The sequence below is a fragment of the Pezoporus wallicus genome, unplaced genomic scaffold, assembly GCF_028554395.1.
Source record: "Pezoporus wallicus isolate ANWC-B61680 ecotype Strahan unplaced genomic scaffold, APGP_CSIRO_Pwel_v1 scaffold_9020, whole genome shotgun sequence".
NCBI classification, from domain to species: Eukaryota; Metazoa; Chordata; class Aves; order Psittaciformes; family Psittacidae; genus Pezoporus; species Pezoporus wallicus.
Window position 1 is genome coordinate 53,972 of NW_026635912.1, and position 128,118 is coordinate 182,089.

Below are 128,118 nucleotides of genomic sequence, written 5' to 3' on the forward strand. Positions count from 1 at the left end.
CACATGCTTTCCCTCCTGGCTCTTCGGCTCTGGGAGCAGAGGCCAGACGTTCGTGCACTAATCGCTCTGCCCCTGGGCAGCCGAAAGCAAGCTTTGGAGAGGTTGCATTCAAATGGACTTTTAGGTATGAAACCGAGGAGCGACAGCAATGATGGTGACACCGTTGCAAAGCTGACTGTGTGCTGAAGATGCCCAGCACATGCTTTCCCTCCTGGCTCTTCGGCTCTGGGAGCAGAGGCAACCGTTCGTGCTCTACTCACTGTGCTGCTGGGCAGCCGAGAGCAAGCACTGAAGAGGGTCCATTCAAATGGATTTTTAGGTATGAAACCGAGGAGCGACAGCAATGATGGTGACATGGTTGCAAAGCTGACTGTGTGCTGAAGATGCCCAGCACATGCTTTCCCTCCTGGCTCTTCGGCTCTGGGAGCAGAGGCCAGACGTTCGTGCACTAATCGCTGTGCCCCTGGGCAGCCGAAACAAAGCTTTGCAGAGGTTGCATTCAAATGGACTTTTAGGTATGAAACCGAGGAGCGACAGCAATGATGGTGACATGGTTGCAAAGCTGACTGTGTGCTGAAGATGCCCAGCACATGCTTTCCCTCCTGGCTCTTCGGCTCTGGGAGCAGAGGCCAGACGTTCTTGCTCTAATCGCTGTGCCCCTGGGCAGCTGAGAGCAAGCTCCGGAGAGGTTGCATTCAAATGGACTTTTAGGTATGAAACCGAGGAGCGGCAGCAATGATGGTGACACCGTTGCAAAGCTGACTGTGTGCTGAAGATGCCCAGCACATGCTTTCACTCCTGGCTCTTCGGCTCTGGGAGCAGAGGCAGACGTTCGTGCACTAATCTCTGTGCCCCTGGGCAGCTGAGAAGCAAGCTTTGGAGAGGTTGCATTCAAATGGCTTTTAGGTATGAAACCGAGGAGTGACAGCAATAATGGTGACACCGTTGCAAAGCTGACTGTGTGCTGAAGATGCCCAGCACATGCTTTCCTCCTGGCTCTTCGGCTCTGGGAGCAGAGGCAGACGTTCGTGCACTAATCGCTGTGCCCCTGGGCAGCTGAGAAAAAGCTTTGGAGATGTTGCATTCAAATGGATTTTTAGGTATGAAACCGAGGAGCGACAGCAATGATGGTGACATGGTTGCAAAGCTGACTGTGTGCTGAAGATGCCCAGCACATGCTTTCCCTCCTGGCTCTTCGACTGTGGGAGCAGAGGCAACCGTTCGTGCTCTACTCACTGTGCTGCTGGGCAGCCGAGAGCAAGCTCCGAAGAGGGTGCATTCAAATGGACCTTTAGGTATGAAACCGAGGAGCGACAGCAATGATGGTGACATGGTTGCAAAGCTGAGTGTGTGCTGAAGATGCCCAGCACATGCTTTCCCTCCTGGCTCTTCGGCTCTGGGAGCAGAGGCCAGACGTTCGTGCACTAATCGCTGTGCCCCTGGGCAGCCGAGAGCAAGCTTTGGAGACGTTGCATTCAAATGGACTTTTAGGTATGAAAGTGAGGAGCGACAGCAATGATGGTGACACGGTTGCAAAGCTGACTGTGTGCTGAAGATGCCCAGCACATGCTTTCCCTCCTGGCTCTTCGGCTCTGGGAGCAGAGGCCAGACGTTCGTGCTCTAATCGCTGTGCCCCTGGGCAGCTGAGAGCAAGCTTTGGAGAGGTTGCATTCAAATGGACTTTTAGGTATGAAACCGAGGAGCGACAGCAATGATGGTGACACCGTTGCAAAGCTGACTGTGTGCTGAAGATGCCCAGCACATGCTTTCCCTCCTGGCTCTTCGGCTCTGGGAGCAGAGGCCAGACGTTCGTGCTCTAATCGCTGTGCTGCTGGGCAGCTGAGAGCAAGCTCCGAAGAGGGTGCATTCAAATGGACCTTTAGGTATGAAAGCGAGGAGCGACAGCAATGATGGTGACACCGTTGCAAAGCTGAGTGTGTGCTGAAGATGCCCAGCACATGCTTTCCCTCCTGGCTCTTCGGCTCTGGGAGCAGAGGCCAGACGTTCGTGCACTAATCGCTGTGCCCCTGGGCAGCCGAGAACAAGCTTTGGAGAGGTTGCATTCAAATGGATTTTTAGGTATGAAACCGAGGAGCGACAGCAATGATGGTGACATGGTTGCAAAGCTGACTGTGTGCTGAAGATGCCCAGCACATGCTTTCCCTCCTGGCTCTTCGGCTCTGGGAGCAGAGGCCAGACGTTCGTGCACTAATCGCTGTGCCCCTGGGCAGCCGAGAGAATGCTTTGGAGAGGTTACATTCAAATGGAATTTTTGTTATGAAACCGAGGAGCGACAGCAATGATGGTGACACCGTTGCAAAGCTGACTGTGTGCTGAAGATGCCCAGCACATGCTTTCCCTCCTGGCTCTTCGACTGTGGGAGCAGACGGCAACCGTTGGTGCTCTACTCACTGTGCTGCTGGGCAGCCGAGAGCAAGCTCCGAAGAGGGTGCATTCAAATGGACCTTTAGGTATGATTCAAATGGTACTTTTAGGTATGAAACCGAGGAGCGACAGCAATGATGGTGACACCGTTGCAAAGCTGACTGTGTGCTGAAGATGCCCAGCACATGCTTTCCCTCCTGGCTCTTCGGCTCTGGGAGCAGAGGCCAGACGTTCGTGCACTAATCGCCCTGCCCCTGGGCAGCCGAGAGAAAGCTTTGGAGAGGTTACATTCAAATGGAATTTTAGTTATGAAACCGAGGAGCGACAGCAATGATGGTGACACCGTTGCAAAGCTGACTGTGTGCTGAAGATGCCCAGCACATGCTTTCCCTCCTGGCTCTTCGGCTCTGGGAGCAGAGGCCAGACGTTCGTGCACTAATCGCTGTGCCCCTGGGCAGCCGAGAACAAGTTTTGGAGACGTTGCATTCAAATGGACTTTTAGGTATGAAACCGTGGAGCGACAGCAATGATGGTGACACCGTTGCAAAGCTGACTGTGTGCTGAAGATGCCCAGCACATGCTTTCCCTCCTGGCTCTTCGACTGTGGGAGCAGACGGAACCGTTCGTGCTCTACTCACTGTGCTGCTGGGCAGCCGAGAGCAAGCTCCGAAGAGGGTGCATTCAAATGGATCTTTAGGTATGACACCGAGGAGCGACAGCAATGATGGTGACACCGTTGCAAAGCTGACTGTGTGCTGAAGATGCCCAGCACATGCTTTCCCTCCAGGCTCTTCGACTCTGGGAGCAGAGGCCAGACGTTCGTGCACTAATCGCTGTGCCCCTGGGCAGCAGAGAACAAACTTTGGAGAGGTTGCATTCAAATGGATTTTTAGGTATGAAACCGAGGAGCGACAGCAATGATGGTGACATCGTTGCAAAGCTGACTGTGTGCTGAAGATGCCCAGCACATGCTTTCCTCCTGGCTCTTCGGCTCTGGGAGCAGAGGCCAGACGTTCGTGCTCTTCTCACTGTGCTGCTGGGCAGCCTAGAGCAAGCTCCGAAGAGGGTGCATTCAAATGGACCTTTAGGTATGAAAGCGAGGAGCGACAGCAATGATGGTGACACCGTTGCAAAGCTGACTGTGTGCTGAAGATGCTGAGCACATGCTTTCCCTCCTGGCTCTTCGGCTGTGGGAGCAGACGGCAGCCGTTCGTGCTCTACTCACTGTGCTGCTGGGCAGCCGAGAGCAATCTCCGAAGAGGGTGCATTCAAATGGACCTTTAGGTATGAAAGTGAGGAGCGACAGCAATGATGGTGACACCGTTGCAAAGCTGACTGTGTGCTGAAGATGCCCAGCACATGCTTTCCCTCCTGGCTCTTCGGCTGTGGGAGCAGAGGCCAAATGTTCGTGCTCTACTCACTGTGCTGCTGGGCAGCCGAGAGAAAGCTCCGAAGAGGGTGCATTCAAATGGACTTTTAGGTATGAAACCGAGGAGCGACAGCAATGATGGTGACACCGTTGCAAAGCTGACTGTGTGCTGAAGATGCCCAGCACATGCTTTCCCTCCTGGCTCTTCGGCTCTGGGAGCAGAGGCCAGACGTTCGTGCACTAATCACTGTGCCCCTGGGCAGCCGAGAAAAAGCTTTGGAGAGGGTGCATTCAAATGGAATTTTAGGTATGAAAGCGAGGAGCGACAGCAATGATGGTGACACCGTTGCAAAGCTGACTGTGTGCCGAAGATGCCCAGCACATGCTTTCCCTCCTGGCTCTTCGGCTCTGGGAGCAGAGGCCAGATGTTCGTGCTCTACTCACTGTGCTGCTGGGCAGCCGAGAGCAAGCTCCGAAGAGGGTGCATTCAAATGGACCTTTAGGTATGAAAGCGAGGAGCGACAGCAATGATGGAGACACCGTTGCAAAGCTGACTGTGTGCTGAAGATGCCCAGCACATGCTTTCCCTCCTGGCTCTTCGGCTGTGGGAGCAGAGGGCAAAAGTTCGTGCTCTACTCACTGTGCTGCTGGGCAGCCGAGAGCAAGCTCCCAAGAGGGTGCATTCAAAAGGACCTTTAGGTATGAAACCGAGGAGCGACAGCAATGATGGTGACACCGTTGCAAAGCTGACTGTGTGCTGAAGATGCCCAGCACATGCTTTCCCTCCTGGCTCTTCGGCTCTGGGAGCAGAGGCCAACGTTCGTGCTCTACTCACTGTGCTGCTGGGCAGCCGAGAGCAAGCTGGGGAGAGGTTGCATTCAAATGGAATTTTAGTTATGAAACCGAGGAGCGACAGCAATGATGGTGACACCGTTGCAAAGCTGACTGTGTGCTGAAGATGCCCAGCACATGCTTTCCTCCTGCCTCTTCAGCTGTGAGAGCAGAGGCCAGACGTTCGTGCACTAATCGCCCTGCCACTGGGCAGCCGAGAACAAGCTTTGCAGAGGTTGCATTCAAATGGACTTTTAGATATGAAACCGAGGAGCGACAGCAATGAAGGTGACACCGTTGCAAAGCAAAATGTGTGCTGAAGATGCCCAGCACATGCTTTCCCTCCTGGCTCGTCGGCTCTGGGAGCAGAGGCCAGATGTTCGTGCTCTACTGACTGTGCTGCTGGGCAGTCAAGAGCAACCAGCAGAGAAGCTGGATTCAAATGAACTTCTAGGTATGAAAGTGAGGAGCGACAGCAATGATGGTGACACCGTTGCAAAGCTGACTGTGTGCTGAAGATTCAGAGCACTAGCTTTCCCTCCTGGCTCTTCGATTGTGGGAGCAGACGGCAACTGTTCGTGCTCTACTCACTGTGCTGCTGGGCAGCAGAGAGCAAGCTCCGAAGAGGGTGCATTCAAATGGACTTTTAGGTATGAAACCGAGGAGCGACAGCAATGATGGTGACACCGTTGCAAAGCTGACTGTGTGCTGAAGATGCCCAGCACATGCTTTCCCTCCTGGCTCTTCGGCTCTGGGAGCAGAGGCCAGACGTTCGTGCTCTTCTCGCTGTGCTGCTAGGCAGCCGAGGCCAAGCTCCGGAGAGGTTGCATTCAAATGGACTTTTAGGTATCAAACTGAGGAGCGACAGCAATGATGGTGACACCGTTGCAAAGCTGACTGTGTGCTGAAGATGCCCAGCACATGCTTTCCCTCCTGGCTCTTCGGCTCTGGGAGCAGAGACCAAACGTTCGTGCTCTACAAGTGTGCTGCTGGGCAGCTGAGAGCCAAAACCTGAGAATTTAAATTCAAATGGACTTTTAGGTATGAAACCGAGGAGCGACAGCAATGATGGTGACACCGTTGCAAAGCTGACTGTGTGCTGAAGATGCCCAGCACATGCTTTCCCTCCTGGCTCTTTGGCTCTGGGAGCAGAGGCCAGACGTTCGTGCTCTACTGACTGTGCTGCTGGGCAGCCAAGAGCAACCAGCAGAGAAGTTGGATTCAAATGAACTTCTAGGTATGAAAGTGAGGAGCGACAGCAATGATGGAGGCACTGTTGCAAAGCTGACTGTGTGCTGAAGATGCCCAGCACATGCTTTCCCTCCTGGCTCTTCAGCTCTGGGAGCAGAGGCCAAACGTTCATGCTCTACTCACTGTGCTGCTGGGCAGCCGAGAGCAAGCTCCGGAGAGGGTGCATTCAAATGGACTTTTAGGTATGAAACCGAGGAGCGACAGCAATGATGGTGACACCGTTGCAAAGCTGACTGTGTGCTGAAGATGCCCAGCACATGCTTTCCCTCCTGGCTCTTCGGCTCTGGGAGCAGAGGCCAGACGTTCGTGCTCTACTCACTGTGGTGCTGGGCAGCCAAGAGCAACCACCAGAGAGGTTGGATTCAAATGGAGTTTTAGGTTTGAAACAAAGGAGCGACAGCAATGATGGAGGCACCGTTGCAAAGCTGACTGTGTGCTGAAGATGCCCAGCACATGCTTTCCCTCCTGGCTCTTCAGCTGTGGGAGCAGAGGCCAAACGTTCGTGCTCTACTAGCTGTGCTCCTGGGCAGCCGAGAGCAAGCTCCGGAGAGGTTGCATTCATATGTACTTTTAGGTATGAAACCGAGGAGCGACAGCAATGATGGTGACACCGTTGCAAAGCTGACTGTGTGCTGAAGATGCCCAGCACATGCTTTCCCTCCTGGCTCTTCGGCTCTGGGAGCAGAGGCCAGATGTTCGTGCTCTACCTGCCGTGCTCCTGGGCAGCTGAGAGCAAGCTCCGGAGAGTTTCTATGCAAATGGACTTTTAAGTATGAAAGTGAGGAGCGACAGCAATGATGGTGACACCGTTGCAAAGCTGACTGTGTGCTGAAGATGCCCAGCACATGCTTTCCCTCCTGGCTCTTCGGCTCTGGGAGCAGAGGCCAGACGTTCGTGCTCTAGTCGCTGTGCCCCGGGGCAGCTGCGAGGCACGTTTCGAGAGGTTGCATTCAAATGTACTTTTAGGTATGAAACCGAGGAGTGACAGCAATAATGGTGACATGGTTGCAAAGCTGAGTGTGTGCTGAAGATGCCCAGCACATGCTTTCCCTCCTGGCTCTTCGGCTCTGGGAGCAGAGGCCAGACGTTCATGCACTAATCGCTGTGCCCCTGGGCAGCCGAGAACAAGCTTTGGAGAGGTTGCACTCAAATGGACTTTTAGGTATGAAACCGAGGAGCGACAGCAATGATGGTGACATGGTTGCAAAGCTGACTGTGTGCTGAAGATGCCCAGCACATGCTTTCCCTCCTGGCTCTTCGGCTCTGGGAGCAGAGGCCAGATGTTCGTGCCATAATCGCTGCGCCCCGGGGCAGCTGAGAAGCAGCTTTGGAGGCGTTGCATTCAAATGTACTTTTAGGTATGAAACCGAAGAGTGACAGCAATAATGGTGACACTGTTGCAATCGTGACTATGTGCTGAAGATTCCCAGCACGTGCTTTCCCTCCTGGCTCTTCGGCTCTGGGAGCAGAGGCAAGACGTTCGTGCTCTACTGACTGTGCTGCTGGGCAGCCAAGAGCAAGCTCCGAAGAGGGTGCATTCAAATGGACCTTTAGGTATGAAAGCGAGGAGCGACAGCAATGATGGTGACACCGTTGCAAAGCTGACTGTGTGCTGAAGATGCCCAGCACATGCTTTCCCTCCTGGCTCTTCGGCTCTGGGAGCAGAGGTCAGACGTTCGTGCACTAATCGCTCTGCCCCTGGGCAGCTGAGAAGCAGCTTTGGAGACGTTGCATTCAAATGGATTTTTAGGTATGAAACCGAGGAGCGACAGCAATGATGGTGACAGGGTTGCAAAGCTGACTGTGTGCTGAAGATGCCCAGCACATGATTTCCCTCCTGGCTCTTCGGCTCTGGGAGCAGAGGCCAGACGTTCGTGCACTAATCGCTGTGCCCCTGGGCAGCCGAGAACAAGCTTTGGAGAGGTTGCACTCAAATGGACTTTTAAGTATGAAACCGAGGAGCGCCAGCAATGATGGTGACACCGTTGCAAAGCTGACTGTGTGCTGAAGATGCCCAGCACATGCTTTCCCTCCTGGCTCTTCGGCTCTGGGAGCAGAGGCCAGACGTTCGTGCTCTAGTCGCTGTGCCCCGGGGCAGCTGAGAAGCAGCTTTGGAGAGGTTGCATTCAAATGTACTTTTAGGTATGAAACAGAGGAGTGACAGCAAGAATGGTGACACCGTTGCAATCCTGACTGTGTGCTGAAGATGCCCAGCACATGCTTTCCCTCCTGGCTCTTCGGCTCTGAGAGCAGAGGCCAGACGTTCGTGCTCTACTGACTGTGCTGCTGGGCAGCAAAGAGCAACGTGCAGAGAAGTTGGATTCAAATGAACTTCTAGGTATGAAAGTGAGGAGCGACAGCAATGATGGTGACACCGTTGCAATCCTGACTGTGTGCTGAAGATGCCCAGCACATGCTTTCCCTCCTGGCTCTTCGACTGTGGGAGCAGACGGCAACCGTTCGTGCTCTACTCACTGTGCTGCTGGGCAGCCGAGAGCACGCTCCGAAGAGGGTGCATTCAAATGGAACTTTAGGTATGAAACCGAGGAGCGACAGCAATGATGGTGACATGGTTGCAAAGCTGACTGTGTGCTGAAGATGCCCAGCACATGCTTTCCCTCCTGGCTCTTCGGCTCTGGGAGCAGAGGTCAGACGTTCGTGCACTAATAGCTCTGCCCCAGGGCAGCCGAGAAAAAGCTTTGGAGACGTTGCATTCAAATGGATTTTTAGGTATGAAACCGAGGAGCGACAGCAATGATGGTGACATGGTTGCAAAGCTGACTGTGTGCTGAAGATGCCCAGCACATGCTTTCCCTCCTGGCTCTTCGGCTCTGGGAGCAGAGGCCAGACGTTCGTGCTCTAATCGCTGTGCCCCTGGGCAGCTGAGAGCAAGCTCCGGAGAGGTTGCATTCAAATGGACTTTTAGGTATGAAACCGAGGAGCGGCAGCAATGATGGTGACACCGTTGCAAAGCTGAGTGTGTGCTGAAGATGCCCAGCACATGCTTTCCCTCCTGGCTCTTCGGCTCTGGGAGCAGAGGCCAGACGTTCGTGCTCTAATCGCTGTGCCCCTGGGCAGCCGAGAGCAAGCTTTGGAGAGGTTGCATTCAAATGGACTTTTAGGTATGAAACCGAGGAGCGACAGCAATGATGGTGACACCGTTGCAAAGCTGACTGTGTGCTGAAGATGCCCAGCACATGCTTTCCCTCCTGGCTCTTCGGCTCTGGGAGCAGAGGCCAGACGTTCGTGCACTAATCGCTGTGCCCCTGGGCAGCTGAGACGCAGCTTTGGAGAGGTTGCATTCAAATGGACTTTTAGGTATGAAACCGAGGAGTGACAGCAATAATGGTGACACCGTTGCAATCCTGACAGTGTGCTGAAGATGCCCAGCACATGCTTTCCCTCCTGGCTCTTCGGCTCTGGGAGCAGAGGCAAGACGTTCGTGCACTAATCGCTGTGCCCCTGGGCAGCCGAGAAAAAGCTTTGGAGACGTTGCATTCAAATGGATTTTTAGGTATGAAACCGAGGAGCGACAGCAATGATGGTGACATGGTTGCAAAGCTGACTGTGTGCTGAAGATGCCCAGCACATGCTTTCCCTCCTGGCTCTTCGGCTCTGGGAGCAGAGGCCAGACGTTCGTGCACTAATCGCTGTGCCCCTGGGCAGCCGAGAACAAGCTTTGGAGAGGTTGCACTCAAATGGACTTTTAGGTATGAAACCGAGGAGCGACAGCAATGATGGTGACACCGTTGCAAAGCTGACTGTGTTCTGAAGATGCCCAGCACATGCTTTCCCTCCTGGCTCTTCGGCTCTGGGAGCAGAGGCCAGACGTTCGTGCTCTAATCGCTGTGCGACTAGGCAGCTGAGAAGCAGCTTTGGAGAGGTTGCATTCAAATGTACTATTAGGTATGAAACCGAGGAGTGACAGCAATAATGGTGACAGCATTGCAAAGCTGACTGTGTGCTGAAGATGCCCTTCCGATGCTTTCCCTCCTGGCTCTTCGGCTCTGGGAGCAGAGGCCAGACGTTCGTGCACACTGACTGCTGTGCTGCTGGGCAGCAGAGAGACTCCACCTGAGAAGTTGGATTCAATTGAACTTCTCGGTATGAAAGTGAGGAGCGACAGCAATGATGGTGACACCGTTGCAATCCTGACTGTGTGCTGAAGATGCCCAGCACATGCTTTCCCTCCTGGCTCTTCGACTGTGGGAGCAGACGGCAACCGTTCGTGCTCTACTCACTGTGCTGCTGGGCAGCCGAGAGCAAGCTCCGGAGAGGGTGCATTCAAATGGACTTTTAGGTATGAAAGCGAGGAGCGACAGCAATGATGGTGACACCGTTGCAAAGCTGACTGTGTGCTGAAGATGCCCAGCACATGCTTTCCCTCCTGGCTCTTCGGCTCTGGGAGCAGAGGCCAGACGTTCGTGCACTAATTGCTATAACCCTGGGCAGTTGAGGAAAAGCTTTGGAGACGTTGCATTCAAATGGATTTTTAGGTATGAAACCGAGGAGCGACAGCAATGATGGTGACATGGTTGCAAAGCTGACTGTGTGCTGAAGATGCCCAGCACATGCTTTCCCTCCTGGCTCTTCGGCTCTGGGAGCAGAGGCCAGACGTTCGTGCACTAATCGCTGTGCCCCTGGGCAGCCGAGAACAAGCTAAGGAGAGGTTGCATTCAAATGGACTTTTAGGTATGAAACCGAGGAGCGACAGCAATGATGGTGACACCGTTGCAAAGCTGACTGTGTGCTGAAGATGCCCAGCACATGCTTTCCCTCCTGGCTCTTCGGCTCTGGGAGCAGAGGCCAGACGTTCGTGCTCTAATCGCTGTGCGACTAGGCAGCTGAGAAGCAGCTTTGGAGAGGTTGCATTCAAATGGACTTTTAGGTATGAAACCGAGGAGTGACAGCAATAATGGTGACACCGTTGCAATCCTGACTGTGTGCTGAAGATGCCCAGCACATGCTTTCCCTCCTGGCTCTTCGGCTCTGGGAGCAGAGGCCAGACGTTCGTGCTCTACTGACTGTGCTGCTGGGTCCGCGAAAAACGAAGCTTTGGAGAAGTTGCATTCAAATGTACTTTTAGGTATGAAACCGAGGAGGGACAGCAATGATGGTGACACCGTTGCAATCCTGACTGTGTGCTGAAGATGCCCAGCACATGCTTTCCCTCCTGGCTCTTCGACTCTGGGAGCAGAGGCCAGACGTTCGTGCTCTAATCGCTGTGCCCCCGAGCAGCCGAGAACAAGCTTTTGAGATGTTGCATTCAAATGGATTTTTAGGTATGAAACCGAGGAGCGACAGCAATGATGGTGACATGGTTGCAAAGCTGACTGTGTGCTGAAGATGCCCAGCACATGCTTTCCCTCCTGGCTCTTCGGCTCTGGGAGCAGAGGCCAGACGTTCGTGCACTAATCGCTCTGCCCCTGGGCAGCCGAGAACAAGCTTTGGAGAGGTTGCATTCAAATGGACTTTTAGGTATGAAACCGAGGAGCGACAGCAATGATGGTGACATGGTTGCAAAGCTGACTGTGTGCTGAAGATGCCCAGCACATGCTTTCCCTCCTGGCTCTTCGGCTCTGGGAGCAGAGGCCAGACGTTCGTGCTCTAATCGCTGTGCCCCTGGGCAGCTGAGAGCAAGCTTTGGAGAGGTTGCATTCAAATGGACTTTATGAAACCGAGGAGCGACAGCAATGATGGAGACATAGGTATGAAACCGAGGAGCGACAGCAATGATGGTGACATGGTTGCAAAGCTGACTGTGTGCTGAAGATGCCCAGCACATGCTTTCCCTCCTGGCTCTTCGGCTCTGGGAGCAGAGGCCAGACGTTCGTGCTCTAATCGCTGTGCCCCTGGGCAGCCGAGAGCAAGCTTTGGAGAGGTTGCATTCAAATGGACTTTTAGGTATGAAACCGAGGAGCGACAGCAATGATGGTGACACCGTTGCAAAGCTGAGTGTGTGCTGAAGATGCCCAGCACATGCTTTCCCTCCTGGCTCTTCGGCTCTGGGAGCAGAGGCCAGACGTTCGTGCTTTAATCGCTGCTGCCCCTGGGCAGCTGAGAAGCAGCTTTGGAGAGGTTGCATTCAAATGGACTTTTAGGTATGAAACCGAGGAGTGACAGCAATAATGGTGACACCGTTGCAATCCTGACTGTGTGCTGAAGATGCCCAGCACATGCTTTCCCTCCTGGCTCTTCGGCTCTGGGAGCAGAGGCAAGACGTTCGTGCACTAATCGCTGTGCCCCTGGAAAGCCGAGAAAAAGCTTTGGAGACGTTGCATTCAAAAGAGCCAGCACCAGAGAGGTTGTATTCATATTGACTTTTAGGTGTGAAAGCAAGGAGCAACAGCAATGCGGGTGGCATCGTTGCAAAGCTCACTGTGTGCTGAAGATGCCCATCACACGCTTTCCCTCCTGGCTCTTCAGCTGTGGGAGCAGAGGCCAAACATTCATCCTCTACTCACTCTTCTGCTTGTCAGCCGAGAGCAACCACCGAAGAGGTTGGATTCAAATGGACTTTTAGGGGGGAAAGCGAGGAGCGACAGCAATGCTGGTGGCACTTTTGGAAGTATCAACTTAATTCCTAGAAATGGAGTCCTCCAGAACACTGTTACCAACATGGTAACCCACCCTAGTTAATGTAGCAACACAGGTTGAATATGCATTAATTGCAAAACTTTTATGCATAAATTGCAAAAGCGATGTGACGGGGTTGAAGCCAGATTTGGATGCGTGCCCCTTGTTTCCCAGCGCTGCAATAAAGCACCTCATATAACCATTCCAGTGGTTATGTGTCAGTTCTTACGCTAACAGTACCATTGCAGAGCTCACCATGTGTAGGTGATGCCCAGCACCGGCTTTCAGTCCTGGCACCCTGGGTGTTGGAGCAGTGCCTAGACATTGGCACTCTCAGGGGTGTGCTCAAGGACACCTAAGTACAGTCAATACAAGGGCTAGTATACAGATGCAGCTTCAGGTCCCAAATCAAGGTTGGATTGCTATGTTGGTGGCACCATTCTGGAGCTCATTTTGTATAGGTGCCTGTGAGAGACCTTGTTTTATGCTGCCTGACTGAAAGCTTGTTTGCAATACTGTTGATCTCATTTGAGGGTTTAGCATTTAACCAAGCTCAGCTTCTGTGAACAGATAAGGAACAAGCAGCCACCCAAAACCTGTTTGGATCAAGGGCAAGGCAGGCATGTCACTGTGGACGATGTGCCTGGGCATGGGTAACCAACTATAACCCCAGCACCAGCCCAGCCCTTGGGAAATCACCCCGACCAGGTCAAACACCACCAGACCCATGGCTCAGATGAACAAATTAGCTCCCTAAAGTGCAAACATCCAGTCCCTGCTCTTAAACCTAAAGTGTTAGGACAGAAAGCTGGCACTGGGCATCTCCTATACAGGGTGCCCTCCAGAACATGCCACCAATATGGATATCCTCACTTACTCACCTAAAACTCCATCTGTGTAAAGGATCACTGGACAGCGCTCTCAGGCATCCCAGAACCCAGCTCCCAGAGTGCACACTTCCAGCCACTCTCACCCTTTCTACACAACCAGTGCTAAACTGCTAACCTGAAATGAACATGTTTCACATAGAGATACTGAATGTTACATGTGCTGCTGAGATTAAAGCAATCCAAAACCACACTCTGGAGAAACCTCAGGTGCTGTAAAAATAAAAACTCATGCCAATAAAGCTGAGAGAGCTCAAAGACACCTAAAGAGTGAAGGAACAGCAAAGAACTGATAGCAGAACAGCCCAAGAGCTCAATGAGATCCCTAACAACCAAAGTGCAAATGTCCAGTCCCCGCTCAAATACCCAAAGAACCAGGACAGAATGCTGCTGCTGGGCTGCTTCTGCAGACAGTGAGCTCCGCAACAGTGCCAACAGCGTTGCTGTCGCTCCTTGCTTTCCCACCTTAAAGTCCAATTGATTGCAACCTCTATGGCACACACTCATTGGAGCATTCACAGCTTCCTTGGGCAATCCATTTCAGTGCCTCACCATCCTCACAGTAAAGAACTTCTTCCTTATATCTAACCATCTAACCTCAACTCTCCTGTTTAAGTTTGAATCTGTTACCCCTTGTCCTATCACTACAGTCCTTAATGAAGTCTCTCTCCAGCATCCACGTAGGACCCCTTCAGATACTGGAAGGCTGCTGTGAGGTCTCCACCCAGCCTTCTCTTTTCCAGTACCAGCAGGGATACTGCATGTTGGAGGATGATTCCTTTTAGAAGCAATAATAATTAGTGACTTATTATGGCATTTTGGACAAAAGCCGCAAGTCCGTGGCTGGTTTCGCCGCTCCTATCAATGTACAATGCACAGAGCTGGGATCAGTGCTGGATCAGAAGCTATCAGAGACCTGCCCTGCAGTGGAAGGACCCATTTGGCCAAGCCAAAGCTGGGGCTAGCAGAAAGGGTTCCATCCACCAGTACTGAGACATGCTGGTGGTCCTTGAGCATCATGAAGAGTACTCTGAAAGGTCGCTATGGCAGTGGAAGCCACGCCCCCAGGCAGTGACACAGACCCTGGTTGAGGCAATCGCTTTATTGAGGAGCAGGGGAGTGGCCGGATCAAGGGGAGCGGTCAGGGATCCCCTGCAATGCTGATGGTGGCCAATGAGATGGTCTCGGTGGAGAGGCTCCTCCCCTTCTCATAGATGAGGTAGAGGAAGCGGGAGTGTCCCTGAGTGCCAGGGGGTGGGGCAGCCATCGAAGAGTACCCGCTGGGCCCCGCCCACACCTGCAGGCCATGCCCCCACCACGTGGTGCCGTTGGTGAAGCTCCAGCGCAGGGTCAAGTTCACTCCTGTTTGGAGGGGAAGGATCCAGCATCTGTTAAGCCCTGCCCACACAAAGCCACGCCCACAACAGACATGCTCAGCAGCAGCCCCATGCCCTGCAGGCAACAGGGGGTAAAGCTGGGAGTTGGGGGGCCCAGGAGGTGGCTTTGGGGGTCGGAGATGGGAAGTGAAGGTTTAATGGGAAACAAGAGGAGGGCCAAGGGGCAGTGATGGGTATCTGGGGGCCCTGGGGTGTGCTGGTGGCATTAAGAGGGGTCAAGGGAGGGTAATAGGCGAGCAACAAAGAGCTTAGGGAAGGGTCAGGAGGGCATTAATGGGGGGTAAGAGGGGTGTTGCGGGGCTATGGGGTCCCCCATTGGGGAGTTAAGGAGGGGGTAAAGAGAAGGGTGAGGTCTTGGGTGTGTAAGAGGAGCATTAATAGAGGACAAAGGGGGGCACTGAGGGGCCCTGGGGGGACTTTGGGAGTCTAGGGTGAGCATTAATGAGGAATAAGAGAGGGGCTAATAGGATATGGGTGGCAAGAGGGAGCCTGCAGGGAGCTCTGTGGACATCGGGGTGGGGGGTTAAGGGTGGGCCATAGGTTTGGGGGGGGGAGGCCATTACCCTGCCACTGCCTTCAGCCTACACCCTCTGCCCGTAGGCGACGCCCCACAGCAGTCAAGCCCCACCTGCCCACCCAAAGCCTCACGCCTCTCCCACTCACGCTGGCTCTCGTGTGCGGGATTACTGAAGAACACGAGATCCCCGGTGACCAGGACCCCAGCGGCCACCGCAGGGTCCACCAAGGCGGGATCGAAGGTGACAGCGGCAGGGGGGAGGGTCTCACCACCATCCCAGCTCCGCGCCACCATCCGGCAGCGGCACCGGTACGAGTTCTGGTTCCGGATGTTGACGGCGATGGAGCCATCAGGCAGCTCATAGGGCTGCGGTGCCATGAGAGAGGGGTCACTGTCCAAGACCCCCAAAAGACAGGGGCTGAAACCCATTTAACCCTTAAAGTGTGGGGTCCCGCCTCTAGCCCCCAAAATGAGGATCCCCCCCTTCCCCCCACACCCTGATTTTCACCCTGTCCCTCCTACCTGGCACTCATCAGGGGTGAAGTCCCGGGAATGGCGGGGGGCCCCAAAGGGAATGGCGGGCAGCGACCCACCCCGCCGCCACCGTAGTCCCCCGTCATCACTCAACAGCAGTGAGACCCCATCCCGCTCCAGTGTCCCATGGCCACAGAACACCAGGCGCCCGCTGCCCGGTGCATGCTGCTTCTGCGGAGGTGGGGCACAGACACCCTGTATGTGCATCCTTGTGCTGTCTCCCAGCTCTCCCCTGAACCCCACCTCCCGCCTGTTCCTTGATGCCTGGGTCCCTTCTGACCCCCTCTCTGGGCACCCAGACCCCTGGATTTTGGGGTTATCACCCCACATATCCCAAAGGTCCCCTCCACCCCAATCCCTGTGTGCCCCCAGGACCCAAACCTCCAAGCCCCAACACCAGCCAGATGCCTGGATCCCCCCAAACCCCCACATCCCCCACCCCAGGGTTCCACCCAAACCCCTTTCCCAAGCTTTAATGCCTGGGTCTCCCCAAATCCCCCCTTGGTCCCCCCCATCTCCCCTTGTACCTGGATGCCATAGCCAGGCCCTGGGGCAAACACCTCACTACCAACCACCCCTGAGAGGTTCTGTGGAGGTCCCCATGAGCGGCCACCATCACGACTGCGCAGGAGGTGCGTGCTGGGGGGGCCGCAGGCCTGGGGGGGGTGGGCGCAGCGGGCAAACAGCAGCAGCACCTCATCCCCCACCACAGCCAGGGCCCCAAGGTTCAGCCCATCCACTGCCGAGCCGTCATCTGCAGCCACCCGCGTTGGGCCCCACGTTGCGCCTGGGGGAAAACATGGGCAGACCCCCCTGGAGCCCCCCAAGCCCCATAATCTCCCAAGGACTCAAAATCCTGCAGGGGACACGAAGCACCCTCAGAACCCCCTCCAGGGAGCTCTCAGTCCCCCTCACCCAAGATCTCTCCAACACCCCCCAGAGGCCCCTCAGGAACCCCCAGAACTCCCCAAGGATGTCTCAGACTCCCTACATCTCCTTCAGGCCCCCTCCCAAGAACCTCTTAGACCTCCCACTGAACCCCCATGAACTCACCCGAGACCCCATAACCTGCCTTGTGCCCCCCACTAACCCCCTTGACCCTGCCAATACCCCAATGTCCCCCTATAGCCACCAACACTTCTCTTCCCCCCCATTAATGCCCTCCCAACCAGTCCAAAACTCCTTTTCCCGCACCACCATTACTGCCCAGACCCCCCCCCAGACCTCTCAAATCCCCCTCCCCCCAAGAAGGGCCCCCCCCCCCCCACCCACTTGCACACACACACACCCAGCCCTCTCTGTGTCCCCAGGCCCACACCCCCGGCCTACCTCCATCGGGGGAGTGGCGGCAGGCGATGAACTTGGCCCCCACGTCGGCGGCCGAGCGCTTCCGGCCCTCGGCGCAGGCCACCAGCGCCCCCCCGCGGGTGGCGGCCACCAGCGGCACCCGGAAAGTGTGGACCCCGCCGTGCCCCTCCCCGCTCACCCACAGCAGCTGCTCCCGCACCACCCGCGGCCGCACCTGGGGGGCAAATGGGGTCAGAGGGAACCCTAATGTAGAGTAAGAGGGGTCAAAAGGGCAGTAGCGGGTGTTGGGGTTCTGGGGGTCCGTCGGCGTGTACTGGGGGGATCAAGGGAGGGGAAAGAAGTTTTGGAGGGGCCGGCGGGCATCAGTTGGGTAAAGAGGGGTGTTGGGGGCTACAGGGGGGTTCTAGGGGCACTGGGGGGGGCAATTATGAGGGACAAAGGGGTGTTGCGGGACCCCAGGATGTGGGCGGGGCACGGGGGGTGGGCGGATCCTGTCGTAGCCCCACCCCCACCCCGGGTACCGTGTCGGGGGTCGCGACCCAGCGTGCTGCGGCGCCCGCGGCCAGGAGCAGACCCGGGAGGAGCCAGCGCGGGGCCATTGCGGCCCCTTTAAGGCTCTGCTGGAGTCACATGACACCGTTCCCAGGGGGCGGGGACCAAACATTAAAAGGGGAATACCCGTCTGGGAACGCGGTCCCCAGCCTTAAAGCTGCAACGGCCGGAGGGAGGCGGGGCAGAGCCAAGCCTTAAGCCGGCGGAATTGGGAGTGTTTACACAGGATTGGGTTTAGGTGATTTATCCAAAATTGAATTGAAATTATGCGTATAGAGACTGAAAATACAAAGGAATAAGGGAGACCCACTTAGTCACGAGGTTCACACCAGATCCCTTTGCTTCCTAAACCCCTGACAGAGCCTAGCTGCTGCTGGATCTAGTCCCAGTCTTGGGACGCTGGGCTCTGGTCCCGAGCCCTCCGCCCCGCCCACGAGCCCAGCCCCATGCTGGGCTGCGCTCCCCCGGGCTCTTGGTTCTCTCCCAGGCTTCAGGGGCAGGGATACAGCAGACTGAAGGAGCAGCTCAGTGAGCTGGTTCCAGGGGAGCACCTCAATGTTGTCGGTGCCAGGCGAGCATTCCACGGCTGTCGGTTCTAGAAGAGCATCCTGCCGTTGTCAGTTCTAGGGGAGCATCCTGCTGCTGTTGCCAGGGCAGCATCCCACTGTCATCAGTACCAGGGCAGCATCCCTCTGCTGTCAGTATCGGGGAGCATCCCTCTGTTGCTGGTACCAGGGCAGCATCCCTCTGCTGTCAGTATCGGGGAACATCCCTCTGTTGCTGGTACCAGGGCAACATCTCTGTTGTCAGCACCAGGGCAGCATCCTGCTGCCATCAGGACAGGGGCCATGGAGCCAGCAGAGGCTCCCGGGCGAGAGCACTGGGCAGGGGCAGAGGCACGCAGGAGGCAGAAGCCACCCAACACGAGTGAGATCCCTCCCATTCCACTCCCGGCCAGGGCTGCCCGTGGGCACTGGGAGGGGGCCGGGCTGACGCCTCCCTCCCCACCCAGCCCTGCAGCGAGCGGTGGTCTCGCTGCTGCCGGCCCCGTGCAGCCGGTTCCTCTGGAGCCGGCCGGACCAGCACCGCTGCAGCAAGTTCTTCCTGGGTGCCAGCATCGGGACCCTCCTTGGCCTTGGTGAGTGCTCCCGGTGCCAGGTGTGGCAGGGAGCTGGGGGTACCAGGGGCTCAGGGCGCATCCACTGCTCTTCCAGGGCTCTGCCAGTTCTTCATCGTCCCCATGAACATTACAGAGATGCGTAAGGTGCAACTTTCCTATGGGCTGGCAGGTGAGGACAGGGCCAGGAGGAACTTCTTGGGGTGATGGGAAGCATTGGGAGCCCTGAGGGGTCTCGATGGGACCATGGGGACAGCTCCATGCTCCCACAGGAGTGACTGCCTTGGGCTGGGCCATGTCCCCCCACTTCCGCTGCGCCAGCCTGCTCGTGGTCCCCAAATTCTTTGGCAAGGAGGGTCGGGTCTACATCCTCTCCCTTGTCCTCGCTGCCATCTACAACGGTAGGTTGCCCCCTGCATCCCCGTCCTCCCCATAGGGTCCCAAGGGTCCTGAGCCCCAACTTCCTGGCACCAGGGCCCGTGGCCAACATCTGGCACAACCTGGAGGAGGTGACGCACTCGCTGGGCTGCGTGGCAGAGCTGCAGGTCAACCACAGCCGCATGCTGTGGCAGATGTCCACGGCACCCCTGCGCAAGGTGATGGAGGACATGGCGGTGAGGCAGGGTGTTGGGGTGGGCGGGAGGGGGGCTGCACGGAGCACGGTCAAGCCTCTGTGTGTGCCCCCTGTGGCAGAGGAGTGGGCAGATGCTGAACTCTGAGGTGCAGAACATTTCACGTGCCTTTGTGGGGCTCAATGAGGAGGTGGCCAGCGAAGCTGGGTACGACCTGCGGCAGTCCCAGCGCACCAAGCCCCAGCTGGCACCCAGCACCCAGCAGCTTTATGAGACCAAGACCAAGCTGCGCTGCAATAGTGAGGAGGGAAGGGAGTTGCACCCCATGGCACCAGCCTCACCAGGCACCACACGTGGTGTCCGAGATGGTGGGGCTGGGGCTGCATCAGCTCAGGCTCCTGCCCATCAGATGTGATCGAGCTGGGCATGCAGCACTGCCGGGACTGGTTTGACACCAAGTATGATGCTTGCATGGAGCAGATATTCGTGCCCCTCATCAACCACCTCCTCTGCCTGCCCATGAAGTTCAAGTTCCTCTGCCACATTGTGAAGGGTGGGTAGCGTGGGGGACCCCTGCCCTGGTCACCCTGAGTTGAGGCAATGCCAGCATCATCCTCACTGTGTCCCACAGTTATGAATAGCTGGTGCAGGGACAAGATCCCCGTGGAGGGCAACTTTGGGCAAACATATGACATGATGAACAGCTCAGTCAGCAACCTCAGCCAGGAGTTCAGCGCCAGCATCGTCTTCCAGGTGGGTGCCATGTCCCCTCTGCATGGGGCCAGGCTGGGATGGGACCCAGCCAGACCAACAGCCCCTGTGCTGCAGGAGGATCACCGTGAGATGCTGTTGGTCACCACCAAGGTGTCCGCAGAGCAGCTGATGGAGGAAGTGACCTCACACTTCCAGGAGCACAGTGCCCGCCTGGGCCAGACTTTCTCCATCTTCCGCCTGGTGCTCTCCTTCTCCTTCATCCTCGTCTTCATCACGTGAGCCCTGGCATGGGAGGGCGTGTGGGGTTCAGGCACAGAGAGGCAGGGTCTTCTTTTGGCAGCAGGTCTGGGGGGAGGGGAAAGGCATGAAGACAAAGAGGGAGTCCTGGAGAGCCAGTTCCTGGACCCCCCCTTCTCTTGCCAGGGCTTTCTCCTACACCAAGCAGTACTGTCAGGACATCTCCTACGACAACCTCTACATCACCACCTACTTCCGTCAGATCGATGCGCGCCGCAGGAAGGAGGTGAGGGGGAGCAGGTGGCCCTGCACTGGGGCCGGGGGCTGCAAGGGCTGTGCTGAGCTGCCTCGGCCCCTTCCCCAGCGCAAGCGGACGCTGCTGCCGCTGCTCCGTGCAGAGGCCTCGGCCTTCATCTTCCCGTGCCGGCCCATGGTGCAACCGCTGGAGCTGCAGAACATGGTGAGGGGTCGGGGAGGTGACACGACGGTAGGTGGTTCAGCTGGGGGAGGCTGCAGGACAGGCTGCAGCAGACGCTGTTCCCCGCAGGTGCTGGAGCTGCTGGAGTGCATCCCACCCCTGCTTTTCCTCCTGCTGGCCTGCGCCATGGACCACGTGCTGGTCAGCATGCTCAGCGCCATCCAGCAGCACTCTTTTGTGCAGTACTCCTTCCACAGTGAGGCCCGAAGCCCACGATGCCCACAGCAATGCAGGGGGGGATGCGTGTGTGTGTCCCTCCACAGCTTCACATGTTCCCACAGGCAGCCACCACTTGTCCATCCACGTTATGGGCAGGTCCCTGATGGCGCAGCTCCTGCGGAGCACCATCGGCGCCCTCAACACCTCCTCTGACACCCTGCTGGAGACGTCCAACTTGGGTGAGCCCCCCTCAGGGGATGGACCCCCCATGCCCATCACAGCTCCACATCCTGAGCAGGAGGCTCAACATCATGTCCCCAGTGTGCCTGCCGAGGCCGCGCAGCATGAGCCAGCACCAGTACCTGAGCAGCTGCCTGCCCTTGGCCATGCTGGTGCTACTCTGCCTGGCCCAGGTCTACATATACCGCTTGCGCCGTGTCATCGCCGCCTTCTACTTCCCCAAGGTGAATGGCTGCCCCTCGGTGGGGGGGCAGATTTTGGGGTGAGCCCATAACCTGGACCATAACCTTGGGGTGGGCTCACGGTGTTGGCAGAGGGAGAAGAGCCGCGTGCTCTACCTCTACAACAAGCTGCTGCAGCAGCGCCTGGACTTCATCCAGCGACAGCGGAAGCGCATTGTCCACCGGGCACAGCAGCCCCCAGGACTGGTAAGCGGAGCTTCACTGTTCCCCCCGATCCCAGGGTTCCACTCCGCCATGGAGCCTGCAGCTCAATCCCACACGGCTCCATCCCTAGAGCACAGCGCTGGTGCACTGGTGCTGCCGCCGCTGGCCCTGTCTAAGCCGCTGGATGCGCCGGAGCTGCACGGTGTGCGGGGTGCGTGTGGGGCCCCCAGAGCCCGCCTGCCCCACGCCCGCCTGCATGGCCCCGTACTGCCGGCAGTGCTGGCATGAGGCGGGATGTGTCTGCCTGGCCTGCGCCCCCCCAGAGCCCCGCCTTGATGCCGACAGCAGCGACGAGGGCATGGGGTACACGGGCTGAGGGCATGAGGCAATAAAGTATGTGAGACCCCACCTCGTGTGCAGCAAGTGTGGTCCATGGGAGAGAGGGTGGAAAGGGGCTGGAAAGGGGACCTTAAAGCTCATCCAGTTCCAAGCCCCTCCATCCCCCTCCCTTAGCCCCTGTTTCCCCCTTTCTCCTAGCCTTTCTCACCTCACCACTCCCTTGATCATCAGAGACAACAGGAGCAACATAAACTTGACCCTAAAGGGGAGGTCTCACCCCTAAAGGCAATGGAGGAGCATATGAGCTTGGCATCACTTTCAAGCCACCCGGGTCCCTGCACAGAGGGAAGCTCCGCAGCAGTGTGGAGGGAGGGGGTTTATTTCAAAAGACGGTAAGACAATTGTTCCGTTTAGTATCAAAACACTTGATAAGGTTCTTTTCTCCGGCTTGGCCCCTAAACCGGCTACAACCAGGCAGCATGCTCACACAAGAAGCTACACACTGTGAGCCTGACACGTCTCCACACTCACACCTCACAGCGACACGTTAGCAATGCACAGCAAGATGGCTTGTACCTTATTAAGACACTAAGAGCACTCCTGGCCAGGGGAGAAGGCCTCGATCCCTTCCCTTGGGGTAGGCAAAAACAGCTTCCCCAAGCAAACAAGGCTGTTGTACTTAAGCTGTTGAGTGTAAGCCAGCACTGAGTGCTGAAGCTTGGTGCGTGAGCACTCGGTGAAGGCAAATTCAGCTCCTGTGTAGCAATGGGTTAGAGGGGCCGTGGCTTCTTCAAGGGGAAAAGAAGTGTCCAACAGCGAGGGGGAAGAGAAACAACCCCTGTGAAGGTTCAACTGGCCAGGGAACTGCCTGGTTTTAGAAGTCTCCTTCCACCCAGGTTGCTTTTCCACAACAGTTACCTTAAAGCTGAGAAACTGAACTGCTCTTTTGGCAAACAGGCTCCTGGAAAGGAAGTTTTCCCAATGGGCTCATATTACTATCCCAGCTGCTCCCATTAGGTGGCCCACAGTCGGAACCATGAGCCACCGCCCACTTCCTCCCCGGCCAAGGCAGGATGACCCAGAGCTGGTTAACAGAAAGTTAATACCCAATTGTAAATCCAAGAGCTTTGAGTGCAGCTCAGCAGCCTCACTGGTTACTTGGAATGTTCACACTGGTTACTACAGAAAGAAAAGGTACTTACAAAATGTGTACAACTCAAAACATGCTCCCAAACATTATTGCATTGCTCGTTTCCCTTAATAACGTTGTTTGAAGCTCTGCCCAACCTGATGATGGCCTTTAACCCCGAGGCAAGGGAGAAGAGCTGCGTTTGGTCAAATTAGCAACAGGAAGCAAACTCTGGTCCCAAGGGTTAGAGGCCAGCAGCGGCTGGGCCAGCGTGGGCATGGCGTGGCAGAGGCAGTGGTGGGGATCCATTACATCTCGTTCAGGTCTAGCAGGGTCTGGTCCAGCATTCTTTGCGTGCAGAGATGCTCCTCTTTGGTGGATTTCAGCTTATCTGGCAGGAAGCAAGAGTCAAGAATTACCAGTGAGCCTCAGCCCCAGGAGATGCCTCAGCCATGCCAAGCATGGCACAGCCCCTTCCCAGCACTGCCACAGCGGGGCCTCAGCCCAGGGGGGTTGCCTGGGTGTAGGAGAAGCTCTGGAGTTACCTGGCTCATGGGTAGCCCCCTCGCACAGCCAGTGCTCCTATCAGCACAAATACCATGTGCTCTTAGCGCTCTGGGCTGTGCTTTGCATGCAGTTGCCTCCAACTGGAGTTGGCTTCACCCAGGGATTCAACACCTCCAGACAGCCCAGCAAGGCACCCAAGAGCCAAAACACACACAGAACCCCCCACCCCCCACAGGTACAGCTGCTTGTGCCCCCCTTCCCCAGCACAGAGATGCTGAGCTTGTCACCAAGACCGTGACTATCTAGCAGCAGGGAGCAGAGAACCGTGCCTCTAGGACAGTGGGGAGAGACTATTTTCAGTGGAGGGCAGGCAGGCAGCAAGGAGGAGCAAAGGGTGCTGCAACTCTTGACTGATACTACAGGCAGTTCTCACATGTTCCTTAAGCCAGGAGGAGAGCTCAGATCAGTAAGTAGCGCTCTAGGCAGGCTTTACTCCAAAGGTGAGCCCACCCTGATCACTGAGGACATCCACTCGCTGGGACACGGCACAGACAGGCTGTGGAAAGATGTCCTTTAGGTACAGGCAGATCTTCAAGGCTGCTCCCCAACCTCCCCAAGGTCAGTGCACAGAGCAAGAGGCAGCTTTCCCAGAGCACCAACAATGGCAGCCTTGAGAGGTTCCCTGCAGACACCCAAAATACAGCTTCGTGCTGTGCATTTCAGGATGGCCAGAAGCTTTCCCAACACTGGGAACAACCGTTTCCCCTCAACCTTCTAGTTTAGGACTCAAAGAGTTTTACAGAGCAGGAGTCAGTCATTTATTGTTAGAAGCCATCTTTCCATGCAGCAGGAAGTCCTACAGTCATTCAGCTAACAGTAAATGAAGTCATAGCACCTGATAGACAGCTTTTAGCAGGCAGAAGCCTAACTTCACCCTGGTCCTCTCCTGGGGTGGGGTGCAGCCATTTTGATTCCATGGAGGAGCCAGGCAGGACACCCTGGACAGGGGACTAAGAGTGCTCAATGAATAGCCAAGCCCAAAGGTTCCTTCACTAAGGTTACCTTTCTAAAACCAAAGTAAATCTGAAGTAAATGAGAGGATTAATTCAAGGGCCCTATTAAATAGCAGCAAGTGCGTAAGATGCGCAAGTCTGCCAGTCATGAATGGGCAGATGCCACTGTGGTGCACAGCGGTGTTGGTGGCAAGGAGCACGTTTAATGGGATTAGTAGCCCCCTCCTCAGTCACACAGATCATGCAGCGTTAACTTGAGCTCGTGTGAGAGCAGGCGGTTTCTCTCAAGCTGGCTGTACAGGTGCTCTGCAGCAGCGACAGGATGAGGGGAAACAAGAGAGAAAAAGAGAGAGAAAGGGCAGGTTAGTGGAGGACCAAGCTGAGCACATCCAATAAGCTGTGTTTGTAACATCTAGGCTATGACACAGAACAAGCTGGGAGGACAAGGGTTTATCTTACTAACGTGGGTTCCAGCTCACGAAGATCACAGAGGAAACCAAGCGTGAGAAGAAATGGGCTTGTGAAGGCAAAGAAAGAGGAGAACATCAAGACATGCAGGCTGGGCTGGACCCAGTTCAGAAGAGAGTCTCAGGCTGCACTTTGCGTGTGGAGCACTGCAGAAAGAAGTAGTCCTACCACAGCTGAACCAGAAGCACCTTCCAAAGACAGCCACGCCACACAGCACGGGACTAGTGGGGTTTTAACAGGGACATCAGAAGAAAAGAATGGCAGCACCTCATACCTGAACCTGGAGGACGCTCCTCCAAGTACATACCCTTGGGCCTCACTTAACAACTTGCCACATCTAGACAAGGCCTGAAGGCAGGATCTGCTTCGGGGATGGGACAGAGGAAGGTCTGGAGCACAGGCTCCCGTGTTAGGTCTGTCCCAGAACAACTACATGAGTAGGATACAACGCCTCTGCAGGGTCTCACCACCATTCCTCATTGCTTTCAATGAAGGAATAGCTTGCTCTTGAACAAGACGTGGCCAGGTAAAGTCAAGCTGTTCACATGGAGCAGCCAAAGCATGTCTCCATTTCCAGTGTCTCCCCCAGCCACACACAGTGGGGAAGCCCACATTCACCCAGCTCCCATCAGGACTTGCTCTAGCTGTACCACACACAGAAGGTAATAACGCTGCTTGTCCCTTCTCTAAAGCCACCAAGAGACCAAGCAAAGGCCAGAGAAGCCAACAACTTATGTCCCACAACAGTCAAAATAGAAGTTGCAGTATGTGGGACGGGTACATCCCATCCTGGCCTATATAAAAGCCTACCTCGCACATCAGCTGCTGCTGCTGCTAGGGGCTCACTCTTTGGCCTCCATGCTGACTCTGACCTAGGCACCCTGACACCAGCCTCCAGCCCCAGGTGATCAGGGCTGGTCGTGCATCCCCAGAGTGGCAGAGGATGGGAGTCAACTGCAATCACAAGCACAGCCCAGCTCAGGGTAACCAGCCTGCACAAGTCGGTCAGAGCAGAAGCCTCTCCACACCACCCAGAGCAGAGGTTGCATCACCCACTCATCCATGTACCACCCAGCATGGAGTACCAAGCAGGGAACGGGCCTGACACAGCCCAACCTTCAAATTCACTTGCAACACTACTGTGCCACAGCAGAGCCACCAGCTCCACACAAGGCAAGTCATAAACCCACACCTCCCAGGACCTCCCCATGAGGAAAGAGACCATTGCACAACAGTGCAATGGTGCCACCTTCCTCCTGGGAAAAGCTGACAACTCCAGCAACATGAGCTGACAACTGGAAGCCTCCACACACCCAAACACTTGTGACACAGAATCTAGACCCACTAATCCAGCTGCAGGTTTGGTCACTTGCTTTGTGCTCACAGGGCACAGAGTTCTTGCCCATACTCAAGGAGAGCCAGAGCTTTCCAAGTTGTTACCCTGTGAAATTCCACCCCCCAAGACCCAGCAGAGAGCAGACGGCCCCGACCCAGAAGACAGAGAAAGAACAGGCTGGGGCAGCTCAGTGTGTCTGAGCTACCCTCACTGCTAGTGCCATTTGTGTGGAGAAGAGAGTGGCACAAACCTGAGGAAACCACGGGAGATGTCCCAATTCATCAGGACTCTGCTCACGAAGGGCTCTTCGGGCTCTGGGGCAGATGAACCAAGCCAGAAAGGAGAAAATATGTGACAGCCACCCATGAGGCAGCACAGTCACAAGAGGCTGAGCAGTGTTTATGGAGCAGAGCAGCAGTGGTGATGCACATCAGTGGGAAGCTCCGTGCTACACTCCCAGCAGGATCCCAGCACCCTACACAGGGAGCACTTGGGCAAAGCACAGATTCCCTACCTCCATTCCTGAAGCAAGGATCCCTGTCCCCTCAGGCAGCATCTCACACCCAACCAGTCCTGTCCAACTGGAAACCAGCCACAGCTCACTCATTAGCTCACATACCCAGGGAGTGACTTGGTGACTATGAGGATGGTGACTTCCCACTGTAAGCCGGCACTTGGGAATGCCAGTTAACACTATGAGGCAGGCAGCTGTGAGCAGTGTCTTTAGCAAGGCTGAAGCAGGAAGAGCTCAAGGAGCTCCTGCTACAAGCCCCAGCCTTCCATTTGCTGGCAGGGCTGAACCCCTTGCAGAGCTGCACTTTACATTTGTGAGCCAGGAAAACACCCCAAGGGAAAACTCCACCACGTGAAGGAAGTGTGTGTATTCAGCCAAGGGTGATGAGGGTTACACTGGTTTGAAGGCAACACTGAAACAGTTACTCTAAAGCAGCAAGTGGTCACTAGAAACCCATTTCTTCAAAGCATCAGCCCTTCTATTCCATTTATACAAGAACCGTTTTCCTTAGAAAAGGTGACATCATGCTCAAGCAAGGGGCAAGAGAAATACAAAAGGAGCTTTATGGCTCTACGTAAGATATGCAGATGAGAACAACATACTCCCAGCTACACCCAGCCGTGGAAAGGGCAGCCCCTCAGAGCACAGCCGTGTCTGGCACATCAGGTCAAACAGAGGGAGCTTTGTTTAGGAGCGAGTGCAAGTGCTGTCAAGCTTCAGTGTCTTTACATTATTTATTCCCAGGGATGCCCTGCGCACAGTAACTGAGAAAAGGCACTGGAATTCAGACAGAGGTGCTGAGAGTGTGAACGCAGGGTGCAGATGCAGAACAAGCCACCAAGCAGAGAGGCAAATCCAAAGTGTGGAATCACAAGACTTATCTGTGTGAGACAGAAGAATACACTCATTTTAAGAGAGACTGAAGTGTTTGTGAACAGCAAACTTTACTTAAGGAGCTTTCAGACACTAGCGTTAAGGCTCTGCCTCTGCAGGTCAGGTACCTGACCTGTCCCTGATTAGTGTGCAGGACGGTGCAGAGCGGCAGTTAGAGCAGAACCTGCTGCACATCTCAACACAAAGCCAAGTAGCAAAGTGGCAAAACCAGACAAGTTCAGCTACTTCCACAGATCAGCTCATGATCCAGCCCATCTCAAGCCTGTTAATGGCAATTCCTAAGGAATACACTCGAGCACTATGCACAGCCTCTTCCAGGAGGAATTTCGAGACCATGGCCCAGTGGCTCCAGCAGGCAGCTAAGCCACATTACCTTAGGAAGCCTGTCCCAATGGCACTGGGAATTGCAGGTCACAGAGTTCAAGTCAGAACCCTCTGAGGCCAGTAGAGCACTTAGCATTACACATGCAGCTCACAAGGACCTAGAAAAGAGCATGCTGCAGGAAAGCCTCCCAGTGCTGGAGGCAGGGATCTGTAGAAGTAACGAAGACACAACAGTGCTATCGATTGTCCACCTCTGAAGACCACAGCACACCAAGCCTGCTGAAGCAAGAGGCAAACACCAGCCAGCTCATATTTACATGGAAGTCATGTCATTCAAGGCGTGGTCCAGCTCCTCACTAATTGCTTTGTACTTCAGTTTCTGGGCATATAGCTCATCTAGAAGATGTTGAGGGGGAGAACAAAAGGGAAACAATGAGAGAAGGCTGAGAAGTTCTTCCAGCAGCCTGGGGCAGGAAAAGCAGTATGGGGTTCATGAACTGGAGAAACTGAAGTTAGATGCGGAGCCATCCCAGCTCCAGGTTAGTTCCTGACAATGAACAGGTGGGTTTGAACAGCCTGAGAACAGCGTGACCAGCAAGTGCCTTCCAAGATTACACCCAGCTCCAGGGGTAACAGAGCCAAGACCTCAAACCACAGCAGCCTGTGAGAACAGTTAAGCTAAGTCAGCAAACCCCACTGACAGGAGGAGCAGCAGGGAAGGGCAACTCCATCCACTTAGGGAGAAACTTGCTCCACCTAAGGAAGGCACAGATCAATTCAGGGGCTTTGTTCTTCCCTTCAATCTCAATACAAAAACAGGTTTGGGAGTAACTGGTCACCCCATAGGCCTGGGCATCAGAGAGAACTCCCACTCTGCAGGACACAGCCAGGCAGGCTGAGCCAAATAGACAGGCCACATGGGTGTTCTCCATCAGGTAAGATGGATGCATGGAGCAGACAGGCCTTCGGAGGAGGAGGTGGCCCTGAGACTCATATCCATGCACTCCTTGAGCACAAGAGCTGGTGCAGCCTTGTCCCAGCTCTGCCTGCTCAGGCTCCAGTCCAGCTGGGAATGCTGTTAACAGCTTCCCAAGGCCCAGAGAACTCTGTCAGTTGTCATAAACTAGGTCACTCCACCAGCAAGGCTGGAGGCCAGAGCCAGCTCTCAGCCAACATGTTTCCAGGGGAAGCATGCAGGGATTTAGAGGAGGTTTTGCAGTTCCAAGTAAAAGCTTGCCCTGGCTGGGCTTGCTCTTGGCTGTGGCTCTGGAACAGCTCAGCTGACACCATTGCTATTTCTAGCTACAAACCCCTCCTGACTGACTCCAGATGGTAGGATATGGCTTTCAATCCCCAAGACCTGGCACAAAAAGCCTAAAGGAACCCATCCTTGGCACAGGCTGACCACACTGCAGGGACGGGGCTTGTGGTGATTTCATCTTGAACCAGGACTGACAATGGGGGGTTTGAGACTTCAGGGGTGCTGTTTCAAGTCACTGACTACTGTGGTTGACTTGCAGGAAACAGCCACATGCATGAGATTCTGCACACAGGTATGTTAATAAGAGATTCCTGGGAAGTTCAGGTGTTCCTCTCCTTAAATTGGGTGAAGCTAGAGCAGAGGAACCCAGTTACGTTCCTGAGGACATCACAACCAAGATGCACCAGCTGTGCTGTCTGTCTCAGTCAGATACAGTAAGGTGTTTACATGGAGAGCTGGAGACCTGCCACAGCACAGCCAGGGCACTGCTTTTAGAGCAGATACAAAGGGCATGACTCGAGCCCAGAGGCATCAAGCCTCACCTTGGAGCATGATCAAACTGCCTCCAAGGAGTGAGGAGCAAAGCCGTGTCTCCACTCTCCAACTCTTTGGAAGGGAGCTTTCCTCAGCATCCCCCTCCTCACCACATACTCTCTGGCTTCCCATCCCCAAGATGTACCTTCCAAATCATCAATGGTCTTCTCCAGCTTCGCTACAGACCGCTCAGCAAATTCAGCACGAGTCTCTGCCTGCAGGAAGAAGCAAGCCCATTAGTACAACAGCTTTGGTATTCAGCAAAGGGTTACAGAGGCACCAGCCTGAGGACATGAAGTCTCCTGCCTTCCACATCTCTCCCCAGTCGACCAGCTGCGCCACCCTGACATGGTCCCTCACCTCTTTGAGTTTATCAGTCAGGATCTTGATCTCTTCTTCGTATTTATCCTCTTTTTGGGAGTACTGTGGAAAAGGACAAGAGTCAGCAACCAGCACCCCTCAGCAGCTCCACAACCTCCCACTCCCACAGCTACAGAGGGAGACAACTCCTCTATTGAAGTGCACATGCCTGCAGAAACTTCCAGCTGGGAGCTGCTCATCCCCACCCCAGTCCAACAGAAGTAGGTCAGGGACTCCCACACCATGCACAGAACAAACCTGGGTACAAATTCTCATCCCAGCAGCTGATCTGAGTCTGGCCCAGGGCAGGGCAGGGCAGCCAGGCTCCCCACAGCTCCTACAGTCAACATTAGCCCTGCACTGAAATCCATTAGCTCTTTGGAGAGCAGGCATAGGTCTCTTTGCTTGCTTAAGGCTGCAGTTGTGCCATTTCCATCCCAGTGGGTGCTCTGCTGTCACACACCCTCTGAGCAAAAGAGAAATGTTTCTGGCCCTTGGACATGCAGCCCTACCTTCTCAGCCTGAGCCTCAAGAGACTTGAGATTGTTGGTGACATTCTTCAGCTCTTCCTCCAGCTCGGAACATTTACTGTGGAGTTGTGTAAAGAAAAGGGGGAGAAAAAGGCAAAGAAGAAGTGGGAGGGAAAGACAGGAGAAAAAGAAGTGAATCCATGTGCAGGGAAGAGCAGGAAGTTCTTAAGGAGACAGTCTGTGATCAGGCTGGATGGGAGCCTGTGCAGAAAGCAAGTTCCCTTCCCACCTCCAAGTTTGTATTGGAAGTCTTCTGCCAGCACATGCACAGGGCACTGAGCTGAGCAGCCGAGGTGTGAACAGACTTCGGCCAGACCTGGAATCTTCCAAGTAGAAACTGCACATTTAGTTTGCTGTAAGGAGGGAACCTGTTCCGATGGACACATGGACCTCCACCACCACTGGGACAGGAACATTGATGGGCAGAGAGGACAGAACATTCCAGGAGAAAGATGCAGTTAAGCTGAGGGAAGAAACATGGGCAAGAAAACCAGGAGAGTTGTGTTTTAATGGTTCCAGAAGGGAATGGTTAGTACCTTGTCTTCAGCAAGAGACAGACACCTCAAGTGCTGGTCCATCACTCGGATCTGCTCCCGCAGCTCCCGGCAACGACTATTAGTGACGGTCACACGATGGCAGAAGCCAGGTGGGGACAGGGGTCAAAAGGAGTACCAAGAACACAACACCACAGAGGGGAAGGGGAAGAACACAAAGAAGTCACAGTCATGACATGCATGTCTGGGCAGGAAGCACAGTGCTACTGCTACAAACACACTAACTTTGTTAGACAAGGCCCAGAGTACAGCAAGGACCTGACCAGCTCCTCAAGGATCGGCTAAAGCATCTGGACATGTGAAAGGTGCCCAAACACCACAGTCTGCATGTGTGCTCCAAGCAGAGGCAGCCCAGCTCACTGCTCACCACTGCACAAGTCTGCAGTGGTTACTGCAAAGGATAAGAGGCCAAAGACCAAGATCAGCCCCAGTTCTGCCCTTGGACATTCTCCATGCCACTTCAGTCCTGGCCCATAAGGCCTCCACTGCTGCACGAGAAGTGCTGTGCCCTCATGTGCTCTGTTAGCAATGTGTAAGGATCTTGTGACCATGTACACAAAGCAGTGCTGGTGGCCACCGAGTGGAGATGGGTTCTCTGGCCTGGCTAACTAGGGAGTGCCTCCATGTGAAGGGGCAAAACATCTCCACTAAAAGGCAAATCGTATAATTGCAAACTCCACATCCTCAGTGGACCTGATCCTCTTTTGAGCAGAAGAGTGCTTCCAAGACATTCTTCTGAGGATCTAAACTCATCCTGTGCTTCAGGCCTTGTGTAACAAGGTTAGGAATGCTGTGTTAGTTCCCATGCAAAGACAGATGTGCCAGTTACATGCGAGCAGATTACTCACGACTCTGCAAGCTCAGCTCTCTCTTCAGTACGCTCTAGATCTCCTTCTATGATCACCAGCTTTCGAGCAACCTGGAACAGAGAATTAGAGTGAAGAGGAAGGAAGACAATTCTGCATTTGTAGGCTCTGCAGAGCACTAAAGGGAACAGCTGCAGGAGTCAGTGGAGCTGCCAGAGCCTTTTGGCTGAGGGGAACACGGACAGAGCTCTCTGAAAGCCAGGCTCTCCCACCAGGTTTGCTGAGGAAAGCCCTGTCAGCAAGAAAAGGAGCTGCCTCTCCTGGCCCGGGTCAGCTGCACTACAGCATCCAAGGTTCTCACCTCCTCATACTTCCTGTCTGCCTCCTCTGCAATGTGCTTGGCTTCCTTGAGCTGGATCTCCTGCAGCTCCATCTTCTCCTCATCCTTCAGAGCTCTGTTTTCAATTACTTTCATGCCTCTGCCCAAAAGAATGCACAGGGAGGGGAGATGTAGAAAACAAAGATGTACAAGCCAGTGGTGTAACGAGCTTTGGAGCATTAACAATGCTCCCCTGGACCACACTGCTTCCTTATGAGCCATGACACCTCCGAGGGCAGAGGGGGGCACAGGAAAGCAGAAACTACTGGGCTGACACAAATACAGCAACCTCGATTGCTCAGAATTATCTGTTCCTTGGCATGTTCCTCCAGCAGCTCACTGGGCTCGTGGTTGAAGGGAAATGTGGTGCTTCTGAGAAGAACAAGACAGGCTGTCTTAGGGGCTGAGCCAAGGACTTTCCAGGCTGGAAGGCAGGAAGAGCCAAGTCCATCTTTATGGCAGGCCATGAGCTGGGTCAGGCTGCTCACTACAAGCATGTGCACCAGTGAAGCACAGCAGCCAGCTGGAAGTGCACCACTCCCCTCTGAATCACAGAACCAGGGCAGGGGCCATCTGCCAGCAGGGAGGATGCTGGCAGAGCCAGTGCAAGCAGATGCCTCCCCATCAGCAGCCACTTTTACAGGTCAGCTGTGTCCCAGAACCCACCTATTTCGCCTCACTTGGAGGCAGGGATGCATTGTAGCACACAGCACTTACTCAGTCCTTAGCCTCAGGTTCTAAGATACCCACTCAAGGCCAACACATTGTTGTACCTGCTCTGCATAAGCAACTCCCACAGGCAACCTTGATGTGGTATCTCCTTCCCACCCTCCAGGAGGCCCAGGAGGTTGATGGCACTGAGCCCTCAGTCAGGAAGAGGGCTAAGATGTCTGAGGGAGTGAAAGCAGATCCCTTGCTCACCTTTCACTTTCATCTGCAGCCTTCTCTGCCTCTTCCAGCTTCTGCAGAGCTGTGGCAAGGCGCTCCTGGGCTCGGTCTAACTCCTCCTCTACCAGCTGGATACGGCGGTTCAGAGATGCCACTTCTGCCTCAGCCTGGAGGGAAGAGATGAGGGTGACTGATTGTTAGCACAAGGCAGCTGAGCTCTGCCTTCAGGTCAGTGATAGCACATGGGAAGCCTGAAACAAAATGAGGGTGCTGTACCCACTGCCTTAGGGGCTCCATGCCAGCACTTCACACACACACTCTCTGGCTCCACGGCAACTCAGCCTGCAGGTTTCCTGCCTGCCACTTCGAGCTGACGTGACAGTTGAAGCCATCAACACTAAGGAGATGCCTTACACTAATGGCTCTTCTCTGCAGCTGCCTTGCTCCTGCCAGGCATCAATCACAACAGTGTTCAGCCACCACACCAGAGCTGGGTGACAGCTACCATTTAGCACAGCTTCCTCACGTGATCTGGACATGAGCATTGCTTCAAAGCAGCCCTCTCCTCAGCAACAGAAGAGGGATGAACAGCTCCAGAGGGCTGCCAAGCTGGGGCAGGGCACTGGCAGGGCACTGCAGTGCCCACAACCTGCAGCTCAAGCCTCAGGGAGCCAGAGGGGCTCCAGGCTTCCTTCTCCCAGTGGTTTGCTCATAGAAGGAACAGCAGCCTCAGCCAGCCTTGAGGCAGGTTGAGGCGGCTGCTCCCCAGCACCAGCCACACTCAGGCAGCTACCTCTGTAGAGCTGTACCCACCAGGAGCTGGTGCACTTGCTGAGAGCCAGAAGTGTGACTACAAAAGTGTCACTACAAAAGGGAGCAAGGCTTTTAATGATCCAGCAGACAGTGGCCATCCCACTGCCCAAAGCAGTGCTGCTCTAACAGCTCTGGCATCAACCAGAATGCGTCTGCTTCCAGTCTGTGTCAAGCCCCGCCACGGGGGAAGCCTGGATGCCCTGGGGACACTAACACCCCACCTGAGCTACTGCAAGGAACCCAAACTCCTGCTCTCCAAAGGGACGAGAGCACTGGTACAAAGACACACAGAGCTGCAGGCAAGTCAGGGCAGCACTGTGATATTCCACAGGGACCCGTGCACATGCCAAGCATATATGGAATATCCCAGCAGTGTGTAACAAAGCAGCCTGCAAGGCCATGGGAGGGAGGAGCAGAGCCATGAAAGGAGCCAGTGTTAGAGCAGGGCTGAGAGAAGCCCCATGAAGTGGCCAGGAGGAGCTCAGCACCTCAGTACAGCATGCTTCAAGCCCAGGGTGTGAGAACACAAGGTGAAGAGAAGCTCCTGTGCTCCCATCCATGAAACACAACTGGGAAGGAGCCTGCCACAAATGGTTTTTGCCTGTGAAAGAGGCAACGGTGGGAGAGTCTCCTCCTTCTCGCAGGAGCTGGAGACACAAGAGCACAGAAGCCTGACCACTTCATGACGCCCTGAACCTCGGCATCCAGCCCTGGCTTCCTGCAGGCAGCGCGTAACCCACCCGGAAGCACCACCCGTCCTTCCTTACAGGAAATGCCACAGCATGGCGTGATGCTTCCAGGCATTCCCATTGCTCTGGGCTTCCCTCAGGAGCCTTGCAAGCCAAGGGCAGAGCTCACCTTGGCTTCCCCAGGCCATGGAGCTCTACCGAGGGGCCACTCCTCAGGAGCCATGAGCCAGGCCAGAGGCAAGCACAGGCCACACTGCACTGGGAGCACGGATCCCCTCCCCTGGAGCAGGGCTCCAGCAAGCGCGGAGAAACACCCGTTCCCTTGACACCACCACCCGTGCCAGAGAATTCCTTATGTGGCTGCAAAGCGAGAGCCTGGCAGAAGCCTGGGAGTGGCCAGAAGCTTCTGCCACCAGCCTCCATCGGCAGCAGAGCCCGAGGAGCCCCACAGCTGCAGCACGGCCCAGACACCGACCTGGAGCTGGTTGCACCAGCGCTGCTCGCTGCTCCTTCCTTTTTTCTTTCTTTCTTTCCTTCCTTCCTTCCTTCTCTCCTTCCTTCCCTCCCTCCCCTCCCAGCGCCTGCAGCCCGACCCCTGCCCAGCCGCTCTCACGCTCCCCCGAGCCCTCCCGCGCCGGGGCGGGGGCTCCCCGCTCGCAGGGAGGAACCCGGGACGGATCCCGCACCCTGTAGGTCGCTTCCATTTTCCCCGCACACGCCGAGGCCGCCCGCAGCTTTGTGCTCGCAGCGCCGGGCCGCACAAGATGGCTGGTTCCTCCCCTCCCTCCCCCGCAGCACGGACCCCCGGGCCCAGCCGCTTCCAGCCCCGGTAACGCTGAAAGGCAGCTCCACCGCAACAACCGGGCCCGGGACTCGCGGCGGGGACCCCCCGAGGCCCCGAAGCCACCGCGGCGGGCGGGACCCGATCGCTGCGAGCCGCCGCCCGTCGGAACAGCGGAGATCCGGTGCCCGCAGCCGCGGCACCCCCGGCGCTGGCACCGACCGCGGGTACCTGCTCGCGGTTGCGGCGCTCGGCCTCCACCTCCCGCTGCAGGCGGTCAGCCCGTTCCTCGGCGTCGTCCGCCTGCTGCTGCAGCACCTGGATCTTGCGCTTCACAGCCTCGATGGTGGTAGCCCCCGCCATCCTGCACTCCCGGCCCCGCCGCGCCCCGACACACCGGAACGAGGCCCCACCGCCCAGGAACTGACGTCACTTCCGTCCGCCCCGCCCGGGGGTTGCCACGGAGACGAGGAGCCGCCGTGGCGGGAGGTGGGGGGCGCGCTGCGAGATGGCCCATGTGTGGCGGGGGGGTTCCAAGTGCCCAGCAAGGGAGCTCCTCCTGCTCCAGCCCCTGCCACGGGCAGGGACCCCTTCCACCGGAGCAGTTTGCTCCGAGCCCCTGTGTCCAACCTGGCCTTGAACACTGCCAGGGATGGGGCAGCCACAGCTTCTCTGGGCACCCTGTGCCAGCGCCTCAGCACCCTCACAGGGAAGAGCTTCTGCCCAAGAGCTCATCTCAGTCTCCCCTCGGGCAGGTTAAAGCCATTCCCCTTGGCCTGTCCCTACACGCCTGTGTCCAAAGCCCCTCTCCAGGTTTCCTGCAGCCCCTTTAGGCGCTGGAGCTGCTCTGGGGGCTCCCCTTAAGGAGACTTCTCTTCTCCAATGTGTTGTCCCCTGGCAATGCCCTTCCCCCGTGCCCGTACGTACGTCCGCTGCCTTCTTCTCCGCCAGCTCCAGCTTCTCCTGAGCGTCCTTCAGAGCCTCTGAGTACTTGTCCAGCTCATCCTCTGTCCCCTTCAGCTTCTTCTGCATGGAGGCCAGCTCATCCTCCAGCTGGAACGGCAGCAATGGTCACCCTACGTGGATCCCCTCACGGAGAGAGCCATGTCTGCCCCATCCCGGGCTGAGCTCTGCCCCATGGCATCCCTCCTGCCCCATCCCGGCTCTGACCCACGGCACCCCTCCGGCTCTATCTCAGGGCCAGTGTCCATCCCTGGGTTGTGTCCTACAGTGTCGATCCCTCAGTGTCCCACATGCCACCAAGAAGCCACCAGGATCCCCCTTTGCCACAGCCTATGCCGGGTCTGGGCTCAATGTGGTGCAGCACAAGAAGCCACCTCCAAACCAGCTCCTACCACACGCCCTACCTGCTTACTCCTCTCCTCTGCCTGCTTCTGCTCTGCCTCTGCCTGCTCTGCCCGGTCCAGTGCATTCTCCTTATCCAGCTTCAGCATCTGCATCTTCTTCTTGATGGCCTCCATTCTCGGTGGCGCAGCGGGACAGGCAGGACAGGACGGGCAGGACGGGTGGCAGGACTGCCCTAGCCCTGCTGCCCCAGGCTCTTTATCAGCTCTGCTCTGCCTGCCGCCGCGGGCACTTTGCCTTTCTTGGCCAGAGCTGACTCTCCACCTCCCCAAAAAGCCAGTGCTTGGTACCCATTGTGTGCCCTGGGGGGGTCCGGGCCCCACAGCCTTATTTGGGCTCCTGAGGACAGCTGGGGTGGTTATAAAAAGCAGCGAGCAGGGGGGCTCCTGCATTGTCCTGGCCGCACCCTTCCATGCAATGAGACACGAGGGCTGGCGTCACCCACCTCGGGGCACTGATCTGGGTCCCTGCGGCTCCCCCCCACCTCTGCATGCCATAAGGGTGTCCCTGTGGCCCCCGGGTGACATTTACCCATGCCGAGGGCTGGTGCAGACCACAGGGGCTCAGCCTGGCGCTCCATTAAGCACAGGGTTTAGCTGAAGACCCCAGGGCAGCTGGATGCACCCGGTCCCACACCTCAGGAGCAGCATCCGAAGAGCTTGGAGCCCAGCTCCGGCTGTGCTGGTGCTTGGCCATGAGGCATAAGATGCTTTTGGCAGCCGAAGGAGTGAATTCCCCAGGCCCAAGGAGGAATTCCTAGGGTGGCTGGCAGCACTTCCCATGCAGCCGCGGGGATTAGCGCCAGCCCCAAGCATGCAATAGTCCCATGAGCCAAGCCCCTGGGGTCAGCACCCAGGGGCCCAGGAGACGAAGCTTGACCCTGCTGGCAGCTCCATGATCCTCAGGCAGGGAGCCAAGCACCCATGAATGGTCCCATTGCATCTCCATGCCCCTAGGAGCCAGAAATAGCCCTGCACTGGGGCAGCGGAGGCAGCAATGGGCACTGGGCCACGCGCCTTTGTACTGGGATCATCCCAGTGGCGTGAGCACTGACCCTGCCACCATCCCAAACCTCCGCAACTCCCTGTGCCCGGCCCCATGGAGCATGGGCAGATGGGTGTCATTGCAGCAACGGAACGGATACGGGAAGGGGCATGTGGGGACACTCGATGGGGGGGACACCCATGGGAAGGGTGCAGGCAGCAACTGGATGGGTCAGCGCCGCGTGTTCCTGGCGCTGTAAGAATATGTTTGATATTTAGTTGGTTTTCCAATAAAACAACCTAATATCAAACATATCAGACAGAGGCAGGTGGACAGGACCCAGGGCTCAGCTCCCTGCAAGAGAAGGAGAGAAGTGGAGGCTGAAAGCTGCGGGTGTTTCAGTGCCTGAAGCCCTCCTGGGTGCCTGCACCAGCATTGGGATGATCTGGGAAGCAGTGCTGGAGCAGGAAGGGCCCTGCAGCAGGGACAAAGCCAGAGCAGGGCAGCGTATACACCATGGCCTGGTTCGGCATAGCACGGCATGGGTCATGCTGCCCCTCTGTCCCTACGCGCCAAGGGGACCCCACGTCCATCACCGCCTTACCTGGGCTCGGGGGCTCCTCGATGCTGCGGCTCGGGGGCTGCCGGCCGCTGTTTATAACTGCACTCAGCCACCCCAGCCCCGCGCACGTGGCACCGTTCCCATTAGTTACAACCCATTGACATCCCCCCACAGACCCCATGCCCTTCACCACACGGGGCCGGTCAATACGGGTCGATGAGGACCCAGCGCCGCTTGCTCCTGCCCCCAGTCACACGCCGGCATCATTAGCGGAACCATCAATAGTGGGGAGCCAGCCCTGTCCTGGTAGGCTCTGCCCAAGGACGAGCCCCAGCCAGCGCTGCGACTCATGCCCCACGTCCCCTCCTCCTGTGCCTGTGTCCCCTCACCCTGGGGGGAGCTGCCGGTACCCCCCATCCACAGGAGGCGATTCCTGGCACCCTTCCCCATCCCTCATGCAGATGCAGCCCCCCTGTGCTGGGAATTGCTGGGGGACAAAGGCAGGACCCCCAGCTTGCTCCGGGCTGGCTGCTGGGTCCTGCCTGGTAGCATCCAGACATGAGAGTGTCTCGGAGGGCTGGGGGCACGTGTGTCCTCATGCTGTGCCAGTGCTGCGCCACAGTGGGAAACACTGACCTTGGGATGGCATTGCAGGCTCTGAGGGGGCCTAAACCTTGGGCTGCCCGTGGGGCAGCCAGAGCCCAAACCTTGTCCAGGACCAGGGGGGCTGCATGTGGAAGGTGGCACAGGGGACAGCAGGGACACAGCAGCAGTGCCAGGAGCCAGGGGCGTGTGTTCAGCCAGAGCTGATGTGATGCAACCCGACAGCAGAGCTAATGAAGGGCTGTGGGCAGGGGGTGCTGGCCCCGCAGCCCCCAGCCCTGTCAATAAGCAGAGCCAGGGCAGGCGCTGATGGGCCCTGGGGCTGGGAGACACCAAGGTCAGGCAGAGGCAGCGGGGGGGAGGAAGGGGATGGGCCCCCTCAGTTGGGGTGCAGATGGGGCTCAGGGGTGCCCGGACATCGCAGCCAGCCCAGTGCGTTGTGCCGGGAGCCCCACGGGACAGCAGCGTGCGGCCGAGGCGGGCACCACACATGCTGGGAGCAGGATGCAGGCAGGAGCGTACCGGCCGTGCTGCCACCTCCTGGATCCAGCATGTCCCAGCCACAGGAATCTGCTGCTGGGCTGCTCCTTCCCCTGCATCTGCACAGGGGAATGCCCAGGGTGCAGCAGGCGCAGCCCCCCGTCGTGCTCCATGTGCTTCATGCTCAACTGAGAAGTGGTGAATGCTGCATCCCTGGCGGTGTTCAAGGACAGGCTGGCCGGAACCTGGGGTGGCATGGTCTATTGAGATTCCTGCCCATGCCAGGGGGTTGGAACTGGATGATCTTAAGGACCTTACCAACTCAAACCATTCCATGGTTCTATGAAGCCATTCTGTCCCCCCAGCCTGTCTACAGGGCCAAGGTCCCCCTCGCCTGATGCCCCCACCACAGGGGCGCTCCCTTTGCCAGAAGCCTCTCCAGAAGCCTGAAGCAGGTACCCCCCTTCCCCAGAACCTGCAACCAAAGCTACACGTTCTGGGGGTTGTGGGGCTCAACCCATACAAGGGGAAGGCTGCACCCCACTGTCCCTAGGAACCCAGGACAGCCACCACCCTGCCCCATCCCACCTCCTGCAAGGGGGACTGCCTGCTTGCCACTGCTCCAGGGACACCACAACCACCCTCTGCACCTTTAACAGCATCCCCATTACCGTGGCAGCAGCATGGGGATGGATACGGCTCTGGATGTGGCAGGGGAGGGCTTCCTGCAGTCAGAGGCTGATGTTCCACACCCTGCTCAGGGTTAACTGTCATTTTATTAAACAGCCATTAAAAAGAGTGCAGAGGCCCAGCGAGGGGCAGGGTCCCCCCCACGCTGTGATGACTGGACTGGGGAGCAGTGGGGGCTGCTGGCGGCCTGGCAGGATGCAGACATCGAGGTGGGGGCCGCGAGCTTTCACCCCCCCAGGGCTCGGCAGCCGCTGGCACACGAGGCGCTGGTGAGAATGGGAGGAAACCCTTCTTGGCAGGACAGGCAGGACGTTGGAAGCTGGTATTTGTCTGCTCAACATGTCCCCAGATGCCCAGTTGCAGGAGAAAACAGTAGAAAACACAGCCACAGGGGCTGAGAACTGGCCACCAAGCTATTTACACTCTGTCCAGGAGCCCTGGTGCACAGCCCGGGCACACCCGGCTGACAGCAGTGATGGGGCCACAGGAAAAAGAGCATTCACCCTTTGGAAAGGGCAGAGGAGCAGCTCCAGAGCCTGAGACCCACAGCCAGGATGGACAGACAGGAGCAGCCCCCTCCAGTCATGAGGAGGAGGAGGAGAGGTGGAGCAGAGCTCTGGCTGGGCCTGATGTCTCTTAGAAACAAGCTAAAGCTAATCAGTTTATTCACAGGGCCAGGGCTCCAAGCCGTTGCTGGACTCAAAGCCTCAAGCCCATGTCCCACGCCTGCAGAGAGGGCTGCACGGGCCAATCCCTTCCAGGATCAGGGGCTGCTTTGACACCGGCTCCGGGTGAGGGCTGAGCTGCACCAGAGCCTCCACTGAGTGACTGCCTCCAACACGGTGCAAGAGGGAGACCCAAGAGCACAGCCGCTTCCTCCCCATGCTCCCTGCACATCAAACTGCAGCCAAAACCTGCTCAGGACCCGCCTGCACCTCACAAGAGGCTCTGCTTGTGGCAGGGCCCCGGAGTGCAATCAGCTCTGCCTTGGCTCACAGGGTGCTCTCCAGTGTGTTGTAGTTGTCCTTGAAGCTCTTCAGCTCCAGGAAGTGTTTGGCACGTTTGCTCTTCTGGTTGGAAGGCAGATAGGTGACCTGGATGGTGGCAGGGTTGGAGACTTCAGGAGAGAGGGTAAGGTCCTTTGCTGCTGACTGGTGCTGCCGCTGGCTGCTGCCTGCCCGGGCCTTGGTCCTGCAGGGAGAGGAGAGGCTCAAAGCACAACCAGGACTATGGACCGGAACTAGCAGCAAATCCAAAACCACACCATCATATGGACTGCAAGGAATAAGTATACTTGGAAGGACAGACAGAGGCTGGGTGCTGCCTCAGGAGTGTCTCTGCTCACACCTCAGTGATGGGCTGCTGGGGCCCATGAAGCCACCACCCAGCTACTCCCCTGGCCAGGGACACTCAGAAAATAGTTAGGGTTGGAAAGGACCTTAAGATCATTCAGTTCCAAGCCCCTGACATGGGCAGGGACACCAACACTTACATGTTTGCCAGCTCATTCAGAGCATCCTGGTACTTGAGATATTCTGGTTTCCCAAAGACCTGGACACAAGCAGAAAGGACCATGTCAGAAGCAGCAGCGGCTGCAGCAGGGCCCAGCCCGGGCACTGCAGCGCCAGCACTCACCCCAGTGCCGTAGCGGGCGCTCTCGTACCCATCCAGCAAGGTGTCAATCAAGGCTTTGCGGATGCCTTTGAAGGAGGTGCTGGAGTTCCGCAGTTCCAGCAGGTAGGCACAGAAGTTCTTCCCTATTAAGGACTTGGGGTACCGGCCCTCTGCATGAAACGGGATCTCTAGGGAAAGAAAAGGCACCCCACAAGCAGCTAAAGTGCAGGTACAAACTGTTCTGGTCACCCGCAGACATCAGGCCTTGGAGCTGATTAAACCTCCCACCACATCTGCAGCCTCCTTACACCCCAGAAGCAGATCCACCCTCAGAGCACTGGTCCCAGACAGGATACGCGAACGCTATTCCCAAACAAGGGCCTTGAGCACGATCACAAGGCTGCTGGCCCCCTATTTCCTCCACATATGGTCTCTACCTTTCCTTCCCCTCTCCCTCCTGCCCTGAGTTCACTTACCAGATGTTCTGATTGCATCCAGCGCCTTCATTCTGTACAGGTAATTATAGCAGCCTGGCAAAGAGAAAACCCAACCTGAGAGCTCTGCACAACTTGGGAGGGAGGCGGGAAAAGCAGAGAGGAGCAGACTGCCGAGACACCACCTCGTGTTGCCTCGCCAGCTCTGCCCTGGGACAGCCAACAAGAGGCCAGAACTGCAACTCGGCCGCAGAGCAATGAGTTGCTGTAGGACAGTGTCTCTGGTGGTATCTGACTGAAGCACAGCCACAGGTACCTTGTGTCTCCAGCTGCAGGAGCCTGCCATCATCCTCAGCCAGGAGCCGAGGCTCGTACTTGATGTCCTGCACCCGTGACAGTCGGATGTCTATTTCTTCCTTTAAATCCTGCCCAGTGAAGGGGGGAGAAAGCCCAACCACCACGTTACAGAGCAGCCACTTTGTGTGGGGGAGCCCAAAGGGTGGGGGCAGGCAGGGGAGGGAGGGTACCCACCTTGGGCGCGTGTTGCCCCACCGGCACGTGGGGGCCGCGCCGGGACTTCATGGCGAAGCGCATGATCTGGCGTTTCACGAAGATAAAGAGCAGCACAAAGACCTGGAGCAGCGGGACGGGGGGGTCAGGCTGCACCTCAGCCGCTGGTAGTTGTCAGTGTGGTGAGACCCAGGTAAAGTTGCTGCGCGGCGGCGGCTCCGGGAACCGCGCGCGGCCCCGGTAAACCCCGCCGCACCCCCCGCTCTGTGCCGCCTCACCCCCCGCTGCCGCAGCGCACCCCGCCCGGCCCCGCCACCGCCCGGCCCCGCCGGGCCCCGCCGCCGGGCCCGACCGCCGGGCCGCGCGCGGCCTAGTGGGCCGGGCCGCAGCCGGGGCCTGGCGTAACGCGCGGCCGCCGCAGGTGAGGGAGGGCGGGCGGGCTGGAGGCGGACGGGGAGGTGAGGTGTGGGGTTTGGGGGGGGGAATGGCGGCCGCGGCCATGAGGGCGGAAGCGGCCCGCGCCCGCCCGCCTCCCGGGTGCGGGCACGGCCTGGCGTCGCGCCGCCGCGGGGGCTCCCGCACGGCCCTGGGTGGGTCCCCTCCGGCCGCTCGCCCCTATTGTGTGCCGGGGGTCTGGGCACGCTAAGCCGCGGCACCGGGCGGCTCCGGCCCTGCCGCGCCACCGAGGCCCGCCCGGCCCCGCCGCGGCTGGCGGTAACAATGGGAGCCGCGCCGCCCCGCAGCGCTCTCGGGGCTCTTCGGCGCGGGCGGGCTCCGCGGAGGGGCTCCGCGAGGCATTCCCGGTCGACGCCGGTTTGGCGGCCCTGGAGGAGGCCCAGCCCGCGGGCGGGTGCCCCAGCGCGGGGCCCTGGGCCGGTTCGGGGTGCTCCGGTGGGTGTCCCCAGTGAAGCGCTGCACGGCGGTACCCACTGCGGGACCGTGGTGGTGTGTCTGGGGCATCCCCCCGAAATTCTGTCCTCTGCATGCACAGGGGTTGCTCGATTTGCAGTTGCAATGTGTTTGCTCCAGAGGAAAGCTCGTAATGTTGATAAACCACCATCCCCCCATCGTGTCATCGAGCTCCTTCGGGTGCTGGACCTGCCCTGTGTTGCAGGAAAATCTTTCCAAATGCTTTGCCCTCTGCGGTCCTTTCCTTTGGAGCTTCAGAGGTTTTTGCATGTGTTCATGAAGCTTTGTCAGAGGGGGCTGGAGATATCAATTGTATGAACAGAGAAGGGAAACTGAGGCTGGGATGTGCTGGGGCTCTCCCAGCATGAGCCAGCAGGGCTGAGCCAGCTGGGGGTAGCGGATGTGACCACCAGATCCTTGTGCTAAAGCTGTAACTTACCTAAAGTTTCTAATAAAATGAACAGTTTGTTATGTTTTTGTATCACCTCTTTTTCCGGAGCCTCCTGTTCTGAGTAGCTGAGACTCTCCTCTCTGGATGCTGTAGGCTGAAAAGGAAGGGGGGTAACAGCAACGTGCATCACTTTTCCCTGCAGCTTCTCAGAAGAAGAGATGTTGTAACCTGTAGCTGGGAATCTTCTTGTTTTCCCTGAATCCCATAGGAATGCATTGCTTTCCTCTTGCCTTGAAACATAAGTGTGGGGCTGCTTTAACGCTGTTTATCTGCTGTGGCTCAGCCACGGTTTTCTGGGGCTGGAGTTGTCCTTTTTACTTGCCTCCCTCTCTGTGCACATATGTGGCGTTGCTCTTTAAAAGCAAGGTCAAACACTGAAGGCTGCTTGGAACTGGTGAACTCATGGGATTGCTCCCTCTGCGCAGGGACAGGGCAGGTGGCAGCACAACCAAGGTTTGCAGTGAAATGTGGCCTGTGAGCTGTACTACAGTGACCCAAGTGAGGAGTAAAGTCTTGGCTCCCTGGATGTGGTGTGGGGTGTCGCGTGGGGTTGCCCATTTCCACCAGGCTCCGCACCGGGGGCTGCCTGATGATGCTTGTGGTTTTTGGGGTGGGTTTTTCTTCTGCATGTTAAATAAGCACCATTTCCAGGAATGCAGCTGGGCAGAAAATGGCAAAGCTCTTGAACAATGCCTAGGCACTGCACAAAGGTTGGGGGCAGTAGACTTGCTGGTACAGTATCCTATTGAAATCCCAGATTAAGTTACTGCAACGGCACAGGATTGCTTCCCTCTGGGCCTGCAGTTCTGCTGCCAGATTGGTTCAATATGACAACTTGTTTGTGCCTGAAACACTTAAAACTGGAAGAGACATAGCAGTGGAGAGGGGAAAGCAATCCCATGGGGAAGAAGCCTGTGTGGAGGCTGCTTGGCCTTGGGTGAAGCCCAGGCTGGATGCTCTTCCTTAAACCTGCTTGGTGTCATGGGCAGCTCCCGCTCACTAGGCAGATAGCTTGGGTTGCTTCCCCAGTCAGAGACATTGGTGCTGTAGAGCTGGCAGACGGTGGTTTTCGTTCTGTGAGGCATGGGTGGCCCTGAAGAGGAGCGTTTGAGGTTCTGTGGGAAGCTGCAGGAGCAGTTGGCCTTGAAAGCTTGCCTGCAGAGGAAGGCTGGAGGCTGCTGGGAGTGGGAGCACTGGCATGGGCAGTGAGCTGCGGTGCGGATGACAGTAGGGTCTCCATGCTCTCGGAAAAGGATCTCCCAGGCTGGTCAAGTGCTCCTCTTATGGACTTTGACAAGAGACTCCCCAGTTCTTCCTGGGCTGTTTGCTAATGATGCTGAGCTTTGCACACTGGGTCTTGCTCTGTGCTGCCACGTTGGTTGTTTGCAAGCAACGGTTCAGGTTGGAGTTTCTCACTCGGGTTTCCTCCTGTTCTTACTCTCTTTGGGGCTCCTTTCCCTATCCAAAGCATCTGCTGCAGCACCAGCATGTGGAGCAGATCCTGCTGCTTTGGAGGAAGGTGTCACCGTCTTGTTAATAAAATCTGGAAGTGTGGAATTCGTGATTATTGAGGTTTCAGGGGCTTGGAAGTAGCATGTGATGCCAGGTGCCATAGGATGTGTGTGGTATCCCTCATGCCATGGCAGGCAGGGTGAAACTGCTCAGTGCTGATCCCGTTCTAAGCATCTGGGTTGGGCTCTTCCTGCGAAGCTCAGCGAGCAGTTACAAAACTCCAGAAGCTTTGGACACCCCATTCCTGAACTCTTCTGGGATGTCTGGACTCAAGCAGTTCCCAGCGGTGTTACTGGCTGGAATTCCTTGTTGACATCTAGCTCACTTTTCTGGTAGTGTTTTATTTTAATCCAGAATACTCAGTAGAAGGAAACGATATTTCTACTTCTGAGGAATAACTGAAGCGAGCACAACTGAGCAGTTCTACAAAGGTGGTGTTTCTCTAAACCAATATCCTACAAACCTATAGCACCACTTACTACTGGAGTGCTTTTCTTCCCCTGCCCTGCTTTGAAGGCAAGAAAGGAGAAGGAGAAGTAGCTGATGGTGTGTCTGAGGCTGTGAGATGTTCTCTCTAAATGAAGCTTCTTTAGAGCTTTTCTCAAGCATTCCTTACTCCAGTTGTCCAACAAGCATTTTGCGCCCTGGCCATAGCCAGTCCATGTCTGCTCACACACTTGCTCACCTGAGTGCAGGTGAGGTGGTGTCAGTGGAGAAACCTCCAGAAGTGCCAGTTTCGTCTCGGGGCACATGGCAGTGGGAGGCTGTGGCTGGTGGGGAGGGAAGGAGGGCACTGGGATGGCTTTGCTGCCTGCCTCGCCCATGCCGTGGTTCATTCTTGATGCTGCCTTTTGTTTTGGTTTTCTAACAGTGTGTTCTCTCTTCTCCCCTGCCCCACCACAGAGTTCTACCTTGTAAATACTGTTATTTGTATATACTGTAAATGATGACATCGGTGGGCACTAACCGAGCCCGGGGGAACTGGGAGCAGACACAGACACAGAGCCAGACACAGCACAAGCAGCGGCCACAGGTAAGGGCAGCAGCCATGGAAACCAGTTAGCTTGGAGGTGGAGACCTGCCACCTCTGCATGGGTCCTGCATACTGCAGGGTCCTGCATGCTGCAGGATGCTGCTGGCAGAGCTGAGTTACCTGGGCAGCCCCTGATGGTGGGGTTTCCACACTGGTGTCTGTGAGCTGAGGTTTGGGGTTATTTCCATCTGGCCATTCCCTGTTCACTTGAATGAATGCAAGTGGCGGAGAAGCTGCCTGCAGTGAGTCTTGATGTTCCAGTGGTGCTCAGGTCTGCCTCAGAATGGAGATAGTTTAGGTGGTTGTCCCTCGCCTGGTGAGTCCCTTTCTTCTGGACTCTCCTCACTCACTCCTCTTCCATCTCTCTCTCTGAAGCTTTCCTCTCTCTGACTCTTGTTCACACCTCCTCTTCATCCCACTGATTCCTTCCCAGAGACCTCAGGGAAGTGGAGTGGTCTTTGGAGGAAGGGTTGTTGGAAAGGTGCTGCTCTAATCCCGCTGTCTCTGCCTTCCATTTCTTCAGGCCACTGCGGAACAGATTCGACTTGCACAGATGATTTCAGACCACAATGACGCTGACTTTGAGGAGAAGGTGAAACAAGTGAGTGTGGAAAGTGAGGATGAGCCCTGGCAGGAAGGCAGAATCAATGTCAACTACCGTGACTGCCTGGGGGAGGTGGGAGGGACTCGGCTGCCGGCTCCCTGAATTTCCTTGGACAGACTTCTTCCACAGAATGCAGGGAATGGTGTTAACCTGAGAAAAGGGGGAGTTTGGAAGCTGGTTGTGGTAACTCAGAAGTTCCAGCAGCAGTTACTTCTCATTGAGGGGGCATAATTCAGTTGTGAAGGCTGCAGGAGACTCCCAACTGCTGACATTTCTTTGAAAGATTTCTTGTTTGGGATCCATAAGAGATCCATAGAGACTTGGTGCCACCTTGGTTTGGAATGTGCTGACCATGGTGGTGTCTCCTCTCCAGCTGATCGACATCACAGGCAAGAACCAGGATGAGTGTGTGATTGCTCTGCATGACTGCAATGGAGATGTTAATAGAGCCATCAACGTGCTGCTGGAGGGCAATCCGGACACGGTAGGATTGGGTTCTCTAAATCTGGTGAGGCCTAATTTAGTGTAACTGTGTATATGAAGGCAAGACAAAGAGTCCTGTCTAGATAGCAAGAGCCATAATGACTGACTAGTTCCACAAGTAGCATGTGAAATGTGATTGTGTACCGGCTTCTCAATGCTGCTCTCTGTAGGCTTGCACAGAACACAAGCGTGGCCAGCAGGCCCAAAAGAATGGAGAAGAAAATGCAATAAATCCTATTCCTTTTCAATCCAAGCACTTTGACAACAGTACAGTAGCATCTGTGTAAGCTTTCATACTGCTGTGAGTATGGTTTAGTAAATCTCTGCAGAAAGAGAGCAACTCATGTCCTGTTACCTCAGGCTGTGTGACAGTCAGCTATAAGAAAGCTTTCCTTGAAGGAAAAAGCTGTACTGTGTGTAGGCTGATAGACTCTTCAAAACAAAGAGAAATTGGGCTGGAAAGGATTTTTCTGGAGATCCTTGTTATATCTGTAGCAAGTTTCAATAGGTGTGTAAGAATATGCATGTATTCACATACGGCATTGCTCAAACAGTGAGTAACTTCCTTCATTGATCAAAGTGTGATTAACTTATTTCCCCTCTGCAAATCTTCAGCATTCCTGGGAGATGGTTGGGAAGAAGAAGGGTGTCTCAGGACAGAAGGAGAGTGGCCAGACAGAACCCAGTGAAGAAAGCAAAGAGAACCGTGAGAGGGAGCGGGATTTCAGCAGACGACGTGGAGGGCCACCGAGGCGGGGCCGTGGTACCAGCCGTGGAAGAGAGTGTATGGACCTGCCCTTTCCTAACACCCCTCATTGTCACTGGTGGAAGGGACCTGAAGGGTCATTCAAAGGCACTTTGTGCTACACAAAACCTGCTAGGAAAGCTGCTTGGGCAGACTCATCTCTGAGGAAAACCATCTTTGTGTGTGTGAGCTGTCTAATGCTTCCCTGACTGAGATGATTCCTTGGGTGATACCCTCAATACCATTAGCTTAAATAATAGAAGTGAATGGGAGCTTTAGTCTGGGCTTGAATCCTCCCTAAATCTTTCCCTAAATTTCCTCCCTAATTCTTTCATTGTTCTGTATTTCAGTTCGGGGCCAGGAGAATGGACTAGACGGTGGTAAGAGTGGAGGATCTTCTGGAAGAGGCACGGAAAGAGGGAGGCGGGGACGTGGCCGAGGCCGAGGTACACATGGGATCTGAGGTCAGAGGGGATGGGAGAGAAGATTTACATCAGTGTGACTATCTCCTCCATGAGGTTTGAAAGGCTCTCTTATGGGAGGAGTTGCCAAACTGAAACCAAGTATTTGATTTTGCTGTTCTTTGATTACACTCCTAGCCTGCATGTCACTTCCCATCTTAAGTATGCTAGAAGAAGTATCTAGTTCTTACATCCCATCCCTGGAGCTGAAAAAAGATAGGGCCACTTTGTACAAAAGTGAGAAGTTAAACCCTAAGGTGACTATTTGGCCGATGGGCCAGTTGCGTGTTAGCACCAGAACCTGGCTCCTCCTCATTCTTGCCCATGTATCTGAGCACCTTTCCTGTGCAAACACTTGGCTTGGGTTTTAAATACTCAGTAGCAGAAATTCATTTTTTCACCAAATCTGGGCTGCTGAGGACACATGATGCAGAAATCAGAACCTGGGGGCCACTGCTTGTGGTTTGTGCCAGCTGGAAACCTTATCTGAGCCCGAGCTCATGCATCATTAAATTCTTCTGCCAGGGAGCTGAGGTCATCCCCAGCAATATAAAGACGCCGCTGGAAATCCCAACAATTAGGGAAGATCCTCACCACTTGCATGTTGTGGGGATCAGAGCTCCAGATGGTGTTCAACTGCTGCTTTGCCCCGTGATGCAGAGCCAAGGGAGATGCTCAGCAGTGTGTGTGTGTGTGTGTTCTACAGGTGGCTCTGGAAGGCGAGGGGGAAGATTTTCTGCCCAAGGCATGGGGTAAGTTTCACTGTACAAAGCACAGCAAAGATACAAGTCTTTGTGCATCATTTGTGGTCCCATTTTCCTTTGTTAATAAAGCCAAAACTGGAGAGTGCTAACTTCAGTGAGGAATGGCTGGTGTAGCTGCAGCAGCTCTCTGCTGAGAGAACTCGGAGATGTGGTATGGGGTGAACAAAATCAGTTGCTTGGGGAAAGGGAGTAAAAACTTCCATCCTCTTACTTCTCACAGGACCTTCAACCCAGCTGACTATGCCGAGCCGGCAGGCACAGATGAGAGCTACAGCAACAGCAACACATGGAACAACACGGGCAGCTTTGAGCCAGATGATGGCACAAGTAAGTGCTCTTCATACTCTGGCTTGTGGTTAGGTGGTAGGTGGACTTTGTGCCCATGTAGTTGCACTGAAGAGGTTCTGGGTAGGTCTTTGGCTCAGGAATACAGAAAGGGGTTGTTGGTTCAGAGATGGATTTCAGTGACGCTGTTTCTTTGCGCCCAGAGGAGCCTTTGCATCTGTTAGGGTGACCACCTTGGAATTTGGGAGCTGGATGATTGTTCTGATGTGAGTTACAAAGTGTAGTGTAATTACTCAGGGTTTAGATGTCTTGCTCCCGATTATGAGATGGGGAGCATTCTTTCTTTCATGCTCAGCCTGCTGGAGCATGAGACGTTACAGAAAGCTGGTTGAAAAGAACTCTTCATTGCTTCCCTGTTTGAAGCAAAGCAGTTTGTGAGCACAGATCTGCCCTGGCACATTCCCTTGCCCTGGAAAAAATAGTACTCTTTTTGTTTCAAGTATGCCCACTTTTGTAAGGCACAAGTGAACTCAGGTTTTGCAGTGTGGTAACTGGACAGAGTCGCAAGGGACAATCCTTAATTGTAAGTAGTCAGCCTGGGGGTTTGAGGAAGTTTGGAGCTTGTTGGGTTGGTTTTTTTTATGGAGCAGTCTTGCACAAACTATTTTTCCATGAGTTTTGAGCATTCAAGTAAATAGCACTTACTCATTATAAGAGGCTTTCACAATAGAATTCATGTTGCTTTAGGCCACTTCTGTATTTCTTGTAGTTACTGAAAAGCTGATAGCTTTGGAAAGAGACAGAATCCCAGCCTGGTTTGTGTTGGAAAGGACCTTCAGCTCATCCAGTTCCAACCCCCAGCCATGGGCGGGGACACCTCACACTAGACCGTGTTGACCAAGGCTCTGTCCAGCCCGGCCTTGAACACTGCCAGGGATGGAGTAATTTACTACTTCTTTGGGTGAGCTGTGCCAGTGCCTCACCACCCTGTAAATAATACTGTAAACGGAATTGTAAATACCAGAGGGAGTAGTGCAGGCAGGAGCCAAGGGCAATGGGTACACTTGGTTTGGGAGGAAAAAGGGATGGGAGCAAATGAGCTCCACATGCTGGAAGTTTAACTGGTGTGAACAGCCTTTTGTGAGGTTGGCCTTGGTTTTGTGTGTTGGTGCTCAGTGGAACTGTGGAATTAGAGCATGGCTGGGGGGACTGGGGAGATTTCTGATGGAACAACTCCAACTTGCTGTAGTTCTCCAATGCAGTTGCACCCTGCGAGGTCTTGTAGTGTCCATTTCCATAGCCATGGGCATCTCTTGGCAGTGCCAGTATCCACAGGTAAAATGTGACCAGTGCACACGGGCAGTAGAACTCCCCTGCCCTTCTGGAAGCCAGAATTTCACTCGTTGTCTGTCTTTTTGTCTTGTTTTGTTTTTTGTTGTTTCAGGACTTGATTTCATTGGGGGTGAGGGGGCAAATTATCCCCGAAAATTTGACACTGCTCCTGGTACGATACCTCCAGGTGCATCAACTGCCCCGGATACTTCTCCTTTATAGCTTGTTTCAAACCCAAACCTCAAATATCTGTGGATATATCATCCTCCTCTCTCTTCACTTGCTGATTTTAATGACTATTTGACGTTTGTTCTGACTGCTTCTACTAATGCTGACACCTTGAATTTAACTGGGAGAGGTTAACCCAAATTCGGGTGGGAGGAGGGATTTAGGTATATTTTAACTTCAGCCACTGCTTCTCAGTACCCAGAGCAGCTCCGTGTCCATAGCACTGATGACAGAGCATCCCACCAAAGGGAGGAGGCACGAGGCAGCTTAGCCCTGTTCTCTTTGTCTCACATTCAGAAAGCCATGGCTTGCTGTTGTCCTCATGCCATTTGGTTCTGCAGCCATCACTCCACTGCCCTCCCTGCTATGCTTCTGCTCAGGGACAGACGCTGCTGCAAGGGGAATTGCTCTGGTTAAAGCAACTATCTCAGCACTTTGCCTCTGCTTATGGCTGCCTCTGGGGGACCGATGTGCTTGCTGGCTGTTTTGGCATGCTCTTGCTGCCCAGCTGCTGTTCTTCCTCCAAGCAGACCTGCCCTGCACTTGAAGATGACAGTGGATTTGGAGGTCACCAGGATGATTGATGGCAAAGCTGCCCAGTGCCTGTCCACTCTCTTTCCTCCTCTTGCACTTTTATGGAATCATAGAATAGTTAGGGTTGGAAAGGACCTTAAGATCATCTAGTTCCACCCTTCTACTGTGGGCAAGGATGTCTCACACTAGACCATGTCACCCAAGGCTCTGTCCAACCTGGCCTTGAACACTGCCAGGGATGGACCATTTGCCACTTCTTTGGGCAACCTGTGCCAGCGCCTCAGCACCCTCACAGGGATTGTTCCTCCTGATGTCCAACCTGAACTACTCCTGTTTACATTTGAACCCATTACCCCTTGTCCTATCACTATAGTCCCTGATGAAGGGTCCCTCTCCATCATCCTTCTAAGCCCCTTTCATGCCTTATGAAGCAAAAAGACACCTATAAATTGATCTGGTTTGCCTTATACCCACCAAATCCCATCAGTGTCCATAAGAAGTGTCCATGAGAAGTGTCCATGAGAAGTGTCCATAAGAAGTGTCCATAAGAAGTGTCCATAAGAAGTGTCCATAAGAAGTGTCCATAAGAAGGCCAAACCCACGTTGGACTAATGTCTCCTTCATGAAACTTGAGGTCTGGAACTCAAGGCTAAAGGCCCTTCTGGAGGAGCAGGTCAGGACAGGAGGAGGAGTGTTGAGGCTGTAAAGTCTTTTGCAGGGCCCTGGAGGCTGCCATACTTGGAGTACTGCTGTTGCTTTGGAGCATCTCCTGGTCCTCACCTCTGGGTTAATCTTTAACTGGGGCAGGCAGCACAACTGCCATTATGCTTCTGCCAGGCTTTGCCTTTGTTTGGATTTACATTCCTTTGAGGTGCAGAGTGTGGGATTTGGTTCTGTCACCCTTCAGGCCAGAGCAGGGAGCAGGTATCCAGTCACTGAGATAGCAGCAGAGCACTCTGGGCCCAGAGAGGAGCAAGCTGGTTGCTCATCTCACAGTTTACAATGAAGAGAGAATGAATTGGGGAAGAGGGGTATCATGAAGACACAATGGGATTTCTTTTCTTCAGTACATTTGTAATCGCAAATGCCTTTGGACTTTTAGCTTTTTCCCCCTTTTCCTGGTTTGAGGTGCTTACAGACCAGCTGCTCTTGGAAGGGCTTCCTGAAAGAAGAGAGGAGGGATTGCAGTTCAGAAGGTGACACTTCCAGAGTGGTGTTAGAAGAGTCAGGATGTTGCTTGTGTTGCAGCTCTCCCCTTGGAAGAGCCTGACTCAGTGTCTTTAAAAGCCTAAACACACTGTGCTGCTTAGGAAGCTTTTTGAAACAGTTCTGGCACATGCTGGTTCATTGATGGTCTTCAGTTTTCCATCTGTCCCTTTGTGTGCAAGGAGCATGAGCCATGCTGGATAGGTGTCCAGGACTCAGGAAGTAGACTTGCCAGGGAAGCCCCATCAATGGCTGCTCTTCATCTGCAGGATTTCCTTCTGCTTTTCAATCTGCTTTGCTGGTTTTCTCCTTTGCCCCATGCAAGCAAGACTAAGAGAGCCCTGTGTCATGTTCCTGCATGCACAGACTCTTCTTGGGGCAATTCTCCTGGCTTCCTGCTCTTCCCTGCCACTGACCCAGCTATCTCCAGCTCCCACTTCACCTCTTAGATAGGGACTAAACTGGGAGGATCTTGCTGTAAAGGAGCCTTCCCACATCTGCTGTGAGGGCAGACTATGCCTGCAGTGTTCTGGTTCCCCACATGCTATGTTTTGATGCTGTAAAAGGCTTTCAGCTTATGAAAGGGCTGATGTCAACTTGTTCTGTCCTTGGAAACCTCTCCAGGATTAACCCTGCTGCTGGTGGTGACTTTTGCTGAGCTGCTTTCAAGTGGCTAAAAACAAGTTGCCCAAACCAGGGCTGGTTTTATGCTTGGAGTGGTTTAGGCTGTCGAATGCTCCTTTGCCCTCCTCCCAGACCAAATTGTAACTTGTAATCTAAGACATTTGGGAGTCATCATGTAAGATTCAAAGTACTGTGGTTAAAGTATGCTGGAAGTGAGGGACAGAACAAGTTGAAAATGCAGCCAGGCAATCACTTGTTCTCCTGGTAAATTTTGCTCTCTTATGAACTGTGCTGGGCTGGATTGTGTCTGAAATCTCCTGCTTTTCTTCCTGATATTTTAAGATACTTCCTTGGAGCAGATCCCTGAAATCAATCAGAAAACATGGGAATTGCTTAGTCCCTTCAATTTTCCTTTCTGATTTGCATTTGTCTGTGCACAGGAGGTCTTGGCATAGGGAAGTTTTAACATTCCTGGGGGGGAAGATGAACCCTATGAATGGTTCAGTTGTCCCTGGGGTTTATAGAAACACAAAGTGAAGTGGGTGGTGAGTCCTTCCCAAGGGCCAGTGAAGGAGATGCTCTGTCTGAGCTGCTGGGGTAACACGAACTGCTTGTGGGTGCAGAAACTTGCAGCTACTGCAATACAAAGGGAACTCGGGAACATGGCACAAGGAGGTTGGGGGCGATGCCAGGGCTTCCTGAAGCTCAGCCTCCCTTTTTGGAGTTGGGGTGTGTGTTAATCCAGGTCTGCCAAGCCAGGGGTCCCTCTCTTTCAGCCCGAGCAAGGCAGAGGCGATGCCATCACAGTGCCTTGCCCATGAATTGTGGGTTGGGGTAAACTGCTTTACGTTGCCTGGTTGGCAATTAGAAACGCTCTCAGCTGCTTGCAAAGCTCCCCAATGCTTCCCTGCCTTTTGGAGGGAGAGCTTTGCTGTGTGCGTAACTTCTCCCTGTTGTTACCCTTGTAGGTGCTTGGAGGGCAGCGACAGAAGAATGGGGCACGGAGGACTGGAATGAAGATGTAGGTACACTCCAGACCCCTTTCCTCCATGCGGCTGCTGACGTGTGCATACAGCAATGAGAGGAACAGAAAGCCAAGCCTCCCCAAACTCCCAGTTTCAGGAGCTGTGATGAATAATTAAACATGCCTGCTTCAGAAGTAGGTGTGAAGTAGAGCTTGTCATAGGAGCCCAAGACAGGAAGGGATATGCTGGGGCATCAAGTATGGTCCTCTCATTTCCTGAATGATTTATTTCTTCCATAAACTGGCCTGACTCCACACAGGATTCTTGCTCTGCTGCTCCAGTGGAGTGGCAGTTGGGGAAGGTTTGATCTGCACCCTGACTTGCTCTTTGGCACATCCCAGTGCTTTTTGTTCTCTACCTAACTTCTCCTGCAGGGGAGAACAGACACCGTTCACAGCTGCATTCAATGCTTCCATGTCCATTTCTCCTGAAATAGGCTTCAGTCCCTCTCTGAATCAAGGCAGAGCTGCAGCTCTTGCAGATGGGAGCAGGGCTAGGTTTTAGTATTTGTTTTACATGCCCATTTTTTGCTAATCCTACAGAATGAGCAAGAAGAGAAACCTTTTGCTTTCCAGGCACTGTGAAGGGCTCCTGCTGTATTTGGAGACACAAGCAGCTTCCCTGTCTGTTCAGTCAGGTCTCTGCTTGAAGAGAGCCTTTGATAGCCCTTCTTGCCTTCAGTGTGTGTGATATGCTCCCAGGGGTTCCTGAGTTTGGTTTTAAGCTCCTGCAGTTTAGTTGCTGGCAGCTCCTCAGTCTGGAATCAAAGCTTTTCATATCCAGCGATGTTCCACGTCATTAAACCTCCTCTTCTTTCAGTGTTGAGCAATGTTCTTTTTCCTTCCATAATTGCAGTAGATCTCTTGGTCAGAACATCCAGGTGAGGCCAGGGTCATGGGAAGCCCACAGGGGTCTGTTTTCTTTGACTTCTCTAGCATTGCTTGCACCTCCCTGGGCAGTGGGGTTTGCAGTTGAGTGCTGTGTCAGTTCAGAGCAGCCAAGAGCCCGGCAGTCCTAGTGGATTTATGAACTACAGGACATTTATGGAAGGATCTGGGGGGTGTGTTTTGCCACTGGCAGAAGATTTGTGCACTTGCCTGAAAAGAAACAGATGAAATAGAAGCTGCTTCTGATGGGAGCCAAATGTTAGAGGAGTTGAAGTCTCAGCACTTGCATTTCTTGACTGTTTCTGTGGCTCAAGCAGTTTTGTGCTTTACTTGGAGTCCCAAGACACTGTCCTCAATGTTTGGATTCTTTTTCCCCTTTTCTATCTTGCAGCTGTCTGAGACAAAGATCTTCACTGCCTCCAATGTGTCTTCAGTGCCTCTGCCTGCTGAGAATGTGACAATCACAGCTGGACAGAGGTGAGAGTCCATGGCAATGCTCTTTATGTGGCACACAAAGACCAGAGCCATTTGCCATCTCAGACTAACCATTGCCAGCTGGCTAAAATGCAGCAGCTCTCACTAAGATGAGATGGATTTAAATGGAAAAGTTGAGTTAGGAGTTTCTGGGTCAATCCTGGATTGGAGTTTTCCTATGCTCTGTCCTTCTGAGGCTGCTACTGGCAGTGAGTTAATGTTCTGCAGATCCATTCAGTTTGTGAAGGCTATAACTTGGGAAGCTGAAGGTAGAATACTGCCGCAATGGAAGTGCGGGGGGGGGACAGAGCTTGTGTTAACCTCAGTGGGTATCTCCCTTCTTTACCCAGAATTGATCTGGCAGTCCTGCTAGGAAAGACGCCCTCTTCTATGGAAAATGAGTCGCCAAACCTGGAGTCATCCCAGGCTCCTTCCCTGGCCCAGCCGCTGGTTTTCAGCAATTCCAAGCAGAGTGCTATATCCCAGCCTGCCTCTGGGAACTCCTTCTCCCACCACAGCATGGTAAGGAAATATCTTAGGAATGTATGGGTTTCCCAGATATGCTCTGTCTGCGTTTGGGTAGAAGGAAGGAGACATTGGATGTGCATCAGGAATGGGCAGAGGCCTGTGCAGGTGCTGCTTTTTGTGTAACTTAAGCAAAAGAAATAGCAGTTGTGCGCTTACTGATGAGAATTCATGAAGGATTTTCCAAACCACCTCAGTGGTAAAGCCCAGTTTTCCTGGTGGTGTCTTTAGTGCCACCAAATGCATGGGAATAACTTAGGACATACTTAAAGAGCCCTTCCTTTGTAAGCCTCCATGACACTATGAAATGTCATGATGTGGGCAATGGGTAAGTGCACCTGCACCCCCATGCAAGAACGGCTGTAAGAGAAGTACAAGCTCTCCTTGCCAGCTGTGTCTGAGTGCATCTAGAGCATTAAGCTGAGGCACCCAGTGAGAGGTATAGTGTGGGTGCAGAGCATGCACAGTGAGGCACCCAGTGAGAGGTACAGTGAGGGTACAGAGTGTCCAGGCCTATGTTCAGAGGTGGATCTGTCCTCTGAACCAAGTTCCAAGCCAAGGGAGACACTGACTTTGTTATTGCCTTGTTGCAATTGCAGGTGAGCATGCTGGGGAAAGGGTTTGGAGATGTTGGGGAGGCCAAAGGCAGCAGTACCACAGGTTCTCAGTTCCTGGAGCAGTTCAAGACAGCCCAGGCTCTGGCTCAGCTGGCTGCTCAACACACCCAGCCTGGTGGGAGCACCACTGCTTCTTGGGACATGGGATCTACTCCGCAGACCTCATCTCTTGTGCAGTATGGTAAGGAACAGTGTGGTTACCCAAAGGGGAGCACAACAGAACTGTGACGGATTCAGTGAGGGCCAGATCACAAGTTCACAACCAAGTCAACTGTGCTGGAGAAATTAGAAGGACCATGGGTGCAAGTTTAAAGGAGTGAAATGCAATATAATGCGTGTGAGTCTTTCCCTATACCTCTTATACTTGGAGCCTCATGGTCATGGCAGCCAGCTTCAGGGCCAGGGATCTAGCATTCCTGAGATCCTCACTACTTCCTAATATAAAACTGTGTCCCAGGGAAGAGGTCTGAAAGCAGGTACCTGTGGGGAAGAGCTCGTGAATAGCACCACTTGGCAGTGGCATCTCGATGCTGACCTACTGGTATCATTTAAAGGAATGCAATTCTGGTGACTGTTCAGTGCCAAGAAGTAACTCTGGGCTGGTGTGAGAGAATAAACAGTGTTTGAGAAGCTCCAGCTTTTCAGATGGGATGCTGAGCCCTGCTGCAGGCCAGTACTAGGGCCATTTCTTTCAGCTTGTGTGTCTTGATATCTTGCTATAGGGAAATGGCTCTGGTTCAAGCCCTGTCCTAGTGATAGAACAAGTGACAGGACAAGAGGCAAGAGCCTCAAGCTGCTCCAGGGAGCTTTAGATGGAGAATAGGAGCAATTCCTTCCCCAGAGGGTGCTCAGGCATTGGTACAAACTGCCCAGGGCAGTGCTGGAGTCACTGTTCCTGCAAGTGTTCACACACCATGTAGATGAGGCCCTCAGTGCCATGGGTTAGTGGTGGCCTTGGCAGTGCTGGGAAGAGTTGGACTGGATGATCTTAAAGGTCTTTTCCAAGCTGGTTGATCCTCTGAAGTGTCAGAAGTTGATTTAGTTTTAAGGAAACAAACCCCCCTAACTCCACTCTTGTCTCCCCTGCTAGATCTCAAGAACCCAACAGACTCCTCCGTGCATAGTCCCTTCACCAAGCGTCAGGCCTTCACCTCAACTTCAACCATGATTGAAGTGTTCATGCAGGAGAAACAGCCTGTGGTGACTGCCTCCACAACCGTTCCAGCACCCTCCTCCTCCCCACTGCCCAGCAAAGCCAATCCTGTCCCTCAGATGTCCCCAGGCTCCTCGGACAACCAGTCATCCAGTCCCCAGCCAGCTCAGCAGAAGCTGAAGCAGCAAAAGAAAAAGGCATCATTAACATCAAAGGTGGGGATGGATGGTGGGGAAGGAGGTGTTGTATTGTGGTAGAGATCCAGAACAATCCATAGGGGTTGGGCTTGGCCTTACTGTTGTTAGGAAGTTGGGGTGGTGATGGAGAAAGCTTCCCTACCTGGGTTGAACAGGGCTGATGCAGATGATGCAAGCCTGGAACTACCATTATGTGCTGGGAAGTGGGGATACTAAAGTCATTCTCTGTGATGATCCCAGAGGGTGACTGATCCTTTCTGCTGTTCCTTCCTTTGCAGATTCCTGCCCTTGCAGTGGAAATGCCTGGCTCAGCAGATATCTCAGGGCTCAACCTGCAGTTTGGGGCGTTGCAGTTTGGTTCTGAGCCTGTTCTTGCAGAGTATGAATCAACACCCACAACAAGTGCTGCCGTGAGCCAGGCTCAGAGCAACCTGTACACCAGCACAGCGAGGTGAGGGCCGGGCACGAGGAAGGAAACATGAATCTGAGCAGGTAGCTTTGGAAGGGTAGCTGGTCCCATAGACTTCAATTGTGCTGCATACTAGTAGACCCTTTCTGACTGTGCCATGGTCACAAAGGGGGGACAATGTATGCAAAAGCAAGCCCAAGTTGCCAACAGACTCATTCAGGCAGCTGTCTGACTGATTGACCTGTGGTACTTGTACAGAAAACGGATGTTTCCTGCTGCAGTTAACTGTGCTGCCTGAAACACAGAAGAATCCCCAGTGCAACTGTTCCTTGTCCCTGGAGAATAGATTCCTGCTTTTGTCCTGCTTTTTGCCTGGCAAACCAGGGGACTGGAGCGATAGAACAAGGGGTGATGGGCTCAAACTGAAACACAGGAAGTTTGGGTTAGATACAAGGCAGAAGTTCTTTCCTGTGAGGGTGGTGAGGCACTGGCATCAGCGTACCCAAAGAAGTGGTAAATGCTCCATCCCTGGCAGTGCTCAAGGCCAGGTTGGACAGAGCCTTGGGTGACATGGTATCCCTTGGGTGAAGTGTCCCTGACCATGGCAGGGGATTGGAACTGGATGATCTTAAGGTCCTTTCCAACCCTAACTATTCTAGGATTCTATGATCCTATGAGTCTATGACACAGTGGAGTAGGTGTAGCTACGATGATCATACCTTTTCAAAGCAAAGCTCATGAAATGTCATCTAGAGCACAAAAGTGTGTGAGGTAGAGCTGCAGCAAGGTGCCATCATCCTTCCATGGCCCTTTCCTGGGCATGTTTCGCTGCTTGGCTGCTTTGTGTGGTACTTTTATGCTGATGCTTGGGATTCTTCATTTTTAAGGTTGAGATGAAGTCTCCAGGATGAGCAGCTTCCAGCAGGGCTGTGCTGGAGGAAAACATTAACTCTTCTTGTTTGGTTTCTTCCTTAGCAGTGAATCTTCATCCACAGTTTCGTCCAATCAAAGCCAAGAGTCTGGTTACCAGAGCAGCACAATGCAGACAGCCACATTTACCTCCCAGAACAGTGCTCAGGGACCACTGTATGAACAGAGATCCACCCAGACGAGGCGATACCCAAATTCCATCTCCTCCTCGCCCCAGAAAGATCTGCCCCAGGCTAAGGTAGGAGAAGAGCTTTGCTCACCCTTTGTGCTGAGTAAGCACAGTGTGTGAAGCTCTGGCTTGGGGGAAGCTAAGTGATGTATCAAGTGTTTCTGTGATCCTCCAAGCCTCACCACATGGTTTGTGAGAGCTACTACCAGAGCCCTTAGTTATGGAACTTCCCTGGGGCTGGGCCAGTGGGGTTAACAGTGGTTGATAGCAGGCCATGTGTCCTGTCATGCATAATTACCTTGTGCAGAGTGGCATTCAGGCTAAGGATTTAGTTTTGTCTTAAGGATTCAGTTCCTGCATGCTGCACACACATTCAGTAACAGCAGTTTTGACTTGGGGATCTTGAGCCAATCTGGCTACCAGCAGCAGAGGAACTTCTTCCCCTGCTTGCTCAAATAGGCACTTGAGGGTCTTGCTGGCACTGGGCTGGTCGAACTTGGGACAGACCCCACACAGTGTGGTGACATGATGGTGAGGAGGGAGTCGGGGAGGGGAGCTAACACTAGACCTGCCTCAGGGAAAGGAGCTGCAATACCCAGTACTCTTTCTCTCTTCTTCCTTAGAATGGTTTCAGTTCTGTACAACCCACGCCGTTACAAACCACACAGGCTGTCGAAGGTAAGAGTCTCTCAGTGCCGTGGGTGTCCTGAGCCTTTTGTACTGCTCATATTCTTTGCTTCGAAAAGAAAGCTTTATCTGTACTAACAGCAAGTCTTTTGCCTGCTGGACTAATTGCTGCCACTTGGATTATTTCTTTGCCTTGAGATGTGCAGCTTTCAGCTGATGGATCCCTGAGAATCCATGATGAGTCACTCCCTGGTGATAATAATTTTCTCTTTGTGAAAGGGACCTCATCTAAAGGTCTTCAAGCTCTTTGCAGAGCTGATGGCAGTGCTGGGGTAAAGCGAGAAGTACAACACAGTTTGTGCTGTCACAAGTGTGTACCTAGCTGGCAGCAGTGAGGGAAACCCCGCATCTCCCTGCTTTGCTGATCCTCACCACTCCATTGCCTTCCAGGAGCTGTTGCTAATGCAAAGCTTTTGTTGGCAGGTGCTACAGGCCCCACAGTGAAATCAGATTCCCCCTCTGCTCCCAGCATCACGCCTCTCAATGATGGGGTATCTGCATCCTCGTTGCTGACGACAGCCAGCCAACACTCAACAGCTCTGAGCAGCCTGAGTCACAGTGAGGAGCTCCCCAGTACGACCAGTGCCCAGCTCAGCAGGTGAGCAAGCATGGCGGTTGGCTTTCTGAAGGAGCAGAACTAGAAGCAGGGATCTAAAGCAGACAACAAAGTCTGTCTCATGAAATAGGGAAGACCGACATAAATCATCCCATCTAAGTAGGTGGGGAATGGGATCTGGGCTGGTGCTGCCAATAGTGAGTCTCATCCTTTGGCTTGACAACCTTTTATTCCTCCTTCTGCAGTACATTACCCACCCAGCAGAACAGTCTGTCCTCATCCACCTCCTCTGGGCGAACGTCAACTTCAACTCTTCTGGTGAGTCTGGGTGTGCTCTAGTGCTGTGTACCCCCACTGGCGCAGGGTCTGCAGTTGTGACAAGAGCTATCAGGCTGCTGGTTGTTCTGCTGGAGTTCGGATGTTTTATGGAGAGGACAGGGGGTTATGTCAGAACACTGTCTGGGCACCTCTGTCTCGAGGCTTTTGACACCTTGCCTGTTTCAGGTGTAACATCAGCTGCTTCTGAGGCTGTAGCAGCTCTTGAATGTGCTGCAGATTTACAACCAGGTGTCAGAGTAAACTGGCAGCTGCTGAATTGCCACTGGTCAAATGTGTGTTCTGCTGGAGCTCCTTCAGTGCAGAGTCCCTGGGCATTGGCTTCTGCAGCAGTGTCAGCCTCTTGCTGCAGATGCGGTGCTCAACCCTGCTTCTTCAGCAGACAGACATGTTGGGACACAGCCACATGCGAGGCTCAGAAAAATTAGGGGTTGGCTGCTGTCAGGACTTGGGACTTAAGGCAGATGCAAAGCAGGTTTCTTTGTAGCCTGCAGCAGCCAAGTTCATTGCAGGCTCTCACAATGGCTAGGTGCAGTGTCCTGCAGTGTTTCTGCACTCTGTTCCAGCTGCCTGGCCCCCTGACTCTTCTCCCTTCCTTCCCTAGCACACAAGTGTGGAGAGTGAAGCAAGCCTCCATTCTTCTGCTAGCACTTTCTCCACCTCCTCCAGCACAGTGTCAGCCGCCCCACCAGCCGTAAGCGTTTCCTCCAGCCTCAGCAGTGTCAGCAGCCTGGGCCTCAGCCTCAGTAGTAACTCCACGGTGACAGCCTCAACTCGCAGCTCAGTCGCAACAACATCAGGTATTTTCCTGGGTACTGCTGAACAGGATAAGGGGACAGGGACAATGAGAGGCAGCTTCTGCTGTTTGCTTCACTGGGGAACTTCCTGTTCCTTTTTCCAGGAAAAGCCCCTCCCAATCTCCCTCCTGGAGTCCCACCGTTGTTGCCTAATCCTTACATCATGGCTCCAGGGCTGCTACATGCCTATCCGGTGAGTGGGACAACCAGCTCTTTGCAGTCATGTCATGCCACTAGATCCCTCCTAGCTCTGTCTTCAGCTAGCAGGAAGGGATGTAGGATAGTCGGGAAACAAAAACAGCAGCACAGAAGGACTGCCTTGGATGGGAAGAGTCAACCTGCTGTGTTCCATAAAACCTGCTGTTTTCCTGCATGTTCTCCATAGTAACAGAGGAAATCCATGTACCTATGGGGGTAAACATCTGTAATTCTGGTCACCCCAGAGCAGATTCTGTGTCTGCCTCTACAGCCTTTCCATCCTTTGGGGAGCAACAGACCTTGGTCAGAGCACAGCTCAGGAAGGTGTGGAGCTGTATTAGCAGCATGGCATACAAAGGCCACACAGTCAGAGCAAGGGTGGTGACTGCCACAAAATCACAACCCTTTTCTGAAGATAAGGACAGATTTTGGTGTTGGAATAATCTCTAGAAGAACACTGTCAGTGCCTTTGTGGTCTGGAGCACTGTGCTGGGTGTTGGTGCTCACTCCTCATTTGAGCAGCACATAAAAGGGTTCTTGGTAGTGTCAGTCTGGTGGTGGTGAATGATGGCTGCCTGCACCTTGGTAATTGTGTAGCCTCTGCTCATCTGCTTCTGGCTTTTTCTCACATTTATCTAAATGCTTAATCTAAAATGAGGTAAGTGGCTTTATCTAGTCTGTGTCCCTAGTGTCATCTCCTGCTCTTTTTCTAGCCACAGGTCTATGGATATGATGACTTGCAAATGCTCCAGACAAGATTCCCGTTGGTGAGTACAGGAACTTGCTGCTTCCACTGGTGCTGCTGCTTTGGGTGTGGAGACAGGTTAGGCTGTGAGATAGTCCTGAGGAGCTGACAAAGGAGTGCTGAATGGATGCTCCTGTGCAGTAGTGAGTTACTCAGCTGCTGAGTAACATCTGGGGAGTTAGGAGCACTGGTTGGTCACACTGCTGGTGGGACTAGGGAATGCAGAGCTAGAGCACTGTTCTGCTTGCCAGTGGTGCAATGAGCTGTTGTAGAGACTTGCCTCTGAGCCTTGAAAGAGGAAGTGACCAAATAATGAGAATGGGTTTATCAAGCAATGCCACATGTGTCCCTCGTGCTGTGGAGGGGAAAGTCCAGGCACTTTCAGGACTTGCATACCAGTAGACCTTATCTGGTTATTCTGATAGCCAGATGAGGGGGATGGTGCATGCTAGAAAGAAGCTGGGGTTGCTGTAAGCTGTGATCAGCTTCCATGTGGCTGATTGAACTGCAATACTCCAACATGTTTAGTGGCTGCAGTCCAGAAATTCCTCTTTTCCAAAAGATCCTGCATTGCATCTTGGGAGTGAGCTCATCAAACTTCTTTGGTTTTTATCCTTCAGGATTACTACAGCATCCCATTCCCTACACCCACCACCCCACTGACTGGAAGAGATGGCAGCCTGAGCAGCAATCCATACTCTGGTAAGAAAAAAGCCTGTTCTGCTTGCATATCCCATTAGGTGTTTGTGCTGCTGGTTCCTGGTTTCCTATGCCAGTGCCTTCACCAGCTTCCTGCACTGCCTTTGGTCTGGAGCATGTTTCTCAGCACTTAAATTCTTGGTTCTCTCACCAGACTTGGTAGGTGCATTTCCTCACACTGCAGAGTCCCAGTGGGCAGAGCTTGTGCTGAGCTTTCAGGTGCTTTAGGAATTGTTGCACTCCATGAATGGATCTTTTCCCAACACCACTTCTCCCTCCCCTGCTTCAGCAGGAGCTTGGTTGTGCAGAAGTGCTTGTGCTCAACATACTGAGGCTGAAATGCCCAGCTCGGGATGCAGCACTGCTGCATGTGTAACTTACCATGTTTGTGCCTATACTGGATTCACTTGGGAGCTGGAAATTCACTGTGTTGCTGTGTGAGAGTGTTTGCATGGAGGAGCCAAGCAGGGGCTCCTAAAGAGCAGCCAAGAGAGTTTCCCAGAGCCCTGCACCCAAGCCCTCAGGCAATGCCCAGCCTGGGAAGGGAGATACCGGAGTACTGTGTGAGCTGCTGGGCCCTGTTTGATTCACTGCCATCAGTGAGAGAGGAGGTGTGAGCCCTGATGTAAATAGGGGCCATTCACACATCCTCAACTGGGAGATTCTACTCTCCTCTTCATTGAAGAGCTGTTTGCAGGTAGGACAGAACCCCTAGGCTGCTGCCCTGGCCTGAGGCCTGGCTCTGGAGGGAGCTGAGTTGTGTTCAAGGCTGCTGCTGGCTCAGGGAGAGCTCTAGCATCTGGAATCTGTTGTGGTTTATCCAATACCAGATCACAGGCTCACATCAGGCAGTGCAGCACTGTAGCTGCTTTGGGCTTCCCTTCCCCTCTGAATTCCTCCTCTCAGGGATGAGGACAGCAGTTACCAGCTCATCAGTGTGCAAGAGTCTGAGGGCTACTAGGGCTGAAGTCCTTAGTAGCTGTAGGATGGGGATTTCTTCAAGTCACTGTTGATCAGTTTGGGCTGAGCTGCAGTGGGCCAGGAGTTTCCTTCAGTCTCTTCTCATCTTCTGTATTCCAGGTGACTTAACCAAATTCGGCCGAGGTGATGCCTCTTCCCCTGCTCCTGCAACGACTCTGGCCCAGCCCCAGCAGAGCCAGACCCAGACCCACCACACCACACAGCAGACGTTCCTGAACCCGGCGCTGCCTCCTGGCTACAGTTACACCAGTCTGCCCTACTACACAGGGGTACCAGGGCTCCCCAGCACCTTCCAGTACGGGCCCGCCGTGTTCCCTGTGAGTTCCGCAGGGGCAGGCAGTGGGATTTGGGCAGGAGGGGCAGTACAGAGAGGCCCCTCCTTACTCTGCTGTTCTCCTTCCTGTAGGTTGCTCCTACCTCTTCCAAGCAGCATGGTGTGAATGTCAGCGTCAATGCATCAGCAACCCCTTTTCAGCAGCCCAGTGGCTATGGCTCTCACGGATACAGCACTGGTAAGAGACCCAGCATCTACCTCAGCAGCAGGCACTGACACTGCAGTTCCCAGTCTCTGGTCATCTAAGGGGACTGCTGTCTTGCACTCTGTGCCTTCCACTGTGCCCAGCAGTTGAATGGGTTGGGCCTTGTACTTATATCAGGGGCTTTTCTTCTTTTTACTGCCTGTGATCAATAGAACAATAATTGTCAAAGATTGGAGCCTGGGAACTGGATTGACTCCTGTGTTGGGCAGATCCATGGTTCCTAGAGAAGTATCCTTGATTCAGAGATTTGAGGAGGTCATGAACCTGCTGCTTTTCTCAGTACTAGTGTCACTGGTTAATGTCTGCCTGGATTTGGGTCCCTCTTCCAGCCTTTAAATCCTTTCACTACATTAGAGCACTTCAAGACAGTTTTCCCTTTGCGAAGCTATTTCAGCTCTGTCCCAACTCACTGATGCTGAGGCTTTCAAACCTCTTTCATTTCAGCACCTTTTCTGGGCCTTAAATGACTGCTGAGGCTTTCCTGTGTTCCACCACCTTTGAAAACACAGGCTGTGTGCCACTGTTGCCAGTTGCTGCACCAACTGTCCCAGCCCACAGCTGAGTCCCCTTTACATGCAGTTGCCTGTTTGACACCTAAGGAGCTCTCTTGCTGCTCTGCTGTATGCTCGGAGCTTGTTTTCTCGTGTCTGCTGCATCCCCTACAGCTTTTCTCAGAGTTTCTGTTTTCTGGGCTCTTCAAGAACATGCATTTCTCTGGGTGGCAGCAAGAGGCATTCAGAAACTGCTCATGTCCAGAGTAAAAAAACTTCCACTGATACAGGCCCTTTGCAGCTTGGCCTCACCAAAACCCTGCTGCCCAGGATGTGTCTGTCTCTAGCTGTTCCCTGACTGCAAGCCACTAGAGCTCTTCACCACCTCTTGCTGGTGTTAGCATCACTCACTTGTCTTTCCTTCTCCCCAGGTGTATCTGTGACATCCAGTAACACAGGAGTGCCGGACATCTCGGGCTCTGTCTACTCCAAAACTCAGGTTAGTGTCTGCAGTGTGCTCAAGGAAGCCTCCCTGGGCAATGAGGTCTCTTTCCCTTGGAGCAGCCAGCTGGGGAGAAGGGAAAGGCCCTTCCAACCTAAGGCAGCTCCAAGCCCAGAAAGAGCCATAGGCAGAGCTTCTGCTCCACACACTGACTTGTGGAGCTGGGAAGGGGCACGCTGCTAGCCTGGGACAGGGCAGTGCCACCCATCACCCAGCCCTCATTCCATCATTGGCATCTCCTCCTCAGCAATCCTTCGAGAAGCAGGGATTTCACACTGGAACCCCGGCAGCCTCCTTCAACCTGCCTTCGGCGCTGGGCAGCGGCGGCCCCATCAACCCTGCGACAGCGGCAGCCTATCCCCCCACCCCGTTCATGCACATCCTGACCCCCCATCAGCAGCCCCACTCCCAGATCCTCCACCACCACCTGCAGCAGGATGGGCAGGTAAGCGGCTTCCCCAGCCCCCAGCCTTTGCTGGGGTATCTCCTAGGGCTTCCCCCTCCCCGCCTCCCCTGGCCCCCCCTCTCCCTCCCCCCCCCCCCACGCCCTGCGGCGGACACACGTGAACACGCGTGACACACACATGCTCACACCTGCACATACACACAGGGCCGAGCAGAAGATGAGGTGAGGAAGGGCCGGGGTGTGCTCTGCTGGGGGTCCTCGGCACAGCCCCCTTGCTGCCGGGCTGGACCAGGTAGGGTCGGGTAGTGCCCCTCCACGCAGACATGCCTGGTCTGCCCTGAGCTCCCCCATTCCTCTTCAGGCCAGCAGCAAAGGGGTTACTTGCCACAGCCACAACCCCGCCATAGCTTTCAGGTCTAACCATGGATTTCTATTGTCATAGTTTGTCCCTTTATTTTTACATATCCTGGTACTGCAACAGCTTCCATATTTGCAGATGATACTGTGCTGCCAACGCCAGCAGGAAGATCAGGTAATGAACCTCTCTGATAATGCATTGCACTTGCCCTGGGGTCTCCCCCTGCCCCTAAGGCCCCCCAGGCTCACGTAGCCCCTTTCTTCTCCCCCATTGGCCCTTCGAGGCAAGGAGAGAGGCCCTCAGGCAGTATGTGCACACACACACACCTGCGCGCACAGACACACACCCCTGCTCTAACCTTTTCCCCACCTTTCCCCTCCCTCCCTGCCCTGCAGCAGCCCCCACAGAGCCGCAGGGTCCCTCGCTGCCTGCGCTTCTGCCGTGGTGCTGCTCTGGAGGCAGGCGCAGAGCAGAGGGAGGGTCCTGTGGCTGCTGCGGCTCTGTGAACAACGCCGCGCGGGGCCAGCAGCACCCGTGGCTCAGCACCCTGCAGAGCAGCCTGGGATTGGGACCCCAGAGGTGACAGTGCCGATTCTCCTCTCCATAACCACACACTTCTCCTCCCGCAGAGCGGCTCCGGACAGCGCAGCCAAGGCAGCTCCATCCCTCAGAAATCCCAGGCCAACAAGTCTGCCTACAACAGCTACAGCTGGGGAGCCAACTGAGGCCAGGGCCACCCTCGCCCCCCACTCGCTTCTGGAAGAGCATCCCACCAAGCCTGACACCGAAGGGTCCTGGGGAGGAGTGGTTGGTGGCGGGGCAGCCCGAAGCCCACAGCCCCCAGCAGGCCTAGCCAGCAGCCGCCTCCTCTGTCTTCAGCCACCTTTTCCTCTTGTATGTAATATAGAATTTGTATTTTTCTCTCTTTTTTTTTTTTCTCCCCTTTACTCCCTTCTCTCTGCATTCAGCCTCCGAACCGTTTGCCGTAGGGGCCTTTATTGGTTTTGACTCCTTTCTTTCCCCCCCCCCCCCCCCCCCCACCTCCTGCTGCCCCCCAGAACCTCTCGGATCCAAAGGAGTGGAAGCTGCAAGTCGCCTACAGCAACCCCCCCCTTATTATTAGGAAATAAGAACAGTAATTGATATGAACAGCATTGTAAGATGAATTAGTTGAAGTGGTTTTCTTTTTTTTTTGTACCGTGTTCTAAATTTAATGGATAAATGTGTCTTGTATATAAAAACAAAAACCCCACCACGTCCTCGATGTCTCTCATTTCCTCACTCTCCCTTTGCTGCCCCGGAGTGGGTGTTCTGCACCCCCCGATTTACTTCTCCCCCCCCCCCCCCGCCTTGCACGCTGTAAGTACCTTCTGCTTTTGGGCTCCAGATTGGGGTTTTTGGTTGTTTTCTATGCAGTCAGATCTTGTCTTTTTCAGTTCCAAATGCAGCCCCTGTGTGGGGGGTGCTTCACTAAAGAGAATAAAGATCACAAAGTCATGTGTGCATCTTTTCCTCCCTCCCTCCCTCCCTCCCCTGCCTGGCTCCGTCTTTTTGGGGCAGGGAGCAGGTTCTCCTGCCTCCCCCTTCCCGGGTTTTTAGCGCCCTTTTGTGGGTCTTTCCCGGGCACCGGGATCCCCTTGTCCCTGCCCCGGGACCCGCCTCATGTTGCGGGTGGGGAGCGGAGTCCAGCGGGAGCCTGGGAGCGACGGGAGGGGAGGGTAGAGCCAAACGCCGGCGCCTAGGCCTCCGCGGCGGGGCTTAGGACCCGGCGGCTCCGCCGGCGCTTCGCGACAACCGGCGGCACTTTACGGCAGTGCGACGCGGGGGCAGGGGACGGCGGCGATGAGCTTCTACGATGCGTTTCGGGGCTTCTTCGGGTTCCCGGGGCCGCGGAGGTACCGGTTACCCCCCCGTTGCCACCCTCCGCCCTTCCCGGTTAAACCCGGTCCCCATTAACCCCCCTGGCCCCGGTTGCTCCGGTGTCTCAGCGCCGTGGTCCCGCAGGCCCCGGGACCCGCTCTTTGGCGGCGCGACGTGGGACGAGGACGAGGATGATGAGGACGGCCCTTCCCTGGCGCAGCCCCCCCCGCACTTCGGCTTCGGGCCCCGCGGTGCCTTCGAGGAGCTGTTCCGGGACGTGGGCGAGCTCCTGGGGCTGTTCGGCGGCGCCTGGGCCGGGCTCCCGCTGCCCTCCGGCGAGCAGGAGGAGCGGCTGCCCCCCCCCGAGCCTGCAATGCCCAGCTCCGGCGAGGGGCGGCGGCTGCGGGACTCAATGCTGAAGCACCCGGAGAGCCTGGCCCAGCCATGGAGCCCCTTCCTGGGGGTGAGTGAGGCTCTGCCCCGCGAGGGGCCGGCTCTGGTGGCCGCTGGGGTGTCCTCTGTGTCACCAGTGCGTGCTTTGCCTTGCAGCTGGACGATGCTTCCCCGTCTTCTCCCAGCCTCAAGGCAGATCAGGGTGGGTGCCGCAGGGTCCCTGCCCACTCGGTTCACCCTGCCCCATGCTGCTGTCACCATCTCACGTCTCCCCCCTCCCCAGACCTGGACTCGCAGGTCTCCTCCGCAGGGCTGGGCACCATCCTGAGACCCGGCGAGCCCAAGGCTCACTCTTACTTCCAGAGCGTCTCTGTCACCAAAGTGACTCTGCCTGATGGGGTGAGTGTCCTCTGAGGGTGCAGCAAGGGGCAGCAGGTGAGCGGGGGACACTGTCCCCAGCACAAGGAGCGGAGCTAGGGCTGGTGGTGGGGCTCAGGGCTTGGTGGTGCTCTGCACAGGCGGTGGAGGAGTGCCGCACCGTGCAGGACAGCCAGGGCCGCCGGGAGACAACCGTGACACGCCGGAGGGGGGACCAAGCTTTCATCACCACCACCAAGGAGGACGGCCAGAGCAAAGACTACAGAGAGGAGGTGGTCAAGACGGATGACCGTGAGTGGGGCACTGAGTAGAGTGAGGGGAGCAAGGCAGGGCCCCCCATGAGCCAGCTCTCCTTGCTCTCCCAGGGGAGCTGGCGCAGTTTGCAGGCACATGGCCGCCAGAGGACAGTCTCCACCCTCCCAACCTGAGTGACCCATCCTCTGCGCTGGGCAGCTTCTTCCGACGCTGGTTCTCAAGCTGGTAGCTGTGCCCAGCCTGGCTGAGCACCCCGTAGGTGTGATGGGTGGGGGGACTGTGGGGCTCACCAGGGCTATGGGGATGGATGAATGGATGGGTGGACACTGGCAGCAGCCTCTTCTCACTGCCTGTTCCTGTTACAGATGGATCAGATCCTCCTGGGAGGTGGTCTCTGGGGGCTGCCTGTCTTCTGCAGAAGGACCCCTTGGGGGGCTGAGTGTGTGTGTGCATATGTGTACAGAGAAATAAAGTCTATTTATGGTAATGGTGACCTGCCAGGCTCCTTCAGGCCAGAACCTGCCCGATGCAGAGCCAGGAACCCACCAAGTGGCTCCTGGGTGCAGGCAGTGATGGGCTGCTCTGTGCCGATCCCTGCCCACCATGTCTGGTCTCCTGTGCTCCTCTCAAGGAACCAGCCCAGGACCCGTTCCAAGGCTTCTTCATTCCTCTTCATTAGTGCTGCCTGTGAGCAGGGATCCGGCAGGGAAAAGCAGAGCTCCCTGGAGCACACCCACCTGTGCTGGCTCAGCAGAGCCTGGGGACCTGCGGGGGCTCTGCTCCTACCGGGGCCACACTGCTGTCCCCAGCCCCACGCAGGACTCTGGTCCCTGCGAGGCGTCTCCCTGTGCTGTGGCTCCAATTGGTGTAAAGTCTGCACATTATCACCCAGCACCAGGGCTCATAAAACCTGGCTGGGACAGAGCCCGGCATCACCGTTGCTGCTGCCTGCTCCTAGCCAGCCCCATGGGCACCACTTCCTTCTTGAAGAGTGCCCGGGCTCTGCTCCACATCCAGAACCAGCTGGTGCGGGAGTGCCTGGCTGAGATGTTGGCCGTCCTCGTGCTCATCGTGAGTGGGAAACAGGGGGGTTTGGGGCAGACACTGGGGGATCCCAGGGCAGGGGGGGGGGTTGGGGCTCCACTGTGCTCATGGAGGAATTACCTGACCTCCTGCTTGGACCTGGGAAATGCTGCACCACAGTGGCTCGGGCACACCATGGGCACGGGAGCTGCCATATGGCTCCTGAGGGAGCAGTGCTGGGTAGCACATACCTTGACACCTCTTGCCCTGCCTCAGACAAAGGTTGGGGCTCTGGAGCTGCACGTGGGGCTGCGTCCTGAAGGGCAGCACCTCTTCCCTGCTGCCTGCCCAGGAAAGCACACAGCATACTTTGCAATTAGAACCACAGTCAGGAGCAGTCACCACCTCCCTGCCTGTCTCCATGTGGTGCCCGAACCTGGAGCCAGGGGATGTGGCATGGAGATGGTGCAGGCAGCAGCACTGGAGCAGCCCTCACCTGGCTGATGCCCTGCTGCCTGGGTTCAGCGCTGATCCTGTCCCTGGGGAGCAGGCTGGGGGCTTGACAAGGGGCTGTGCTGGAGCCATGTCCCTCTCCTGCAGCTCATCACCCTGAGCGGCTCAGCGCAGATGGTCACCAGCTCTGAGTCCAAGGGGAACATCCTCACTGCCTACCTGGCAAGCGCCCTGGCCGTCATGGTGTCCATCTATATAGCTGGGGGAGTGTCTGGTGAGGCTGGGGAGGGGGCCCTGCTCCCGCTGTCCCCTGGCTCCAAGGACCCCCTGCTCCCACGCCTCTCCCCGCTCCATTGCAGGGGCCCACCTGAACCCAGCGTTCTCCCTCGCCATGTGCCTCCTGGAGCAGTTTCCCTGGTGGAAGTTGCCCATCTTTGTGGCCGTGCAGACTTTGGGAGCATTCGTCTCTGCTGGTGCTGTCTATGCTGTCTACTATGGTACAGGGCTGGGGGCCCGTGTCCAGTGGTTGTGTCAGGGTGACCAGGCTCCCCACACAGGCTCTGCCTTTGCTCTGCAGATGCCATCCATCACTACAGCAATGGGACCCTCACCGCCTCTGGCCCCCGGGAAACTGCCTCCATCTTTGCCACCTACCCTGCTGACTACCTGTCCCTCTCCAATGGCTTCTTGGACCAGGTGGGTGCCAGGGTTGGCTCCCCCCAGCCTGGCGGCACTGGTCCCCCCGGTGCTGAGCTGTCACACCGGCCCTGCAGGTGGTGGCCACGGCACTGCTGATTGTGGGCATCCTGGCCATCCTGGACACCCGCAACAAAGGTGTCCCTAAGGGCCTGGAGCCAGTGGCAGTGGCCCTGCTGGTGTTCTCCCTCGAGGCCTCCCTGGGCTCCAACTGCAGCTGCCCCATGAACCCTGCACGGGATTTTGGGCCCCGACTCTTCACCTGTGTGGCAGGTTGGGGCACAGAGGTCTTCAGGTGGGTCGAGGTAAGGGGGTGAAGGTGGGGAGCATGGGGGTGACACCTTGCCCACTATGCCCCGTCCCCAGCAGGGGCAATGGGTGGTGGTGGGTGCCGGTGGTGGCACCGATGCTGGGAGCCGCTGTGGGCTCAGCCCTGTACCAGCTCCTCGTGGCGTTTCACCACCCGCTCCCGGAGGGCGCTGCCGCAGCAGAGCAGAGCCCCCCGGTCCTCAGCATCGCTGCCGTCCCCACGGACCCCAAGACCTCACCCGCAGAGGAGGACACCGGGAGGACGCTGCCCCAGAAGTGACGCTGGAGACACCCCCTGCCCCGAACCGGCGGCACCGGCCCCCACGGCCCCCATTGCACCAATAAACGAGCCCTGAGGCCGCGGGGTGTCTGTGGGGTGTCGATGGGGTATCCATGGGGTGCCCGTGGGGTGTCCATGCAGCGGCCATGGATTGTCTATGGGGTGCCCGTGGGGTGCCCGTGGGGTGTCCATGCAGCGGCCATGGGGTGTCCGTGGGGTGCCCGTGAGGTGCCACCTCCCTCTCACAGGACCCCGCTCCCCCCCCCATCACTTCCGCCGCCGACCGGCGCCGCCGCGGCCATGGGGCGCTGAGCCGGCAGCAGCAGCGCGGCAGCGGGAGCGGGGCCGCAGCGGCCCCGGTACCGGCCCCCGGCCCCGGCCGCCAGCCCGCTCCCCATGGGCTGCGGGGCCGCGGGCCATGGAGCGGTGCGCGGCCCGCCGGGCCCCAGGTGAGCGGGGGGGGGAGGCCGGTAAGGCCGCGGGAGGCCCCGGTGGGCCCCTGTACCGCGGCGGAGCGGGAGGGCCCGGGCAGGGGCTGCGGCAGCGCGGGATGGAGCCGCAGCCGTGATCGTGCCTCGGGAGGTGCCCGAGAAGTGGCCGCGGGTCCGGGAGCCCCGCGGGGCGGTGCGGGCGCGGCGGGGCCGGGCCGCGGGGACGGGAGGGGTCGGGGGGCTGAGGGCAGCGCCCGGGCTGTGTTGCAGAGGAGGAGCGGCGGGTGCGAGCCAACGCGCGGGACTACAACGAGAAGTTCCAGTACGCAGTGAGTGCTCTGGGGGGGAAGCGAGCGGCTCGGAGGGGGCTGGCACCGGGTCAGCGCCGGGGGGGGGTTACAGCTAAAATTAGATGTTTATCCCTGAGACAATTGTGCTGATGAGCATCACACGGGACTGCACGGCACTGCATTGCACTGCACTGCACAAGACTGCATGGCACAGCACTGCACTGCTCATCACTGCACTCTGGTCCCTCGGTACCAGCCGCTCCTTGGGTACTGGTTGGTCCCTGGGTACAGACAGGTCCCTGGGTACTGGTGGGTGACCCAGGGGAAGAAATCTGCTTCTTGAGGAAAAGTTAGAGGAGGGGTAGGAGCTGCTGGGCTGAGATCCCAGGTTAGGGCCATGGTGAGCTGCAGCTCTCAGAGTGATGCTGGGACCACAGGGGCCTCAGCAGCTCATGAACCCTCCCTTTTGTCCTGTCCATCCCCAGAGCAACTGCATCAAGACCTCCAAGTACAACATCATCACCTTCCTGCCTGTCAACCTCTTCGAGCAGTTCCAGGAAGTGGCCAACACCTATTTCCTCTTCCTCCTCATCCTGCAGGTGAGTGCTGGGGTCCTGGGGAGCCAGATGGGGCTCTTCCATCATCTCCTTCCCTGGCTGGGCAGCTGGGGGGGGCCAGGACACATCCTGCCCTTGGGAAGTGTGGGTTTGACACCCTTGAGCAGGGATGGTGTGGGCCTGGGGCTGGCCTGGTCCCCCCCAGCTCCCACTCTCTGTCCCCAGCTGATCCCACAGATCTCTTCACTCTCCTGGTTCACCACCATCGTGCCTTTGGTTCTTGTCTTAACCATCACAGCTGTCAAAGATGCCACGGACGACTATGTGAGTGGTTCCCCACGTGCCCCTCTGTTAGGGCCAGGGGACTTGGGGCTGTGACCCTGGTGCGGGTGTGCAGGGGTAGGGCTGCAGGACCCCATCCCCAGCAGAGCTGACGGCGCTGTCTTCCCCTCTGCACCCAGTTCCGCCATAAAAGTGACAACCAGGTGAACAACCGGCAGTCTCAGGTGCTCATCAGTGGAGTGTGAGTGTCACAGGGACAGGACAGCCAGGGAGGGGGCATGGCCCCCCCCAGGACATGGCACAGGGCTGCAGGCAGGGGAACAGAGCGCTGCCAACTCCCACCTAACTCCACTGCGCTGTCTCCCTGCAGCCTCCGACAGGAGCAGTGGATGAACGTCCGTGTTGGAGACATCATCAAGCTGGAGAACAACCAGTTCGTGGCGGTGAGTGTGGCCCCAACACAGGAGTGGTCCTGGCTTGGTGACACACAGGGACAGTGGCATGGCATGGTGCTCCTCCATCACCTGGGGTGGAGGTGTCAGGGACTTCCCCACTGGGAAGTTGCATTTAGGATGTAGCATTGGAGCTCTGGAGATTGCCTGATGTGGGTCCTTCAGGAGCTGGTGTCCAGGGTGCTAGCAGCACCATGCTGAGTACACCTGGTTCTGGACCCTGCTGGCCCCTGGCTTCCCTGTGGAAGGTGTAGGGGACCCGGTGTCAGCACAACCCTTCCCATGTCTCTCCTGGCAGGCTGACCTCCTCCTGCTCTCCAGCAGTGAACCCCATGGGTTGTGCTACATAGAGACTGCAGAGCTGGACGGGTAGGTAACCCCTGCTCACCTCGAGTGACAGGGGAAGGCAAGAGGTAGGAGTGAGATCAGGGCAGGGCAGGAACTGCTGGGGACCCAAACCTAGGGAGCATCTGCTGCCTCTAACCCCACATGTGGTGCCTCCTTGCTCGCAGAGAGACCAACATGAAGGTGCGACAGGCCATCCCTGTCACCTCAGAGCTGGGTGACACCAGCAAGCTGGCTCGGTTTGATGGTGAGTGCCTGTGACCAGCCCCTGGATTTTCTCCTCCATCATCTTGGCATGGGCCCACCCTGGAGAGACCAGGACCATCCCTGCACTGTTGTGGTCCTACGGTTTGAATCAGATCTCTGGGGAGCTGGGGACAGTGCTGGGAGCACTGGGATGGAGCTGAGCACGTAGAGAAGGCGTGTTACAGCCAAGCCATCCCCTGTGCCCAGGTGAGGTGATCTGTGAACCCCCCAACAACAAGCTGGACAAGTTTGGAGGGACGCTCTACTGGAAGGAAAGCAAGTACCCCCTGAGCAACCAGAACATGCTGCTGCGGGGCTGCGTCCTGCGCAACACCGAGTGGTGCTTTGGCCTCGTTGTCTTTGCAGGTAGGTTGGGACAGCAGCCACCACTGTCCTGCACACAAGGGAGAAAGCCCCTGACACCCTTCCTTCCTCCAGGGCCTGACACCAAGCTCATGCAGAACAGCGGCCGGACCAAGTTCAAGCGGACGAGCATCGATCGGCTGATGAACACGCTGGTGCTCTGGGTAGGCAGGCAGATCCCAGGGAGCCCCGGCTGTGGCCTCCTTTGGGCTCTGATGTTCTGTCCTGTCCCCAGATCTTCGGGTTCCTGGTGTGCATGGGGGTGATTCTGGCCATTGGCAATGCCATCTGGGAGCATGAGGTGGGCGTCTGCTTCCAGATCTACCTGCCCTGGGACGAGGGGGTGCACAGTGCCTTCTTCTCGGGCTTCCTCTCCTTCTGGTCCTACATCATCATCCTCAACACTGTGGTGCCCATCTCACTCTACGTAAGGTAGGGCAGTGACAGAGGGGCTGGGGATGTGCGAGGGGCAGGCACCAGGAATTAGGGGTGCCCTCTGGGGAGGGGAGATGGGGATGGAGACCCACGGGCAGAGCTGTGTGCATGGGGTGGGCACGGGCTGCTCTCCTGGTGATGGGCCATGTCTGCCCTTGGAGATACCCCAAGACCTGAGACCCCACAGGTCCCTCAGGCCCCCCTGGCTGTGTCTGGCTGCTCGTCTCTCCCTGCCCTGGCTGCATGCTGGTTATTTTGCTCTGCCTTCCTGCAGCTCCCAGGCTCCTGCACTGTCCCCTTCTCTCTCTCTTTTAATTTCTCTCTCTTTTCGTTCCCCAGCATGGGTTCTGTCACCCTTAGCCCCGAGGTAAGAACGTGTCGCCCCCACCCCTGCCCCTAGTTCATTGCTGTCTGCCCTGGGGGCTGGGGAGGGGGTTTGGGGACATGCCCAGGGAACCCTACGGGCTCCCCCCTCGGTGCCAGGCCCTGCGACCCCAGCCCTGGCTTGGCAGTGGCTGTTGGTAGGAGCGGGTGCAGACCAGCCCCGGGGAAGGGTGCGGGAGCCAGCAAGCAGCATGGGGGCCCTGGGTGCGGGGGTGACCCAGGCAGCTGGGGGCCTGGGGTGGGGAGGGTGTGCCCGTCACTGGCTCAGCAGAGCTTCCCTGCCCCGGTGACGCATGGCTGTCCCCCCTGCAGTGTGGAGGTGATCCGCCTTGGGCACAGCTACTTCATCAACTGGGACAAGAAGATGTACTGTGCCAAGCGCCGGACACCAGCCGAGGCCCGGACCACCACCCTCAATGAGGAGCTGGGGCAGGTGGAGTACATCTTCTCTGACAAGACTGGCACCCTCACCCAGAACATCATGGTCTTCAGCAAGTGCTCTGTGAATGGGCACAGCTACGGTGAGCGCAGGGCACGGGGGATGGGCTGGGCGTGCCTGCAGGGGGTGGGTGCACCAGGTCCCCTCCTGCAGACCCTGGGGGGGACGAGAGGGCTCAGCCATAGCGTGGGGGCACCCCTGGGCATGGGTGCTGGTGGAGCCACAGCGGTGGGGCCCTTTCCTGGTTAACCTGTGCCCTGGTTCACAGGTGATGTTCAGGACGTGCTGGGCCACAAGGCAGAGCTGGGAGAGGTGAGAGTGCCACAGGGCTGGTGCCTGGCCATGCCGCTGCCCGCAGCAGCATAACCTCACCTCTGTCCCTGCCAGCGGCCAGAGCCGGTTGACTTCTCCTTCAACCCACTGGCGGACCCCCGGTTCCAGTTCTGGGACCCCAGCCTGCTGGAAGCCATCAAGCTGGGAGACCCCCACGTGCATGAGTTCTTCCGTCTGCTCTCGCTCTGCCACACCGTCATGTCCGAGGAGAAGAACGAAGGTGGGTGCAGAGGACAGGACCTGTCCCTGCTCCCTGTGTGGCTTGGGCTGTGGCGCAGCCTCTCACCCCTGTGCTGTCCCCAGGGGAGCTCTATTACAAAGCTCAGTCCCCAGACGAGGGAGCGCTGGTCACAGCCGCCAGGAACTTCGGCTTCGTGTTCCGGTCCCGTACCCCCAAGACAATCACAGTGCACGAGCTGGGCCGAGCCATCACGTACCAGCTGCTGGCCATCCTGGACTTCAACAACATCCGCAAGCGCATGTCTGTCATCGGTGAGACCCTGAGCCCTGCACAGGGGCTGGGAGGGCTGGGGGCTTGCTGCGGTGGACTTGGAGACCAGCCCCATGCAAATGGTGACATGACTGCAGAGGCATCATCGGCTCATGGCTGGAGGTAGGAGTGGGACCTGCTCCTGCTCCCCTGAGCCAGGCAGCTTGTTCCCTGCTCCCCACAGTGCGCAGCCCCGAGGGCAAGATCCGGCTGTACTGCAAAGGTGCTGACACCATCCTGCTGGAGCGCCTCCACCCCATCAACCAGGACCTGACCAATGTCACCACCGACCACCTCAATGTGAGTGTGGCAGGGTCCTGCTGGCAGGGCTGTGGAGAGAAGAGGAGCTGCCCACAGGCATGGAGCCTGGCGTGTGCCCTGCCCTGGAGGCCATCAGGGCCTGGGGACACCATCAAGGTCTGTCCCTTCACCTGACTCCGGCCACTGCAGGAATATGCTGGTGAGGGGCTGCGGACGCTGGTGCTGGCCTACAAAGACCTGGAGGAGAGCTACTACGAGGAGTGGTCTGAGCGGCTGCACCAAGCCAGCAGTGCCCACGAGGCCCGGGAGGATCGCCTGGCTCAGCTCTATGATGAGGTGGAGCACGATATGATGGTACGTGGGGGTGGGGGCACTGGGGAGTGGGAAGGGGCTGGGGTGCAGCCTGATCTTCTGCCTCTTTGGGTCCTCCAGCTGCTTGGAGCCACAGCCATCGAGGACAAACTGCAGCAGGGGGTCCCTGAAACCATCGCCATCCTGACGCTGGCTAACATCAAGATCTGGGTGCTGACGGGGGACAAACAGGGTGAGTAGTACTGGGGTGGGGGTCTGGGCTGGCTGGAGATGAGGCTGCTTTCCTGGGGGTCAGTGGGACATGTGCTCCTCCTTGGGCTAGGCCTGGCTCAGCCCCTGGTTTCCCATCCCCAGAAACAGCCGTGAACATCGGCTACTCCTGCAAGATGCTGACGGACGACATGACCGAGGTGTTCGTGGTCACAGGCCACACTGTGCTGGAGGTGCGAGAGGAGCTCAGGTGAGGGTTGGGGGCAGAGGACATGCGTGAGGCTGGTGTGAGGCACAGCTGCGTGCAGGGAACGGGGGGTTACAGAAGTGCCCTCACTCGAGGCCCCCTGACCCTTCTCCTCCTCAGGAAAGCCCGGGAGAAGATGATGGATGCATCACACTCCACAAGCAATGGCTTCTCCTACCAGGAGAAACTCTCCTCTTCCAAGCTCACCTCTGTGCTGGAAGCCATCGCGGGTGAATATGCCCTAGTCATCAATGGGCACAGCCTGGTAGGGACCTGGGAGTGTGGCTGGATGGGGCACAGTGCTCAGCTCTGGGATGTTTCCCCAGCATCCCCCTGCTCTCCTTGCAGGCCCATGCACTGGAGGCTGACATGGAGGTGGAGTTCCTGGAGACAGCGTGTGCCTGCAAGGCCGTCATCTGCTGCCGTGTCACACCCCTGCAGAAGGCCCAGGTGGTGGAGCTGGTGAAGAAGTACAAGAAAGCTGTGACCCTGGCCATCGGGGACGGCGCCAACGATGTCAGCATGATCAAGAGTGAGTCCCGGGGTCTGGGCAGCAGCAGGAGGGACAGATCCCCACTTGCACTATCCCGTGGCAGCATCTGCCCTTGCCCCTTTGTGCCCTGCAGGAACATAGTCCCAGGGGAAGGGTGCCACCCCTGGTCCCTGTGCTCCTGGCAGAGCCCTCTTCACCCCACGTGTCTCTTCCCTCCACAGCCGCCCACATCGGGGTGGGCATCAGCGGGCAGGAGGGCATCCAGGCAGTGCTGGCCTCCGACTACTCCTTCTCCCAGTTCAAGTTCCTGCAGCGCCTGCTGCTGGTGCATGGACGCTGGTCCTACCTACGCATGTGCAAGTTCCTCTGCTACTTCTTCTACAAGAACTTTGCCTTCACCATGGTCCACTTCTGGTTTGGCTTCTTCTGCGGCTTCTCGGCACAGGTGGGTTGTTGGCTTCTCACGCTTGGAGTTGGAGAGGGTTTGCCCACGGGACCCCTCTGCTCTGAGGCATGCCCCAGTCCCAAGGCTCCCCATGGGGCCTCATCCTGCAGCTGCAGGCACAGCTTGGGATCCCTCCGGAGCGTGGCAGCATGTGGTGGGTGTGAGGAGCCCAGGGCATTGCACCACTTGGGGTGGGCACAGGGACAGCGGGGTACAGAGCAGGTCTGGTGTCCCCCTGAGCGCTCCATTTCATGCAGACTGTGTATGACCAGTACTTCATCACTCTCTACAACATCGTCTACACGTCGCTGCCTGTGCTCGCCATGGGGGTATTCGACCAGGTACAGTGGGGAGCAGTGCAGGGGCTCCCTGAGTGCACAAGTTGCTGGCCCCTATGTGGCCCATCTGCAGGAGGAAGGGCTGCCCGGGTGCCTGGGCTGGGCTGACCTTGTCTCTTCACGGTCAGCAGTGAAGGCTCGCCCAGCCCCAGGGAGCAGGTTCTGCCTGCCCAGGGCTGCAGGAAGGTGCCCAGTGTGCCCTGTGTCCCCAGGACGTGCCAGAGCAGCGGAGCATGGAGTACCCCAAGCTCTATGAGCCTGGACAGCTGAACCTGCTCTTCAACAAACGGGAGTTCTTCATCTGCATCGCCCAGGGCATCTACACCTCTGTCCTCATGTTCTTCATCCCCTATGGTGTCTTTGCGGACGCCACCCGTGATGATGGAGCTCAGCTGGCTGACTACCAGTCCTTTGCTGTCACTGTCGCCACCTCCCTTGTGATTGTTGTCAGTGTGCAGGTAGGGACATGGCTGCTTACAGGGAGCTGGCAGGTAGGGATGTGGCTGCTCAGTCTCTGCCCCTCACCAGGAACACAGCTGGTGAAGGCTTGGGTCCTATCCTGCCCCATGGCCATGCTTGGCGCACCACAGCTGTTCCCTGAGCCCTGCTTCTTCCTTCCCCTCTCCACCAGATTGGGCTGGACACGGGCTTCTGGACAGCCATCAACCACTTCTTCATCTGGGGCAGCCTTGCTGCCTACTTCGCCATCCTGTTTGCCATGCACAGCAATGGACTCTTCCAGATGTTCCCCAACCAGTTCCGCTTTGTGGGTGAGTGCCAGGGGAGCTGAGTGATGCACCCCACCTCAGCAGCATGCTACCCCAGCCCAGTTCTGTCTAGCTTCATGCTCCCCCCCAGGTAATGCACAGAACACGCTGGCCCAGCCCACAGTCTGGTTGACCATCGCCCTCACCACTGTGGTCTGCATCATGCCTGTTGTGGCCTTTCGCTTCCTCAAGCTGGACCTGAAGCCTGAACTCTCAGACACGGTGGGAGCACCTGACCATAGGGGCTGGGCGTGGAGGGGTGTCCTCTTTCTTCCCTGGGGGTCCCTGATGTGTTCCCGGTGCTGTCCTCAGGTGCGCTACACTCAGCTCGTGCGGAAGAAGCAGAAGACCCAGCACCGGTGCATGCGGCGTGCAGGGCGTGTGGGCTCCCGCCGTTCTGGCTACGCCTTCTCCCACCAGGAGGGCTTCGGGGAGCTCATCATGTCCGGTAAGAACATGCGGCTCAGCTCCCTGGCGCTCTCCAGCTTCACGGCCCGGCCCAGCACTGGCTGGATTGAGACCCTGCGCAAGAAGAAGGGCAGCGACAGCAGCACCGCTGGCAGCCCCAGCAGTGCCGCCAGCAAGACTCTCAAGGTGTGAGGCTGGGGAAGGGGGGGGCATGTCCCCTCCCATGCAGTCAGGGATCCTCCTTCTCTCACAGTGGCCTGGGGGGTCCCAAGCAGGAGGACAGAGGCCACGTGTGCCCCTGAGGTGTTGGTGGAGTTTGGACTGTCATGGCGTAACCAAAAAGTCTTTTTACCCCATCCCTGGGAGGGATGGACGCACGGACACTGCCCCCAGCAGCCCTCCCTGGGCTGCTTCTCTGTCAGTATTCACCTCCACAAAGTGCAAGTACCCCAATCACACGTGAATGTATCATGCCAGAGACGCTGCTGTGGGCAGGCGTGGAGAGTTGGGGGTGCTGTGACAGCAGCCTCCCTCTTCCCTCCCCCTCCTCCCCCGTGTCTTCTTTTTATATCAAAATAGAGAAAAAAAACCACCAAAAGAAACCCACAAAAAACACACAAAACAGACAAGGAAGGACAGACGCCCTACAACTGCTTCGGCCTGTGTTGCACACGGTGATGGAGAGAGCGGGGAGGCCGTGGCCCTGGGGCGCTCCGGAGCCGGGGGATGGGCTGGGAAAGGGGAAGCGTTCCCCGGGTCCTTCCCTGTCTCTGCGGGAGCAGCAGCCGTGATTCACTCCCACACCCAACACTGGGCTCTTGCACAACTTTCAGCCTCCGCTTCCTCCCTGCTCTTCCTCCCCGCGCCAGCTCCTGGGGTCCCCACCGGGGGATCGCTGGGGGGGGGGGCGGTCGGGGGTCTCTGTGATACCAAAGAGGAATCCGGTTCAAAACGGGCTCTGGCTTGGGCTGGAGTCGATTTTTCGGGAAGTTCGGGAGTTTCTTTGTGTCGGGGTGGGGGACGCGAGGATCGGGGCGTCTAATTTATTACACGTTTCTATAGTGCGGGATTGTCAAAATCACGGGACCGCAGCAGGAAAAAATGAACCAAAACCCAGCGTTTTCTATATAAAAACAACCACAAAGTTGTGCGCAGCCGTGTCCTGTGTCCTTCGGGGGGGGACGGGTACTGGAGGCGGCAGCAGGTGCGGGGCACCGGGAGTACAGAGCGGGGGGGGTGGCTGCTTTCCCCCCCCTTCCCCCGGTGCTGGCCCCGCCCCTCCCGGGCGCACGTGCTGGAGCCGTCCCCGTTCCCCGTCTTGTCCCGTCGCGGTTTCACAACCGCGGGCACCGGCAGCAACGCGCGCGGCTCCGCCGATGTCCTGCTGCCTGCAGCCGCTCATTTTCCTCCTCTTCGCTGCCGCCGCCGCTCCCCGGCAGCCCTGCGGCCCCTTGGGTGAGTGCGACCGGGAGCGGGGCATGGAGCAGGGGGACACTCGCCACCCCCATGACCACCCTTCCGGCAGGGCTCCCCCCCCACCGGTACCGGAGCCATGGGAGAGGGGGGGAAGCAGTTCCCGGCGGAGATCAGCACCGCGGGCTCAGAATGGGTGCTGGGGGGGGGGGGGGGGGGGGCGCGGGGTGCTGGGAGTGCTGGAGGGTGCTGGGGGTGCTGGAGGGTGCTGGGGGTTCTGGGTGCTGGGGGTTGCTGGGTGCCGAGCGTGGTCCCGGCAGCAGGAACAGCAGCTCCGCGGTGGTTGTTGACCTTTGCAGAGGGAGCCGGGAGTGCTGCCCCGGGCGGCCTCCCCTGGCCCGGGACCAGCCTGGGCCTCTGGCCTGGGCCGCTTTAACCCCCCCAGCGCCGGAACCCGGCATCCCCGGAACCCCCGATCCCAGCCGTGGCTCTCCCGGTGCTCCCCTCACAGCGCTGCCAGGCCGGGTCCCACCACCTGATGCTGGGGGGGTTCCCGTGTGCCGGGGGGGGTCGTCCACCTTGACCAACTAGATGGGGAATCGCTGACTCAGCAGGAGCTGCTGCTCGGAGCCTCCTGCAAATATTGACTCTGAGCAGTGGCGTACGGGGAGCAGGCAGTGGCGGTGGGGGTCCACCCCCAGCGCTGGAGACACGCTGGGGTCTTGTCTCCATTGCCGAGACGCTCTCACCCCCCCAGGGCTCTCCCACGACACAGTGCTGGGCCGCCCCGGAGCGAACATCACTCTGAGGTGCTGGGACGAGGGTCCGGGGAACGTCACCGTGTCCTGGCGGGTGGAGGAGTGGGGCCGGAGCCAGCGGCTGCCCGCGGGGAACGCGCTGCCCCTGCACCGCCTGCGCCACGAGGACGCGGGCACCTACAGCTGCTTCGTGGGGAGCCACCGCCTGCGCTCGCTGCGGTTGCTGGTGCAAGGTGGGTCTGCGCCAGGGCACGGGGGGCCCTCGTAGCACCGCCAGGTGTGAGGGGTCCCCCAGCGCCTCCCTGCTTTGCAGAGCCCCCTGAGACCCCTCGCGTCTCCTGCTACCGGCGGAGCCACGACCACGACGTGCTGTGTGAGTGGCCGCTGCGGGCCAAGCCATCCCCGGGGACAAGGGCGATGCTCTGGGTGAAGCAGAGGTGAGGGATGGCCAAGCACCTACATGGGACCTCACGGCACGGCAGCTTCACAGGTGGCTCTGTCCCCGAAGCTGCCCCATGTGTGCCACAGCCCCGGCTGAGCCACCACCCCGCAGGTTCACAGCTGAGAACGCCACGGAGCAGCGGTGCCGCTTCTTCTCCAAGTCACAGAAGTTTGTTTGCCGGGTGAAGGTGCCCCGCGGGGCTGATGACATCAAACCCCTCCTGGTGTCCACGTGCGTCAGCAATGGCGCTGGCAGCGCAGCCGGCGAGGACAAGATCATCACCCTCAATGGTGTATGTGAGTGCTGCTTGCCTCTTGATGGGGTTGGGGCTGGCTGAGCAGCTCAGTGCCAGGACCTGATACCCCAGTGTCTCAGCAGTGAGGCCCGATCCCCCCCTCAATGTGACGGTGACAGCTCTGGAGAAGGCGCCGCAGCGGCTGCGGGTGAACTGGTCCTACCCTTCATCCTGGGATCACCGCTTCTACTGGCTCCGCTTCCAGGTCCGCTACCGCCCCGAGCCTGCCCGGACCTTCAGTGAGGTGAGACCCTGGCCCAGCTGCCCATGCCCATGTCCCCAACCCTGTGCTGTCCATGTCCCCAGCCCCGTGCTGCCCATGTCCCCCCAGGTTGACCAAGTGACAACAACATGGCTGGACATCCATGACGCATGGCGGGGACTGCAGCATGTGGTGCAGGTGCGGGCACAGGAGGAGTTTGGCCACGGTGCATGGAGCGAGTGGAGCCGGGAAGCAGTGGGTGCTCCATGGACAGGTAGGAGGGGGGCACATGTGGCCCTGAAGCTGGGGGTTCAGCACAGGGTCTCCCCATTACAATCCCCCCCCATCACTTTGCAGACCCCAAGGACCTTAACTCTGAAATGGGATTCTTCAGCTCCCAGGTAGGGCTTAGCCCCAGGGGAACATGCTACACTCTTAGCTGGGTCTTGTGTCCCTCCGTGGGACAAAGGGACACTAGGGTGGGGGGGCTGCCCAATCCCATAATGCCTCCCCTTGCCTTCTCTTGCAGTTCCCCATGGAGGATGGCACCTACGGGCTCACACTGCCTCCCGAGCTCTTTGTGGAAGATGGTGCTGATGGCACTGGTGGTGAGGAGAAGGCCCTGGGGTGGCAGTGGGGTGGCTATGACCCCCAGGTCCCTGATCCCCACAATGAGCCCATCCCCTCCTCTATGCCCAGGGCCCATCATGGAAGCCAGTGCCCGCTCCACAGCATCGCCTTACACCTTCCTGGTGGCCGGGGGGAGCCTACTCCTGGGCATCGCCCTCTGCATTGGCATTGTGCTGAGGTGAGTGCCTGGGGGGGGCACAACACAATTCGGGGTGGGGGGATCCACTTTACCCCCCCAACCTGGGCCCTCTGTTCCCTCCTGCAGGTACCGGCAGCTCTGGTGGATGGATGGGTGGCGGGGGGCAAAGCCAGAGGGTGAGGGGCAGCATGTGCTGGTACCCCTGGGCTCTCCCAGTCCCCCTCCTAGTGACACCCCCCTGCTCTCCTCGCCCTGCTCCCCAGCCTCTGGGGGGCTCCATGTCACCAGCCTGGACTACTTCTTCTCAGGGCAGTAGCTGGGGTCTGGATGAGCTGTTGGGCACTTGCAGGTTGGGTTGGGGGACTCCTGGTCCTGGGGGTTCCTGGGGCTTAGGATGTGGCCCTGGGAGCAGCGTGTCCCCCCCACTACCCAGAGATGATGAAAGTGTCCCCAAGTCCCATGGCTGGGAGAGGAGATGGCGGAGGGGAGATCTGCACCCTCCCTACAGAGACTGGCTGGGGGGGGGCAAGCTGTGTCCCAGGGGGCAGCTCTGGGGCCGCAGCCAAGCTGGGGTGGCTGCACTGGAGCGTGGGAGCAGGGCTAGGCTGTGCCCAGAGGGATGGGGCTGGGGGGCCCGTGGGGGGGGCACCGGCAGGGCCTGGCTGGATCAGCCCCATCCCACAGGCCCCCCATGGTGGGGAAATGGGGCAAAACGTGTCTCAAATAAATGCCTTTGGTTTGTAATGGAGCAGGTGCATTAGGGGGGGGGTCACTGCAGCTGGGGGGGCTGAGGGGAGGTTGGGTTGTGCCCCCCTCCCAGTCCAGGCCAAGCACCCCTCATCTATCCCCCATATGCCTTGCTGTGCACCCTAAACAAGTGCCCCATGTTGTGCCCCCCCCATGCTACCAAGTGCCTCCCAGGCTGTGCCCATCCCATGCTGGGTTGTGTGAGGCCCCAGGGAGCTGCAGCTGCACCCAGGCAGGAAACCACAGCGCAAGGGGAGGGGGGACCGGGCACCCTGGGGACACCGTGTCCCGTCGTCCCCCGTCCCCCCCCCCCCAGCCCCACTCTATAAAAAGCCTGGCAGGATGCAGATGGGGGGGGGGTGCCCAAAACCGCTGCCCCCAAACCCAGTGTGGCTTCTGCTGGCACGAATGGGGCTGTTCCTGGCTTCTGCCCTCCCAGCTAGGCTGGTGCCTATTGGGGGGGGGGGGAGGGGTCTGAGCCTGAGGCAGCCCCCCCAGCCCTGAAACCCTGCTCCACAGCTGGCAGCCGGCCACACGGGGGCCCAGCAGGGAGAGGGCTGGGTTCTTCTTTTCACCCTCCAACAGCGCCCACAGGCAGGGAGAGCACTGCCCATCCTGGCACCCTCGGGGCCCCCATCCCCGTGCCACATCACAGCCCCCCACCTCCGCCCCCGGCCACCTGCCTCCTCTCAGCCAACACGTTTATTTCACTTCTCCGTTACACGTCCCAGCCTCGCTGCGCCCCCCTCACCCCGGCACCGGGTCGGCTCCAGCAAGGGGCTGGCAGGATCCGTCCTGGTGCAAGGGGAGCGCAGGCGGCCGGTGCCCGGCGGCAGCAGCAGGACGGGGATGCGGGGTCCTTTGAGGACCCTGCCCCACGCCGCAGGGCTGGCGGGGGTCGCGGGCCAGTAGGGAGGGGAGGCATTAGTGGGTGCTAATGCAGCTTGCAGTGCACGGGGTGTAGCAGGGCCATGTGCTCGGCCCCCTTGAAGGGCAGCTTCTCGGTGGAATAGTAGTGTACTACCTCGGGGACGCTGGCGAAGACGCCGCTGGCCTGGCTGAGCGTGTACTTGTTGTCCTTGGTTTGGGCCACGATGATGTGGACGCAGCCCTGGCTGGTCCTGGGCGGCCGGTGCGGGGCGTCAGCGGTGCCGCCACCCCCCGGCGCCCGCCCGCCCCGCGGCCGCATCCACCCCTGTTTGTTCCCGTCCCACTCCGATTGTTTCGGCTCCAGGGGCTCCGCTTCCTCAGGAAGGAAACGCCACCGGCGCTGCCGACAATGCGCCGGGGAAGGGGGGGGGGACCGCCACCACCAATCCCCCCAGTCGCCCTGCGGGTGCGGGGACGGGTCCGGCTGCTCCCACCCCATCACTGGGGCTCTCCTGCAGTATTCCCCCCCCCCCACCCCAACCAGGGACACACGGCCCCGTCCGGCTCCGCGCAGCCACTCACTTGAGCGCGATGGAGTATTTGCCGCTGCCGGTCTCGCTGGTGCGCACCAGGAACCCGGCCTCTCGGCATGCCTGCAGCCGGCTCTCGGCCTCTGCCCGTGTGATAGCCCCGTGGTACCAGCTGCGGGGGGACGCGGGGGACGCTGAGCAGAGGCCAAGCCACAGGGACCCCCCCACCCCTTTCCGTTTCCTGCCCCGGCTCGGCCTCGCCACTCACGGCTGCTTCTCCAGCGCCAGCCCGGGGTCCACCCTCTCCCCTTCGCTGTGCTCGGGGCCTGTCGGCTTCAGCATCTTGGGGGTCCAGCTCTTCTGGCGAAGGTGCTGCCGCGGCACCTCCTCCTTGGGCCGCTCTGAGCCCTCGAACTGGACTGAGGGGGAGGATGACAACGAGAAAAGAGCTTTGAAAGACGCTTCCCTGCCACCCCCATCCCCACCTCTGTCCCTGTCCCCAGCCAGTCCACCCCACCCTGAATGAGCAGAGACATCTCCAGCTGCATCAGGATGCTCCAAGCCCCTGTGTCCAACCTGGCCTTGAGCACTGCCAGGGATGGGGCAGCCACAGCTTCTCTGGGCACCCTGTGCCAGCGCCTCAGCACCCTCACAGGAAAGAGCTTCTGCCTAAGAGCTCAGCTCAATCCTCCTCCTTTAGTGCAAAATCACCTCCCCTTGTCCTATCACTACAGGCCCTACTAAAAAGTCTGTCCCCATCATCATCCTCATCCCTCTCCCCATCCTTGTCCCCATCCACATCCCCATCCCTGTCCCCTACCTGACAGTGCTTTGACAATTTGCTCCTTCTTCCACTCCCAGGGCTGCTCGTACTCCCCCGCCGGGCGCTCATCATTCTCAGGCAGGCGCCCGTCCCCGGCCCTTGGCCTGCGCTCTGGGGTGCCCCCAGTCACCCCTTCTCCGGGCTCATAGGGGGTGTCGTAGAGCTGTGGCCCCTTCCCCACTGCCTCCTTGCTCCCCGGCCACTTGTCTGACTCCAGCTTGCCCCCTCCCTCCCCGGGCTCGCCAGGCCCGTCCAGCAGCAGGATGGCTTTGACCAAGGGGTCTTTGGAGCCACGACGGCGGATTTCTGTGGGGAAGAGGGACTGTGCATCAGGGAAGGGCTGAGACACCCACCACTGCCACCCCAGCGCCTGTCCTTGGGGAGGGACATGCACCCCATGGCAGGAATGTCCCGCTGGGAGGTGCTGGAGGAGGACAGGGCCCATCCTCGTGGCACCTGGCCTGCTGTTACCACACACACCTATGGGGCCAGGAGGGGTCTATGGCAGCAGGATGCTACACCCCACACTGCAGCTCAGCCCCACAGGAGGCTCCACAGCCCCTGGCCCCCTGCTTCACCCCACAGCGCCAGGCTCTGCCAAACGGCCCCGGCTGCCCCACATGGAAAATAACCATCAGCAGCAAAGCTTTTATTTCCAGCTTCCGGCCAAGTCAGTTCCTGTTGTTGTGGCTTAGCTGGGCAGGCGCCACGGCTGGGGGTCACTGCCTGGGGGGCACTGCACGGCACGTACCTGTGATCATCTGCTGCGCGTCGTAGGGCTCCATGTACCCGTCGTTCTCACCCAGGCGCTCGGCATCCCGCTGCCCCTTGGTGCGCTTGGCATCATAGGGATCGGCATAGTCCTCCAGGATGATGACCTGGGGACAGAATGAGCAGCATTGGCCATTGAGGGCTGCTAGGGATCCCCATCGGTGGTGGGGTGGGAGGGGATGGTGGGGATGACACTGGTTCAGAGCCAAGCAGGATGGGGACAGGGATACTGGGGTCCCACGGGCAGGATGGCAGCTCCTTATGGGGTAGATGGAGCTGTGCCACAGCCATAGGGGCACCTCTGAGGGGGGGCAAGCCCATCCCTGTGCACCCCGGTAGTGGGGAGAAGCCTGAGGGGTGGGGCGGGGCTCAGGGACTCTTTTGGGTGACACCCGCACCCCCCACCCCATCCCAGTGCTCGGGGAGCGGGGGGTGGGGTGGAAAGTCCGGCTTCCAGAGCAGCTTTGTGTAAGCCTTTGTTTAACCAGCGCCGGGTCAGGGTGTGCTGGCATCCGAGGGGTCGGCGCTCCCCGCTGAAGAGCAAGCGGGATGAAGAGAGCTTTGAACGGGACTTGAAGGCAGCACGATGAAAGGCCGGGGTGAGCCGTGCTAATGAGCTGCTGCAGTCCACAGCGGTTAAAGCCGCCCCAGCAACCCCACATTTCCCTCCTTACCGTCTCTGTCTTGGGGGTCTTGCCCTTGTCCTGCTCGGGTGCGGGCGGGGGACAGGGGTACCCCTTCCAGTTCTTCTCGTGGGCCTCCACCTTGATGAGGCGGTTGATGTAGGTGCCGCAGGGTTTGGGGGGTCCCTCCGGTGCCACCCCTTCCACTCGGGAGTTCTTCCGCATCTTCCCGGTGGCGGCTTGGAGCAGACCCTGCAGGTTGTCCCGGGACAGCCGCCCCCCACCCTCCTTGCTGCCCCCCGGCCCGGCCCTGCAGCCTCCCAGCTCAGCGCCCGAGTTCTTGCGGCTCTTGCCGAGGCTGCCGCTGCCCGGCCGGGCCCGCTCCGAAACCGTCTTCAGGTTGGAGGGGAACTCCTTGAACCACTTGGCTGCCATGGGGCCGGCGCGGGGCAGGGCGCCGAGGCCCCCCCCCCGGGGCGCTCTGACACCCCACGGCCGCCCCACCGGCTCAGGGCCGGCTCAGCCGGGGGGCGCAGGGTAGCCCGGCTCCCCCCAGCCCTGGGAGCGCGACCCTCGGTGGCCTGGGGCCAGCCCGGGACTTGGGGGGATGCCGGCGGGGGGGCGGGGGGCTCCAGGCGGGACGGCCGCTGGGTCCCCAGCGGTGCCGGCTCCCGCCTCCCCGGGAGGGGACCGCGTCTCCGCGGGGGTCCCTGGCACACGAAGGCTGTCGGGGGTCGGGGTCTGTGCTCCAGCGGCGGGACGTGCCGGGGGCTCTTCCAGGCGTGGGGGGGGTCCGGCCGGGGCCGCCCCGGGCGGCTCCGGGTGTTTCTATCCCCTGAAAGGGGCCCGGGCGTCGCTGCGTGCTCCGGGGGGTCCGGCCAGGGCCCGTCTCCGGGGGCAGCGGGGATTCGGGTGCGGGTCAGGCCGGCCCGGGGGGCCCCATGCGGCGGCGGCGGGACGGGACGGGACGGAGCCGAAGGGGGCGGTGGGGCTGGCGCTCCCCGCCCAGATCCGGAGGGGGCGGCCCCGGGGGACGGCGCGGCACCGGCCGGGCGGGCGGGCACCGGCCCCGGCAGCGGTGGGGACCTGCGGTCAGATCCGCCCCGGGCCAGGGCCTCCGTCCGGCGGCTCCCGAGGGCTGCAGGAGGCTGATGGGACAGGGGAGGCTTGATCCCGCACCCGGGCCCCAGCACGGACCAGGTGTGTGGAGCCCAGTGGAGATACCCCACGGACCTTTCTGCATGGACCCTCCTGCCCACCCCCGGGTGAGGACCTCGGAGGCGGAGGGGGAGTGCTACTGACCCATCTACGACAGCCCGAGGGAAAGGAGCAGGTCGGGGGGTGCAGATAAAGGTGCTCCCCAGCCCCCAGGACGGGGCTGCCCTGGTTCGGGGCAGGAGACGGGCTTTTCCAGGGGCTGGGGAATGTCCCCAAGAAGCAGCCGGCTCCAACCCACGGCAGGGTCCTGCTGCTGTGAGCCCCTGACAACTGGTCCCCGGCATCGTCCCCTTCCACGGGGAGGCACCGGCAGCACCGTAGGAAGCGGTGGCAGTTTCTTTCCTTTGGCACATTTCAATCCCCCCCCACCACTGCCGGGGCCTCACCAGCAGGACAGGCGCCGGCAGCACCGGCTCGGTGGCTCCGTGCCATCCGCTGGGAAGTCTCTCCCCATCCGCATCCTCCGCAGCTCCGCTGGGAACGCTGCGGGAGCGTCTCTGGCAGCAGCGACAGATGGCACTTGGGTGCCCGCTTCCCCGAGCAGCGGAGTGGAGCCGGCGCGGTGCTGAGCCTGGAGCAGGATGGAGCCCGGCGCTGGGGCGGGTGCGAACAGACGCCACGGGCAGACGCCGCCAGACGCCAGCTCGCGCGGTTCCTGCCGCGCTTCCAGGCCCGGCGCCTGCATCCGAGCGGGGAGGGGATGCGGGGGGACCTTGGCGAGCCCTCCCGCTCATCCCGGCCTGGACGCGGGAGCACGGGGCAGGTGAGCGGCCCCAGACCCAGCCCTGCCGCCAGGCTCTGCAGGTACAGCCCCCACCTCACCTAACAGCACCCCCAGAAGCCTTTGAAACCCGCATTAAACCTGCCAGACAGCAGGTTCCCGGCGCTCGCTGAGCTGCCCCGTGCCCCCAGCCCAAGGACCCTGCCCGGGGGTGCAGAAGCTGAAGCCGGGCAGAACCGTTGAGGGTCACAAACCCGCCAGTCCTGCAGCAAAGGGCTTAAAAATAGCCTCAGGCAAGGCTGGAGCCGCTCCCGCAGCGAGCGCTGAGCAGCCCCCGTTAATCCCTCGCCTACAGCTTCTCCTTGCAAGGCTGGGAGCAGGACCAGGAGCAGCTGCGGGAGCAGATAACAGGCGGCTTCTGAGGCCCTTTGATTTGATCAGGGGTTTGATTCAAACACTGAATTAATGCTGATGGCCCCACATTGACACTGATGAGTCAGCTCTGCCTCCAGCTGAGGACACGGCCCCACACTCAAAGCTCCTTCCAGCAGCCCCAGGACAGAGCAGGGGGGATTCGCGCAAGGAACAGGGACAGAAGCACTGAGGCAGGACTTGAGCAACGCCTCCCCCCGTTACCACAGAACTGAGCAGGTACACACACACACACCCCCCAGCCCCTTGCTGCGGAGACAAGAGCAGCAAATCCCACTCCTCTTCAGGCAGCTACTACAGGTACAAGATGCTCAGGCAGGGCAGAGGGGCTACAGCTCCAGGCTTGCCCCAGGCAAGCCTCTGCTCATTCTCCCACTGCTTGGCAACACAGGCCATGGAGAAGGTTGGAGGGGCACCTGCAAACCCCTCACCCACAGAAGCCAGGAATGCCTTAAAACCTTCCCCTCTCCACTTTCAGAGGACAAGGGAAGGGGACAGATGCCCTTCTCCCCTGGTGCCCAAAGGGTCGTCTTCTTCCAAGGCCACTGTTGCAGCCCTTACTGCATGGGTCGTGCGGCCACCACCCTGAGAAGCCAGCATGCTCCTGTGCCCCCTGGGCCAGGGGCAGAAGAAAAGACAACTGAGACCAGGATCTTCAAATTAACAAACTGTAACTTTTCTCCAAAGATACATTTTTCCATACACATCCATCATACACTGTAACAAAAAAAAGCAGTGTACATGAAATAAGAAAATAAATTAAATCCAATAGCATAGGTAAGGAGGATGCTTGAGACCGGAGCAGAGTCGAAAGGTTCCAGCGATACAAGAGGCTCAGGAAGTTTGTCTTAAACAAGAATTGCTGCTAGCGAGGGTCCAGCAAGTGGTGTTGCTCAGTCCCAGCTGCTTTAAACAGTTTTAGAGTTTTTAAACAGCCTTTTTTGTCCTGCAACAGGCAGAGCTATTACATCCCAGGAGAAAGCATTGAGATCCTAGTAGAGCATCCAGAAGATGAGGCTGGTCCTGCAGTATCCAGGCTAGCCATCCTCCTTGGGCGGTGTGTACCAGCCTGAAAGGAGAGAGGTCCATGAGGGACACTGGGAACAGGAGGGAATGCACAGCTGGAAGCAGCAGCACGACCACACAGAGTCCTGCTGCAAAAGGGCTGCATGTCCCACAGTACTGGGAGGCTTCTTTCACCACCAGCATCCAGACAGAGACCTGCTGTCTCCAGAGGATGGTGCAGGCACATGCTTTGCGCTGCAGTGCCTGCTCTTGATGGCTTGCACAGAACTACATGGGAGAGAGCTTAAAGCTCCTCCAGTTCCAACCCCTGCCACAGGCAGGCACACCTTCTACTGGAGCAAGGTGCTCCAAGCCCCTGTGTCCAACCTGGCCTTGAACACTGTCAGGGATGGGGCAGCCACAGCTTCTCTGGGCACCCTGTGCCAGCGCCTCAGCACCCTCACAGGAAAGAGCTTCTGCCTAAGAGCTCAGCTCAGTCTCCCCTCTGGCAGGTTAAAGCCATTCCCCTTGGCCTGTCCCTACACACCTGTGTCCAAAGCCCCTCTCCAGGTTTCTTGTAGCCCCTTTAGGCACTGGAGCTGCTCTGAAGTCTTCCCAGAGCACAGCAGAGGGGCAGAATCTCCTCCATGACCTGCTGCTCCCACTCAGGGGGTGTTCCCAGCACACGGGGGAGGTTCTGGGCTCAAGTGCACACTGTTGGGTCATGGGTTGCTTCTGATCCACCAACACCCCAAGTGACCTTGCTCCAGGTGACCTCTGTGTTTGGGGTAATGGCTCATCTGGCTGCTCAGACAGCAAGGAGAAACACACGCTCCATCCTTCAGCCCTTACCATTCTTCTCATGGATCTGAACCAGGGACTTGTAGGACTGCTGGGCTCTGGTCAGGCTGTACTGATTCTGCAAGGAAAGCCAGGGTGCTCATCAGTGTGACTCCACACTGCTCCCAGCCATGCCTCAAGCCCCCCTGCACTGAGCAAGCCCTACCTTATTGGCTCCGAACTGCACTCGTGCCTTCCCTTTCACCAGGGTCGCACTGATCTGCATGATCACGGACTCGATGGAGTAGGCGCTGCTCCAGCCCTGATGGACAGAGCAGACCACAGTGAGGGCAGCACAGGGCCCCTGCTGCTCCCCCAGGGCAGCAGAGCCAAGCCAGGCAGCTCCAGGCAGCAGCAGGAACACAAAGCACAGCCCAGAGGTACCCACCTGCTTTGTAAGTAGCTCCATGCAGATGGCACCACCACCCAGGACATACCTTGGGGGACAAATGAGGCAAAGTCAGGGCAGAGACAGACACAAACCATTTCCTCAGATGGAGAAACACACAAAAGGGAAAGCCCCATCTCTGCCTCCCCAAGAATCACTGCCAGCTTGTGCCAGGGAACACAATGGGAGACTATGGGGCTGTCAGCACTGAAAGCTGCTGCAGGAAGCAGCGCTGTAAGCTCGCGGAACCAGGAGAGGGGAGCAGCTACTTACCCCCCTGACAGCACTGGGGACACGACCCTTACGAAGGGTGGATCGAAAGGAAAGTTATCCTGGAACAAAGAGGGAAGCAAAAAGCAAAGGCATCAAGGAACATTGCCTGAGGACCTGCTGAGGCAGAAGCAGCTCAAGGAGGGGAGGCACAGGCCTTACTTTAAAGGAGAAGTTGAGGAGGATGAAATCTGCTCCTTCTTTCTCTTTGAGGATCTGGAGATCATTGTGCAAAGCGCTGTCCTCATCAACCCTGCCAAGGAGGAGGCCAGAGGCTCAGGCAGGGCCATGCACTCGGCTCCACCGCACTCACTGCCACCGGCCCCAGCACTACTGTACCTGGATGGTCTCACCCTGGGGGCAGCGACAGCACGGGCTGTCAGCATTGTGCTCCTGGCTTGCAGAGAAGACCATCAACCCTTTGTGCATGCTGCCAGCTTAAATATAAAGCCTGCCTGGCCCAAGCAAAGGCAGCACTGGTGTCTGGAGGGTGTGAGAGCTCGGGGTTTTGTCTGATGAACCTCTTCCAGGACTCTAGGAACAGCAGACAGACTTGCAGAGCCCTGAGATCATCTCCCCTTTCTCTGGAGATGTTCTTTCCTTTGGGATGTGCAGCCAGCAAGCAAGCTGCCCAAGAGTGAGGCTAACCCAAGGTGCTCCCCTGCTCACTTCCCCTCTGGCTCACAGGGATGCTTTGGTCCCACACCACAGTTGCATGATCCCAAGCAATGGCACCTACTTCAGGAGTTTGACGTTCCAATCGTACAGGCTGTCGTTCACTAGTTCAACTGCATAGTATCCTGCAGGGCAGAGAAGGGCTGTCACTGCAGGGGGACACCTCACAGCTGGCCAAGCCACCACCCAGGTTTCAAAACCCTTGGAACTGCAGCACAACCTCAGCCTGGCAGAGACCTCCCCCAAAAAAACCCAGCACTTATCCAGAAGGACATTCCTGAGGGCAGCAGTTTTCCTGTGGCTGCTCCTTCCCAAGTCCTTGGGCATAGGAAAGCAGTGGGAGCACCATCCCCCTCAGGGCTAATCCTCCCAGCACTGAAGAGAGCAGATGAAGCTGTTTTGCTCCCTCGCAGAGGTACTGAAGCAGCTCTGAGGCCCTTCGGGTGCCCTGGGGAATGAGGAGGGAACAGCCCCAGCCCGAGGCCCCCTTGGCACTTACCGCCCTTGAAACTTGGTGATCGGTAAATATCCCTGAGCTCCTTCATCAGCCGGTCAGTGGCCTGCACAGACCCAGACACTGCACCCTGCGGGGGGGAACTGCACTGTTACACTGCCCCCACCACGGCTGCTGCTCTACAAGGCCAGCACCTGAGCTAGAACTTCAGTCCAGCCTCAAACCCAGACCTCCCAGTGTCCCCATGTCTTTTCCTTTCCCCCTACAGCAACTCCTCTTGCCCCACAGATGCCACCCCAGGCAGCAGGAACCTCTCAACTGCAGGAGAACCTCAGGCCAGGAGCACAACCCACAACCCAGCAGTGACCTCCATGGTGCTGAGCGAGGTGCAGGGAGCAGAGGGGAACCCCAGAGCTCCCTGCAGGAGCACCAATGGCTCGGGGGCACCTGAGACTCACAGTTGCTCCTCTCTTGAGTCCCAGCCTCTGCAGCAGCCACACCAGGCCCTGGGAGCCACTGCTGTACCCGCGGCCATGGCCAGCCCCCAGCCCGCCCGCCCGCCGTGGGACACGTACATTTAAGTAATCTTGCCTCTGATTCTTTTTGATTTTCTCTAGAATGGCCAAGTTCTCCTTCCCAATGCCTTCATCCTCCATCTTCTTCCCATCTGCTGGCTCTTCCTCTTTCATCTCATAGTGGTCCAAGTCCTCAGAGTCCTGAGAAGGCGAAAGGGGAGTTAGGAGGAGACTCTAACTTGTCTTTGCTCCTCCCTGCAGGCAAAGGCTGCCCTGCACCAGGAAGGATTCCCAGTACAACTCTCCCTCTCAGGAAGTCCCAAGCCCTGATCCGAGGCACAAAGAGGGTGGAAGACACAAGGCTGGGGCTTGCTCAGTGATGAGGTTTCAGGCACTGGGCTCCTGCTGCCTCCCATAGCGAAAGCAGCAGAGCAGCACACTTCCCCTTCCCAAACTGAACTGGGCTTACACAGCTCTTTGTTCTTCCCTGGATGCTTCCAGGTGGATTCTTCCCTGCCAAGCCTCAGGCCTGTTTACAAGTAGTCCCTAATGTAACAAATGCTCCCCAAGAAGCTCCACGTAAGCACAAGGCGCCTGCACCTCAGCTCCATGGCTCTGGACACTGCCCTGTGCTGCTTCCCCTCCGCAAGCAGAACCCCAGCACCAGCAGCACAAGGGAAGCCCCCCACCTTCCCATTCAGTGGGGCAGGGCCTCTCCTCCTCAAAAAGAGGTGATGATTCACAGCAAGGAGGCTCTTTGTAGAGCAGCTCAGCTCTCCAGTGCACAGCAGTCCCAGTGACCTCCCCAAGCCCAGCAGAGGCTCTGCCCATCAACCCCTTCACACAGTCACTGCAGTTGGAAGGGACCTCTGGAGCTCATCCAGTCCAATCCCCTGCCAAGGCAGGGCCACAACCCCCCCTAGGCAGCCTGGGCCAAGGCTCTGCCACCCTCCTGTTGAGGTGACACTTGGTGTGTGTTAGTTTCTGGCCATCAATCCTCATCCTGTCACTGGGCACCACTGGAAAGAGTCTGGCCCCATCCTCCTGGTACCACCCTCAAGATACGGATCTGCATTGATGGGATCCCCTCCCAGGCTGCTCTTCTTTGACTAACCAGGCCCAGCTCCTGCAGTCTCTTCTCATCAGAGAGATGCTCCAGACCCCTGAGCAAGCCTGTGGCCTTCACTAGACCCTCTCCAGTTCCACCCCACCACCCCTCAGGCCCACATGTGCAAGACCCCAGTTGTTAAGAGCCATCCAAAGCAGTCACAGCAGCCAGGAGGCACTGCAGGATCTCTCCCCGTGCACCATGTCAGCACATAAAGGTCCCTACCTGAAGCTGCCAGCAAAGAGCTGTGGGTACACACAGCTCCAACAGTGGTGTTAAATCCTCTGGACAAGGCTTGACCTGGGCCTTTCCAGGCCTGGTGCTGCTATTCTGGAGGAGCAGCAGTTTCAGAAGGGCTTGGGACATTTCTAGACTGTCACACAGGAAAACAGATCCTGCCAGAAAATCCCTCGAGTGGATTAACCTGCATAAAGCATCTTGCAGCAGGGCCTGGCTCTGCTGCTCTGGTCTGCTCCCCCAGTACAGCCCAACAAAGCCAAACCTCTGCTCCAAACCCTTGTCCCTGCACCATGATGCACAGTGGCAGCAGAAAGCAGGAAGGGGAAGCACTCAACTCCTGAGGATTCCTCTCCCAGCCCACAGGAACATGAGCACAAATCCCAGGTTCCGGATATGCTGGTACCAGTTTAAGACTCCTCATTTTCTGTGAGGACCCTGACAAAAGCTGGCCTTGATTTAGCACTCCAGGAACAATGGGAAGCCCCCAGGGCCCACTCCGTGTGGGGCTGCCCCAGGCCCTGCAGGGACCCTCAGCCCTAGGAGCAGTGTGTGAGCCAGCACTAAACATCACCATGGAGACTGGAGATGATTCCACCCACTTGTAGAGCTCTAAACCACAAACCAAACAACTCGAGGCTGTGGGTTCCGCAGGAGGATATTCACAGCCTGCAGTGAGCTCTGGCTGCCTCTGCTGCTCCTGCCAATTAGCTTGGTGCACACTCAGCCCAGCCCACCTCATCCTCGCCGTGGGAGTCCCATGCTCAAGCATGCTTTCCCTGCTGACAATGCCAGCCTGGAAATCCCACTGCTCTGGGGGACACTGCAGGCTCCAGAGCACAGCAGCACAAGCAGACAAGCTGCCCGAAGGGCTTCCTGCTCATCTGGGCTGCTGCCAGCCCCTGGGTGTGAACACACGGTCCCATCCATGGCTCAGGACCAGCAGTGTGCTGAGCCCAATCTCGAGCCTTTTAGGCTCTTCCCAGGCATAAACCCTGTGCCTCGCACCTTGCTGCAGGCAGCTCCCTGTGCTCAGCTCTCCGACGTACTCCCGCGGACACCAAGGGGGCACTTACCTCTGGCATCTCTTCGTCTTCCTCCTCAGAGGATACCTCTTCCTGTGTGCTCTGCAGCGACAAAAGGCCAGAGATGAAGACAGGACCAGGGGCAATGGGTTTAAACTGAAACAGGGGAAGTTCAGATTGGATGTAAGGCAAAAGTTCTTCCCTGTGAGGGTGCTGAGGAGCTGGCACAGGGTGCCCAGAGAAGATGTGAATGCTCCATCCCTGGCAGCGTTCAAGGGCAGGCTGGACAGGCCCTTGGGTGACATGGTCTAGTGTGAGGTGTCCCTGTCCATGGCACGGGGTTGGAACTGGATGATCTTAAGGTCCTTTCCAACCCAAACTATTCTATGATTCTGTGATTGCTCTGACAGGTTCCTATGGCAACACTCCTGCATTCCCAGGCTCTCCCAAGGCAAGGTGACAGGCCATTTACACACAGAACCGTATTAAAAGCAGACTGAAGCCAAGAGCCTTCCCAGGAAGCTGTGCATGAGCTGTTAAGCAGCTCCAAGGACCAGCAGAGCAGGTTAGCATCTCCCAAGACAGGGATCCAGCCCAGGGAGAGGGTATCAACCCCTCACCTGTCCCATTCCTCCTCCAGGGCTTGAAAGCAGGCTCCAGAGAGCTCCTTTTCTAAGGCACTGACCTGTTCTGCCGGCAGAGGCTGGTCCAGCATCTCCACATCGGGATGTTGGGGGAGGTTGTAGAGTTTGCACAGGTCAGAGATGATTCGTTTCAGGTGCTGCAGAAGCTGTCCAGAGAGCAGACAAGGGTCAGAGAAGTGCAGAGACCCCCACCCCAAGCCCTCAGTGCTGCAATGCCCTCCCTCACAAATGAGGGAACAAAGGCCCAGAGGCTGTCCTGCTCCAAGCTGGGGAATCAGGCCCCATCATCCAAATCAAGAGCTGCTCATCCCAAAGTTAGGATCATAGAATGGTTTGGGCTGGAAAGGAGCTTAAGACCATCCAGTTCCAAACCACTGCCAGGGGCAGGGACACCTTGCACTAAACCATGTCACCTATGGCTCTGTCCAACCTGGCCTTGAACACCACCAGGGATGGAGCATTCACAGCTTCCTTGGGCAACACATTCCAGTGCCTCAGCAGCCTCACAGGGAAGAGCTTCTTCCTTATCTCTAACCTGCACTTCCCATTTCAGTTTGAACCCACCACTCCTTGTCCTATTGCTAAGTCTCTAATGAAGGTCCCTGTTCAGCATCCTTGTAGCCCCCTTCAGACATTGGGAGCTGCTCTGAGGTCTCCAGGCAGCTTCTCTTCTTCAGGCTGAACAGCCCGAACTTTCTCAGCCTGTTTCCATACACAGCTGCTCCAGCCCCTGATCATCCCTGTGGCCTCCTCTGGCCTTGCTCCAAGAGCTCCACGTCCTTTTTATGCTTTTAACCAGAACTGCACCGAGTGCTGCCAGTGGGGTCTCACCAGAGCAGAGCAGAGGGGCAGTTCCTGAAGCCCCAGGCAGCTGGGCTCTACCCTCCCCTCACCACCCGCAGCAGCCCCTCACCAGCGTGTCTCCTCTCCTGACTTCCACCAGCCTCTCCAGGATAGCTGCCAGGTTCGGATCGTCTGACTCCACAGACCAGATAGGGGGCACGGCTGGATAAGACTCCTGGAGAGGAGGAGAAAGTGGTGCTTGAGTTGCTGCAACTGCCTCCATCCCACCGACACAGCCGGCAGGGCACGGAGCAGCAACGCCAGCGCACTGCAGCCCCACATCCCTCACACAAACCCCTCCAGCCCACAGGGATCGGGGCTGTGGGTGCCTGTAGCCTCCCTCCACCGAACAGGACCCAAAGCCCTGCTCCGACCCCACGGCCCCGGCTCAGCTCTGTGCTGTTGCCCCAGCCCGGGGAGCAGAGGGAGCCGGTGATGCTCCGGTGCTGGGGCCCTGCATCGAAGGCAGGACACCCCCCCCCCCCCGGTATCCCCGCTGCAGGGGAAGTACCAGGCGTGCCTAACACAGCACGCGGAACCCGCACCCACCCAGCGGAGGCGGGGACGAGCCCCGGGGGCTGCGGGAGCCGCTGCCCGCTGCGGGGGGACCCCGCCGGGCCTCACCGTGATGTTGCAGTGGATGCGGACGGGCCCCGGCGGCGGCCCCCGGGCCGCGGAGCCCTCAGCGCGGTCCGCGGTGCCCGGCACGAACTCGCAGCTGATCTCGTCGGGGCAGGCGCTGCCGATGCGGAACCGCTCGTGGCCGCGGTGGAAGATGGACTCGAGCAGCCGCAGCTCCCGCCTCAGGAGCCGCCCGGCGGGGGCCGCGCTGCCCCCCCCCGCCGCCGCCTGCGCCCCCGCCGCCTCCTCCGGCCCCGCCCGCTGCATCTTCCCATGGAGGGACCCGCTCTGCCGCCGCCGCCGCCGCCGCAGCCCCCGCAGCCGCCGCAAGATGGCGGCGGGACGGCCCCGCTCGCCGGAAGCGCCCACCGGCAGCGGCATCGGGCCGCCCCCATGGCGCTGCTCCGCGTCCTTTGCCTCCTCGCCGCCCTCAAACGTAAGTGCCTGGGTTCGGGGAGGCGGGAACCGGCACCGGTGCGGAGGGGACTGCACCAACTCCCTCTTGCACAGACCCGTCCGGTACCGACCACGCACGGACTTGATGCGGACCCGGTATCGGCTCCCTCCCGCTGCCCGGCCCCGCCCGAGGCTCCAGGCCCGGTCCGGCCCCGAAAGGCTCCGCAGCCCCCAGGGGTCCCCATTCCCCTTCCCTGCCCCGAGAGCCTCAGCCCGGAGCCGGGAGAGACACCCCCCCCCGGGCTCAGCCTGCCCCCCTCCCGCAGGGGGCCTGGGCACGGACACGGAGGAGCGGCTGGTGGAATATCTGCTGGACCCGGCCCGGTACAACAAGCTGATCCGGCCGGCGACCAACGGCTCCGAGCTGGTGACCGTGCAGCTGATGGTGTCGCTGGCGCAGCTCATCAGCGTGGTGAGCTGCTGGGGCTCAGCTCCCCGTCCCCCTGCGCCCCTTCCTCACCCCCAGCACCCAGCGTCACCACCCCTCCATCGCTCTCCCCACAGCACGAGCGGGAGCAGATCATGACCACCAACGTATGGCTAACCCAGGTGGGAGCCCTGGACCCTGTGCTGGGACCCCCTATTCACCCTGCCCCAGAACCCCAAATTCATCCTGCCCAGGACCCCCCCATTCACCCTGCCCTGGGACATCCCTGCCCTGAGCCCCCTCATACTCTCTTGGGAGGGACCCCAATGCCCACCCTGCCCTGGGACACCTCCCTTCCACCCTGCTCTGAACCCCTCCTGCTCCGGGAACCCTCATACACTCTGGGTGGGACCCCAATGCCCACCCTGTCCCGGGACCTCTGCTGCACCCTGCTCTGGCCCCCATGGGTGGGACCCCCTGTCCCTCCGGCCGGGCTGAGCCTGTGGGTCGCAGGAGTGGGAGGATTACCGCCTCACCTGGAAGCCGGAGGACTTTGACAACATGAAGAAGGTTCGTCTGCCCTCCAAGCACATCTGGCTGCCCGACGTGGTGCTCTACAACAAGTAAGTGGCTTGTTTCTGGGGCGCCCCAACCCCATCTGGGGCTCAGGGGGGGGATTCTGTGGCACCGCTGGGGAAGGGTGAGGGCTGACAGTGAATCCCTCTGCACCAGTGCCGACGGCATGTACGAGGTGTCCTTCTACTCCAACGCGGTGATCTCCTACGACGGCAGCATCTTCTGGCTGCCGCCAGCCATCTACAAGAGTGCGTGCAAGATCGAGGTGAAGCACTTCCCCTTCGACCAGCAGAACTGCACCATGAAGTTCCGCTCCTGGACCTACGACCGCACGGAGATCGACCTTGTGCTGAAGAGCGAGGTGGCCAGCCTGGACGACTTCACGCCCAGCGGCGAGTGGGACATCGTGGCGCTGCCAGGCCGGCGCAATGAGAATCCCGATGACTCCACCTACGTGGACATCACCTACGACTTCATCATCCGGCGCAAGCCGCTCTTCTACACCATCAATCTCATCATCCCCTGCATCCTCATCACCTCCTTGGCCATCCTGGTCTTCTACCTCCCGTCCGACTGTGGTGAGAAGATGACGCTCTGCATCTCCGTCCTGCTTGCTCTCACCGTCTTCCTGCTGCTCATCTCCAAGATCGTGCCTCCCACCTCGCTGGATGTGCCGCTGGTGGGCAAGTACCTCATGTTCACCATGGTGCTGGTGACCTTCTCCATCGTCACCAGCGTCTGCGTTCTCAATGTGCACCACCGCTCGCCCACCACGCACACGATGCCCCCCTGGGTCCGCACCCTCTTCCTCCGCAAGCTCCCGGCTCTGCTCTTCATGAAGCAGCCACGCCAGAACTGCGCCCGCCAGCGCCTGCGACAGCACCGGCACATGCAGGAGCGCACCAGCACCGCCACTGCCACCTTGTTTCTGCGGGCTGGCGCCCGGGCCTGCACCTGCTATGCCAACCCCGGTGCCACCAAGGCCGACGGGCTCAACGGGTACCGGGAGCGGCAGGGGCAGGCAACGGCACCCGGCTGTGCCTGCGGGCTGGAGGAGGCTGTGGATGGTGTGCGCTTCATTGCTGACCACATGCGCAGCGAGGACGATGACCAAAGCGTGAGTTGTGGCAAGCAGGGCTGGGGGCTGCGGGCAGGGCTGGGGGTTTAGGCAGGGCTGTGGGGGGCGGGCAGGGCTGAGGGGGACAGTCAAGGCTGGGGGGTTCAGGCAGGGCTGGGGAGTGTGGGCAGGGTTGGGGATTGCAGGCAGGGCTGGGGGTTCAGGCAGGGCTGGGGAGGGGCAGGCAGGGCTGGGGGGTGCGGGCAGGGCTGGGGATTGCGGGCAAGGCTGGGGGGTGTGGGCAGGGCTGGGGGTTCAGGCAGGGCTGGGGAGGGGCAGGCAGGGCTGGGGGTTCAGGCAGGGCTGGGGATTCAGGCAGGGCTGGGGGTTCAGGCAGGGCTGGGGGGCAGGTAGGGCTGGGGGTTGCGGGCAGGGCTGGGGATTCAGGCAGGGCTGGGGAGGGGCAGGCAGGCCTGAGGGGTGTGGGCAGGGCTGGGGACTTCGGGCAGGGCTGGGGGGTTCAGGCAGGGCTGGGGAGGGGCAGGCAGGGCTGGGGGTTCAGGCAGGGCTGGGGGCTGTGGGCAGGGCTGGGGATTGCAGGCAGAGCTGGGGGTTCAGGCAGGGCTGAGGAGGGGCAGGCAGGGCTGGGGGTTCAGGCAGGGCTGGGGGGGCAGGCAGGGCTGGGGGTTCAGGCAGGGCTGGGGGGTGTGAGCAGGGCTGGGGATTGCAGGCAGGGCTGGGGGTTCAGGCAGGGCTGAGGAGGGGCAGGCAGGGCTGGGGGTTCAGGCAGGGCTGGGGGGTGTGAGCAGGGCTGGGGATTGCAGGCAGGGCTGGGGGTTCAGGCAGGGCTGAGGAGGGGCAGGCAGGGCTGGGGGGCAGGCAGGGTTGGGGGATTCAGGCAGGGCTGGGGGGGCAGGCAGGGCTGGGGGTTGCGGGCAGGGCTGGGGGATTGCACAGCACGCGCTGGTGCAGGGCTGCGTCACAGGAAGGGATGTGCAGGCGCACCGAGGGGGGCTCTGCCTGGCCCCGGCCCCCCTCGCTGCTGCAGCCCCATCTTGGAGCTGCTCCTGCACGGCCGGGCCCTGCGCAGCACCGCGGGGCTGCGGGCGGGGGCTTAGGGCCCGGGAACGCGGCCCCCCCCAGCCCGGCTCAGTGCGGGGCCGGCGGGGGGTGGGCCCGGGAGCTGTGGCGCTGATGGAGCCGATGCGAGGCTCGATCTGAGCTCCCGGTCCCCGGCCTGACCCGGCCCCCTTGCGGCCCCGCGCAGGTGAGTGAGGACTGGAAGTACGTGGCCATGGTCATCGACCGCCTCTTCTTGTGGATCTTCGTCTTTGTCTGCGTCTTCGGCACCGTCGGCATGTTCCTGCAGCCCCTCTTCCAGAACTACGCCACCAACTCCCTGCTCCAGGCTGGCCAGGGCACCCCCACCTCCAAATAGCCCCGGGAGGATGGTCCCTGGCAAGCGCTGGGCTCCGGGCAGCCGCTGCAGACCAATAAATGCTCACACGGGACAGGGCTGAGTCCATTTAGTGTCATTTCATCCTGCGGGAAGGAGGGAGCAGGATGCGGCGAGGGCTTGGGCGCCTCCAGCTACCTATGGCCAAGGTGAGAGGTGCCAGGGAGGAATCAGTTCTGGAAGAGCAGAACCCCAGTTGCTGAGGGAGGGAGCACAGAAACCGGCTCCCTCCCACATCATCCATCTCCTGTCAATGCAGTCATGTGGGGATGGGGCTGCCAGAGCCCTGTGTCACCCCCAGGGCTGCCCAGAGCTGGGCACTGGGGCACGCGGAGGAAGATGGAACATGGACCAGGCAGGAGGATGCTGGGTTTAGGTCCAAGCTGCAGGCAGGGCCAGGGGCTGCCCCACGCTCCAGCAGTGCCACCATCCATCCCCTGCTGCACTCCAGGTTTGGTGCACAGAGCCATGAGACCAATTGGGCAAAACTGCAAAGCCGCTGCAGGGGAGTGGGGCCCGTGCTCAGCCTCGCGGGCAGGACCTGGCCTCGTTGGGGAGATTTAACGGGAGCGTTTGCTATAAATAAATAGCACTAATCCTCCGTGCCAGGGAGCGTGGCGCAGGCAGCGCCGGCCCCAGGGCACCCGCATGTGAGGGATGAACCAGGTGCCCTTCTCCTCCCCAGGTACCCCCGGGGTTAAACAGCCCTAAAGCACTGTGTCCCTCTTTACCCTGCGGCCCCTCTGCTATTGCTGCAGGCCTGGGAAGTGGAGGGCAAGGGGGTCCCACTGTGCCCCCTTGAGGAGCAGAGACCCCCAAGCACAACAGCCCCAGAACAGCACCCATGGGTGCAGCCAGAGCCATTGCGCTGCCAGGCTCAGCCCCTCTCTGGGGCTACACTTCCACACCAGCTGCTTCATGGGCTCATCCCTAGGTCTCAGAGGGGATCCTGCCCCTCTGCTGCACCCTGTGAGACTCCCCTGCATCCTGCATCCATCCATCACTTGGCAAGCGGGAACTCATCTCCATTCCCCTCCACCCCCCGCCCCCAATCCCACTGCAGGAACCGCCCTCACTGCACAGACCCACCTCATCATAGAGAAACTGGCTTTTATTATTCTTAATGAGGAATGTCAGCAGGTGCTGGGGGGAGCCCTGCAGAGCTCAGCCCTGTGGCCCAGCCCCCCCACCAGAGACCCCCAAACCAGCCTCTCAGCTGTTTGACTCCTTAAAAGAGAAGATCTGCCCCCAAAGCAGCTCTGTGGGGCCCAGGCCCAAGGGTGTGAGCTCGCAGCACCCCTCTGGCTTCTTGTGCCTTCTTCTAATACAAAAGTCAAGAGGAAATGGAACCATAAAAGCAAACAGGGACCAAACCTGCCCTGGCTTAAAAAAAGGCAGTAACTCCCATGCATGTGTTAAAAAGAGAAAGGGCAGGGGCTCAGGTACAAGGGAGGAGGCAGCCAGGCCCACAGGGGAACCTGCTGCACACTCCTGCTTCCACCTCAGAAAGGTGGTGGAAGGATGCTGACAGCCACGCACGTGCCTGTGTGCACTGCAGTCCCTCCACACACACACACACCCTGCCCTGAGAGGGCAGCTCTTTATGCCCCAGGGAAAGAGAAGTTGTCTTCCTCCTGGGGCTTGCGGATCCAGCTGCCGTAGCCTAGCTCCTCCAGTGTGCTGAAGAAGCTCTGCTTGGCCTCCTGGTACGCCCTGGCTGCCTCCTTAGCATCTGAGTACACCGAAAGGCATTGCAGGTCCCTGCGGTTGGTCTTGGCACACAACTGCTGGAACAGGGCGAACACTTCCCTCTTGGACACGCGAGACACCTCCAGCTTGGGGCTGAGAAGGAAGACAAAGGCAGCAATGAAGGATGTGCCCCTCGGAAGAGCAAAGAGGAGCAGGGAGCTTGGGGTAAAGCCCTCCATGAGCTGCTGCAAGGTGTCCTGTCTCAGCAGGGCTCTGCTGCTTCCAGCCCTCCCCACCCAGAAGGTGCTGGTACCAGCACGGGGTGCACCCACAGCTTCAGAGCTGCCCCTTTCCCCCACCTGAAGAGCAGCATCAGGAACAGCTCCCTCTTACCCATCGACTTTCCCTTTGGTGCCATCCAGGACTTCGACTTCACTCTCATCAGCCAGGCACCAGTTCACTGAGGACTCCTTCGTCTTGCCCGTCTGCCGTGTGGAGTCATATACACTCACCCGCCCAACCTGCACCACAGGCAAGAAGGGGCCTCAGCACCAATCCTGCTGCACCAGCTTGCTGGGAACAGGGGACCCCAGTCTCCTTTTCCCCCAGAGCAAGTGATTGCCATGACAAAGGGAGCAGGTTTCAAGACATCAACCCCCAGAGCCTCCCTGGAGAGCTGCTGAAGGAGACCCGCTCAGGGAGGCCCCAGGAGCAGAGATGGACGTGGGGATGGAGAGATGAAGAAGTGCCAAGGCCACAGTACCTCCGGATGGTTGATGTGATACGGAGCCTGGAGCTTGCCTTGCAGCACGCTCCCATCTCTGGCCACGCGGCAGCAGATCGCACGTGTTAAGTGACCTTGACTGTACAAGTAACCTGTGGAGGGACAGACACACAGGCATGAGGAAGCAGGGCCAGCACAGGCAAAGCCCCAAGAGCCACAGAGCTGCTCAGGAGCTCCAGAAAGCTCAGAGCCACGTGGCTCAGGGACATGTCCCCTGGATGTGTAAGAGGAAGGTTTCAAGCCTGCAATATTTTTCACCCAAGACACAAACAGGCAGTTTCTGTCTCACCCTCCCAGATCACATGTGCCTGTGAAAACAAAGAACCTTGGAGAAAAACCCACTCCACCCACAGCAGACAAGGCAAAAACTCCCTTTTCCACTTGCAAACAGCACAGCTCTGCCAAGAACGACGTTTCAGCCCCTTACTCCTCCAGCCTCCACAATGAAGCTTTCTCATCTCTTGGGGAAGGGAAGTTCCTTGTTGCTGCAACCCAGCTCTATGGGGCAGGGCAGCACACCCAGCCCAGGCCAGGAAGGATGGTGGGTCTCCTACCAAGTGTAACAGAGCTGAGATAAACTGGTTCCAGGAAGTGTGACAGCAAAGCCCCCTGCAAGCCCAGCACATTCCAGCGTAGGATCTTGTCACTGCAGGACATGGTGCGTAAGCGCTCCCCATGCTGAATCCCATCCCATGTGGGCACAATGTCACTGGACTCCACAGGAATGGTCCCTTCCCCTGCGCAAGAGAGGAAGAGTCAATAACCCAATAACCCAAAGTCCAGCAGCAACCTCACCAGAATCTCTCCTGCGTGCGCAGGCCCAGGGTGACCTCCGGAGTCACTCTGTCCCCAGCTCCAAGGAATGTGCTTAGAATATCCCATTGGAAAAAGGGAACCCATGTACTGAGGCCAGAGGAGTCAGTTTTAACGTTGCTGCAGCAGAATGAATTAGTGCTTGAAAGGGAAGGCAGAGACATCCAAGCTTAGCAGCAAACATCAGCTCTCGCTAGTGTGGCAGGCTAAGTGCCTGAGATGGGAAGGAGCAGGGACTCTCTCTAATGCTCCCACCCCTTTCCCCCACCTCCTTTGACTCCTGAGTGCTTCAAATCTCACAACAGCACCACAAAGTGAGGGGTAAGGAAGCTTTGGAGCTCCAGGAAGAGGACCTGGAGCCATCTCAAATGAGGGGAGTGAATGCACTCACCATTCTCCACCTTGGTCCGCAACTTGCCCTGTTTGGGGTTCTCAAAGAGGGGCTGATGCTGAGCCTGCCCCACGACGCTTGCCTGATCACTGCAGGACTTATCAAAGAGAGCCCCATCTCCACAAGGTGCTGTGCTAGAAAACAAATGCTCCCCAAGTTAGTACCGACCCTCAGAGAACAGCCAGGGCCAGGGGGGAGCCAGTGCCACTGAGAGCGGTGCCCTGCACAGCCCCACACAAACCTGATGTACAGGTGGAAGGTAACACCGCACTTGACCTTGAGCCTCTTCCCTCCTGCTGGCTCAAAAATGCTCTCTTCTGCAGAGGAAGGATCAGAGGGGTTGTACTTCATCAGCTCACTATAGAGAAACCTGAGAGGAACAAGTTCACATCAGGAGGCTGCTCTGCTCCCTCAGACAAGGAATGCTTCAGTCCCACCACTGCCTGTGCCCAGGACAGGAGGATCCCAAACTCTGCCTCTGTTGCACCAAGCTGCCTGATCCTGCTGCATGGGAGAGCAAAAACCTGGACCTGTGGCCAAGAATACCTGGAAGTCAAGAAAGTTTCTGCTGCTACAGAAAAAGTGCAAAAAGAAGCAGCTTTCCTGATATGCAGAGGCCACACCAGACAATGAGCACTGGCAGGAGAGGGGAAAGAGCCTGCCTGGCTGCTGACTGCATGCGTCTGAGCTAAGAGTGAAGAAGGCTTCAAGGTTGTTAACCCAGCACCTTTAGTCAGCACCACGTCTGCACTAGCAGTAAACAGCCCTGAGGGCAGCTCAGCACAGGAGATATTATTAACACAGCCCATGATCTCTTTACAATGACAGGGCCTTTTGTGGCTGCTGCTGTCCAGGGACAGGCAAAAACCTTGAGGTTTCCAATGCAGCATCAAGGACTAAGGAAAAACTGCAGCTTCCCAGCGGCTACAGCAGAGCCTGGGCAGGGCCTTGCTTTGCAAGGAGAGAGGGAGCTCACTCTTGGATGTGTGGGCTCTGCTGTGCCACAGCAGCCACGACTGTCAAGATGAAAAGCTGAGACAGACAGGAAGTGAGAATGGCATCCTCCGACTTCCCACCTTCCCAGGGACCTGCTCTCAACACCTTCCAGTGCTGAGGAACGCAGAGCGTGGTAGCAGGCGGCAAAGGCTTTAGGAAAGCAGCTGGGTTTGCTTGTCATAACGGGGAGAGCAGACATTGCTAAGGCAGGTCCAACTCCAGCTCCCCTGAGTTTAAGAAGTGCCATATGGAATTGTTTAGAAAAGAGAGCAGTACTGCAGTTTAGTTGGGAAACCCCTTCCCAAGCGATGAAAAGGGATTTCTTTTATCCACACAAACACATTTGGAATGTTCTCCTGCAGCCTTTGGCACGCAGAGCCAGGGAGGCCAGAGGAGGACCTGGCCTGCAGACTCCCAGGCACCTTGGCTCAGGCAGAGCTGGGCTCACACTGAAGCAGCGCGTCGTGCGCCAGCCAAGCAGCCTCTGCAAGCTGCTTTATTTTAGGTACATCAGATGCAGCCCTTGGACTCTTGGCAACTCTCCAGTTTGGTGCTAATTTGGGCACCATTCAGGCACGGCCCCTTCTTATCAGAAGTAACTTCCCTCTATTTAGCACCACATGGATAAACAGTAGTGCTTGAGGATCCCAGCCTCTCCCAACACAGCTCCATCCCTCTATGATGGGTCAGCACCTCCTGGCGGGTGCTTCTCCTGCAGCTTTCCCCTTCTCTCACCTCACAAAGCCTCTTCGAGAGATGATTTCTGCGTGGCAGTCGTTCACTGTCTCCCCCTTCAGGCTCAGCTCCTCGCCCTTCACACACCGGTTACCTGAAACACAGTCCAGAATCAGGCAAGGGGCAAAGTCAACACCAGCTTCGCAGGAAGAGGGAGGCATTCAAGTTGCTTCAGGTTTTACTTCTTTGGGCTCCTGAGCAGCAGCAGCATCCCCTGCCTATGAAATCATTATCCTGATCCAAGCAGTGAGGAAAACAAAGGGACAAAGATACTACTTTAGGGACAACGGAGACAAACTGCCCAAGGTTTAGGGGCAGTGGCCCTTACCAAGTGGTTTCCAGCCCACCACTCTGGGTGGACGTGTGGCAGCTCACTAGGAAGGGAGCTGAGGTTAATGCAACAGAGAGGAGTTGTACAGCATGAGGAGCCTGTGCTCTGATGCACAGAGCAGCAGCTGGAGCAGGGATGAAGAGCAGCAGAGCTGCAGGCACCCCCGCATTGTTCTCACTGTGCCCACAGCACTTGCGCCACCACGTGAGCCCTGCGAACGTTTTCTGCTCTCCCTGAGGAAGCCTTCAGCAACAGCCATTCCCAGACAGGGAACCTAGCAGGGAAGTGAGAGCTCAGCTTATGCTGGAAGAACCTGTCCCTACCTGTCCCGATGCTGACCACCACTCCCAGGCCCTTGTTCCCTTTCCGCATGATGATGGCAGCCAGGATCTTCCTCCCGAGCAGGCTGTGCTGGATGCGCGCAGTGAGGGTGTTGAAGCGCTGGTGGCTCAGCATAGCCAGCTGATCATGAAGGGTGCTGCCACTCACAGGGAGCTGGAACAGGGGCACAAGAGCAGGGTTGCTAAGAGCTCATGGAATAGAACAGCTCAAGAAGTTACTAACGTGGAGCAGTAGGAATACAGAAAACAGGAGCTACAGGCAGCGCAACTGCGGTTGAGTGCATGGACAGTAGAATGTCCAGGGGTGGGTGGAGTTCTTTTAGGTATAGAGGGGAGCTACGAGGATGATCAGGGGCTGTAACTGTAGTGATAGGACAGGAGTGATGAGTTCAAACTGAAATAGGGGAGATTTAGGTTGGAGATAAGGCAGAAGTTCTTCCCTGTGAGGGCAGTGGCGAACTGGAATGGGTTGAATGGAGATGCTGTGGCTGCCCCATCCCTGTCAGTGTTCAAGGCCAGGTTGAACACAGGGGCTTGAAGCAACCTGCTCCAGTGGAAGGGGTCCCTGCCCATGGCAGGGGGTTGAAACTGGATGAGATTTAAGGTCCTTTCCAACCCATTCTATGATTCTATTTCTGGGAAAGCCTTGTCCAACACTTGGAGCCCTGCTTTGAGCACCATCACTGAGCGCCAGCAGCAAGCTGTCCTCCTGGCAGCGAGTGACAAGGTCTGAGGAATGGCCTCCTGAGACTGCCAGGGGAAACCCCCAGCACAAAGGAACAAGACCTATCTTGTCTGTTCCCAGAGCCTCAGCCAAGGAAATCTGGTACTGGCTTTGAAGGAATTCCTTCTGTCCCCGCCGTGAGGAGGCTGCAGAGTCCCTCCCATTGCAGCCAAGCTCTTGCCTCCTCTGGCACTGCTGAGTGACAAATCCTCCCTGATGGCTTCTCTATTTTAGAGGCACAGCTGCCGTGCTCAGCTGTGCAGCCTGGCACATGGCTCTGAAGAGCTCACACAACCCGGATCTAAAGCAGCACAGGTTTAGAACAGCCATTCCCAACATAGCCAGAGCTTTGCTCTTCCCTACTCCTGAGGTTTTGAGCTGACACAGATTTTAATGCAGAACAAAGGAATCTGGAAAGAGAGGGGGGGGAAGTCACAGAATTCAAGAGGAGCTGCTTCTCTTCCACCAAAGGAACACGTTTCAGGAGCTTGTGGAAGAAGCTGATGATAATTCAGCCCTAAAGCAGAGGCCAGCAGGAGGGAGGAGCACGTCTGTGCCCTGAGGAAAAGCCTAACCCACTTCAGGGAAGGCACCTTCTGAGAACAAAGGCCTCACAGTTGATTTTGGAGGCATTTTTCTGCTAGACTGAAAGCACAGGACAAGCAGGGATACAAAAGCAGCCCTAGCTTTGGAGGGAGAGGATTTACCTCAGGGATGTTCATCCCTTCCATGCACTCAATCTTCTCAGTCTCGCCAATGAGGACTCTGAGGGCTGCATCCGCTGCCTCCTGCTTGCCCTGCTTTTTGCTGTGAGCAGTTACAGCTGGGAACCAGCGGCCTCCAACCTTTGCCTGATACACAAACCTGTAACGAGAGCAGCAGAGCTCTGACAAAGCAAGAAACCCCCAGGTTTCAGGCTGGCTTTTAAGCGGAGAGGGGAGTGGAAGCAGCTCATGCACCCAGAGGCAGCAGCTCAGCCTGGCGCCAGCTCAAACTGCACCAGGAATTCTGCCTGGACCAAAGGAACAGTGCAAAACCTCCTCCTGGGCAGCTGCAGTGACTTACTTGGGGTCATGGGGAGGTCCTGACTGGTCAATGAGCTTGAACTCTGCAGCGAAGCCATTGGAGCGGGCGTATTCCAGCAGACCACTGACAGGGTTGACATTAAGGTATTTGATGAGCTCCCCAACACCCTTTGTTTTTGCCACCTTGGATTCATCTGGAGCGGGAATCCATGGTGCAGAGCTGTGCATGGGCTGGTCACCTTGGGGCTTCACCGCAGGCTAGAGCAGAGTTAGGAGAAGGCTGTCAAATACTGAGCAGCTGGAACCACCACAGGCCAAGAGCAGCAACAAACCTCTGCTAGAGCCAGCACGTGGCCTTGGGGGGTGAAACCCAGGGGAAGATGAAATAAAGGAAGGGGGGACCCGATCCAAACCACTTGGCTCTTCTAAAGAAGCTCTTCATACCTGTTCAGGCAAGACATGGGGGACAGACTCTCCAGAAAGAATCTTCACAGCAACTTCTGCTGCCATTTGCTTTGCTCCCTTCTTGCTGTTTCCTACCACAGCAGGGAAAATTTGGTCACCCATTTTCACACAGTAGCTGAACCTGACAGGACATTATAGCATATGAGAAGGATATAAGCAGAGGTGTCTCCATCTGGTTAATATCCAATTCTCTCCGTTCAAGTTAAGTCCTTTTGCATTATCTCCAATTGACATCTACCATAATGGCCCTAAACATGCCCAGGAGAGCAGTACCAGGTAGGGTACAGGCCTGGAACCTGTTCCTGCTCTGGCAGATGAAACAACATTCTTTCTCTGAGAAAGGCTGGCAGGTTTGGTCTCTTTCTGGAGGCAGATGTTTGGAGGAGCCATGCCCAAATCCCTGGGATCGGAGCAGCATTCAGGCAGGTCAGTGATGAGGCCGGGAACATGGGGAGTGTGCTGAAGAGGAAGGATATGAAAGACATGTCCCCAAAGCTGACACCCATCTGCCATACCTGGGATCGTGAGGTGGCCCTTCCTGAGAGAGCAGCTGGAATTCAATCGTGTTCCCCGATTTCTGGCCATACTCCATCAATATGCTGATGGGATGCTTCCCAGGGAGCAGGCTGAGGGGAGCTGCTGCAGGTGAGGGCTCTGGCTCCAGAGGCAAAGGCTACAGCAAGAAGAGGGGAGGAAACCAGTTGCAGCCTAACCACAGCTTGAGCAGCCTCCCAAGGAAAGCAGACAAGACTCACCAGAGGTTCGGAGCTCTCAGAGGGAAAGGGCTCTTCACATTTAATTCCCCCCTGTCTTCCATTCTCTGCTTCACTCATCAGGACCTTCATAGCATTGGCTGCTGCCTCCTGCTTAGCCAGTTTCTTGCTCCCTGCTTCTGCTGGTGGGAAGCGACGCCCATTGATCACTGCCTGGAACTTAAACCTTGGAAAGAGAACCCCAAAGAAGTAAATTCAGAGGCAGAGGTATCTTCTCAGAGCAAGCACAGCTGCTCTTGGGACTCAGGTGAGAAGGAACAGCTACTCCTGGCTGGGAGAGCAAACCCACACTGCCACATGCAGAACACACAAATACCAAGAGTGTCCCAACAGCTCTGCCTCATTCCATGGCACTTCCAGAGCTGCTTAGGACAGAGGAGCAGCTCCAGCTCTTGCTCTGAAAGAACAGACTGCATTGCCTTGTTCCCAAGCCCCAGGAACACATCACGGCTCTATGCAGAGCAGTTGCATCTCCTGCACAGAGATGAAGAAAGCTTAAAAGCAGCCTGTGCTGTTCCATCTGTACCTGGTCATGCAGGATCACTCATTCCTCTGGCAGCATCCCTGCCTATCCAGTGCATTCCCAGCATCTCAGGGAGGTGCTGCCTCACATAAACCTCTTGCCTTTGCTGTTCCCTCTCTGTTCCCTGTGGAGTCTAACACAGGCGGCTTCACTCCTGCCCTCCAGCCCAACACAGAGGAAACCTGCTTCCAAGGGTCAAACTATACGTGGAGAGGGGTTATGGGGTTGAAGCCGTTCAGCTCCCTCCTTCCCAACAAAAACGGGACTTCATCTTTAGAAATGAGGCCAATTTTCCTGTCTAGCGGATCCATTGACATGCTCCCATGTGGCACATCCAGAGCTTTTTACCAGCTCAGCAGTGCTCAGGAACAGCCAAGGTTTCACATGGGGAAGCAGGGCTCCAGGGGCTGACCTGTGTCATGCTACGTGCTCTGCTCAGAGGCCACTCTGACCCCAGAAACAGCCAGAGTGGCTTCACCTCATCCAAGCCAAGAGAGCTGCACCCAAGCACTTTGTTCCGGGTTCCCTTTCTACCAATTTCAGGGGGGGAGCATCCAGAGAGGTAGCTCAGAAATACCAGTTTCCCCCTATGCAATCCAAATGAAAACCAAGTGATCCAATTAGATGTGACCTGAAGAGATGAATCCCACTTTCACTGCTCAGAATGAGGGGCAGGGCTGTCAAAACTGGACTAACCAGGACTACATTTTAGCCTTGGTTTTTGGGGAGGTTGGCCTGTTTTTTTTAAGCTGCTGCAAGGAATCTAGGCTAATCCTTGTGAAACAAGCATTAAGGAGCAGGGGCTTGGATACAAAGGTGAGGGGCTGAAGTTAGTGGAAGAGCATTTTAAGCAAGAAGACAGCTCAGGAAAGGGAGGGAATGTTCTCACCGTGGCTCATGAGAGGGTCCACTCTGCTCCAGCATGGCAAACTCACAGTGCTGATAGGTGTACTGGGAATACTCAGTAAGGCCACTCACTGGGTTCTTCTCCTGACAAGCCAGCAGCTTCTCCACGGGTGTACAAGGTAAAGCAGCTTCAAACTGGGCGGTGTAACTGGGGGAAGCTGGGGAACTCATGATGGCTTCTGCCTCCTCAGGCTGCTTGTTGATGGAGTTCAGGTTATCTGGGATATCATCCGTGGCCCACTTCCCATTCTCAGAGTTATCATAGTGACTCAAACTGGAGAACTGGGGCTTTGTGTCCTCAGGCACAGCTGCTTCCGTGTCACTGCCCTCACTGTGCTCAGCATGCCCCAAAGGCTGCTGTCCGTTCTCTGCCCCTTCTCCTCCTGCCATGCTCACTGCTGGGGAAGCTGCTGTCACCTCCTGGGGGCCAGGAGGAACAGAGGAAGGTGGAAACCCCAGCTCAGGTTTGGGCTCTGCCTTCTGCATCACTGCACTGGCCTTCAGCCTCATCTGCATCCGCTCGCGCTTCCTGTCTGTCAGGGACCACCTCGGGGGGGTCGTGTTCTGCTTGTGGACATCCCCCAGCTTCTCCAGGGCGCTGAGGAAGGCGTTGACATCCTTGGCCCTCGAGAAGCCGATGTTTTTGGCCAGGTTGAGTGCTGTGCTTTCTGCCACGCTGAACAAGTAGTTACAAATCTTGTCCTTGGTCTCAGCCATCGTGGGGTCAGCGTCTCCTGAAGCAGCTGTGCTCTTCTCTCCTCTGCTCTCTCCAGCTGAAGCTGGGCGACCACTGCTGTGCTCAGTGGGGCTCCTCTCCCTCCCTGCGCTGGGGCTGCTGATGATCCACAGAGGTGGCGTCTCCCCTCCCTTGCGCAACTTGCCTTCTCTGAAGAGTTTATACAGAACACGGTTGACCTCTTTCTTCTGAACTCGAAGCTTCCGCGCCAGCTCATGAACTGTGCGAGTCTCTCCCTCCCCGAGCTGCCTGAAAAGAGTCAGGATTTCCCGTTCACAGTCTTGGCCAGCAAGAGAGAGCCTCTGGAAATTGAGCCTGATGCTGTCAGAGCCCCTCTCCGCGTTGCTCTGATGGTGGTACTGAGGAGGGCAACGCTGTGGGGAGGGCTTTGCCCAAGGATGCTCACTGGAGGACCGATCGCACCCTGCTCTGCTCCAGCGGAGCTGCCATCTCTCCGCAGGAGCCGGTGCTGCAGCTCGCACGCCTCTGATATCCCAGGATCCCTGAAGGGAACGGAGCTCAGTGCCCTGCTCCGTCAGGAGCTGCTGCTGCAGAAATGCTCCCTGGTTCCTTCCTGGGGTACGAGGGCGGTTGAGGAAACCTTGGGTAGTGCTGGGCCAGTTCTGCCTCGACCAGGGCACACACGAGCCTCTGCCTTGAGCAGTGCCTCTGCTCATAGCGCAGTGCTGGGACCCGCGTGCGGCCCCGGCGGCTGCTGCGCCAGGGCAAGGGGAGCTCTGCTTCGCTCTGTGCCCTCCGTCCAGAGCAGGCACCTGCTGGGGGGAACGCAGGAACTGAGCCCATGTTCCAGACCCACGCCTGGAACAGCTTCCTGCCACCAAAGCGGCTTCCCCTCGCAAAGCTTTCCCGTTTAAACCCAAAGAGCACCTCAGCGCCTGCCCAGCACAGGAGCCAACAGCGAAGCTCAGCCCAGGCCCAGCTGTAAACCACCTCTTTGATCCCCTTGCACCGGCGATCAGGGGTGCTTGGTCTGGTCATGATGCATCCCCCAAACACAAGGGAGCTTCACTCCTCTGCCCTGAGGGGCAGAGGGATCCCAGCCTCACTTTGCAATCAGAGCAGTGGGGGCAAGAGAAGGTGAAGTAGCTCCTGTTGTCACACAGGACAGAGCTGCACCAGGTGGGCAACAGCTTGCAGTGCCCTCTTTTAGGAACCTCTCTTCACAAGCATGGTTTTCCCGATGGACGCCACCTCAGCGCTTCCACCGCCACCGAACGCACCCCGAGACCACTCACGTTTCATCAACAAACTCACGAACAGCCTCCAATAGCACCCAGCCCCTGAACCAGCTCTGTATGCGGAGCTTGGGGGGCTCTGTGCAGAGAGGGGGGATCCCTTTCCCAGCTCCTTCCTCTGGAAACTCCTTTGGCCCCGAGGCAGAGGCAGCACCGAAGACCGGGGTCTGCTCTACCTCCGCCTCATCCACTCACCAGATTCCCTGCTTTTAGAAGCAAACGGCCGGGCTAAACCCACCCCTGACCCGAGCGGCGGCGGCGCCGGGGGCACCGCTGCAAGACGGCTGCGACCTCCCTTTCGGTTTCGGTTCCCGGCCCGGCAGCGCCCGCGGCTCTGACCCGGCGGGAGCACAGAGAGCCTGGGGCCACCTCCCAGCCGCAGTCAGAGCCCGCGAGGCTCCGGGCGGGCCCTGCCTTCGGGAGCTGCCGCCGGGACGAGGCCCGCAGCCCCGAAGGCACCGGGAATACCGAGCAGCCGGTACCGGGCCAGCGCGCAGGGGAGGCCCCGCCTGGGCCCGGGGCTGCCGCACACGGACACAACGGGTCCCCGCGATGGAGGCCAGGCTGGCGGGACGCCCGCGGCCATGGGGGCGGCTCCGCCCCACACACGAGGCCCGCACCCGGTCCCGGTCCGGACCCCCAGCGCCCCCTTACCCCCTCCGCTGCCGCTGCTCCCGCCGCGGCCGGCGCAGACTGATGACGCAACCGAGCGCCCCCTCCAAACCCCCGCGCCTGCGTAGCTCGCAGGGAGCCGCGCGGCCGCCATCTCGGTTGAGGGCAGAGCGCGGCGGCCATGTTAAGCGCGGGCACCGCGGGGCTGTGCCGGGGCCGCCGCGGACCGAGCGCGGGCCCCCCCCTCGCCCCGCCCCTGCTCTGTCCAGCGGCGGCCGCTCCCGCTGCCCCCCGGGCGCACAAAGCAGCGGCATCAGCCCCGCAGGGGCGCTGAGCCCGAGGGGGGATCGGGGTCCTCCATGGGCCTCGCCACGTGGGGCTCCTCCATGCCCCCCCCGGCCCATGTGCCCCCCGTTTGACAGGGTGGGAGCTGGACTGGAGGAGGGAAGGCTCCTGAAGGGGAGCCCCCAGAGCCTGAAGGGGCTGCAGGAAACCTGGAGAGGGGCTTTGGACACATGCCTGTAGGGACAGGCCAAGGGGAATGGCTTTAACCTGCCCGAGGGGAGACTGAGATGAGCTCTTAGGCAGAAGCTCTTCCCTGTGAGGGTGCTGAGGCGCTGGCACAGGGTGCCCAGAGAAGCTGTGGCTGCCCCATCCCTGGCAGTGTTCAAGGCCAGGTTGGACACAGGGCTTGGAGCAAGCTGCTCCAGTGGAAGGGATCCCTGCCATGGCTTTAGATGAGCTTTAAGGTCCTGTCCAACACAGCCCATTCCATGATTCCCTGTGTGCCCTCCAACTGTGCTGGGGCTCTGCTGTCTCCTGCGGGTCCCCCCACCCCCCTGTGAGCCCCACATGGGCCCCATTTTCCCCTGTGGGGCTCCACTCACCCCGATTTCAATACACGTTCAATTAACTCCAGAGCTGCCCCTTCCACCGAGACCCGACTCCCACCCCACCGTCTCCCAGTGTCCACCTCACTGAGCCCAAAGCCTTGGGTGTGATCCCTCTGTTCGTGTGGTCTCCAGGACAGATTGCTCCTGCCTGGGGCTTCGCTGCCTGTGTGCAGACACTCGTGTGTCAGGCACCAGCTGGCAACGGAAGCCCTGCACCACTCCCACCCCGCTCCCAGCCTCTGTCCCGCTAAGGGATGGATGCAGCTCCGTCTGCCCCTGCTTGCCCACGGTGAGCAGAGCACATGGGGACAAGCTCCTCAGAGCACCCTGCTCCCCACCAGCAGCTCTGCTTGGCCCGGAGTGATGCTGATGGTGGCTGCGTGTGCCTTCAGGTGGGGACCCTGCACCCACCACGGCTGGTTCCTTGCCTTCATGTGCAGGCATTCCCAAGGGAGGCACTGCAGGCATGCAGAGATGGTGTGTCAGGCCCCAGCGCTGCCAGGCTCGGGTGCTGCTCGTGCTCAGGGTGGGTTCCGGAGTCAGGGATTTGTAGTTTGCGTTTCCCAGTTTGATTTTGGTGTGTTTGGGGGATGTCATGGAGAGACTCCTTGTCCCCAGAAGGACCCCTCACACCGTCCGAAATGGTCGCAGCTTCTTCCCTAAAGGGTTTGGAAGCACAACCCCCGTGCCGGGGCTGAGGCTGGTGAGGGTCAGGCGCTCCCCGTCCCCACGAGCAGTGCCTCCCACCCGCGCTGCTGAGGCAGGGATGACTCCGCAGCACACAGCGATCAGCTCCTCAATCTGTTCTCTTCTTCTCTCCCCCATTTAATTGCCTGGGATCACTTCTCAGCTTTAACCCTCCTCGGTGAGCATGATTCATCGTGGCTGCTGCTAAGGGAGAGCGGGGAGTTTACAGCGCTGCTCTGCGCTGCATTGCCACGATCCCCCCTGCCCATGGACCCAGCCGGGGGCATAGATCCTGTGGGGCTGCAACACCCGCAATGTGCCAGCAGCCACTTCATCGGTACGAGTTCATTCTCCTTTCCCCTGCTTTATGGAAAACTGGGCAGGCTCCAACCTGTTTCCATAGGAACGGGCTGGGAGAGCCGAGGGCTCTGACACAGCCACAGCGTCTGCATCCCGCTGGCAGCGCTTCCCAAGCCCGCGGCCACGGGAAGCCCGTTTGTGCTGGAGCTGAGGAGCTGCCGGCTGAGAACCGGCCCCAGCGTTATCCCTGCGGGGGCCGGGGTAAGGATGGGCAGGGCTGGGAGCAGCATCCCGGGATGCCGGGCCTCCTCCTGCTCCCCAGAGCAGAGGCTCCCCTTCCCCGGGCTGAGCAGAGGCTTCCCCGCGCGATGGCAGCATTCGCTCAACGTCCCTGGCGGGCGGGAGATGCCTCAGGTGTCTGCTTTGTTTCGCCTTCCCTCTTACGAAATGAAAGGAGAGGAAATGGATTGTGGCACAGCTCCCCCGCCCGATTCGCTGTTCAAATGCCAGTTCTCAGCTCAGGCCATTGTTCCGCCGAGGTTCGTCTCAAACTGCTTTATTAGACGCTGGAAAATAGCTCTTCCCTGCTCTCAGAGCCAGCCTGTTCCTCCAAGGGAGATAAAAGCTGAGGGTTTGATTGCAAAGGGGACATTCTGTTACCCTTTTAAAGCACGTTGTGATTGAAGGCAGCCCTGGGAGCGGTGTATTCTTAGCCTTGCCGGTGCCCGCTCCCTTCCAGCCCAGGGGCAAGCTATGCTTTCAGGCTGCAGGAGGTTCAGTCAGGTCCTGGCCCTCCTGCAGTGCCCATCGAGCGCTCCGGGCTCTGCGTATGTGGAGCGAGGAATTGGGCTGAGGCAGTTCCCTTGTCCTCCCAGCGTTGCTCTGGTTTGTGCCTGGCTGCAGAGGCCCAGCGGGGAGCCGAGGTGGAAAACCTCCCTGGAAACCCTCCACAGCTCCAGCGCCTTCACTTGCCTTTAGAGGGGGAAAAGCCTTTCTTCTCTTCCAGCAGGTCTCTGTACAAGCACGGTGCAGGCAGCACACAGGAAATGCTGCCGCATCCCGATCCCGGGGCTTCTGTCTGGGCACCACAGGAAGGGGCTGCTTCCCACAAAGCCGCTTTTTACCCCCTCCTGCCCCCGAAGGGCTGGCTCCCGACTGGGGAAGCAGCAGAGCTGAGCAGGGCACTGCACAAGCTGTTTCTCTCCGCAAAGGAGTGAACCAGCCCCGGGAGCTGCCATGTCTGCGCTGCCGAGGTGTCAGCAGCGATTACTCATCTCCTTCTGCAGAGCACAGGGGAAGGGGCGACTCTGCCACGGCTCCTGGCACCTCAATACATGTGATGCTCATCCCCTCGGGCACCAGCGCGCTCCAGGGCTGCTCCCGTGCCTTCACCCTTGGTTCCCACCGCGGCTGCCGGCTGGGGAAGCACCTTTTATCCCCCCTGTCCCAAGAGGTACATTGGAAAGCAGGAGCAGGCGGCAGCGTGGCAGGGATGCTGCGTGAGCATCCTTCAACTCCTGGGTACCAAGGGGCTCGTCTGTTGTGGGTTTACAGCCACCACAGCATCTGCTTGGTGAGACCTACCCTGTGGTGGTCGTCCCTCCCCCAGCCTGGTGCCATCGCGGCCACAGGCTCCTCCAGCTTGGAGTGGGGCTGGGGGGGACCGGAGCAAGTGGTAGCCGGCGGCGGCTCCCCTTGGCGAGGCTCCAGCAGCGTCAGCCTCTCCCTCAGCGAGCTGTCATCTCCTGGGTGCCGGCCAAGGCATCGCTGCAGGGTGTCAGACGGGGACCCCAGACAGACCTCGAGCCACCCGGCACTGCTCAGAGCCTGTTCTTGGAGGGGGCCCAGTGGGAAGAGGGCTCCTGTGGCTGCTCTGCATTAGCAGAGTCAATCAGGTTCATGAATGAAGCCTCCTCATGCCAGGATTCAAGGAGCTGCTGAATACGTGTCAGTCGACAGGGCATTAATCCTCTCCGCTGTGACCTTTACATCACCACCCAAGTCCAGGTTCTCCTCTTTGCCCTTTGCCATTGCCTTTCATATTTAATATTCAATCTGCTTTATCTGCAGGAAGCTTTACCACCCGCCCCACCTGGCTGGGAAAGGATCAGCCTCGGGGTAAAAGGCACCCAGGGCAGAGCTGCTGCTTGTCACCCACCAGCCTCCCGTTTGCACCCACATCACTTGGTCATGGCACGGGGGGGCTCTGCTGAACCCCACTGGTTTCCTCAAGGGGCTGGGGCTGCCTGGGGTGGGCAGCGCTGCTCTTCTCTTCCTGTCTCCTCTCCCTTTTCTCCTCTTACATCTCCTCTCTCCTCTCTCTCCTCTCCTCTCCTCTCTCTTGATTTATGTGCTGCTGAGCACAGGCTCTAGTGGCTTCCTCACAGGGGAGAGCTTGGCATAGCCAGGGCTCCAAAGGGCTTCCTTGTGTGTAGGACTCTTTTGTGCCTCCCCCAGGCTCCCACTGCACCTCCTGCAGCACTTGTGCTTTATTCACTGCAGATCAGTTCTCTTCCACAGCCAGGCACTGATGGAGAGGTGATAGGCTGCTTGGAGGGAGCGATGGGTGGCACAGGAGATGCAGGTTACGGCTCTCACGCCATGGAACTGCTTCTCCTGCACAGATTGTTTCCTCACCAACAGCAGTTTCTAATCTCCGAGCAAGCAAGAAGCTGGAACGTTTCATATTCCGTTCATGGCTCCCCTGGAGGCAGCAGCAAGGAAAGAGATGGAGGAGGAGAAACCAGTGAGAAGCACCAGGTGGCCGCAGATCTCGCAGCCTAATGGGTTCCTCTGTAATTAGTACAAAACCTGTTGCTCTCAACCAACATCAAGTGCCAGGTTTGGAGCAAGCAGCATCCTGCCTGGCTCAGCGCCAGGCGGTTTGGCACGGTGCAGGGAGGAGCTGCGGGATGGAGCGGGATGGATGGAGCCTCTTCTGTGCGTGGGAACCGAGACCACCTCCAGCTCCTCCGGCTGCTCTCTTAGAGAACCCCCTGCATCCTGCATTCAGCTCTGGGGAACAGCACAGGAGGGATGTGGAGCTGCTGGAGGCCATGGAGCTGCTGCGAGGGCTGGAGCATCCCTGCCCTGGAGCCAGGCTGAGAGAGCTGGGCTGGGGCAGCCTGGAGAAGAGAAGGCTCCTTAAGGGGAGACCTTGGAGCAGCTCCAGTGCCTAAAGGGGCTCCAGGAAAACTGGAGAGGGGCTTTGGAGAAGCCTCAATCCCAAGCCATTGATAAAAGCACACAAAGACGAAGCGACTTTTGCCCGATCTCCATGGGCAGCATCATAAATGCCCCCGTGCATTAAGGCTTTGCTGAGCTAAGCCACTAATATTGGACATGATGCTCGAGGGCTTTAATCCCCGAGCAGAGTCCCGTGGGCTGCTGGAGGCATGTGGGGGATTTACAGGTATTAGTTTAACAGCAAAACAAGCCCAATTCATCACCATTCAACCACTGCCCATCCTGCTCTGCTGGCCATGGCTTAGCCAAGGGGTCCTGCCTGATGGCCCCTGTTATGCGGCCACGTGAGCCTCAGCATCCCCACACACAGAGCAACACAAGGGGATGCTTCACCTTCACTGGGGTCTCCCTGAAGCAGTAGAAGGCCCAAAGTAACGCCTGGAGCATCCCCCACAGCCAGCCCCCGACCCCAGCAGAGCTCCCACATCAGAACAGAGGGCTCTGAAGCACTTAGAGGTGTATGGATATATCATATATTTGTGTGTGTAACTATACATAGATAGCTGCATACTTACACACCCGCACAGGTAAATATTTATAGATACTGACCTCTTCAGATTAAAGTCCAAGGCACTTTTTACAGTGAACAGGTTAAAGCCATAGTTTAAAACATGCCTGTTTCTGGGTACAGCTTGGGTTTATGGCAACGCTGTGGGAAAGGGACAGTCCCTGCTCCCTGCCCCTGGCTCAGGGGTTGGACCAGGAGGACGGGTGTAAGCCCCTGACCACAAAGACACACAAGCAGCTCCCACTGGGAAGGGCATCAGCACGCTGGGGATGCTGAGACCTCAGGGAGGGAAGAACACTTTGGGCAGAAGGAGGAGCAGAGCTGGGTGCTGAGAATCCCCGGCTGCGAGCACCCCCCGGGCACAGGGTGCTGGAGCCCCGCGGGGCTCTGAGGTGGCTCATCCCACTGGGAAATAGCTAATCCCATGGAGCAGCTTTTCCCATCCCCTGCACAAGCCCATCTTGGCCACCCCGAGCCTGCTGGGTGCCTTTGGGAGGGAGCCCAGGTGCTTGCAGCAGCATCTTCCCTGTGCTGAGGGATCACCTTCATCCCCAGCAAACCTACCTGGTGCCATCGCAGGCTGGGAGATGCTGTACCCAGTGGTACAGAGGGATGAGCACCTAAAGGTCCCCAGAGGCAGCAGGGGAGCCTCAGCTCTGCCCTCAGGGGGAACCAGCCCCTCTCCTCTGGCAGAGCTGGAAACCCCCAAGCTGGTCTCAAGCATCGCCCTCCTACAACCACCCCACAAGTGGAGGGGAACGCGTGGGGCAGGAACAGCCCAGGCAGCCACCAGCTCCTTTCTGCAAGAGGACTTTGGGGCTAGCAAGGAGCCACCAGAGCTCAGGGCACCATTGCTGCTGCGACTTGGCCCTGCTGGGTTGAACTGGGCTGGCAGGGTCAGGCCAGCATGATCATATCAGTGACAAGGAGAGCACCCAGGGATTGTGACTTGGGTTGGAGCAGCCACTGGGGGGGCTTCCTCTGGCATTGGTCCCATAGGCGCTGCCTGGTCCCGTTCCACGCGGGAGGACGGGAAGGAGCATCAGGGCTGCAAAGGAACAGATGTTGATCCAATGGGGATAAGGTCTGGCAGCTCAGGGGCTCGAGGTAAGGAAGAGATGCTCTCTGCGATTGAGGAGTGGAGTCATGGAACCCCAGCCTGGCTTGGGTTGAAGGGACCTTAAAGCTCATCTAAAGCCAAAAGGTGCGGGAGCCTGGCTGGAGGAGGGGAGCAGCGTGCCCCACACCAAGGCAACCTCCATCCTATAGGGAAAGGGGGAATTGTGGCTGTGCCCAGGAAGCTGAGTCCCTCCTTCAGCTGGAGATGCCCCTGAGGGGGGCAATGGCTTTCCAGAAAGCGCAGGGACCCCTGGCAAGAAGTGGGAGCAGCAAAGCTCTGGTGCCATTGGGCTACACAGCTCCGGCCCTGTTAAAGCCAGCTTCCAGGCGATGGGAATGAAGAGCTGGAGGGTAAAGGATGAGGAGCATGGGGAGCCTCGGGAGCACCGGGAACAGTGGCTGTACTCAGAAACAGACACCTTTGGCAGCAGGCTGGCATTGCTGCCGCTGCCCACCGCGGTGGGTACAAAACCAGGGTGGAAAGTTACAAGACCCTCTCTAAGATAGCAATATATTTCATAGGTAAAATAAACTATTGTACTTTCCCCTAGTGGTAAAAAAGAAGCGAGCGGCGCAGAGGGAAGATACGGACCAGGGCGAAGCTCCTGCAGGCTGTGGCTTTGCAGAGGACTCTGTTCCTCGGGGGTTTCCTCCTCACGGCTCGTGGAGCAAAGGGAAAACCAGAGGCAGGTTGTGGCTGGGAGGTCCTGGAGGGGCTCCGGGTGCGTCCCGGCTGCGGTTGGTGGCATCTCTTTGGGGTTCTGATGCTGTGGGGTTGTTCTTGTGCTTTGCCTTCAGCTCGGCTGCTGGTCTCAGCTCTTCCCTTGTCCTGGTGCTGTCCGGGGTGTCCCGGCTCCAAAACAACGTTCTCAGGCGTAGAGAGCCTTTACCAGAGCCCTTTGCCAGAGCCCTGCCGGGAAGCTGCAGGTACCTGGGGGATGCTGTGGGCTGAACCATGGTGGGGGGACACTGGGGCCACCCCCATCTGCCCATGCCAGCCCTCACATGGCCTTGGGGTTGTGGGGGGGTTTGCCTCTGTGGAGCCCGGTGAGGCTGGTGATGGGTTAGAGCTGGGGTGAAGATGCAATATGGGGTGAAATGGGAAGTGCACGGGAGGAGATGGGAGGTTTCAGGGTGCATGGATGCAGAGTGAGATGCAGGAGGTGAGATTCAGGGTGAGATGCAGGCTATGAGATGCAGGATGAGATGCAGGCTATGAGATGCAGGCTATGAGATGCAGAGTGAGATACAGGGAGTGAGATGCAGGGTGAGATGCAGGAGTGAGATGTAGGCTATGAGATGCAGGCTATGAGATGCAGGATGAGATGCAGGGGTGAGATGCAGGCTATGAGATGCAGAGTGAGATGCAGGGAGTGAGATGCAGGGAGTGAGATGCAGGGTGAGATGCAGGGTGTGAGATGCAGGCTGTGAGATGCAGGGTGTGAGATGCAAGGTGAGATGCAGGGTGTCAGATGCAGGCTGTGTGGGTGCAGAGATCCCTGCCCAGCTCCTGCCATCCCTGGTGAGATCCCTCTGCTCTGCCCCAGGACATGGCTCTCTTGCACCGGTTGCGCTCCAAAGCTCTCCCCACTGGTGCTCGCCACACCTCGGGTCCCAGAAGCTGCCAGTGCCTCGGTTCATCGTGGTTTCATTACCCAGACTCGATCATTAGCCTGTGAGGAGGGTCCCACTGCGACATTGATTCTGGAGCATCGATCCTTCCTCTGGCTCTGGTCCCCAGACACAGCTCTGCTCATCGCCCCATGCAGCCCCACTGCAGCTTGTTCCTCCTTGCACCCCAGCAGAGGCACGGAAATGCTTTCCTCTGGTGCAGATCCTGCATGTCGGGCTCATTCTCCATTGAGAATGAACCTTCTGTCCATTGCCATGCTGGAATCCACTCTGCAGAGAAGCCAGCTCGGGCTGAGGGTCACCTGCAGCACATGGGGAGCAGCAGCAGAGCTCAGAATAGAGCTGGGGGGGGGGCTGCCAAAGGCATCCCGGCCTCTGCCTGCCCTGCAATTACACTAATGACAAGAGCTTGGAAGAGCAGCTCATTCCCAGAAGCCAGGTATCTCCTGCCGGCCAAGGATGGGAAAAGGCTGGCAGCCTTCCTCCTCCTCTTCTTCAGCATCAGGCTCATCCATCTGTGCCTCCGTGTGCACAAAATACAGCATTATTTACGGGAGGGAAAGAGTTACAAAGGAGATTACAGGCTGAGTATACCTGGAGTAACACAGTGACTTTGATTACAATTACTGACACTGCCGGCTGAGCTGTAATTAATATCGGGGAGTAATTACAGGTTCCTTCATCTGTTTAAAAATACAGAAATAGCCTCTGCTGGGTTTTCATTGAAAGCAGCAAAGAGCAGCCCCAGAGCTGCTGCCAGGCTCCACACAGGGCCCAGGCAGAGCCCAGCACAGCCATGGGGCAGAACCGGGGAGGAAAAGGGGGGAAATGGGGAAAGCAGAACAGGAAAGGGCTGGTTCTATAAGTACCTGGGTGGATGGGTCCCCACCAAACCCAGCAGCAGTGGCACAGAGGCTGGTTTTAAACAGATGAAGCACCTTCCCCACCACCACATCCCTTGCCAGTGCGCCTCGGCTCAGCCCCGGCGCACCGGGTGCTAATGTGGTTTCTCATCCAGCAAAGAGCCCATCAGCTTCCTGGGATGCTGGGGGTGGGCAGCAATGTGAGCACCAGAGCCCTGCTGCGCCCGGGCTGGCCTGCCAGCCCCTGCCTGGCCCTGCATCCATGCATGCGTTAGACACCACCTTCCCAGCTCCAGCACGACTCCAGGGAGGAGCAGAAGGGAGAAGCATCCTTGTTCTGCCTGGGGTGGACCCACTCACACCTCCAGAGAAGCCCACGGCAGGTTATGGCCACTGTCACCCACCCAACAATGCAAGGGGGGGTGTCTGCGTGTCCAGGTAATGAGATGGGATGGAGCGTAGGCAGCATAGGTCGGAGCCTGTGCAAGGAACCACCGTGTCGGCCTCTGCTTTGCAATGCTGAGAGGGGCAGGGGAGGAAAACTCTCCCCTCCAGTGTCTCCATTGCTGCAGTGCTGCTGACTCGCTGCTTTGTTCCGTTTTCCTATGTGAAGACCTGAGATTGAGCGTGGGTTTTCCGTCCGCCACCGGCCTCCGCGGCGCGGGCTCGCCCGAGGCATTGCCTCCCATCCCCTTCCTTCACCACGTGTAGAGGCACCTGA

At 57.6% G+C, this 128,118-nt stretch overlaps 14 protein-coding genes and 2 non-coding genes across 46 annotated transcripts; 9 read left to right on the plus strand and 7 right to left on the minus strand.

Annotated features, from left to right (window-relative positions):
• Positions 1-14,430: 14,430 nt before the first annotated feature.
• On the minus strand, positions 14,431-17,667 carry NEU1 (neuraminidase 1). The gene is made up of 6 exons (XM_057398602.1): positions 17,577-17,667; positions 17,077-17,269; positions 16,275-16,534; positions 15,736-15,918; positions 15,360-15,579; positions 14,431-14,661 (listed from the first exon to the last, which is right to left on the minus strand). Exons 1-6 carry the CDS (start codon positions 17,652-17,654, stop codon positions 14,441-14,443), a joined length of 1,155 nt encoding a protein of 384 aa, XP_057254585.1. The 5' UTR covers positions 17,655-17,667; the 3' UTR covers positions 14,431-14,440.
• A 788-nt stretch (positions 17,668-18,455) lies between these two features.
• Positions 18,456-21,886, plus strand: DCST1 (DC-STAMP domain containing 1). The gene is made up of 16 exons (XM_057398604.1): positions 18,456-18,534; positions 18,620-18,745; positions 18,792-18,896; positions 18,997-19,125; positions 19,199-19,338; positions 19,418-19,595; positions 19,706-19,849; positions 19,928-20,049; positions 20,125-20,285; positions 20,434-20,533; positions 20,612-20,707; positions 20,795-20,921; positions 21,007-21,123; positions 21,206-21,348; positions 21,439-21,552; positions 21,641-21,886. Exons 1-16 carry the CDS (start codon positions 18,456-18,458, stop codon positions 21,884-21,886), a joined length of 2,127 nt encoding a protein of 708 aa, XP_057254587.1.
• A 326-nt stretch (positions 21,887-22,212) lies between these two features.
• Positions 22,213-36,040, minus strand: LOC130593451 (tropomyosin alpha-3 chain). 10 transcript variants are annotated; one of them, XM_057398605.1, is made up of 11 exons: positions 35,861-36,040; positions 33,380-33,513; positions 32,441-32,558; positions 32,122-32,192; positions 30,702-30,777; positions 30,190-30,252; positions 29,975-30,044; positions 28,352-28,430; positions 26,553-26,616; positions 23,919-24,041; positions 22,213-23,369 (listed from the first exon to the last, which is right to left on the minus strand). In XM_057398605.1, exons 1-10 carry the CDS (start codon positions 35,990-35,992, stop codon positions 23,964-23,966), a joined length of 885 nt encoding a protein of 294 aa, XP_057254588.1. In that variant the 5' UTR covers positions 35,993-36,040; the 3' UTR covers positions 22,213-23,369; positions 23,919-23,963. The 10 variants fall into 10 exon arrangements, with proteins under 10 accessions (XP_057254588.1, XP_057254589.1, XP_057254590.1 ...); XM_057398606.1 differs by lacking the exon at positions 30,702-30,777 and adding an exon at positions 31,256-31,331; XM_057398607.1 differs by lacking the exon at positions 23,919-24,041.
• An 18-nt stretch (positions 36,041-36,058) lies between these two features.
• LOC130593444 (uncharacterized) lies at positions 36,059-37,434 on the minus strand. The gene is made up of 3 exons (XM_057398599.1): positions 36,997-37,434; positions 36,534-36,682; positions 36,059-36,200 (listed from the first exon to the last, which is right to left on the minus strand). The coding sequence occupies exons 1-3, from the start codon at positions 37,384-37,386 to the stop codon at positions 36,059-36,061; spliced, it is 681 nt and encodes a 226-aa protein (XP_057254582.1). The 5' UTR covers positions 37,387-37,434.
• Positions 37,435-40,380: 2,946 nt separating this feature from the next.
• Positions 40,381-43,009, minus strand: CUNH1orf43 (chromosome unknown C1orf43 homolog). Its single transcript, XM_057398638.1, has 6 exons — positions 42,893-43,009; positions 42,678-42,786; positions 42,404-42,457; positions 41,949-42,115; positions 41,806-41,864; positions 40,381-41,504 (listed from the first exon to the last, which is right to left on the minus strand). The coding sequence occupies exons 1-6, from the start codon at positions 42,953-42,955 to the stop codon at positions 41,306-41,308; spliced, it is 651 nt and encodes a 216-aa protein (XP_057254621.1). The 5' UTR covers positions 42,956-43,009; the 3' UTR covers positions 40,381-41,305.
• Positions 43,010-43,031: 22 nt separating this feature from the next.
• Positions 43,032-68,643, plus strand: UBAP2L (ubiquitin associated protein 2 like). 16 transcript variants are annotated; one of them, XM_057398616.1, is made up of 30 exons: positions 43,032-43,064; positions 46,647-46,776; positions 47,300-47,377; positions 47,754-47,864; positions 48,479-48,647; positions 48,959-49,054; positions 49,776-49,821; positions 50,054-50,160; positions 51,563-51,637; positions 55,011-55,063; positions 56,346-56,431; positions 56,779-56,950; positions 57,553-57,751; positions 58,661-58,938; positions 59,199-59,371; positions 60,305-60,497; positions 61,052-61,106; positions 61,539-61,713; positions 61,917-61,989; positions 62,612-62,807; positions 62,909-62,997; positions 63,716-63,769; positions 64,368-64,449; positions 65,527-65,744; positions 65,834-65,939; positions 66,889-66,956; positions 67,207-67,404; positions 67,570-67,657; positions 67,847-67,897; positions 68,353-68,643. In XM_057398616.1, the coding sequence occupies exons 2-30, from the start codon at positions 46,687-46,689 to the stop codon at positions 68,574-68,576; spliced, it is 3,603 nt and encodes a 1,200-aa protein (XP_057254599.1). In that variant the 5' UTR covers positions 43,032-43,064; positions 46,647-46,686; the 3' UTR covers positions 68,577-68,643. The 16 variants fall into 16 exon arrangements, with proteins under 16 accessions (XP_057254599.1, XP_057254604.1, XP_057254602.1 ...); XM_057398621.1 differs by having other exon boundaries at positions 67,862-67,897; XM_057398619.1 differs by having other exon boundaries at positions 60,308-60,497.
• On the plus strand, positions 59,455-59,589 carry LOC130593464 (small nucleolar RNA SNORA58). Its single transcript, XR_008970808.1, has one exon. It is a non-coding gene; the product is annotated as a small nucleolar RNA SNORA58 (small nucleolar RNA).
• LOC130593463 (small nucleolar RNA SNORA58) lies at positions 64,136-64,271 on the plus strand. The gene has a single exon (XR_008970807.1). It is a non-coding gene; the product is annotated as a small nucleolar RNA SNORA58 (small nucleolar RNA).
• Positions 68,644-69,507: 864 nt separating the features above from the next.
• HAX1 (HCLS1 associated protein X-1) lies at positions 69,508-71,096 on the plus strand. Of its 3 annotated transcripts, none has more exons than XM_057398636.1 (7): positions 69,508-69,618; positions 69,728-70,046; positions 70,133-70,178; positions 70,260-70,375; positions 70,495-70,645; positions 70,720-70,868; positions 70,975-71,096. In XM_057398636.1, exons 1-6 carry the CDS (start codon positions 69,566-69,568, stop codon positions 70,836-70,838), a joined length of 804 nt encoding a protein of 267 aa, XP_057254619.1. In that variant the 5' UTR covers positions 69,508-69,565; the 3' UTR covers positions 70,839-70,868; positions 70,975-71,096. The 3 variants fall into 3 exon arrangements, with proteins under 3 accessions (XP_057254619.1, XP_057254617.1, XP_057254620.1); XM_057398634.1 differs by having other exon boundaries at positions 70,720-70,864; XM_057398637.1 differs by lacking the exon at positions 70,975-71,096 and having other exon boundaries at positions 70,495-70,626; positions 70,720-70,879.
• A 218-nt stretch (positions 71,097-71,314) lies between these two features.
• Positions 71,315-73,370, plus strand: AQP10 (aquaporin 10). The gene is made up of 6 exons (XM_057398600.1): positions 71,315-71,680; positions 72,233-72,359; positions 72,445-72,582; positions 72,663-72,781; positions 72,859-73,076; positions 73,148-73,370. Exons 1-6 carry the CDS (start codon positions 71,576-71,578, stop codon positions 73,368-73,370), a joined length of 930 nt encoding a protein of 309 aa, XP_057254583.1. The 5' UTR covers positions 71,315-71,575.
• A 325-nt stretch (positions 73,371-73,695) lies between these two features.
• Positions 73,696-82,249, plus strand: ATP8B2 (ATPase phospholipid transporting 8B2). 2 transcript variants are annotated; one of them, XM_057398641.1, is made up of 27 exons: positions 73,696-73,819; positions 74,072-74,130; positions 74,577-74,690; positions 74,874-74,972; positions 75,110-75,171; positions 75,301-75,373; positions 75,681-75,751; positions 75,895-75,974; positions 76,181-76,339; positions 76,412-76,500; positions 76,572-76,768; positions 77,468-77,676; positions 77,863-77,906; positions 77,982-78,147; positions 78,231-78,419; positions 78,602-78,717; positions 78,868-79,032; positions 79,111-79,222; positions 79,345-79,450; positions 79,568-79,712; positions 79,796-79,979; positions 80,162-80,385; positions 80,643-80,726; positions 80,936-81,181; positions 81,355-81,493; positions 81,582-81,712; positions 81,803-82,249. In XM_057398641.1, exons 1-27 carry the CDS (start codon positions 73,789-73,791, stop codon positions 82,088-82,090), a joined length of 3,582 nt encoding a protein of 1,193 aa, XP_057254624.1. In that variant the 5' UTR covers positions 73,696-73,788; the 3' UTR covers positions 82,091-82,249. The 2 variants fall into 2 exon arrangements, with proteins under 2 accessions (XP_057254624.1, XP_057254622.1); XM_057398639.1 differs by having other exon boundaries at positions 74,072-74,123.
• Positions 82,250-83,254: 1,005 nt separating this feature from the next.
• Positions 83,255-86,521, plus strand: IL6R (interleukin 6 receptor). 3 transcript variants are annotated; one of them, XM_057398644.1, is made up of 10 exons: positions 83,257-83,353; positions 84,069-84,302; positions 84,383-84,506; positions 84,623-84,807; positions 84,890-85,011; positions 85,138-85,282; positions 85,366-85,409; positions 85,538-85,616; positions 85,708-85,816; positions 85,904-86,521. In XM_057398644.1, the coding sequence occupies exons 1-10, from the start codon at positions 83,275-83,277 to the stop codon at positions 86,091-86,093; spliced, it is 1,311 nt and encodes a 436-aa protein (XP_057254627.1). In that variant the 5' UTR covers positions 83,257-83,274; the 3' UTR covers positions 86,094-86,521. The 3 variants fall into 3 exon arrangements, with proteins under 3 accessions (XP_057254625.1, XP_057254627.1, XP_057254626.1); XM_057398643.1 differs by having other exon boundaries at positions 83,260-83,353; positions 84,890-85,050; XM_057398642.1 differs by having other exon boundaries at positions 83,255-83,353; positions 84,890-85,282.
• Positions 86,522-87,312: 791 nt separating this feature from the next.
• SHE (Src homology 2 domain containing E) lies at positions 87,313-91,123 on the minus strand. Its single transcript, XM_057398645.1, has 6 exons — positions 90,193-91,123; positions 89,499-89,625; positions 88,745-89,053; positions 88,193-88,343; positions 87,977-88,096; positions 87,313-87,645 (listed from the first exon to the last, which is right to left on the minus strand). The coding sequence occupies exons 1-6, from the start codon at positions 90,574-90,576 to the stop codon at positions 87,459-87,461; spliced, it is 1,278 nt and encodes a 425-aa protein (XP_057254628.1). The 5' UTR covers positions 90,577-91,123; the 3' UTR covers positions 87,313-87,458.
• A 2,043-nt stretch (positions 91,124-93,166) lies between these two features.
• UBE2Q1 (ubiquitin conjugating enzyme E2 Q1) lies at positions 93,167-101,498 on the minus strand. 2 transcript variants are annotated; one of them, XM_057398647.1, is made up of 14 exons: positions 101,141-101,498; positions 100,587-100,691; positions 99,715-99,819; positions 99,081-99,131; positions 96,720-96,860; positions 96,190-96,274; positions 95,755-95,815; positions 95,355-95,369; positions 95,178-95,268; positions 95,019-95,077; positions 94,746-94,794; positions 94,524-94,619; positions 94,370-94,436; positions 93,167-93,581 (listed from the first exon to the last, which is right to left on the minus strand). In XM_057398647.1, the coding sequence occupies exons 1-14, from the start codon at positions 101,402-101,404 to the stop codon at positions 93,550-93,552; spliced, it is 1,221 nt and encodes a 406-aa protein (XP_057254630.1). In that variant the 5' UTR covers positions 101,405-101,498; the 3' UTR covers positions 93,167-93,549. The 2 variants fall into 2 exon arrangements, with proteins under 2 accessions (XP_057254630.1, XP_057254631.1); XM_057398648.1 differs by lacking the exon at positions 95,355-95,369 and having other exon boundaries at positions 101,141-101,487.
• Positions 101,499-101,509: 11 nt separating this feature from the next.
• CHRNB2 (cholinergic receptor nicotinic beta 2 subunit) lies at positions 101,510-105,106 on the plus strand. The gene is made up of 6 exons (XM_057398646.1): positions 101,510-101,573; positions 101,860-102,005; positions 102,098-102,142; positions 102,474-102,583; positions 102,693-103,653; positions 104,861-105,106. Exons 1-6 carry the CDS (start codon positions 101,531-101,533, stop codon positions 105,029-105,031), a joined length of 1,476 nt encoding a protein of 491 aa, XP_057254629.1. The 5' UTR covers positions 101,510-101,530; the 3' UTR covers positions 105,032-105,106.
• Positions 105,107-106,631: 1,525 nt separating this feature from the next.
• On the minus strand, positions 106,632-118,251 carry ADAR (adenosine deaminase RNA specific). The gene is made up of 15 exons (XM_057398650.1): positions 118,192-118,251; positions 115,529-117,054; positions 114,099-114,282; positions 113,859-114,016; positions 113,323-113,464; positions 112,919-113,136; positions 112,561-112,717; positions 111,112-111,283; positions 110,458-110,551; positions 108,968-109,096; positions 108,727-108,860; positions 108,077-108,259; positions 107,502-107,614; positions 107,132-107,259; positions 106,632-106,891 (listed from the first exon to the last, which is right to left on the minus strand). Exons 2-15 carry the CDS (start codon positions 116,956-116,958, stop codon positions 106,651-106,653), a joined length of 3,483 nt encoding a protein of 1,160 aa, XP_057254633.1. The 5' UTR covers positions 116,959-117,054; positions 118,192-118,251; the 3' UTR covers positions 106,632-106,650.
• Positions 118,252-128,118: the final 9,867 nt, after the last annotated feature.

What these genes read in the sequence shown, in the direction of transcription:
- NEU1 (XM_057398602.1), bottom strand. Translation starts at nt 17,654, where the DNA reads ATGGCCCCGCGCTGGCTCCTCCCGGGTCTGCTCCTGGCCGCGGGCGCC. An exon ending in GGGTCGCGACCCCCGACACG is followed by an intron (nt 17,270 to 17,576) that starts GTACCCGGGGTG and finishes TTTGCCCCCCAG; the next exon opens with GTGCGGCCGCGGGTGGTGCG. An exon ending in TCCCGCACACGAGAGCCAGC is followed by an intron (nt 14,662 to 15,359) that starts GTGAGTGGGAGA and finishes CCCTCCAAACAG; the next exon opens with GAGTGAACTTGACCCTGCGC.
- DCST1 (XM_057398604.1), top strand. Translation starts at nt 18,456, where the DNA reads ATGGAGCCAGCAGAGGCTCCCGGGCGAGAGCACTGGGCAGGGGCAGAG. An exon ending in CCTCGCTGCCATCTACAACG is followed by an intron (nt 19,126 to 19,198) that starts GTAGGTTGCCCC and finishes TCCTGGCACCAG; the next exon opens with GGCCCGTGGCCAACATCTGG. An exon ending in CCTCTGCCACATTGTGAAGG is followed by an intron (nt 19,850 to 19,927) that starts GTGGGTAGCGTG and finishes TGTGTCCCACAG; the next exon opens with TTATGAATAGCTGGTGCAGG.
- LOC130593451 (XM_057398605.1), bottom strand. Translation starts at nt 35,992, where the DNA reads ATGGCGGGGGCTACCACCATCGAGGCTGTGAAGCGCAAGATCCAGGTG. An exon ending in GCTGCAGATGAAAGTGAAAG is followed by an intron (nt 32,559 to 33,379) that starts GTGAGCAAGGGA and finishes TCTTTTGGGCAG; the next exon opens with AGGCATGAAAGTAATTGAAA. An exon ending in GACCATTGATGATTTGGAAG is followed by an intron (nt 28,431 to 29,974) that starts GTACATCTTGGG and finishes AACATCTTCTAG; the next exon opens with ATGAGCTATATGCCCAGAAA.
- LOC130593444 (XM_057398599.1), bottom strand. Translation starts at nt 37,386, where the DNA reads ATGCAGGAGCCCCCCTGCTCGCTGCTTTTTATAACCACCCCAGCTGTC. An exon ending in CAGAGGAGAGGAGTAAGCAG is followed by an intron (nt 36,683 to 36,996) that starts GTAGGGCGTGTG and finishes CTGCCGTTCCAG; the next exon opens with CTGGAGGATGAGCTGGCCTC. An exon ending in CGTACGGGCACGGGGGAAGG is followed by an intron (nt 36,201 to 36,533) that starts GCATTGCCAGGG and finishes TGCCCGTGGCAG; the next exon opens with GGGCTGGAGCAGGAGGAGCT.
- CUNH1orf43 (XM_057398638.1), bottom strand. Translation starts at nt 42,955, where the DNA reads ATGCGCTTCGCCATGAAGTCCCGGCGCGGCCCCCACGTGCCGGTGGGG. An exon ending in TGGGGCAACACGCGCCCAAG is followed by an intron (nt 42,787 to 42,892) that starts GTGGGTACCCTC and finishes TTCACTGGGCAG; the next exon opens with GATTTAAAGGAAGAAATAGA. An exon ending in GGATGCAATCAGAACATCTG is followed by an intron (nt 42,116 to 42,403) that starts GTAAGTGAACTC and finishes TTCTTTCCCTAG; the next exon opens with AGATCCCGTTTCATGCAGAG.
- UBAP2L (XM_057398616.1), top strand. Translation starts at nt 46,687, where the DNA reads ATGATGACATCGGTGGGCACTAACCGAGCCCGGGGGAACTGGGAGCAG. An exon ending in GAGCAGCAATCCATACTCTG is followed by an intron (nt 64,450 to 65,526) that starts GTAAGAAAAAAG and finishes TCTGTATTCCAG; the next exon opens with GTGACTTAACCAAATTCGGC. An exon ending in ACGGGCCCGCCGTGTTCCCT is followed by an intron (nt 65,745 to 65,833) that starts GTGAGTTCCGCA and finishes TCCTTCCTGTAG; the next exon opens with GTTGCTCCTACCTCTTCCAA.
- HAX1 (XM_057398636.1), top strand. Translation starts at nt 69,566, where the DNA reads ATGAGCTTCTACGATGCGTTTCGGGGCTTCTTCGGGTTCCCGGGGCCG. An exon ending in CATGGAGCCCCTTCCTGGGG is followed by an intron (nt 70,047 to 70,132) that starts GTGAGTGAGGCT and finishes TTTGCCTTGCAG; the next exon opens with CTGGACGATGCTTCCCCGTC. An exon ending in GGTGGTCAAGACGGATGACC is followed by an intron (nt 70,646 to 70,719) that starts GTGAGTGGGGCA and finishes TTGCTCTCCCAG; the next exon opens with GGGAGCTGGCGCAGTTTGCA.
- AQP10 (XM_057398600.1), top strand. Translation starts at nt 71,576, where the DNA reads ATGGGCACCACTTCCTTCTTGAAGAGTGCCCGGGCTCTGCTCCACATC. An exon ending in TATAGCTGGGGGAGTGTCTG is followed by an intron (nt 72,360 to 72,444) that starts GTGAGGCTGGGG and finishes GCTCCATTGCAG; the next exon opens with GGGCCCACCTGAACCCAGCG. An exon ending in TGTCTATGCTGTCTACTATG is followed by an intron (nt 72,583 to 72,662) that starts GTACAGGGCTGG and finishes TTTGCTCTGCAG; the next exon opens with ATGCCATCCATCACTACAGC.
- ATP8B2 (XM_057398639.1), top strand. Translation starts at nt 73,767, where the DNA reads ATGGGCTGCGGGGCCGCGGGCCATGGAGCGGTGCGCGGCCCGCCGGGC. An exon ending in TCACCACCGACCACCTCAAT is followed by an intron (nt 78,718 to 78,867) that starts GTGAGTGTGGCA and finishes CGGCCACTGCAG; the next exon opens with GAATATGCTGGTGAGGGGCT. An exon ending in TGATTGTTGTCAGTGTGCAG is followed by an intron (nt 81,182 to 81,354) that starts GTAGGGACATGG and finishes CCTCTCCACCAG; the next exon opens with ATTGGGCTGGACACGGGCTT.
- IL6R (XM_057398642.1), top strand. Translation starts at nt 83,275, where the DNA reads ATGTCCTGCTGCCTGCAGCCGCTCATTTTCCTCCTCTTCGCTGCCGCC. An exon ending in TGGGATTCTTCAGCTCCCAG is followed by an intron (nt 85,410 to 85,537) that starts GTAGGGCTTAGC and finishes CTTCTCTTGCAG; the next exon opens with TTCCCCATGGAGGATGGCAC. An exon ending in TGGTGCTGATGGCACTGGTG is followed by an intron (nt 85,617 to 85,707) that starts GTGAGGAGAAGG and finishes CTCTATGCCCAG; the next exon opens with GGCCCATCATGGAAGCCAGT.
- SHE (XM_057398645.1), bottom strand. Translation starts at nt 90,576, where the DNA reads ATGGCAGCCAAGTGGTTCAAGGAGTTCCCCTCCAACCTGAAGACGGTT. An exon ending in AGACCCCCAAGACAGAGACG is followed by an intron (nt 89,626 to 90,192) that starts GTAAGGAGGGAA and finishes TTCTGTCCCCAG; the next exon opens with GTCATCATCCTGGAGGACTA. An exon ending in AAATACTCCATCGCGCTCAA is followed by an intron (nt 87,646 to 87,976) that starts GTGAGTGGCTGC and finishes CCGGCCGCCCAG; the next exon opens with GACCAGCCAGGGCTGCGTCC.
- UBE2Q1 (XM_057398647.1), bottom strand. Translation starts at nt 101,404, where the DNA reads ATGCAGCGGGCGGGGCCGGAGGAGGCGGCGGGGGCGCAGGCGGCGGCG. An exon ending in TCAGGAGAGGAGACACGCTG is followed by an intron (nt 99,820 to 100,586) that starts GTGAGGGGCTGC and finishes CTCTCTGGACAG; the next exon opens with CTTCTGCAGCACCTGAAACG. An exon ending in AGAGGCAAGATTACTTAAAT is followed by an intron (nt 96,275 to 96,719) that starts GTACGTGTCCCA and finishes TCCCCCCCGCAG; the next exon opens with GGTGCAGTGTCTGGGTCTGT.
- CHRNB2 (XM_057398646.1), top strand. Translation starts at nt 101,531, where the DNA reads ATGGCGCTGCTCCGCGTCCTTTGCCTCCTCGCCGCCCTCAAAC. An exon ending in TGGCGCAGCTCATCAGCGTG is followed by an intron (nt 102,006 to 102,097) that starts GTGAGCTGCTGG and finishes CTCTCCCCACAG; the next exon opens with CACGAGCGGGAGCAGATCAT. An exon ending in GCGAGGACGATGACCAAAGC is followed by an intron (nt 103,654 to 104,860) that starts GTGAGTTGTGGC and finishes GGCCCCGCGCAG; the next exon opens with GTGAGTGAGGACTGGAAGTA.
- ADAR (XM_057398650.1), bottom strand. Translation starts at nt 116,958, where the DNA reads ATGAGCAGAGGCACTGCTCAAGGCAGAGGCTCGTGTGTGCCCTGGTCG. An exon ending in GGACCCTCTCATGAGCCACG is followed by an intron (nt 114,283 to 115,528) that starts GTGAGAACATTC and finishes TCTCTTTCCAAG; the next exon opens with GTTTAAGTTCCAGGCAGTGA. An exon ending in TCTCGAAGAGGCTTTGTGAG is followed by an intron (nt 109,097 to 110,457) that starts GTGAGAGAAGGG and finishes TGTTCCTCTCAG; the next exon opens with GTTTCTCTATAGTGAGCTGA.